General features: G+C 50.1%; 4 protein-coding genes across 12 annotated transcripts; 2 read left to right on the plus strand and 2 right to left on the minus strand.

The window, feature by feature from the left end:
- Positions 1–4,208: 4,208 nt before the first annotated feature.
- GNA13 (G protein subunit alpha 13) lies at positions 4,209–33,546 on the plus strand. The gene is made up of 4 exons (XM_005237518.4): positions 4,209–4,573; positions 6,352–6,578; positions 23,774–23,824; positions 28,465–33,546. Exons 1-4 carry the CDS (start codon positions 4,291–4,293, stop codon positions 29,035–29,037), a joined length of 1,134 nt encoding a protein of 377 aa, XP_005237575.1. The 5' UTR covers positions 4,209–4,290; the 3' UTR covers positions 29,038–33,546.
- A 15,930-nt stretch (positions 33,547–49,476) lies between these two features.
- ARSG (arylsulfatase G) lies at positions 49,477–85,839 on the plus strand. 5 transcript variants are annotated; one of them, XM_055795888.1, is made up of 12 exons: positions 49,477–49,754; positions 66,897–67,672; positions 67,982–68,169; positions 69,071–69,118; positions 69,198–69,309; positions 69,636–69,776; positions 72,407–72,600; positions 73,254–73,334; positions 76,691–76,799; positions 81,413–81,533; positions 85,065–85,155; positions 85,473–85,839. In XM_055795888.1, exons 2-12 carry the CDS (start codon positions 67,464–67,466, stop codon positions 85,805–85,807), a joined length of 1,629 nt encoding a protein of 542 aa, XP_055651863.1. In that variant the 5' UTR covers positions 49,477–49,754; positions 66,897–67,463; the 3' UTR covers positions 85,808–85,839. The 5 variants fall into 5 exon arrangements, with proteins under 5 accessions (XP_055651863.1, XP_055651862.1, XP_027642764.1 ...); XM_055795887.1 differs by lacking the exon at positions 49,477–49,754 and adding an exon at positions 60,322–61,173; XM_027786962.2 differs by lacking the exon at positions 49,477–49,754 and having other exon boundaries at positions 65,296–67,672.
- On the minus strand, positions 50,824–59,843 carry SLC16A6 (solute carrier family 16 member 6). 3 transcript variants are annotated; one of them, XM_055795884.1, is made up of 6 exons: positions 59,696–59,843; positions 57,456–57,696; positions 56,688–56,831; positions 55,785–55,913; positions 53,993–54,817; positions 50,824–53,392 (listed from the first exon to the last, which is right to left on the minus strand). In XM_055795884.1, exons 2-6 carry the CDS (start codon positions 57,688–57,690, stop codon positions 53,151–53,153), a joined length of 1,575 nt encoding a protein of 524 aa, XP_055651859.1. In that variant the 5' UTR covers positions 57,691–57,696; positions 59,696–59,843; the 3' UTR covers positions 50,824–53,150. The 3 variants fall into 3 exon arrangements, with proteins under 3 accessions (XP_055651859.1, XP_055651860.1, XP_005237574.2); XM_055795885.1 differs by lacking the exon at positions 59,696–59,843 and adding an exon at positions 58,669–59,429; XM_005237517.4 differs by lacking the exon at positions 59,696–59,843 and having other exon boundaries at positions 57,456–58,257.
- Positions 85,840–87,057: 1,218 nt separating the features above from the next.
- On the minus strand, positions 87,058–118,641 carry WIPI1 (WD repeat domain, phosphoinositide interacting 1). 3 transcript variants are annotated; one of them, XM_013299243.3, is made up of 16 exons: positions 118,557–118,641; positions 117,943–118,082; positions 112,885–113,046; positions 107,016–107,098; positions 105,230–105,399; positions 101,623–101,719; positions 97,763–97,860; positions 96,618–96,710; positions 96,226–96,296; positions 95,190–95,297; positions 94,632–94,796; positions 94,345–94,452; positions 92,991–93,112; positions 92,136–92,236; positions 89,904–90,030; positions 87,058–87,601 (listed from the first exon to the last, which is right to left on the minus strand). In XM_013299243.3, the coding sequence occupies exons 5-16, from the start codon at positions 105,314–105,316 to the stop codon at positions 87,372–87,374; spliced, it is 1,407 nt and encodes a 468-aa protein (XP_013154697.2). In that variant the 5' UTR covers positions 105,317–105,399; positions 107,016–107,098; positions 112,885–113,046; positions 117,943–118,082; positions 118,557–118,641; the 3' UTR covers positions 87,058–87,371. The 3 variants fall into 3 exon arrangements, with proteins under 3 accessions (XP_013154697.2, XP_055651864.1, XP_055651865.1); XM_055795889.1 differs by lacking the exons at positions 112,885–113,046; positions 117,943–118,082; positions 118,557–118,641 and adding an exon at positions 108,954–109,112; XM_055795890.1 differs by lacking the exons at positions 89,904–90,030; positions 112,885–113,046; positions 117,943–118,082; positions 118,557–118,641 and adding an exon at positions 108,954–109,063.
- Positions 118,642–118,896: the final 255 nt, after the last annotated feature.

Raw genomic sequence — 118,896 nt, forward strand, 5'->3', positions numbered from 1 at the left:
CATGTAAATTCAGCTTTGTTAACATCTGTACATGATCCAAACCACCTAGCACAAAATCAGAGATGAACCGCATTTCACTTGCTGCCCAGGTGAACTGCCCCAGCAGCTAATGCTCTACAGCAGATCTGCCACGTGAAGCACGAGGCATTTAAATCAGATTATACAAGCTTGTGAAGGCTAGACACTCCAGGGCTTGCACTTGTGGAAAGCAAACAATTCTAGTCCCTGACCCAGTCTGGCCATTTTCTGTGTGAATTTGTCGGTCAAGAAAGCAAGGGACTTGCACAGTGGGGAACAGTGGCAGACAGCACCGGCAGCAGTGGTGCAGTCTCCCTGCTGATTTCTGGCTACCCAAGTTCTGGCTTTTTTGCACCTCAGATAACGAAGAAAGACATTTCCTGCAGAGTCCACTTTGCCTCCCAGTGCCTGCTTTTTACAGTAAATGCAGCGCTATTTATGTAACTGAAAGTTTACATGGATGTTCATACGCTATGCAGGCGGTATGTGACGCTATAGTGAAAATACACATGTGGTCAATGTGTCACAGGGCAACAGTGCACACCCGCACGCTCTCCAGGGCCCACAGATTCCTCTAAACCTGCACCTGAGGCCACAGGACGTGTCCCAGGTGGGGAAAGGTCTGGCAAGAGGTGAATTTTGTCTCCCTCTTCTCCTTGTGAAGCCTCCATAAGCTGTGATTGCTCTCAACAGGCCCGCTTGCAATTCTCAGCAGTTCCTCTTGTGGAACGCACTGCAGAGGGAATCCCCCCGTTTTTTAAAGATCACGTTTCCTACGCGGTTGCCCCTCCTTCACACATCAGAAGTTGAATCATACAACAAAAGAGGCATGCGGTGAGTAAACTACCTTTCTATCTAAGGAAACTGGGGACAGCCCTGAGGGGAAGGAAGGGGGTAGCATAAGTGAAGCAACAAGAATGGTACTGCAAGCGTGGCAAGCGGAGGCTGAATTTCAGTACACAGTTCCTTCCAGGAAGATTTCAAAGTAGTTTACCAAAAAAAAAACCCCAAACAAAGAAACAATACCCCACCACCAGAACAAAAAGAGGGCAAACCGTGGCACAGAGAGAGAGATATGACTTACTCTCAGGTCTCCCAGCAAGGCAATAGTTAAAGCAGTATCTCCAGAGTCCATTGTCCTGTCTGGTAGGGTGGTAGGGCACAGCAGTCAAAATGAGATGCTTCCTTAGCAGCCACATGGGAAGAGCTGTGAGCGCAAATGGGCAACGTTTGCTTCCCGTCACTCCTGGACTTTCCAGGGACAGGAAAGCTTAGGAAAGAAGTGGCAAAGAGGAAGGAAAAAAGCAAAACAGAGAAAGACCTTATGCACCCTGCCTTAGAGATGAAGCCTGGCTGCTGGGGTAAGAGGATGCAGCTGGGTTAACACCTGACTCAGGACTGAGCTATTTGGCTTCCGCTGCTGAGCTGAGTGACGCTGAGCCCACTTCAGTGTCCTCTCCAGGGAACACCACCATCCTCAGGCAGGAATAGCCCTTTCCCCTCTGCAGCAGCTGAGAGCCATGCTCCTGTGCCAGGAGATGGGAATGGCATACCTAGGAGGTTTTGGAGGGCTCCCCAGACAATGGGAATGTGGAGAGGAGGGAAGAGGCTGGGAGCTACCCAAGACTCAGGTGACTTGGGCAGCTGGGTAGGTGGAATGACAGTATTAGAGAATAAGGTGACAAATTTGAGAGAGCAGGGTGGCAGCAGGCAGGAGTGGAGGGACCTGTGCCAAGAGGGACAGCAGGAAGCCGATGACTGGAGTGTGATGGTTACGCAGGGCAGCTGGAGGGAGAGGCCAGAACAAAGGGAGGCTTTAGCAAAGTCACCAGGTAGGCAAGTCCATGGGGAAAAGCGAAGTGAAAAGAGGAAAAAGAGGCAGGAAAAGGGCAAAACTGAGACTACCAGGGAGGCCAACCAGAGTCAGAAGCACAGGTAGCCCTAGGACAAGCCTGTTTGTCACCAGCTCTGGCCTCTGGCAAGAGATGCCTTGGGTTAGGAAGGTGATGCTGCTGTTGCCAGACACCAGAAAACAGCTTTTACTCTTCATTCATTCATCCTTTATTGTTGTAGTCCAGGTTTTAGGTGCATCTTGCTGCTGGCCTGGAAGGCAAGGACTCGTGCCACCCTTGTGCAAGCTTGGCTGTTTGTTATCTTCCCTGCTGCGCAGCTATGATTTTCTTAATCTGCTTCTACTGCTTATGGCACGTGTTTTTTTGGTTATACTTCGCTGGTAGGTGTTAATTAGCTTCTCAAAAAGTAAGCAACCAGTATTGTTTCTATGTTTTGTTCCTTTGTTTTTAACTTTCTCCTTCACTAAGAGGCAATAAATGTTCACTTTCCCTTAGCAAGAACATTAACCTTTTTGAAGGAATGCAAAAGTGCTTTTACCAGTTTCACTTTGCAGACAAGAAGCACAAAAGGAGAAACTTTGATAGGATTTTCATTCACTGAAAACTACTGTTCTGAGAGGACTTGTAGAAACTCAGCAGTGTTCCACATTTCTGAAGATGAGATGAGAGCTGTGTCAAGACCACAAAGATCACCTAGTTTTAAAACTTGGACTAGAGCTCAGGAATGACTGGCTTCCACATCTGTATCAAGACCACCAGGATGTGCTTCTTGGATGAGTATATTAATTTTATACCACATCTTGTTCTCCTGTGAGAAATGCTTTGCTTTTTTTTTTCTTTTTTTGTAAGGCCATATGGAATAATTAATGTGGAATTTATCTCCATGTGGGGCCGTTGTCTGTCTATGGTGTGAACACTGATACTCATTGCAGATTTTGAAGGTCCTTCCAGCTGACGCAAAGTGACATTGCCTTGTGCTAAACTCATCTCAGTTTGCTCAGTCATTTCTTTTTCTAAATTATTGTTAGAAAAAAAAAGCAGAAAAAAATTGAGATAAAAAGGAGCAGATATCAAAGTTAAGGAGATGTAAGGAGAGACAAATGTTTAATGTACTCTTTGCATATGTAATTGTGTTATGTGATTTCTGTGCTATAAATAGCCATGTCAGGAAAGCATGACACGGACATGCGTGCTTGCAGCTGAGCTACACCACACATGCATGTGTGCTTGCCTTTTAGTCATGTGTTTTCTCTCTGTCCTCATACCTACAGAACATAACCAGTGTGTCAGTGACCAGGGACGTGGGACTACAGGCTTGCTGATCTGACCAACGTGTTGTACGTAAGACCTCTGAGTAGTTTTGAAAAGTTGCATCGATACCCAAAGTAATACAAAACGTTACTGTCTCTTTTTGTCTTTCATTTTATGGACATCTTCAGCCAGTCTGTTTCTGTGTAGGCAGTGGAGTTGTATCACCTTGCACTATGCTGGTGTAACTGACGGTAATTTTTTGCACAAATGATGAACGTAACAATTGTGCTCAGAAATGGGTCACACAAAGAGTGGCATTTTCAGTCCTTGTGGGTCCCTTAGCTTATAATTTGCGCTACCCCTTGGAAGGCTTGCCAACTTTTAGGAAAGTTTTACTATTAAGCACTTGAAAATTCTTTGTTTTTTTTAAAACTTAGGAACGGGATAAAGAGCTCCCTTGGCTTTTTACCACTCTGCCTGCACGCAGTCCCTGCATGAGGCCCAGCAGCAGTGTGTTTGCTCAGCCTGGTGCTGTATCCTAGCAGTACTGGAGAGCTCTCCTCAGAGGAGCAAAGAGGAAGTACGTGCCAAACTGTTCAAAGCGTTCTAACGAAACTGTTTTCTTTTGGTACCGAGAACAAAAACTGCTTAGCTGGCAAGAGTCATCCTGCCCCCCCTGACCGAGGGCTGACCTCCCCCGGCCGCCCGCCTGTCAGCTCCCCTGCACCGGCGGCGGTGTCGCCGGTGGGACGGGTTGAGCCCGGGCCTCACGGTCCCTCAGGTGAGCACACGCCTCGCCTCGGTCACGGCTACGGACGCGGCCCCGCCAGCCTCACAGCCGGCAGCGCCCGCCGCCGCTTCCCGCCATTTCCTGTGAGTCGCCGCGGTGGGCGGGGCCCCCGCTACGGGCTGGAGCGAGCGAAGGCCACGTGATGCCTCCCGTCGGAGGCGGGCTGCGAGGGGGGGGGGGAAGCTGGGCGCGTCACGTGACGCGGGCGGTGGCGCGCGGTCACGTGAGCGGGCGGGTGAGGCGTGAGCGGGCGGGTGAGGCGGGAGCGAGCGCGTGGGGCGGGGCGGGGCGGCGCGGCGGGCGCGCGTGCGCGGGCAGAGAGCGGGCTGGTGCGGGCCGGGCCGGGCGGCCGCTCCCTCGCTGGCAGTGCTCGCTAAGATGGCGGACTTCCTGCCGTCGCGCTCCGTGCTGTCGGGCTGCTTCCCCGGCTGCCTGCTCACCAGCGGTGAGGCCGAGCAGCAGCGCAAGTCCAAGGAGATCGACAAGTGCCTCAACCGCGAGAAGACGTACGTGAAGCGCCTCGTCAAGATCCTGCTGCTGGGCGCGGGCGAGAGCGGCAAGTCCACCTTCCTCAAGCAGATGCGGATCATCCACGGGCAGGACTGGGACCGGGCGGCCCGCGAGGAGTTCCGCGCCACCATCTACAGCAACGTGATCAAGGGTGGGTGAGCGGCGGCGGCGAGGCCGGCCCGCCCTGCCAGGCACCGGGCCGGCGGCCTGCGGGGGGAGGGCGGGGGGGCGGCGGCCTGCGGGCGGGAGCGGAGGGAGGGGGGTCCCCCGGGCCGGGGGGAGCCGCGGGGCCGCTGCCGCCCGGTCGGCGCTCTGGCTTGGGGCGCCTCACCCTTCCTCCCGCCGAGGGCGAGCGGCCGGGCCCGCCGCATGTCAGCGCCGCCGGCCCTGCCCCGCCGCGGGCGCTGCCCGGGGGCCCCGCCGTGGCTCCTGCCGGCGGAGCAGCGCGTTCGGTCCGTGAGGTCCCGGCTTGGCCAGGTCCCGGTGGCGCGATCGCGGCCATGGATGGGGGGCAGATGCACCTGAGGGGGCGTGAGGGGGAGCCGTGTCTGGCGGCGGGGGGCAGCGCCTCCGCACTTGGCCCTGCTGCGGGGAGCGCGGCCGTGGCGCTGCGGACGGGGCTGACACATCCACGGACGGAGCCCCCCTCACGGGTGCGCTGCCAGAACCGCCGCGCACGGGTAGGAGCGGCTCTGGATTTCGCTGCTGTCACCCTCGCTTATTTCGCTCTCTGATCTAAATCGCTCGTCGCCTTTTGGGTTCGGGCTGTGCGATAGCTGCACGGTCTCCGTGAGCGTCTGGGAGCAACGAAGGTTGTCAGGCCTCGGCCCTGCGCTTGACCGGAGCTGAGCTCCAGTGACTCCGAGGGAGAATGGTTATACAAAGCTGTTTACAAATCAAGCCCGGAAAAACTATAAATAGCAAGGCAGTAGAAATCATGAGCGTGTATGTTGACCAGGTTATAGTTTATTAATAAAGTAAGGTACTTCCTGCTCTGTGAAAATACACCGTAGGAGCTGCAGATCTCTTTTGGAGGCAGCTTTCCTGCAGTCATCGCTTTTGACAGTTTGAAAAATTATGGAAAGAGAGTGAAGCTTGAAAAAATACTTTGGCATTGAACAAATATGTTATTATAGAGTTGTTCGTTACTACATCTTAATGTTCTTATACCTCTCCCCATGTCTTTATGGTGGCTTATTCTTTCTGGAATTTTCTTTTTCTTCTTCATCAGTAAAATCAGTACTAGAATTAATTTCCCTTGTTAGTATGAGCAGAGTAATTTTTGATTTATTCCTTTATAAGGGAGGTTTAAAATACTCTCTTTCTCCTAGAGAATGTTTACCAAAACAACAAAAAAAGTGCAGGGACATCTTTAGGTGATGCAACTCCTTCTGCACTTCAGCAGTGAAACCATATTTTCTAAAAAGTGCTGTGATTTTAGTAAATACTGTCTTTGTATCTCTGAAAATGTTAAAGACAGTAGTAACTAGATGCCAAGTTTGTAAGAATACAAAAAGTAGGGAACCTTAAAATAAGCTGTCTGATGGTTTAACATACTCTGAAATAAGCTTTTAAACATACTTCGTTTGTCTTGTGTTCGTGCCAGGTAAAAGTTTCCTTGGTAGCACGGACTAGGGATTTAGTAATTAAAAACAGCACTTTTTCAGGAGTTTAACTTGTAGGATGGATATTATATTGTTGATCACGGCCATGGTTTTCAGATGGCAAATACCTTGTGTTTTGATATTACCTGAAAATGTAGCGCTTTGAATGGGTCTTTCAGAAACTGATTTCCTACTGGGTGGATAGTCCTGTTGAGCTTTGACTGTACAGAGTAAGTGCATTGTTTGAATCTTCGCAGATTTGTAGGCTAGTGAAATAGTAGATGCTGGGAAGCTCTAATTGCAGTGCTCTTTCATGTTGTTAAAGGTGTGAGAGTCCTCGTAGATGCCAGAGAGAAACTTCATATCCCTTGGGGAGATCCTGCTAACCAGAGTAATGGAGATACGATGATGGCTTTTGATACTCGGTCAGTCATGGTGGTGCAAGGCATGGTGGAGACGGCAGTTTTTTTACAGTACCTTCCAGCCATAAGAGCTCTATGGGCGGATAGCGGTATCCAGCATGCATACGACAGGCGCAGAGAATTCCAGCTGGTAAGATTTGTGTTTCAGTGTTTTTAATTGAGTACGTATGATTCTCGTTCCTGTGTTGCTTTTCTGTAAGACACTGATCCTTACAGACCTTAAGCATTTTTGAGTGGCAGACTGTTGCACTGTGGTATTACAAACAGATGCATTTATCTCTTCCCCGCCCCCTTTTTTTTTAAAAAAACCAAGAATAATAAAGAGCTTTTGACATAATTGTCCTCATTTCATATGTGAGAAAGCTGAAGTACAGAGGGCTTTTATGTTTTCTAACAAAGCTAGAAACTGCATAGTGTTTTTACCATATGGTTATTTCCACCCTTTGTTAACTAGTGTATCAACTTAAAACCAAAACAAAACAAAATGATTTGCAGTAAAGGAAGACTTTATAGTAACGTGATTTTTAAGAAAAGATATGCATGGGTTAATGAGAAGAATTTAAAAACCACTCCCTTCTCTATTCCAATTTGAGCAATCTAGCAAACATTCCCTTTGTATACTTCCTGTTTAATTTTGAATGTCTATGTTAATACTCATGTAATGAGATTTTTGTTATATCGGAGTTCTCAGCTGGAGATGGAGTATACAGTTTAATAGTGAGGCTGAGATGGAGTATACAGTTCAATAGTGGGGTTGGAAAGGAAGAAGTAACGGGTCTTGATTCTTGAGCTGGAGCTTTAACTATCTGTGACAGCTGAAGTCCCTTTGCTCCATTTCCATGCAAGTGCTGCAAAAGGAAACAAAGAATTTAAGTTAAATTTGGTGGTTATTGGCTCATAGGCCTGTGTAGTAAATGCCACTGGCATAGGGTTTTGTGGGGGTTAGTGGTTGAGAACCTTAAAATAGATTAAATCTGTACTTGTAGGTGTCTTAAACCTAAGTGGCTTTGTGCTTTTATGTCTTAAAAATAACCTTTGTGTTAGTGTGAATCTGAACAATAGCTGATGATGTCTCCTGTTGAGCTATTATGAATGTTGTGTAATCACACTCTGACTTAAATAGGTTGTGTAAATGCACTATAAATATGTATTGCGCTGATCACAGAAAGTCTTCTAGAGATTGCAGAATGGGCAGGTGCTCCAGTAGCCTATCACCTGCCCAGCCTAGTTCTGAGCTATGTAAATAAGTTTCTAATGAGACCTGTTGCTCCTTGTGTTTTTCCTTCAAAGTGATAGTAAAAGGGTAATTGCTCTACTGTAGTCAGGATCCTTTTCTGGTGCATATGTCACTGTGCTGAAGTAATCTGTTTGAAAATCCGTTAAATAAAATTGTTTTGTCTTTGTTTAAGCATGTTTAGTGACTTCAGGCTAAGTAGTGAAGGAAAAGGGAGCTATTACTATTCTGTCATCTTTGAGTCTCTGAGAATTAGGTTCTTCCCATAACTGAAGCATGTACAGAGTTTCACTTTGAGTAGGATTTGAAGAATGTGCTCTGAATCTGTCCGGGGAAAAAACCCAACTGTTGCTTTCTTTTGGAAATCCCTAAATCTGTATGATGTTCTCTGCAAAAATATATATGGATCGTGTTGTGTTTTAGCCAGAACTCAAGAATATTTTTTTTAAGGGCTCTTAATAGTTGAGTACGGTTCTAATACTAATTTTTGAAAGTAAGGTAACTGCTTCATTTATACTTTACATTGCTTTATTTCCTAAATCCTTTCAAAATCTCAGCCTGACATATTTATGCCAAGTTATAAACATGAGGAAGAAAAAAAGCAAAGCTGAATGATGTCATTGTATTGCATGCAAGCAGTGTGATCAGTGCTGGCCAAGTGTGAAGTCTCAGTTTTATCCCAGTAAGCTTCAAGCGTAACTTATGACAGAGCTGCATGTGGGTGGCAGGATGGCGGGCGGAAAACTCCTGAAAGCGGTATGTATTTTTGCCGTACCTGCTGACAGGCTTTGGAGAAGAGTGTTCAGAGAGTTTAGATATGTGCTATAATATGGAAAGAAGACACAGATGGTTAAGGAGGGAGTGACAGGCGTACCCGAGTCAGGAGGCAGAGCAGGGGGAAGTTGGAAGAGACACAGACGTTTCAGTTGTATCGAGTACGGACTCTTGAAGTAAGGATTCAAGACTGAAAATTTTAGCGTTGTAAAATGGGGAATAAGAGAAAAATACTGTTCTGCTTCCAGTTCAACTGCTTATGGCACAAAAATGTAATGAAAGGAGAGAGACCAGCAATCATTAGATGAGTAGGAGAGAGGGAAAAGTGGCATTAAAAAAATGTGTAAAATGCTGGGACTGAGCGTGGTAGAAGAGTATTATTTGACTCTATATCCTCTTGACTTCAGAGTGTTGAGTGAGTTTAACTTTTTTCACTGCAAGGAGTTTGACACTGCACTAAAAAACATGGTTCATATTAAGAGCCCGCAGGCAGGAATGCTGGAAAAGTATTGTTTATCATGGGAATAGGGCACTTTGGGGCAAAGGTAGAAGTGAGCAAATGAAGAACAGAGCAGTGATGGATAAGGAGTGAAAAATGTTAAAATTTACATAGAAGTTCTGGAGGAAAGGAAGCAAGAGTGTAATTGTAGAAGTCATGTGTAGCTTGGACAGATAGGAAGTACAGAGAAAGAGGATTTAAGATTAAAATTTCTGCACATATATGGTTAACACTTAAAGATGTATGTACTTTTGTGATGTAGATCATCGAGCTGTTCTTGCTTTTTTCATTTTCCTCCATCATCTTTCACTTACAATGCCAGAGATGATGCTGGGAGCCTGAAGAAATGTTGTGGTCTTTTTATAGCAGCATGAGAGAGGAAAAACAGAACTAGGTTGTATTTTAATGGAATTAGGAATCAGCATTTCCATGCCTAGTTTATTGGAGTGTCCTTCCTCATTTTGTTAACTGGAGTGGTCATGGGGATAGTCTATATGATTTATTTTCCTTGGTATAAAAATAGGGGCCTTCTGGCCACTAACAGCAGTATTACGAAAATTCATTAGGTCACGCTTGTATAGTGCTTTAAAACTGGAAAGAGCTAATTACAGCTTAGTACAATACATGCCACTTCAATACTTCTCAGGTGGTTAATATTATAATCCCTCAAATTTTATTACAAACCAAAGTAATTTGGCTGATAGTTCCACTAACACGGTTAACTAAAGACTATTTTGGTGCTCTGGCTTAGTCCCTGTAACTTACACTGAAGATTCCGCTTATCCTCAAGCTTTCTCTCCATCTACCGCGCTTACTTTTCTCGTGGCCTCTAGTCAGATGGCTAACGTAGATTAATTACAGAGTTAGTCTGAATCAGTCTTAACGGTTTCTGACATCTGATTAACATTTCAGGTTTCTCATTGCAAGTTGATTTCCAGCAAAAATCTCCTGAAATGACTTGGATAAACGTAGCCATTATCTTAACTCTGCAACATGCAAAGCAATTTAACTAGACATTTCCTAGCCTTGATGTTTCTACTCATGAGCTATTCAGCTGTGTGGTTGTAAAGGTTTGCTGTTCTCATTGAGATCTGCTTTGAGGCACTGGCAGCTGAGGAGCGTCTAGTGCTGTGCTGCTGCATATCTAATAACACCGCGAAAAGCACTTCTGAGTAAGGGTACCGTTGTGCGCTGCCTCTCACTTTGGTGCGTTTGCCATGGACTTGCATTTCGTGAATTTGCTGCGAGAGTTGTTAACAGAGAAGCGTTTTGAAGTAGTCTGCAGGAGTCTTTAATTCTCTGAGAATGGAAAATTGGGATGAGAGCCCAGTTGCTCAGACACATGATAAGCTTTGAATGTGTTAAAGGTTTGTTCTTGTTAAAGTTAACTTTTGGGTGGATTTGGATGTTTGCTACCAGCAGTTGTTGATCTTCAGGTAGATACTTGTCCTACTTGCAAATTACGCTGAATGTTGGTTTTATGCCATGAACCTGCAATGCACAGGGGCAGTGTTAACACTTTATTCTGTCCACATTTGCATAGAACTGCAGACGATGCAGTAAGGAAGATAGGATGATGCATTTACATCTGGATCATGTTTACTTCTGTGACATGTCTGCAAGTGCTAGATCAGATTATAGAAGACAGGAAAAGGCGTGTTCAGCTTGAAGTTACACTGCTAGTTTTGCTGCAGCTTCTTTGCAACATTTTTCTGTTGCAGGGTTGTATTTTTGAAAAGCGTTGTTCAGTTTACTGGAATATTGTATTTTAGCTTATTCTGGTTGGAATTTTCTGGGTTCTGTCTCTGAATACTGCTGGGGCTGTTGTACACATGAGAACATTAAATTAGTTTTACTGGAAATACTGAGTCCTCATATGGCCACTGCAAAGTATTAGCAAAACTTACCATTCTTTCAGGTGCCTAGGTGACGGGTCCTTGCAATGTGCTTGATCATAGAGTAGCGATCCTGTGGAGGTCAGCTCTGTTTGAAGCCAGACTATGTTGGTCATTGTTGAGGTCTTCCTCTTTCTCAAGTGTGGGTGCCCATCTTATGAAACAATAGCGCGGTCAGTCCCGTAGCGTCTCTCTGAAGTCACAAGCACAGAACCTGTAAAAAAGTATCTTACCCGTCATGCTTTAAAAGCATCTACACCATATTTGCAAGATTAAATTTCAGAAGCCTTTCAATAGCTTGTGCCCTCTGTAATGTGTTGATACTCCTGCTGGTATTCATCTTCTGCAGCCTCCTCACACCCCTAAGCTGGAGGATAGCGATGTCTTCCCCTCTTCCTTTCCCAGATCTCCTCTTGGTTCTGGGGTTGGGTGTTCAGTTGTCCCACTCTGTTTCTGCTTGAAGTGTGTAGGTGGTGCTTCTATTAGGACATGCTTGAGTGCATAAACTGTTGGTAGAAAGTTTCTCAGACTGATAGAAAATCTTTTTCGTTACAGACACCAGATCCAGTCACCCAATGTTTCTGTAAACACATGCATTGACTGTTTGGGCACTTAATCGTGTAATTCAGTGTTACTTTATTTAAATATGATGTTGTAATTACACTGAATATTGCTTAGATTTCTGTGGGGAAAACAAAAAGCTGCTGCTTTGTATGTGTTGAAATAGGAACTGTTTTTCCCAGTCAATAGGTTTGCCAAAGATCAAATCACAGGATAGCATGTGTACAGTGAGCATGATTCCTTAAAGCCCTTGGATAAGTTAGAGCTACTTGCCATCTTTCATCTGTTATGTGAAAAGGATTTATCAAAGATTGTTGCTATAACTATGGAAAGAAAAGTGCTTTGCAAATTTATATTTAAAAATGAGTCCTTCAAATCCTGAGAAAAGACTCGGAATTCTTGAAGGTTTGCTGTTTTTCCTGCCCCAATGACAAGATAATGCTGGCTTTGGGTTCGTATTAATAAGGCTCTGTATAGGGATTAACACTGGAGTCAAACATTAAGGAGGCTTGAGTTCCTTTATTCTTGGTTTGTTGCCAGAAACCCTTCAATGTGTATACTAGTGCTCAGGTAATGGGAATCGACCATAATATTTTAATCAAGCTGAAAGGTCTTCATGTGAACTGTTATACTACATTTATCATAAAGTGCCATTTTTTAAATTGTTTTCCAAATTGGGACTTGAAGTCACTGTGCCTTAGAAGACTGTTTCTGGGACTGCCGCCTTCTCTTTCCACCACTCTTCCTTTCCTGCCTGCTGACTGTTCTTGTTAGCAGTGAAGTATTGAAGTGTTTGGAGAGGAATGGTCTTATATTGCCAATTGATGTTGTAGTGCAAGCTAATCTAGTTCTTCTGTAGAACATCTTTGCTATAATTTTTTCTGAGTGTTACTGATTTTCTTTTTTTAAAACTTTTTTTATTTTTTGTCACTATGATTTTTAAGCATGGATGTGGCTCTGGACTGAGAGGTCTTCCAGTGGGAGCTATCTTCACCTGGACATGTCACCCCAGCACACAAGCTAAATGGAAGCATACTATCTTCCAACCAAGATTGCTAGTTTAGGGTCCTGTGTGCTACAGTTAGCTTGTACAAGTGTATCTTTTCTGTGTGGTTTCAGTGCAGCCTCTGAGGATGGAATTTTTAATTCTGACTCAATCCAGATACCTGTTTATGGGGAACCACTGCTTTTAAAATGTGGACTTTCACAATACAGTGTGGGGGCAGAGCCATGTGTTCTTATACATACTCTGTCTTTTACAAGCTATGTCGTGTTGATAATCATATGCCTTAATTTTCTGAACCTTCTGTTGTGGAAGACTAAAAGGTGACCTACTTTTTGCAAAAATTTGGATTTCTATAACTGAGCCTTGATTAAATAATGGTAAAATATGTAAGTGCCCTTCTGAATATGCTGTGCACACCAACAACCTCTAACGACTTCAGAGGAAGAACCTTTCTCAGCCTTTCACACATCTCAAATGTGTGAACCTGTTCTCAGCAGATTCTTTTGAATTTACGCAAATGTGTTAGATGCGCTTTTGCTGCTTCTGCTGCTTCCAGTGTAACATGAGACCTTGGTACAGACATTCATTCAGAGCCGATTCCTTGCTGGCTACTAATGTGCAAGATACTACATGTTAGTACCTGTAGAACTGTCTCATTACATTACTTCACAGAATTTAAATGTAGCAATGGCTATGCCATTCTCTGTCCGTTTGGAAATGACTTACTAAATATAAGCCCGATCTACACTACAAAGTTGCAATATTCATAGCTGTCAGCAAGTCTCCATGCTGGCAAAACATGTGGTATGAATGCAGCTGTGATCTTCCATCTATATAGCTGAAATTAATTTTGCACCTGAGGCAAAGAATATAGAATGATCTTTTTCATATGTAAATATGGGATCCTTTAGGATTAAGATGCTGTGCCAGGGGCTGTGTTGATTTGTGCTGCTGTTCCCTAAGTTGAGCTTACTGTAACAAGACTTCAGCCTTAGAGGCTAGTTAGGTCTGCTCTCACTGAGCACATACTACACTCAGGTTGTATTTGGATGACTGTTTTGGCTGTCTTTATTGACCTAAACTTCAGTTAATGATAAATGCTATTTATAAGTTCTGAGTTCATGCTGTACCTCATGCAGAACTAGCAAAGTGGTAGGAAACTTTAGCTTGTGGTAGCTGAGGAAGTTGCTTAAGAAAATGTGAGAACGTAAGTGCAGCTGACCTTACTATGCACGAAAAGCAATAGAATAACTGTACTAGTTTTCACGTGGAAGGCAAGATACCATACCAGTGTTGTGCCTACTGGTGCTTAGTGGTTTTTTTGTAAGTATCTACATTTATTGCAATGTAGTTGAGAAGTTCAGAAGGTGTAGAGCCGTGTTACTGATGGTGCTAATGGAGTCTAGCTGATGCCAAGTGGTGTCTTGTATTGCTGTGGAATATGAAGCCTTTTTTCATATCTTAAAGATTATTAAATGGGTCATAGAACACAATATTAGTTAACTCTTTAGCCTCAAACGATAAATATATTTAATCCAAGTAAAAATCTTGGAATAATCCCAAAGACTCACCGTTATACTCTACAACCCTTATACTCTACAAACAAAGTAGTTTGATGGGTCAGATTTAAATTATTAATAAAATTCTTTAAGACTGTATCAGCAGCTAAAGATGGTCCTAAATTATTTCCAGTATCTTCTTCACTGGCATGTCTGCATTAACAAGAAACATCAGGTAACAGAGCTGGAAAAGTTGAGGACTTCTAAATACAGAAAATACCCCCAGTTCTTTATCATCACAATAATGGGCAACTTCAACTATTTCAGAGAATAATTTTTTTGGACTCTTAACAGGCAGTGAGCTGCCTTTTACAACGCTTAATTCACTGTACCATGTTGCACAGTTCTTAAAAATGCTTAAATGTTTTTCCAGTGCTTCATAGTCTCCTCAGTTAAAATAAGTGGATTATAATGTAATGTTCCTCTTCAGTGACATAAACAAGGAACTGGAAAGACCCCAAATTCTTTTTATGGATAAGAGGTACAGGAATGCATAATCATACATGAGTTTCTGTATCTTTTTCCTTTGTTCAGTGATGTCAGAGACATAATTTTAAGCAAACCAATGGGAGTATCAGCAGACCACCTGCAAGTGCTTCTCACTGGGCACATGATGGTATTTGATCAGCCACTGGTGACCAAATAAAGAGGACACAGAATTTCCAGGGGAGGAAACACAGTGGGCTGACACCCATCTGTAATTCAAAATACCTACACAGAGTAGCATGTAAAAAAAAACTTGGTGCAGGGTCATCTACTAAAATTCCACATGTGGGTGATATTGGGACCTTTCACTGTTTTCACTAGCAAACAGTTACATAGTTGCTTTAGTAATTTATTTCTAGTTTTTCTGGTTTTAGTTGATTTCTAGTATGACATTCTACAAGTGATGTGAAATGTTTGCAACCTCTTGGATGTTGCTGCTATTTAGGAGTCTTGTGTACCTTACTTTGAGTGCCTTAGACACAGGTTTTAACGTTTCTAAAAATATTAACATTTATCTAATGGTACATGCAGGTCTTTCACAAGACCTGGTAAATTATCACTGAATCTTTTTCAGATAGCTTGTAACAGGATCTTATATATTAGTATGTCACCCTTTGCAAACAGAAATACCCGAACTTAATTGAAATGGATTCTGCTAATTGAGGCAGAGGAAGGAACTAAAAAGCATTTGGTCATGAGCGTTTCTCATGAGGCTGAAACAGGCACCAAATGTACTCTAAGATTGAATCCTAGGGATACTTCAGTGCATGCACTGGTGTCTAGTGTAGGGTTCTGCTTTTGAAGTGTAGTGATTCAGTTTACAGTGTATGCAATAATGGGCTTTTCAAGCATCTTAAAGTTCAATCTGGCCACTTTTAGTGCCGATATGTTTTCCACATGCCAAATATTTGTCATGTTTTTGGGAGCCTGTGCCAGTCTTGTACAACTTGGAAGCAAGTAAAGCTCTAAATGATGGATGGCAGATTTACAGACCCACTACTGCTTCAGTGTTAGATTAAATGCAGTTTGAGTAGCAAACACATGAAGTCATGGAGCCAGTGGGTCAGTGCACTGAACGAAGAGCAAATGTTTACAGTCTGGTTCCAGTCTGTTTTGTGTGCAAAACATCTGAAGTTTATATAGATGCTTCCCAAAGTGTAAATAGTAATTGGGAGGTGGCTGTTTCATCTTGGTCAGAGCATGTTTTCATATGACTTCTAGGTCTGCGTGTGTGCCGTGACTTGGAATATTTGTTTCATCAGTGAAATTTGAAAATCTTTTGCAAAGTATCGGTGTCTTTCCTAAGGTAAACTTTCTGGAAGAGGAATTTAGATTGTAAATACTTACTAAGGGAGAGAGTAAAAAGATCTTTAAAGAAAGAAAGTGCACCTGATCTTGTGGACAGCATATCCTAATTTGTTTTCATGGTTTAATTTCTGTTCAGTTTCTGACAAACAGAAGCATCTTTATTAGAAGCTCTGGCTCTGCATGTGTTGTGCCCCATATGCTGTTTATTGCATTTCTTAACCTGGCTCTGATGTCTAGAAGGGGCTGCAGTAGACTTGACTTTGCTTCCTATTTGGAAGCATTGGTGATCCTAAGGAAAATTGCGTACCAGGAAGAATGCTATGTATTCCTTGCATTTTTAATTCTGGGAAAGAGTCTCAGCAGACTTTTGGGTTTTGCTCTTGATTTGTACAAATGGAGTATCACTTCATACAACTCGAAGCTATGCAGTTTCTTAAAATTCTGAGCTGTTTATAGAATAGGGCGCATCCTGGTTTCAAAGTAGTCTTTCAGAATTAGTTAGAAAGACAATAACGGAGTGCCTTGTGTGGAAGAAATTGTAGTTCTGTAGTTAATGGAATGCTGTTTCATGCCTAAAAGCTGTAGTGAATTTTCATATTTTTAAGCAAGCTTTGTTGAACAAATTGCTCTATGGTATACTAGTGCATGGATTAAGTTCTTAGCTTGATCAAGTCTTCATTTGGTTAATTAGAATAGCATGTTATATCTGAAACTATAGAAAGGCTCTGCTGATTGGAGAAAATCTGAATCTGACCTAAGTGAATGAGGCACTATGAAAGTAAGTGCAAAACTGAATTCAGTGCGAGAAGGAGAAACAGCTGGTACTGGAGCCTTAATTGGAGTATTTTGCTCGCAGCTGTCTGGGTATGGCAGCTGGAGCGATGCTCCTGGGTACCCGGCAGCTTGCAGATGCAGCTGGGTAGTTGTAGTGCGAGAGCTCACATTGGCGTGCTCTGTCTCCCTCCATTTGTTATGCACATTTTGAGAATTGTGGATTAATTGGATTACGTGGCAAATAGGGGATAATAGATTAAGGGGTTACTATTGGGTTAAAACCCTTCTTAAACCTCTTCACCTTTCTTTGTTAATGCCATTATGCAACATAAAAATGTCAGTCATGAAATAAACTTGGTGTGGCTCCTCCCTTTCTTGGTGTGTTTGTAGCTTCGTGCTATTGAGCACTCTCCACCCAATGTGATCCAGCTGTTCTGAATACAAATTCCGCTCTCCTAGCAAAAGATTTTGCAAAAGTTCACTTCTATGAGTCAGGACTTCAACCTTTCCTTTTTTTAGGGCAGATACTCAGTTTGTGTGACCCAACACGTCAGGTTTCACTTCTATGCCACGTGATGCTGTCCTGATTGCTTTGAAATAAGTCAAATACAACTTAAGCTACAAACAGGAAGCACTGAAAAGAGGAAATAGGTTAGTGCTCTGAGGTGGGATGAGCTGTGATGTCTTTGTGACGTGTATTGGTAGAGAACAGGATTATTTTGTACTTCTGTACCAGCAGATGTGGCCTGCATCTGAAACTCTTCGATCTTACCAAGAAGCGGCAATTAATCCCAATGTACTTAAACTTTACCTATGAAAATGGGCAGATCAGATTTGAAAGATTATTCAAATGGTTGAGCTGGAGAGAAAGAAGCTGGGAGATCCAGAAATGTCTGATCCTGACATAGGCTGTCTGTGCTTTAGCCCTTTGAAGTCTGGTCTGCTCATGGTTCCGCTGGCAGCAGTGCCATTTTAAAGCAGTTTGCCCTTCCTTCTTGGGGGGGGGGGGATTAGTTTAACACGGGAACAGTTGGCTGCTGTGCACATGGCTGCAATAATGCTCATGTGGGCATAAATGGGGACTGCTTTGTTTGGCGGGAGTGCCAGTTTATGCTGGTTTTACCATAACTTTGGCCATAATTGACACTTAGAAAAAGGAAACATGCTTCTCTGCAGGAAATGTGTTTTGTGTTAGTACACTTAAGTATTTTGACCCAGACTTGCAGTTTGGTAAGTAAATGTACTGTTGCTTACCTCAACACTTTCCACTTAATACCTTTAGCACCCTTATTAAAAATTAGTTATTGTATATGCTTATTGTGAACTCTCAAAACACTGCTAATAAAATTGCTGCTTAAAGAGAGAGCCCTATATCTAGTGTTAGAGCATAGGAGTGGCAATTTGAAAACAAATTGTTTCCCTTTGCCTTAGGAGAACAAAGCAAGTTGCTGAATTGTTGCTATAAAATAGGGAAAGTATCTGGTTTTTCAATTTAGTTCCTTGAATAAACAAGTTATAAGTATGAATGTGTAGAAGTTTTGTCCTATTCTGTTGACTGGGATGTGTTTGAAAGAGGAATCCTCATTAGAAAGCTCTGGGAAGAATGACTGGCGAGACAAGTTAATTTGTAGAAACCTGAAAGCTGTGAAGGGGGAACCAAGATTATTTTATTTACCTTTAAGACTGAGGCCAGTTAAAGAAACCAAATCCATTCAAGGTCTCAACATAAGGTGTTTCAACTTCTGTGGTCTAACAATCAAGAAAATTGTGGATTTGAGTACAGTAATATAATTAGGGCTAGGTGCATTCATGGTATAAATGTATCATCTGGATCATCTGCCTCTTTTGTGGAGTGTTAATGCCATCGCTCATTTGGGTGGAGGGGGAGGACGTTGTAGTGCTCTGATACCTCTCCCACTAGGAAATCTGCAAGGGTTTGACTGAAACACTTCCTTATTTCTGTGCTTGTTACTAAAATTTCAGAAGACATCTGGTGAAACTTCAGTAGTAGCACTATTGATTTGCAGTCAGTCGTCTTTTGAATCAGCTTGGGGTAGGGTGTGAAGGAAAGAGATTCTTTTCTCTGGATTCTTTGCCAAAATCTTCAAATACAGATTTATCTGCATTGTCTCTAATAGAAAAAAAACTATACATAATGAAGTATGTGCTGTAAGAATTACTGAGGTGTTGTAAGATGCAGAATTTTAAGGCTCTGGTTATTCCTTCATCATCTTTCTTTCTTCAAGCTGTTTTTCCCATGTTGTGGATGGTTTGGTTAGCATGTCAATTTTGGTATGTACATGCCAGCCTAAAAACATTATAGTTACCCCTTCTTATGCTAAACTAGGCTTTTAAATAGCTTTTTTTGTTTGTTTCTTTTTAATTAAATAAAATAGGAAGTCTTGGTTTCTTTTTTCCCAGATACTCAAGTAAGGTCAGGAAGAGAAAATGTTTGCTGGTTCCTATAATTCTAGAGTTACTAAGTTATATCTCTTACTTTCTTTAAATATCTGATTTGTTCTTTCAGATACTTAATAAGTCTTGTCAGTTCAGTATGTTCCATTGAAACTGCAGCCAAACATAGATGGTTTGATAAATTGTATGTTTCTTTCTTTAAACCTTGTGATGACTAAATCTTTATTTGATGCTTTTTTTTTATTAGTATTAAGTGATTGCTATTGGAAAAAATGTAGTCTGTGTTCCCCTAGAACAGCTAAAAAGCCATTTGGCTATGCTAAGGTTTCAACAAATCATATTTAGATTGCTGACATTGTTATCATGGAAACCAAATAAATTGGTGCCACTTCCTGGGTTTAAAAGATGTGTTCATCTGTTGTGTATTTCATGCAGGGGTTTTTCTGTTGTTTTTTTCTTGTCCTCCCAAAAAATATTTTTGTGGTTACTTTGCTTTAGGCACTAACTAGCAACATTTTAGACAGTAATCTTTCTTGTTGCCATGTTTTGTTTATAAAAGATAACTGATCTGGTTTACTTCAGAAGGCCACACGAGCAGCTGCAATATGCTATTGTCTTATAGGTAAATGACCAATATGTGCTGTTATCCTGTCTTTGTAGAAGTGCATTATATAAAACTTGAGATATTTCATTGTATGGGCATGAGCAAGACTATTTAAAATAAATGTGATGTTGTAAGGGAAGCTGCTGTTGTAACCAAGTACCTTGATAAGAATATGAGTTGGTTGTGTTTTCTTGTAAATCATTTGTATGTTCATGATGAAATGACTTGGCTTGGCTTTCTTCAGTAAGGATCACAAGTCTTCAGGAGGCACACAAGCTGTTTTGAATCAAACCTTTCTGAAAATGGAATACTTGACAGTTATGAATAAAGTTATTTAACAGTCAACTTCCTGTGGTTTACATGCATTTCTGAATCAGGAGGAGGCTGAAGGGCTGCAGCTGAGATGTGTATAGGGAGTCCTGTACAAGCAAGCAATGTAATTGCTTAAATCTGGTATTCCGATAAGATTTATTTTAATACTGTATTAAAAGAGTAAAAGCATAGTCTCCTAACACTGGAAGATCTTTGAAGCTACTGTATAGGCCATTCATTCTGTTGTATTGGGGTGTGTTCAAAAAGTTTGCTTTATTGCAGTATGTCAGCATGCATATGAGAGATGCGCTCAAGCTTGCACTTGACTTTGTCACTTCTCTTGGCATCTTTGGGCCTACTCATTAAGTAGAAGGAAGCGGGCAGTGAACGAGTAAGGCCCAGTGGTGTGGTTCCTGCAGTGTAACAGGTCATTGGTAGCCTTCAACCACACTGCAGTTCAGAACTGCTCAACTGTAAAAATTACTTTAAAGGAATCATCTGCATTTAAAAAAACCCCAACAAATCCACCATTTGAATTTCCATCGTATGTGCACACAGAACATGGGTGTGAAGACAACGGGAATGTAATGGAGAACTATAGAGTTTTTTAATGGGGGTAGATCCTGCAGTTCTCAGTGTCCTAGTGATTTTGTCCTTGGTGTGGCTCTTCTGTGGCATGACGGCAGCAGATTGACTGCTGCAACATTCGCATGGCAGGGGCTGGACGCGGTGAGCCACACTGGAGTTAGTGGGGCAGAGTGGGGAAACCCAGTTTCTTTTTTCTAGTCATCGGGTAAACCAGAGAGTTTACAGTTTGTCTAAAGGGAAATTTTAGAATGCGACAACTGTCTGTTGAATACAGCTGTTTAAATATAGCTGCTGTCATTGATTTACAGAGTGAGATCTAGTTCTGTATCTAATATCAAGAAAAAAGTAGCCTAACATAGAAACTGTCTTTGGAACTGTTGTTGTACAAGGTTGTGAACAGATAGTTTTCTCACTCAGTTTTAACGGTTGCTGGCATTAAAGCTTTCCTTTGTGTGGTAGGTTTTTTCAGTGGGTTTATCTTCATTATTGCGTAAAATACACAGGTTCACCCCTTTAGAAAAAGATCAGAAGTTTTGCTTCGTTGCATTGTAGTGCTGCCTTTTTGAAACTCATTTAAAATGGGACAAAACACTTCAGTTCTACAGTAGTGCATTCTGATAAAAATCTGTTGTGGTAGTTTGCTGTTCGAGAGTGTCTGTAGTTAGCAGAACTTAGCCTGCTAATATGAAGATGTGCAGGTCAGATAGAAAATTAGTGGGCTTGAAGCTGTTGTAAATTCTTGATGCCATGCAAATTTATAAAAGCCAATGACAGAACAACTTTCAGCCTTAAATACAGAGTTGAGTCAGGTTGACAGCATTTCTTGGTATGTTGTATTAGTTGTCTGAATAGCTCTTCGTAAGGGAAGAAGCCAGTGAGTGAGCTGAAGATGTGGAGGAGGGAAACTGCTATGTCACTGCTTTAGGAACTGTATTATGCTTATAATTGATTGCTTTTATAGTTTAATCTCGTTAAGTTTCAGAATGGCCACCTTGATATTTGTCTACTACCAGCTTTGGTACATGACAGCCTACAAAACTAAGCAGTCTTCTCTGTGAGCTTTCTGGCAGTTACTTTACTGTTGGATGTATGGCTGTAGAGCATTGCTGTTGTTGCAAGCCGATGCATTTTGCATTTGTGTTTTCAGGAAATCCCTTCTTTTGGGAAGCTGCTTCTGGGTTTTTTTTGTGACCTTTACAGGCTGTGACTGACTTGTCTGCTCCGACTGCTCAATCCATTGTAATAGCAGTAAGCCCCGGGACTTAAAGGAGAGGTAGTAACTCATGCATTCCAGTACTGTGGAGTTAATGCTGGTTTAGGGAGTAGCCATTGCCATAAGTTGTATAAAAAAAGAGGTGTCTAAGATTAAAATATATATATATGCATACGCACACAAACACGCGCACACTTACAGCGGCTGAGGCCCAGGCATTCTAAAATAATTACCTCCACTTAATGAGCCTGAAAGCTGGCTGTGATTTGTATGTAGTCCTGTGGGGGATGGATGGAGGGTTGCCAGCTCCTGCTAGGACCTAAAAAAGAAATCAAGTCTGACCTTAAATTTAATTTTGTCTTAATATTCAGCTACAAACAGTGGTCTTAGTACTGGGGAGGCCTGAATTTGATCCTGTTACTCCTGCTTGGGAAGCTTGATGGATTTGTGCATCAAGGTTGTGTATCTTTATTATAGGAATGCGCTTCCCTGCACGCTTCCCTTACAGGATTGAGCCTAGAATGGATTTCTGAAGTGCTGAAAAAACACACAGGTGTAATATACAGCCACCATCCTTGCAAGCAGTTGCTGGTGTGTGCTGCCAGGCTTTAAAAATGGTTAGTGTTACTGCTGCAGTTTGTCACCCTAGAGAAAATCACTAGCGTTAAGCCAAATACAAGGTAAAAAAATAAGGTGGTAGAACTGTGTTGGACTCTCCCTGCAGGTGTGTTGAGCACAAGACATGTTTCAACCAGAGTCCCAGTCTTGCCTAATGACAAGTTGATGTTCAAATTGCACACTTAAAGGTGTGGTATCTACTTGTATTATGTAACTTTTTTTAGTACCTGGAAAACTTGCAAAGGTACCTGGCTTATGTGTTTGCCAGAACCCTTTTTGGACTGTTACTTATCCTACACTACTTAACTGCTGCTTAGATGACGCAGCTTAACAGTTGAGGTTTGATATTTTTCCTAGCTAAGTTTGCAGAGTTCAGATTCGAGTAGGGGTGCGGAGGGAAGTCATCATCAGGGTGTCATTCTTGTTCTGATTCACTTGTCTGGCTTAGATGTAGTCACCCCAGCCTTGGATGCTTCTTGAATTTCTCATCAAGAAAATTCAGTTAGAATTCTTGCTCTTCCATCCAGAGAGTGAAAACACAGATGGTTTCTTTTCTGTATTTACTATAAAGTAAATAAGCTACAGCTTGGTAATCAAGAGCTTTCAACAGGCAGCATGTTTCTGCTTCTGTGGTGATGCTGAGAATCCTGAAAAGGTACTACTTCCCTTTGCAGTGAATTCAGTTAGTACATTACCTATTGCAAGTGAACTCGGGTTCAGCAGCAGCCTTGCAAGAGTTCTTCCTTGATCCCAGCACCTTAACGGAGTTCTGGAAAGCTGACTGTAGTTCAGTCTTTAGTTCTGCATTACTGGAGGGGTTAAAAACTGCAGTTACTGTTTGCAAGGACAGCGATGGCTTGAACCAAGAAGATAACCTGTATAGTAGATGTGATACCATACAGTATGGCAGCACAGAGCTCTGTTTGTTACTCCCAGAGTAAGGAGTTCTTGTCCAGCTTGGTCTTTGATAGGAAACTTCAGTGAAATGCTTCATCTGTTGTGGCTTCTTATCCTGTAGTCTGCTAGTCATTTGCCATGTTCGGGGGAAGTACCTGTGTGAATGGGATTGTGTGGCAATGCAGTTAAATTAATTTGCCTCCAGTGATTAATCCCTGTACCTGTACACCTCTATGTGCAGACTCTACAAAGGGTTAGAAGACTCTGTCTTTTCATAATGAAGGCATGGTTGTTTCGTTGGTACTCCCTGTGGATAACACTGTAGAATTTATTAAGCAATTCTAAACTTGGAGACAATTTAACTATTACAAATGTGCCTGCGCATGCTTTTACGCTTAAATGTTAACTGGCCTAAGAATAAAATGTCAGTTGTATTCTTTGGATAGCCGCTTTAAAAAAAGGGTAGCGATTAAAGCTTAAAAGACTTAAATCTAGATTTTGGTAAATTAACTGGACTTCGAAATGTAAACTATTGGGATCAAGTATGCTGCTTATTTAAAATAACTGTTTGCTTTATTTTAGGGGGAATCTGTAAAGTATTTCTTGGACAACTTGGATAAACTTGGAGAACAAGTAAGTGTGGTGGGGTGGGTTTTTTTTTTTCAGTCTTGAGTTTTAAGTAGTCTTTGTGATCTCCGAGTTTTAAACAGATGAAATGTAATCAGTTTCTACTCAGATAACTTTAATTAACTTTGACTGTCCCATTATCTCAGCATTTCATCACTGACTGTCAGTAACACAGGGCAATGCAAGGGCCAAGAGATTTTCTGGAAATAAAAGTTCTGTAGAATTTGAACAAAAAACAAGTTGCAAAAGCTTGTTCAGTTCAGAAGACTGTTAAAGTACTTCTACGCTAATTGATACCCAAAGATGACTGCCTTTGTTTTTACATGTCCACTTAGGAACACTTAAGTTAAATCAGTGCGCAGGTAAGTGGTACCTTTCTGTAGTATCTACCTTTAAAGTAAATAAACTTGGTACAGAATAAAATCTGTTTCCTCTGGGGGAAAATCTGAAACTTATGTAGAGTAGTTTTTGATAGAAATGTTGGTTATTGCTTGAGTAATGAAGTTGTATGCCGATATTCAGGAGTCGTGTTGTGCAGAAATGGCATGTGGAAAAACTGCCTTGAAAATGGGATGCTAGCTTGAACTCCATGGGGAGGCAGTTTCTCCACAGCGATTTCCAGCTGATGTCTAACAAATGGTGAAGGAATCCAAACCACTTCAATTGAATTCTGTTACATCATGCTTAATTTCTTTTTTTTTTTTTAAACAGATAAAAATTAGATTTTAAGCCAGACTTTTTCTGCTTTGAACTGTCATTTTTCTAACTAGAGCACTGGTGATCATTTTGCAGAACGCATACGCTTCCCAGATACCTTGCTTGAGAGCTCCAGTGCTTGCTCTCTGAAATGTTGGTTTGGTCTTGAGTTATAAGGCAGTACAAGAACTGCACTCACTTTAATGAACTGCTAAACTTCCTGCTAATGGTGGATTTCTCATGGTCTTTGAATCCAGTGCCACTTCAGTTTCAAATGTTGTTTGTTTTGTTTCCACCCCCACCCATTTGAGTGAAGATTTTTGCAGCCTCATTTCAGAGTTCTTTATTTAGAAACCTTGGTCCATTCTTTGATTAAAGCAGGAAGCTTGAAGTCACTAGGTTGTTTTTTGGGTTTGGTTTTTTTTATATATTTTTATGTACAGAGGCACTTACTGTAGGTCTGATGTTGCTGTGGGAATGCTGAGATCTGAATTGCAGCTTTTCCAGTTTAAAGTTAGACCAAATGGTTTTTGAGATACAGAGGGGCTGGACTCTTCAAGACCTGCTGTCATATAAAATGGTCTTTGTGGAAAAAGTGCTAGCTAAGTTTTGTTACTGAGTGAAGGTGGTTCTGGTTTTTTCTTACCTGTATACAAGACTTGTGTAGTGATTATTTCCCCAAACAATATTAATATAAGTATTTTACTGGTTTTATCTGTTATCTGATAAAACTGAGCTGGCCTGCAACTAAATTGCTTATAAACAGATAGACCTGCAATTCATCTGCCTCTTGCCAAAAGGGAGCTGGTGATAACAGCGTGTAGGGGAAAGAACTTAATGTTCAGATTTAATCAGATCAGCAAAATAGGAGTAGCTGGCTGGCATATACACATAGGATCGGCTGGATTCCTTGCAACTGTTTGTTGTTATTTCAACTGCCAATGTAGACTGTCTGTGTTCAAAATATCTCATAGAGACACATTGCTTTCCATGTTGTGATTGGAACTTACTCATGCCTTAAATTCTAATTTTAATTAGCCAAACAGTGATGTGATAGCCAGAAGAGCTACCTGATAACCAAAATAAGTCATTTAGAAGAAAACAGACTGTAGTGAATTTGAGGAAGGAGATAATTCAGGAAGAAAGCACATGACATGAGTCAATATAAATATGTATCCTTGGGAAGAGCTGCACAGAAAATAAAATAACAACAAACTTAGCTCCCCCCCCCCCCCCCCCCCCCAAAAAAAAAAAAAAAAAGCAACCAATCAAACAAACAAAACCCACCAACAGCAACCAAAACTGGAAGATGGTGAAAAAGAAAGTGGTCAACATGGAAGATTGGGCAAAGTGTAGAAAAGGAGTGTGCTTGGGGGTGCCTGCAGAAAAAGTACCAATTGATAATGATGAAACATGGAAAGGACGTCAAAAATAATACTCATTGCCATCCAAGGAAAGTATTTGCCTAATGCTGCAGTCTTCAGATATGGAGAATTTGGATCAACAATGAGAAAAGGGCTAGTTCGGAATTGCTACATTGGCAAGCTGCTAGAATCCCAAGGATCTGGGCATGAGGGAGAAAACACAATCATCCTTCCAAAAGACAACTAAAATACTGGGAGTTTTCTTAGGAGTTGCTGTATTTCATTTTCTGTAGCCAGATGATGGCTGTATACCAAACACTTGACTTCCAGTGTGCTCATTTGCAGGCTTTTGCATCAGGGTAGCCATTATCTCGTATAAAACATGGTAGATCTTCTGTGCATGTAGAGCTTGAAAGCACTTGAAAGAATTTTTTTTGTGGTTGCAAGTGTGGAAGGAATTTTAAATGAGTAATAATACTTGAGAGGGAATTTGTCAGGAATTCTAGGGATAAGCTCCTTGTTCTTGAAAGCTTTACTGAATAAACATTACAGGCCAAGTCCCAGAAGAGTTTGCTTCGTGCCTTTGTTTCAATATTGAAGGTATATAGGGCTTTGCCTATTATATTAACTGATTTTATTTATTTACTTACTTTAATAATTTCAATCACTCCTGAGCTTTCCTAAGACTTTCTGATTTTGTCGGAGAACTTCAGACTAACTTCCTGAGTAATAACAAAAGACTATATGTTCCTGCTTGAAAAATGGCGTTAAGTGTTGAACCTGTGACATTCTCTTGCCAAAATGTTGTCAGTCAGCTTTATTCAAAATCCCTTCACATGTGCCCAGTGACATTCAATACAGTTACTGCCCTGTTCCTCTGATTGTTCCTCCTCTCTTAACAATTCTTGGTAGAAGAGACCCAAGATAAATTTAATAAATAAAGAGAAAAATCTTAATATCCTTTAAGGATGCTGCTTTTAATCAGACAAGGTAATACTAATAGTGGTAGTACTATAGCAAAATGTGCAGGGTGGGGAGCCAGTGCTTCAGAGAGCTGCTTTGTAATTCATGCCACGATAGAAATCAGTGCCTTAGTCATGGGCAGCCTGAATAAAGAAGCCTGGGAGTTCAAACAAAAATATCTCTCTAGCTAGTTTCACTTTTGAGCTTACATCATAAAGCAAAGTGATACTTGAGTTTTTTGAACATTATACTCGCTTCATTATGTTTTAAAATTGCTTTCTTAAAGGCTGTGGATCAGACTTGCCCAGCTGCCTTAAACTTGGAGTACTAGTATTCAAATAGCCATGTAGTTGTGTGTTTGTTCCCCCCGGCCAGCTTACTAGTTGAATCAGGCTTTCTGGACCATGATCTTAAGCATCTTTATAAAAGCTCTAAGTCTGGTAGATCACTCACTAAAAGGAGACTAAAATTCCAATTCTGAAACCCAAATCACTCTCTCTGAAGTTGTGAGAAACGCTGGAAAAATGTAAGGAAGAGTTTCCATAACGAGTGAACAACAAAGCTCTAAACTTCAGTGTCAGCCAGCTGTCTGTTACAGATGCACATTTTAAATAGCAGAAAGACTTGGACCATATGCAAAAGTGTAATTTTAAGAGTGAAGAAATCCCCAACATGAGTCTTGGATTTCATGCTGTCGAAAGCTGGCTAATAAAAATTATTCTTCTTGTTAGCATCTGCATCTGTTGATGACTGTTCATTTAACAGTCAAAAAAAAATAGTAAAAACCCACTTATTCTGCCTGTTTAATACTAGGGGAAAGGTGGGCTGGAGAACTTAGGGATACAGCTGTCTTGAGGGTCCTCCTAGAATGAACTGCTGGGAAGAGGCTGCTGTCCTCAGCTGCCTGTTTCTTCTCCTATTCTACTAATTGTACAGTGTGTTTTGGACAAAATCTGGCTGTGAGCTCACAGGTGTGGCACACAGCTAATAGAAGTCACTTTTTGGACTGATAAAGCTGGATGCTGAAGATCCATGGCACAAACACAGCAAGCTGCTTAGGTTCTGCATTTCTGGCATGATTCATTGCCTTAAAAATTACTTTGTGGAGCAGCTCTTCTTTGTCGAAGCAGTTGTGCAGTATGCACCAGACCATGGGAGGAACGGAGTACCCACAGTTAGAATGGGATACTGCCATGGTTACTGATTTGAGAAACCTGTTTTAGACCCCATTTGCTGCACTGCAATGTTGGCAGCCAGCGTGTTGCCCAGCTTTGTGGGAAGAGGGTGAATGAAGCATAGAGTAATCCAGAGTGACAGAAACTGGCATGAGGAATTGATGGTACACCTCTCAGATTGTTTGTGGATCCTTGCCATGTGGCAAATGGAAAGCTTCAGTTCTTGGGGGTACATGTTTTGATTTAATATTGGGTGTGTTTCCTGCTTTGGACTCTAGATCTTTCAGAAATCCTTCAGTGTCAGCATATAAATATGCATACATGTGTATGTTTATTCAAAACCTCTTGCAGTTCCTCTGCAAGCTTTTCTCTCAATTGCAGGTCAGCTGTGATCACCATGACTTATATCCTAATCAGCAAACTCTCTCCTTTATTTTATTTTTTTTAGGATTATCTGCCCTCACAGCAAGATATACTGCTGGCACGAAAACCCACAAAAGGGATTCATGAGTACGACTTTGAAATAAAAAATGTTCCTTTCAAAATGGTTGATGTAGGTGGCCAAAGGTCAGAACGGAAACGGTGGTTCGAGTGCTTCGACAGTGTCACATCAATACTGTTCCTTGTTTCCTCGAGTGAATTTGACCAAGTGCTCATGGAGGATCGGCAAACAAATCGCCTTACAGAATCCCTGAACATTTTTGAAACAATAGTCAATAACCGGGTTTTCAGCAACGTCTCAATCATTCTCTTCTTAAATAAGACGGACTTGCTTGAGGAAAAAGTACAAAAAGTGAGCATCAAAGACTATTTTCCAGAGTTTGAAGGGGATCCCCACTGCTTAACAGATGTCCAAAAATTCCTGGTGGATTGTTTTCGTACTAAACGTCGGGACCAGCAGCAGAAGCCCCTCTACCACCACTTCACCACTGCTATTAACACAGAAAACATCCGACTAGTTTTCCGTGATGTTAAGGATACTATCCTTCACGACAACCTCAAGCAGCTTATGTTACAGTGATGTGCAAAAAGACATTTTTATTTGAGTAACTTTTGTGTGTTGTTTTGGTTGGTTTTTTTAAACTAGAAGTTTACAGCAGGAGTAGAGAAATCCAGATCCTGTCAGACTTCTTGATACGTGGCTAAAAGCTGCTGCTGAACACATTATTGCCAATTTCTGCAGAAATTCAGACTTAATCTCTTCCAGTGTAGCTTCAAGTTGTCTCAAGTTGTAACTTTATAGCAGACCTACGTCTAAGTTACCTGTAAAGTGATAAATTTGACATTTTACGAACAGAAGTATTATCCTAGAAAATTCATTCCACCTTCAGAATGCAAAGTCCAGACTTCAGTGAAATTGTTGCAATTGTTAAGACTGTGGCAGTAATGGAAGGAGGGGGGGGGGAAACTTTTCACATCCGACTTTGTTATGAAGACTGTGATACCATAGCTGACTTACGATTTCTCAGGTCTATTGTTGGTTAGAAATCCCATAAATCACTTGCTGGAATCATCAGTTTGAAGCTAGGACTCCTGGGTGTAACATACTTCCTCTTTAAGTGTAACTCTTCGGTGGGGCTTGACTAGGAGATGCTTTAAAAATCCTTGGATTGGGAGTTTCAGACGTACCTGGCAGGAAGTACTAACGCGGGCAGAAGTCTAGTGGCGAGGAGTTAATGAGTGCACAGTACACGGTTTCACTATCGCATTGTGCGTCCGACTTGGAGCCATGGCAAAGCACAGAGCACTATGATACGGTCCTCTTGAAATTTGGATGTGGGAAGGGGGAGCAAGCTGAACTTGTATTTCTTATCTTCGCTAACCAGATGTTACGTGTAGGTACCTTACCTGTTCTTGAAGCGCTTTAATATAGCACTGGTTTATTTTTACTTTCTTCATGACTTCTCACAGTGTGCCTCATCTTAATCAGTAAGTGTTTGGTTATGGATAGAAGTACTTGCAAACCTAAGTGCCTCCTTGTGTTCTGTCCTCCTATGGTATTTTCAGTGGCCTTACGTGAGCATATGTGTTCCCAGCAGAGGCCTTGTGTAGCTGACACCGTGAAGATGAACGTTTTCTTCTGAAAAAAGAACATGTCACAGCAGAACATGCTTCAGCTGATGAGGTTCTTTGAGACTTGCCGGTTGGGTCTAGCAATCCTAAGTGTACTTGAGCCAGATCTGTTGCACAGCATACTCCAGAGTGCTGCTTGTGACTAAGAATATTTTACCAAAAGTTCCATTGCAGTTTGGGGGATGTTTTTTTGGTGGGGTGGGGTGTTGGGTGTTAACTGTTGCTATGTGATTTAAAATAAACAGTAAAATATCCTTTGTGCTCAGAAATCCTCATATGCCACACAGCACGCTACAAAACGGGAGTAAGCGTGTGTTTTAAAAAGTAGTGCCGCTATCAAGTTTCCCCCAGACTGTAGTGTCACGTAGGCAGTTCGGCTTGCCACTTTGCCCTGGGGAACCAGCCCATTCCTGTGGATCGTGATGCTGCCCAATACTCTCTTAAATGATTTTTATTACCATACTGCACGTGTGGCAAGCAGGGTGACATACTGTTCTCGCTGCTTGGAGCAGTGTCCCTGTTAGAACATAGGAAAGCTGCCTGTCTTCTGAACTTAGCCTTTTACTTACTGTGATTCTGAGTTGTATTAACATCTCTGTACCTCGTTCCCCTGTCAGTAGAAGGGGAATAGTGTATTTTTATTTAGTTAGGTGCTTTGAAAGACCTTTATTTTTTTATATCAACCAATGAATAGTCCTAGATTAGTCTGCGATTTCTGCGATAAGGCACTATTTTGAGAGGAAGGAATTCTGAAAAGAGCTTGGGAGAAGTCACAGTGCGTAACCTTAACATAAACATAAAGTCTGGGTGCAGCACTGATGTCAGGAGGATTAACATAACCTTTAGATAGGGATATCTAATGTATATTTTGCCTCCTTACTGGACATAGATATGATTACTTCCGGTTTGATGTGTTCAGGTCATATGTGAGCAATGCAAGAAGGATGATGAACTAGATGTGTGAAGGCTAGTGAGGCTGTTTAAAGGGTTGGACAACATGCCTGTAATGGAAGTCCAGAGGTTCTCAATTTCCCTCTTTGGAGAGGGATGACAGGTTGATTTGGTTGAGCTGTAAATGATAGGTGAACAGATAACAAACCTCTGTCTAGTAGCCTCAAAGTCCAGTGTTGGAAAGCAGAAACTGAACAAACCCGTGCCTGTGTTAGTCAACAAAAGGATTAGTAGGTTTGGCTTTTTCCTTTGCTGACAGTTGTGTGAACAAGTTCTTTTTTTTAAAAGAGACTTATCTCTGCTCTGATAAGTTTAAAAAATATTAAAATAATTAATTAACTATTAAAATAATTAATTTGGAGAGGTCTGTAGTATGTGTTTTGCAGGATGTCAGACTAGATGATTGCAGAGAAGACTAAAGACTGGATAATGAATGATACAAAGATTACCAGGAATTTGTCTAAAAAAATTTATGTAAAATGCTGATAAATTTTATGTCAAGGGACCTGTCAATTTACGCAAGATCCTCAAAACTGATGTCAGTCTAAAGATACAGTCAGCATCACCAAGGTGCTGGGCACTTCTGACGTTAGCTAAAGTGGGAAAAGTATTGAGCAGGCTTTTCCCCTGAACGAGTACAAAAAACTTTTTTTTTTTTTTTTTTTAATCTTTTCAGATCACTTTCCCTGTGAGCACTAGGGCCTCTAAGATAGCAGGGTGGACCAGGTGGTGTTGGGCCACTTCTGACAAAAGTAGGCCCTGGTAGATAAGCACTATATGAATCTCAGGCAGAAATGAATTATTTTAATGAAATGACTGAGTCAGATCACTTGCTTTTGATTTCCCACTCCCGCTTCTTTAGAGGGGGTGAGACAGCTAACCTTGATGTAACTGTTTACATGGTTCCTATGTTAACATACTGGCTAAACAAACTGAATCAACGTTTGGCTTTTCCATCTTCAAACTTACCCTTCATTTGCTACCTGAAAAGGAGCACAGCATGTACTGTTGTATTTCTTTTTAGGTTTGTTTCTAAATATTATTTCTTCATAGCAGGATATAATTTTTGTGCAAGAGCTGCAGGATTGATGTTTTGAAGAGACTGATTTTTATCCCGAAGCAAACAAATGAGTCACAGTTGGTTAGTAAGAGTGAAGCTTGTTCATGTAAACCAGTCTGTGGTACAAGGTCAGGATGTGTTTCTAGTGAAGGTGGGAAAGCAGGTAGAAAATCAAGTTTCCCAAATCTTTCTTAGTTCTCTTTGATCGAGTAAACTCTGTTAAAAAGATCACTGATCACTGACCGCATGGAGATATACCACTGTCTTGTACAGCCTTCCTGTACTTGAAGGTGAAATTGGTGTTTTAGTGACTGTTCCCTTGCTGCAGTGTGTTAAACTGAGTTGATTGATACCTGAAAACGGTGGCTGTTCATCAGGGCTTTAAAATTTTTAATTTTTTGTTATATACTGTAAGTGGGAGCATAAGCCATCAGTTTGTGTAAAACTTAAGCTTTCTTCTAGAATATCTGCTCTTAAAAAAAAAAAAAAAGTCAGGTGGGTTCGTTGATCTCAAAGGCTGTATATTGGACTCATTTGTCTAGTAAGTAGCTTTAAATTTTGCCCATAAGAATTATTCTAGCAAACTGCTCAGATGGCTGGGCTTTTCAAGCTTCACGACACTTGGCTAGTAATAGTATTTATGATCAGTCCCAGATAGCCTGGCCAAACTGCGTCTGCTCACCATGTTTGGGAGCAACTCACTGCTTAAAGACTGAGAACTGTGCGCCTTTAACACGTCCATTGCCATTGGAAGACTTCTCTAGTTATTTCTCTTTCAAGACGGTTGCAGAAGGTTCATTTTCCAACAATAACATTTCCTGTTTCAAAATGATGGAAGTTTTATGCCATTACCGAATTGTTCACAAGTTAACTTTACAGGTCTTGTCTATTTGATGGTACCATTAACATAGTTGTTTTGTTTGTTTGTTTAATTACACAGCATTGCAATACAGTGCCATTTTGCAATTTCTTTGCATTGTACTTGAAAATAAGTTGAATTGCAGACTATTTAAAACTGCTTTCCTGCGCTTTCAGTAGCAGTGAGAGCTTACCTTACGTGAAGCCTTTATGTAAAAATATATTTTGTAACAACCTCATAGATCTTTAACAAAACCAAGATTTGTATTAGCTTTGTATAAATGTTTGTGGCTTACAATTTTATATGTTTAACTTTTTATAAACTTTCCAGGGACTACTTTTTATTGTAAATTTTTTTTCTCCTTTCTTTAGTTTAAGATTGGCAATAAATTATTTCTAAGGGAAGTCTTAGAAGAAAAAGCATTGCTTCCTTTTTATAAAACGGTAAAATTTGATTAATAGCTTAAAACCTCTTACACTTGCTTGTACATTGCTCTGTACATACACTCCGAAAGTGTTGCCTTTCAGCTATTAATATTTGCCTTGTGTACAAAAATTACTGACGATGAATAAACATATACAGCCTGATGTTGGTATTATGAAATTATTTTTCAAGTTAATAATGTGTGGAGGCAGCCAGCTGACTTTTTTTTGTTGGTTGGCTAAGGCCAACTGTTCTGCTCCTGTCACATCTTGTGTTTCAAATAAGATGTGTGATGCAGTTAGTCTCTAGTCTCAAGGAAGCCCTTTGCTGAATCTCATCCAGATTCTCGTTCAGCCTGATTGCTTTCTCTGCAGTAAAGGTAGAAGGGAATTGCTGACTTGCATTTGACAACCAGTTGGGTACTCAGTATTTAAAATATTGATGACACTTGCGTGTGTTCTGGCATAAATGGTGAGCCTCTGTATAAATTATGTATCTCAGTACTGCAGGCTTGGATTTTATTATTTTCCTTTTTTAAGCTGTTTTCACAATAAGCCAGCCTCTGCCTCCTCTAGAAATGGATCACTGGCTGTTTTGCAGCTGGCTGCGATATGAAGCAGTGTTTTGCAGCAAAACATTGATTGCTCCTTGTCAGTTTTTATAGGCCTGAGGATGCTTCATTTTCCACAGCAGCCCTCGGATTTGGCTGGCGTGCTGTGAGCACTAAATCTCTGAAAATACTTAGGCCAGGTCATGCTTGTTTATAAAGTTTAGTGCTCAACATCAGTATTTGTCTTGATAATTGGAACACATAAACTGTAAAAATTCTTGGTGTATGTGAATGTTGCTGTGGATTAACGGGAACCCCAGCCTTTGCACTGAGGAGAGCAGTTTGCTGTGGGAAGGAGCCACCTGTGCTGACTGAAATTAGGAGTTAAAAACCTGTCAGATGCCCTGAAACTTCACCCAGCCCCACAGAGCCATTTTCATTCAGGTACTGTCTGTTCCTGGGGGGGGTGTGTGTGTTTCTGAGGAACTACAACCTCATCTCTGGACTGCTTTTTTGCACTGCAACAGTTACATCAAATAAGCACTATTTGTGGTGTTGCTCTGACTTTGAAAACCAATCTCTTTAGGGTTTTTTGAAACTTTTTTTTTTCCTTGCATCTGATTTCCTGTGATGTAGTCAGCTGCCTGAGGAGTAAAACTAACAACATCTAGAACTCCTTAGCAGATCGTGTTTGCTTTTGCTTTTGCGCCCAGTATCACAAGTGTAATTGCATCAAGGTTCACCTGAGCTTCTAGTTAAGCTCTTGTTGTCTAAAGCTCTCATTGGAAATAGGTTCGTGGTGGTGTACTGTTCCGCAGTAAGTCACAGGCACCGATAACCTCACCGCACTGATGTGCCTGGTGGCTGACGGCAGTGGGGAGAGCCGCAGGAGGGGCAGGGAAGGAGCGTGCTGCAGGACTTGTGTGAGCAAGTGAAGGTTTCTTCACTTTCCAAAGCTCTTGACGGAACAGAACGCCGAATTGCACGTAGTGCTGAATGTAGGTTGGGTTTTCAAGCCTCTTCCTTCCTTCCTGTAAAAGTGACTCGGGGGATTACACAGTAACTGACATCAAGGAAGGAAAATGGTGTGGAGCTCTGCCGAAAGCTTCCCCGGCTGCCACAGTGGTGGCAGGAGCGGGTTCCAGCGCTGACCTTCGGACTCCCGGTCCTGCAGGGGCTGGGCTGGCTGTTAAGCTGTAGAGCAGCCGAGGGGCAAAGTGCTGGAGGAGCGGCGGCCGGGCGCGCAGAGCCCGGTCGGGGAATACAGCTGGAAATAGGATGAGCGTCTGTGCTGGCCCAGACCCTGCTGGTTTTTTTTCTCTAAAACAACAAAAAAGGTAATAGCATTGAGTTACTTCTGGCCAGTCCACCTAATAGAGCGATCAGTGCTGTTTTCCATACAAGCTGAAATATTATTTGCACTGTGCGTGTTCTGTGAATTACTAGATTAAATTAATAAGGGTCCAGATAGACAAAGTCCCACAGGGTTCTGCGACTGTTTTATTTGTGCCTAACTTGAGATAGTATTGGGTTTCTTTGCTGGCTCCCTTGTGTTTTCATGCACACTTAAAAATGAGGGCAAGACTTGTTCCTGCTGGAGTGCAGCTTCCACCAGCAGCAGCTGTCTGGGCCCTGGGACTCTTGGCTCACTCTGGCTCTGAAGAGAAGCTCCTGCAACACCAGAGTGAGCCCCGCTCCAGCCTCTGAAACACGCCGTGGCAGAGACAGTCCTTATGCCCAAGTTCAGTAAACAGGCTGCAGATGACTCGAAGATAAGGAATCAAAACATCCAGCAGAAAGATGTGCACTGAGACGGGAGACGCAGCCCCCACCCATGCGTGTAGCCAAGGTGCTGCCTCTGCTGGGCTCTGGGGGGGAACCGGGGGTTTTATTAATTGTCAAGGGCGGGATCTGACAAACATGGGTTTGGGGTAGGCTGTTGGGAGCAGAGGTCCGCTTCAGTGCCTGCCACTTCCTCTGGAGGTGGATGTTCCAAGCTGTGAGCCGCGGGTTGTGCGGTGGCTGCTCCTCGGGCAAGGAGGGCTGCCAGGTGCTGGGGGTAAGGCAGGAGCGTGGCTGTCAGCAGGTGCAGGAAGTGAATAAAAGGCATTTCTCTGCCTGGATGGTTTGAAACATGGTGACCCAGTAAGATGATGATGATCAGTGCGGACTGATTTTTATTAACTTCGGATTTGGAGAGCAGGAGGAAGCGCAAGACCTGTGCATCCAGCAGGATCAAGAATGAATTTTCCCCACTTCCTGCTCCAATATGCAGTATAGTGGATCTTGGATCCTGTGAGTATAAAAGATCCCAACTCCCTTCCCAGGCTTCTTCCCATTGGCAGACAGTGATGCTTAGAGCCAGAATCTCTGCCTGATTTCCAATTCTCTCTCCTGTCCGGCACCAGGCCAAACCTTGGATGGCTTTTAGCCACATTGCAGGCTCTGCCCTGTGTTCTCTCCGTTGCCTGCAGCCTGGAAGACAGTCCGCTTCCCTTAATGCAGAAGAAAGCCACTCCTTTATCATATTCAAAGGGGAAGCAGTAGTGGGGGGGGGGGGGGGCACGGGCATGGATTTTAACATGAACACTCCCACGCACAGCCCTCTGCGCTGATTGAGAGAATGAATGACTGTTTCCATGTTTCCATGTTGACCACGTACCATGCAAACGTTTGTGGGTTGACACCAACCGTGACTAATTTCTCTCCAGGAGTCACCACGCCAGGCTGCTGCAGCACTAAGCACTTCCACAATTGTTAGGTGTGAGCACCAGCCCTGATGTGCGGCTCAGCTCTGAACACTGCGCACCCGCTGTCTTTGCTTGGGAGTTATTCCTTGTTTCCAGCTTTTATCACAAGGAAAGGCAGTATCTATAAATTATATAGATCTTTATGCAGTTGCAAAATACTAGACATAGTATTTTGCACTTTTTCCTGTATGAGCTGGATTCTCTTATATTAATCCAAAGTCTAACTGTGGGAGCAGCTGTGAATTGATGACCATTTCCTGCTGGAGCCTCCATTTTCCCTGAAGAAAAAGAAAGCAAACAAAAAACCTTCCATGAAATCAGCATTTTCAAAGAGTTACTAACTTAGGATTTGCAGGGGAGCAAGTTGAGCAAGCCTTCCGCAGCAACAGCCTACTTACATCACGTCTGGCATTTGCTAAAAATTGCCTAGAATTAAGGAGCAAACTTCCTCTTTTACTCATGCAGATGACCCGCGCAGATTCTCCTTCCCCCTCTCTCCCGTCCCCACTTACAAAACCAGGAGCAAAGGGGATGTGGTGCCGCCCAGGCACCAGCTCCATGCGGGATGGGTGTGCTCAGGCAGGCTGCGGGCGCTGGAAGTGCACCGGGAGCGTGTGGAGCCAACATACCAGCTGCGTGATGTAAACCTGGGATGCCCTTTCTAAAACCACAGCCCACCCAAGCTCAGTGTTTCTTGTTTTATCGCCCGCTGTGCTCCGCAAGCCCGGCTGCTCTGGGAAGGGGACACCTGCCCACTGCGGCTCCGCCAGCCCTGCAGCCGAAGCCATGCCAGCTCTCCTTCCTTCTCTGCTCCCGATGGCTCTCCCTGCTGATGGCATGACATCTCTGCTCACAGCAGGAACCCCTTCTGACGTTCCTTCTCTCCCCTCTGCAACACTCAAGGAGAAAAAGTAACTAAATACTTCTTTCCCAGCATGTAGCAAATCCCAAATCCTAAATCCTCCTCTTGTTTCCAGTGAAATGTTGCCTTTCATTGCACTTGTAATAAGGCAGTGCAGGATCATCTCTACTGTGTTTTTATCTGGGGATGCCACTGGGGTAAAGGAACATTTTTACCTGTACAAATGTCAGCAGCAAGTCACCATGGCTGTTTCCTTGTGCCAAAGCACTGACTGACACCATTGCAAGACTTCGTCCTTTAGAAAGGCAACCCCAATTGCCTGAACTGGTAGGTGAGATAGATGTAAAGTATTTAGACATTTAATCTTCAAATTAATTGGCAAAAGTAGCTGCTCTCTAAGAGGTTAGCAGGGCAAGGTGTTTTGGTTTTCCCTCTTCACAGAAGCAGGAATCAAATATGAAAGCATCTGGTAGACAGCCAGCCATGTGGCTGGAGCCAGGCTTTCCACTCCGCGTCTCCATACCCTGTCTCGTTTGCTTGCAGCAAGATGAATGTCTGTGATGATGCCAAAGGAAGGAGAGCAGAGGAGGAAAACAGTTGAGTACCTTCACTTACGGCCGTGGCTCCCCTGGGAGGTGGAGGTCAGTGATTCCCGGGGCAGGCGGGGAGCCTGCTGTCCCTTGGATGAGAGTCACTGCCTGATTTTGGGAAAGTGTTTCGGAGCTAGCAGCTTCAAGGGCCATCTGTAATCAGCAGGGAGAGAAACGTGCCACCAGAGAGCGATTCTCAGCCTGAAACTGTGTCCCAGGCAGGCCGGGTGAGTCACTCCCCAGTGACCGGCGCAAGCTTGGCCACAGCACTCTCATACCCCTGGTGAAATGAAAGCATCTCCGCCCCAGCACCTTTGTGCTGTGCTTCCCTGATAAATAAAGCCAGTGCGGGGTGAGCATGTGCAGAGCACTCTTGAGATCCATGGAGGAAAAGTCCAGACCACCTTCTCCCTGAGGATTTTTTCAGTGCAGGGTCCTCCAGTACCCCTCCGTGGCAGGACTTCACCCATCCCATCGCCATCTCGCTTTTGTGACAGCCACAAGCCATTGCAAAGAAATGGCTCCAGATCTTGGCAACGGTGTAGGAAATAACCCCATATATTTTACAGTTCCTTAAAAGCAAAAGAATAACTAACTCCTCATTTAAATTCCCATTTCCATAGCTGGAACTCTTCGGATCACACATTTCTTTAGCATAGGCTGAGTTTTTCCTCCATCTTCCAGTCAGACAGGATTTCTGTTTGTGCAGACACGAATGGCACCCCATCTTTCTGTCTCGCCCACCATGGGTGAGCGCACGGGAATTGCTCCGGATGCAATGCTTATGAAAAATACTTCAGAGCTCCGAATGCAATGCTTATGAAAGACACTTCTGAGCTCCGAATGCAAGGCTTATGAAAAACACTTCTGAGCTGAATGTATTAGTAAGAAAACCAGCAGATCTACAACGCACAGCTAGTTTGACTGAAGTGGCACGGCTATTTGCCGCGCACAGTTCTGTTCGAGCCCCGTGCAGCTGCAAAGCGAGTGGGCAGCGCCATGCCAGCCCTACACCACCTACGTGCCGAAAAGTGCCGGAAACATCTGAGCTGTCTCTGCTTGCTCCAGGCCAAACCATCGCAGAGGAGCGGCGAGGCGGAGGGAGAACCGCTGTGATCTGAGCACAGGGACTGGATTCCGGGAACATCTGAGCACTAAATATAGCAGCCGTGCTTGCTCAGCAGCTTGGGGTCCGGCAGATAACAGCCCGCTCCAGGAGAAATGACACCGCCCTAAGGGGAGGTGTGAAATTCAGTATCACCACATCGGCAGGGCTTCCCGGGAATCCCTGCCTTTCCGCTGGTTTATGTCTCTTTGCAGTGCTTGAGAGAATCATGACATTACCAGGGGAAAAACCAGAACATGAATGCACGTATGTTGGAACCGTGGGTTAAACTCTTCCTCCTCCAGCAAGCCTAACTAATGTTTGTAGAAGCTTCTGAACACAAAAAGCATCGTAAGTGTAAAATATTAGAGCTTTTGTTTGTTGGTTTGTTTTTATAAAAACACCAAAGAACTCTTAGGTGTGTTGGGGAAATGCTGCTTCTGGCAGGGCAATAGAGGGGACACACCTATACAAACCAGTAAGCCCAGGAACACCTCCTGCTGTAAAGTTTCATAGAAAAAATGTCTCCTGGTTGCATGCATGGAGGCAGGCAATCCCCCAAAGGGTTTCAGCTCCGTGATGAGAGCGTGCTCACAGTGTCTCATCACTCACAGTGCTGTTTTCTCCCATTTTTGCAAGTTCTACACAAGTTCTCCAGAAAGGGCGATGCTCTAATTACGAAGATCGCAAAGGTCTCCTTCACTTGCTGCTGCTTTCATGCAGGTGTTTTAAAACGTTTGGGTTAGCAATTTTAAAATTTGCTGTATTAATAAAATACGTTCTGTCTCTCTCGTGCACGTATTTTAAATTAATAATTGCAATCCTGTTGTAAATACATGCTGGGAGAAAACAGGTCAGCTTGCCGTGTGCCGGCACACCTCCTTGCCTGGGCTGATGGGCTGTGCTGGGGATGCGGTGCTCCTTTCTGAGCTGAAAGCTGAATTACAGCTTGCTGTCATGGTTTTGTCCCATGCCGATGTTTTTTTTGGTGCTGCCCGTTGTGGTTTGTGCGCTTGTGGCCTCATGTGTTGCCTTGGTTGGATGTGGTGGCAATAAGCAAGGCGCTTACTCTGCGGCAAGAGAAGATACCTAGCATTATGGTAATTATTGCAAACATCTGTATTGCTGTTACACATTATTTTGGAGCGCTGCTGTGTAGTAGTTCTCTTTTCATTTATTTATTGGTGAAGATGGCAAATATCAATGCAACATTACAAGGAATTGCGAAAGGTTGCAAGCATGGCAGGGACATGTTATAAATGCCATTTAGCAGTGAGCGCATGTATTTTTCGCCTGAGAAACCGATGGAAATTTGAATTTCATTACAAACTGAAATAAGTGGGATAATTACAGTTCTGAGGAAGGGCCGTGAAGCGAGTCGGCTGGCCTAATGGGTGGGCAGAGGGGACTTTGGACTCTTTGTCACTTGTCAGAGTGGAGATATCCAACAAAAGATGGTTCCTGGTGCCTTGTGCCGCAGAGAAGAGCCGTGAGCGCAGTTCGACACTGCCCCATCAGCCCCAGTCCTGCTCCCGCAGCTGATGGATGCTGGCATTTCTGCTGGCATCGGTCGTTCCATTGGAGCCGGCAGGATGATCTGAGAGCCACAGGCTCCTGCTTCGGGAGCTGGTTGAATCACCCTGATCCAGCTGCGAAGTCCGAGCTCTGCCGCCGAGGCTGAGTTGTTCATTCCCCACATGGATGCCGTGGGCAGCTGGAGGTTTTACCTTTTTCTTGAGCACAATTATATAGAATTCAAGTTCAAGCTTCAGCAGTAAAGGCCAAACTCCTGTCGAGCCTGTCGAAGACAAATTTTCTCTGGGTATAGTAATAAAATCTACTGTTTGAGCATTCCTGGTGGTGATTTTTATCTGATGTGGTCTACTAGGAATTTTGCAGAGCCCACTTAGTTTCCAGAGGGAGACTTTACACATCTGAGTAGCAGTCACCAACAGATTCAAGCATCTAAGTTTCCTACTCTTCTTTTTGCGTTTGTAAAGTAACATTTCAATGAACTGGGAACCAGAAAACATATTTCTGGGCTGGCTTTTCCTGAGGCCCCGAGTCTGCTCAGGGAGCTTGGTCTTGAAAGTCTCTCTTTGGAAGATGATTGTCTGAATGCTCAGGCTGTCCTGCTTGGCGACGTGCACCGATGGATGTACAGCTGTCCTGTGTGGTCACAGTTCTTCTGTAGATTGCTGCTTAATTCCTGAAAACAGCTTTTTCATAGGTGGTTGGGGTGGTTTTTTTTCATGGGATGTCTTGAAATATCTAAAGAAGCGGCCCAGAGGTGCTTTTGGTACTGTGGGAGGAACAGAACCCTGGTAAGTCTTGGAGTATCATTGTTGGATAAGGTTCTTCGACAAAGTGGCACAACATTTAGGCGTCAGAAACTACAATGACTTTCAAAATACGAACACTCAGGTCAGGAACAGGAAAACGGGCACACGGCGCTTGCCCTGGAGGTGCAGTGCAGGCGGGGGTGCCCAGTGCCTGGCTGTGTGTCGTAGGCAATTTTTAGAAGGCTGATGAATTTCCAGCTGATAATGTTCTAGATCCCTTGGACAAGGCAGGGACATGGGTCGCGCTGATTCACCCTTTCCTTTACCAATTTTCCCAAGCAGAAAAAACGAGGGAGGGGAATTCCTGACAAAACACCCGTGCCCTGTCGCTTGTGAGTGAATTTTTCTGGTGGAGGGGGGCAACAGTGGACTCAATTGTTTTCACATACTGAAAATCATCGTTACGTGTGAATGACTGGAAACAAGATGTAATTTTGCCATGAACTGAAGGCAAAGACTGTGAAGAGGTAGGGAGGGAAGGGGAGCCAGACCCCGAGTGGCCTCGCACCATGCTCAGGACATGAGTTTCCGTGAGGTTGCTCCTGTTTTTCCAGGCAATGCTCCTCCAGGAACCTCCGATGCCCAAACCTTCCTAGGCATAAACGTGCCCTTAGCTCCTTCCCTCACAAAGCAACGCCTGCGTTCGTTAAAGCCTGCCGTGTTAATTCCCACGGACGCGATGCTTATGAGGATGTGTGGGGCGGCACAGGAAGGGTCCGTGGGCACGGGCAGTGGCTTCCCATGGGGACCTCAGTGTGGAATAAAGCTTCAAAAGCAGAAAAGCAAGGATGGCAGTGCAGGCTGGAGCCAGCCTGGAGGCTTAGCTTGTCCCTGCCGTGGCACGCATGCCTCCATCCTCCGTGGGCTCCGTCCCCCGTGGGCTGGCTGCGTCTCGGCAGGGTCGGGGCCCTGAGGGCTGTGTGGCGGTGGCCCAGTGGGGCTCTCGGGGCTGGAGCAGGTGGCTGGCATCTCCCCGGGGCCGCCTGCAGTGTGCCACGGGGCGGGCTCCGGCGTGTGTGGAGGCTGTGGCACCCGCGGGTGGGAAACTGTCACCCTACCGGTGTTACCGTGGCTGTGAGTGGAGCAGGGCATCGCGGCTGGTCGCCGCGCCCAGGGGCCTGCGGAAGAGGGCCTGGCTTCGTGAGGCTCGGCGACCCTCGCCCACGGCTGCCCCGTCCCGTCCCGTCCCGTCCCGTCCCGTCCCGTGGGAGCGGTCCCCAGGGGCCCGGCGGGCCGGGCGCAGCGCCGCGGGGGGCCGGTAGGGGGCGCGCACGGGCCGCGCAGCCGGGGCGGTGCTGGGGCGCGGGGGGGGTGGGGCGCGGGGGGACCCACGCGAGGCAGCCGCCCCCCGCCCCCTGCCCGGCGTGTCCGTGCGGGTGCCGCAGGCGGTGCCACAGCAGGGCACGGGGTACGGAGCCTGCGGGGACCCCAACCCTCCCTCCTCTCCCGCAGTGCTGCGGCGGTGCTGCCGGCACCCAGTGCCCGGCCCCCCCCCCCGCGACCCCCCCCCCCCCCCGCGGCCGCCAGCGCCCCCCAGCGGCGGGGGCGCACGGGGCCCTTCGGGCTGGAAAGGCCCTTCGAGTCCAGCCACCAACCCAGCGCTGCCAAGGACACCCCCGACCCGTGGCCCCAAGTTCCACATCCACGCCGTGCAGGAGCCCCCCCCAGGGATGACGACCCCACGACCTCCCTGGGCATCCCCATTGCCAGAGCATCACCACCACCAGAGCATCCCTACCACTAGAGCATCCTCATCACCAGAGTATTCCCATCACCAGAGGATCCCCATCACCAGAGGATCCCCATCGCCAGAGGATCCCCATCGCCAGAGCATCCCCATCGCCAGAGCATCCCCATCGCCAGAGCATCCCCACCACCAGAGCATCCTCATCACCAGAGCATCCCCACCGCCAGAGGATCCCCACCACCAGAGGATCCCCACCACCAGAGGATCCCCATCGCCAGAGCATCCCCACCGCCAGAGTATCCCCATCACCAGAGCATCCCCATCACCAGAGCATCCCCACCGTCAGAGGATCCCCACCACCAGAGGATCCCCATCGCCAGAGCATCCCCACCACCAGAGGATCCCCACCACCAGAGGATCCCCACCACCAGAGCATCCCCATCGCCAGAGCATCCCCATCGCCAGAGCATCCCCACCACCAGAGTATCCCCATCACCAGAGCATCCCCATCACCAGAGCATCCCCACCGCCAGAGGATCCCCACCACCAGAGGATCCCCATCGCCAGAGCATCCCCACCACCAGAGCATTCCCCGGCCCTAGGGCCTCCTGGCCACTGGTGACCACCAGCGTCCTCCTCCTGGCAGGGCTCCGTGCAGGATCCTGCCCCCAGCAGCGTTGTGCCTACCCCACCAGTGTGTACCTGGCCCTGCCTGGCAGCCCCCCCCACTCATGCTGGGGTTACATCAGTGATATCCATCAGGTCAGCCCCAGCCCTTCAGCTTCCTTGCAGGATGAATTTCACAACTCCTGTGTTGGTTTGTGTTTCAGCTGTTGCTGTAGATACTGTAGCTTCTGCCTTGTGTGTGTTTTCTTGTTTTTCTCCTCTTTCTACAATCTTACGGACGTAAAAAACTGACGGAGCGCATAAGTTGAGGGTTTCCAAAGGAAATTGTGGTCTGAGACATGCAAAGAAATGTCAGTGGTAGAGAGTTATACTTGTGGCTAGTAACTGTTTATTTGTTTTGCTAAGTAGAAGCAGGTGTTAGAGAAGACTCAGGGTATTTGGGGAAAGGCAGAAGGGCTGCATGGCTCACACCGGTTGGGGGTTGAAAACCATCGAGCCAGTATGAACTGTACTGTTTCTAAACACAAGCAGCAGAAGGCAGTGGAGGGAGAGAGTGCATTTGCTTCAGTCTTTCGCCATGAAGATGAAAACCTTTCCACTTATTTTGTTTTCATTTAATGTGTTACATCTTGAAGACCTTACTATCCAGGAATGCATGCAGACGAGAGCGAAACGGTGGCAGGAACCCAAATGCGTTCACCAAAACCCCTGCGAGCGTTCAAGGAGAGCCCCAAGTGCTTATTAAAGTGCCTTGTTGTGCTGCAGGAATAAAGCACATCAGCAGGGGGTACAGTCTATGCAGAAAAGCTCATGTATTTACAGGGTTATTTTCTGTCATTTACTATGGACTATTTGAAAATTTACTGTCTGACCAGAAACTACCAGTGCACTAAAAATTCTTCACTGAAAAGCTAATGTTTGTATCATCTCTTGGCTGACACCGGTTGCTAACGTGATGCTACAGTATTTGGTCTCTGCTGATGCCACGTGTATCCAGGAATGTTTGTCTTCATCACTCGTGAACACTTCATTTCTGAACGGGGTCTGGGCTGTGCTCCGTCCCACACAGCTGCAGGCAACTTGAGCGGTTTAATTCTTTGCATTTTATAAGGCTAATAAAATTGCAGGGATGGGAGTCCGTACGGAGAAGGAAAAGGGTGTTTGCAGGTGAAAGGGGCAACCAGGGATGAGCAGCTGGGGTTGGGGTACTGGCACTATGTGGGGGGGTGGTCTGCAAGCACGCGATGTCCTGGGTCTCCAGCTGCCAGGACCTGGCAGCAAGGGCTGCACGGAGGGGAGCAAAGTCCAGCCGCATCTCAGAGTTTGCACAGAGGTCAAGAGAAGGTGCCTTGAACTTTAATCCAGGTTATTTACATAGTTCCTTTTCTAATCAGGTTCACAGATTTAATTGGCGCTTTGTGTGAGAGGTTTAATTTCCTGTGTCAGGATGTTATTTTTAATTACTGGGGCCAGAATTTGGTTAGGCTTCCGTGTTTCTCTACATCAGCCAGGTAGGATGCTTCCTCCTCTGGGCTGGCAAATTGACTCCCTCATACCGGGGCCCCAAATCGGGCTGATGGGGGAGAGTTCCCACAGCGCACAATTTTCAGGATTAATTTTTACTCTCAGCTTCACAGATCTACTTCTGTGCTCCCTTCCTGGTCTTACGCACTGTGAGCAATTAAATCCTCTAAAGTATGTGTGAATTATCTGCTATTAAAAGTACACCCCGGAGTACACCTATATGTATTTTAAAAATTACTCTTTCAAAATAGAATCACTGTCACATTTTGATATGTGTTGCTGTTGTTTCCTTGCTTATTAAAATTTGAATTGGACATAAATATATAGTTTATGTCCAGTTACCCCTTTACACGCTGCTAAGTTTGGCCCCCTCTGCTGAAGGTGCTTTTAACCAAGGAGGAATCCAACCCGTAGCTCGGGCTGGAAGATCAGCATCTAGCCCTTGAAGATAAACACCATGGTGGAAATTCTTGTCTCATTTAAAGCCGTGCAAAAGAGATTGAATAAAAATTGTGGAGATGTGAAGATACCAGTGTAGATCTGGGAAGGAGAGGGGTTGTCTCGGTGAAAATGATTCGCGAACTGAAGTTTGAACGGGGTTTTGTATTTTAAGTGCTTGGGTGATCCGTTTGCAGCGGGATTTGCTCCGTCTGCTGCTGGGGGAGCGGGTTTCCACCTTCTCTTTGCTGAGCACCTTTGATTGTGTTATTGGAAGAAGCTGTGAAGGGCTCTGACCCCTCAGCAGCTGAGGCAGGAGGAGAACAGCCAGCAAAAGGGAAAAGAAACAGAAAAATTGCCTTTGTGCCTGCAGACTCCTTCCCAGGTACACATTTAATGCGTTTTTCTTCTGGCAGAGTGTGGGGAATCGCATGAGTTACCGAGGGAGGGAGGTCTTGCGAGGCTGGCGGGGTGTCTGTGCGGACGAGGGTGGGCACAAGAGGTGCTGGAGGGGTGGCTCGGGGTTTTCCAGCGAAGGCAGACGGGACCCCTTGCTGGATGATGCACAACCCGTGTTCCAGCAGAAAAGGGCTGTGTTTTGTGAGCAGCAGGGGAACGACTGCGTGTCCATCCTGCAAGGGCTTGCTGGGGGTTGGGGAGCAGGTTCCTCGGTGGTACGGAGCTGAGGGGTGGGATGTGTGTGGCCCCCTCGCCTGGGCTCCCCACCCCACTCCTCCCCTCGGCAGGACAGGGATGGGGACAGGGATGGGGATGGGGACAGGGACAGGGACGGGGATGGGGATGGGAGGACTGAAACATGGCAGTCAGCTCTGCGCTGTGAGTGCACACGCTTCTGCTTCAGCCTTTTCCGACCATGTCTGGAGGGGGGGGCCCAGCTTCGTGCTGGCTTTCCCTACCAGCACCGAGCTGCCTGGTGGCCTCTGCTCGGTGGGACCAGGTGGTGGGAGCCCACACCAGCGGCACGAGGGCCTGCAGCACCTGATAGCACCCAGGGGTGCCAGCCGTGGGGCTGGCTGGGGCCGATAAGCCCATGTGCTGCCACGGGGGCATGTGCGGGAGGAAGATACGAGGCGGGAGGGTGTTCGGTGGCTGCTGCTTGGTACAGGGAGGCAAGCTGGGAGCTCGCACCGGAGCCCGGGGGCTGCAGTGGGAGAAGGGAGTGATTTCACGGCAGGCAGGGAGCCCTGCCGGCTGTGGGAAGGAGCTGGCTTTTCTGGGGGTTCAGCTTCAAGCAGAGCATGGGCTGTTGCTCCGCGCGTGTTTTCCAGCGTTGAGTTTCCCAGTGTGCATTTTGTAATATTTGGCCAGCTTGTCCCCCAGAACTGCTTTTGGAGGAGCAGTAGAGGTATGTCCCATCCTGCACCCCCAGGGATGCATCCCGTCCCGCAGGGAGGCTGGCTTCTTGTGCTGGGATGTGGAGGGCACCCTGCTTTACCCTCCTCTCCGTGCAAACTGAACCTGTTCTCACACCTGGTACGAGTTCCCCAGGGGAACGCGACGTGGGAATGTTAAGGTGTAGTAAAGCTGTGCCAGCTCCTGCCCACAGATGCTGCGTCCTGTGTAGAAGTGGTCCGTGTGTGGAGGTGTCCTCACATCACCACTGTGCTCCAGCTGCCGGGGCCAGCTCCAGTGGGACACACAGCTGCTGCCTGGCCACCGCCAGAAGCAGGGATGCAGACCTGCGAGGGGAAGGGCTTGGGTAGCTTTGGTCAAGTGCTGTGTCTCGGGCCAGGTAAAAAGCTCCAGCAGCACATTTGTCCAAGTGGCGGTGTCAGAATCAGACCTTGTCACGTATCTTCCTATCCTTCAGGTGATCTGTGCATCTGTCACTGTGTTATTTAGTCATTAATCTACAGTCAGTTTATACCCACTGCAGGAAACCTTCCCTACCATCACACATGGCCTGGAAGTGAAGTGGGGGGAACATGTTTGGGCTGCTGAGCTGGGGGTCCAGCACTATGAGCAGAGCTGACCTTGTTTGCTCAGTCGCTAGGGCAGGGGTTAGGAGGGCGCTCAGCAGGGGTTAGGTTGGTGCTCAGCAGGGGTTATGAGGGTGGTTGGCTTAGGCAGGAGCATCACCCTGTTACTGTGCCTGGGCAGCACTGGGTATGGAAAGTCACCCCTGGCAACGCTGGTGCTGGCTGCCCTGTGCCCCCCGTGCCTGTCTGCGGCCATCCTCGGTCCCCAGGTATAACTTCACAAATGCCCTTTGCTCTTCACTGATGATTTTGTCTTTGTTTCAATTTGCAACATCTAAAAAAAAAAATAAATACCAGCCACATTAACAGCAAAATGCAAACGCCTTGATGTGCTTGAAGTGCTTAAAATGCCTCATTTTGATAACTTCCCATAGCAGAAGTGCAAACTTGTGGAGATTAAAGCAAATTAGCAGAGCAGAGAGGCAGGACGGTGGGTACCGGTGTGGCTGGGGAGAGCAGGTAGCTGAAGTAGGAGCACAGGGTGATGCTCAGCACCCTGAAGGGTGATGCTCAGCACCCTGCTGTGCCATCACCCCACTCGGTCTTGCTCTGGCTCCTTGGAGCTGCTTTGGACCGTTCCTCTGCCAGGCTGACTGCAGCAAGCAGCCGGCAGCGGATAAAGTAGAAAAAGACGTTCACGACGTTAATGAAAGCTTTGACAAAAAGGAAGCGAGGGAAACTATTGTCTCCTTGGCCTTATTCTCATAATGTCTGTGTGTAATAAGTCTTTTGGTTATGCTTGCGGCTTCTGTGACAAAGCAGTGATTTAGGGGGCTGTCTTTACAGAGGCAGAGCGGCCCACATGGGCCAAAGTGCTGGTGAGTAATATTTTACCACAAATTGTTGTAACTGGAGCTTGACAACTGCAGTAGGAAGGAGGGTGGGGGATTGCATTTGATTTATTAGACGACTTACTGCAATTTGCAAGAGCGAGCTTTATGCTAGTGCAGCCACGGATTTGCAAATCCTGTGAGTCAAAGTCCCTGTGAGTGAAACTGGGGAGGGGAAAACTGCTGTGTTTTGCTGCCAGGACCCCCAGAGGTGGCCTGGGTCGGCGGGAGGCGTGCAGGCACCGTGGCTGCTCACCAGCTCCTTGAACTGCCAGCATCTCCGGGTGCCCAGGAGCCTTTCCCATGCACGGCCGGTGCAGTATGCCAGTGGTGACCAGGGGTTCTGCCTTTTGGTGTGGACATCGAGTGTCCATAATTCCTCTGGCCAGCAGCACTTTCCCTCTCAGCCTTCAGATGAAGCCGGAAGTTAAAGGGATGTTTTCCTAAATCCAACCTGTGAAGCATCTTTAAGATGAGCTTGAACGAGGGAGGAAGGCTGCTTGCTTGGGCTTGCATCACTGTGAAAATTCAGGTCATGTTTACTACGGGCAGCTGGAAAATGATGATCTCAGATGCTAACGAGTAACATCTGAGGGGAAGCCTTAAAACATTGCACTGTTGTGTAAGCACCTACTTTACTTTTTTCCAAAACCAGTTTAGCTATTTTTAAAGATCCATTTGTCCCCTTAAGTACCTGACGTCGGCTTATCTAAAATAAGTGAAAGAGAACAAGAGGTTGCCCTTCCTTTCAATTCCAAATGGAAAAATGGGTTTGTCGGTTTGGGGTTTTGTTTTTAAAGACCCCGAAACAACAAACAAACCCACTGTACAGCTTCCTTTCTGCTTCAGAAAGGATAGCTACCTACAGTCTGAGGGCTTTTTGTCCTTCTGCAAGCCGACCTTGTGCAATTTCCTTTATTTACATTTGGCTGGCACCGGGCTCGTTGACTCTAAGAGCTTACACAACCGCTTTGAGAGGAATACCGAGGCTTGGAGAAGTAAGTTCTGCCCCGTGTTGTCCTCTTTTTTACTGGTACAAAGTAGATCTACAGTGCTACTGAATAAAAGTAAGTATTCTTATCCAATTTTGTACTGGCCTTAGTGCCTTTGTACCAGGAGAACGGAGGAGGTCATGGGTAATTAATTTAAACCGGGTGGGAAGGATTGCTAGGAGTAGTTGCTGTGCAGGGAGACAGCCGATAGTGTTGTTTGACGTGCTTTTGTTTGTCAGCTGTGTGCAGCCTTTGTAATGCTTTTTCTGGGGGGCAGGGGAGGTGTTTTTGGGGAAGTTGTTGCCAATAATGTTTGTTCCCCGCCGTCATTGAGCCAGAGTCCCGTCTGGAGACAGATTAGTTTCCCAGGACTTTGGTATTTGCCTTAAGCCTGCTCCACTTGCATGCATGGTCACCTGTCCTAGGACTTCTGCAACAAGAAGGAAACCAAACTGTGCCTGATCCACATCAGTGGTGTGATGGCTCCTTCCACAGGCGGTTCCTTTGCACCTCTAATACACGTGCTGATATTTGGAATTAAGCAGCGTTACTCCTTGGAGGGTTTGGTGATGCCAGGAGTTACGGGCTATGCAGGGAAGGGTGCACCTCAGCTGGTGTAAAAAGAAATAAGGTTTGAGGGGGAAGAGAATTGCCCTTTACTGCGACTGTCCTGCTATTTGGTAGGTTGATTTTGGATACATAAGCTGCCTAGCCTGGCACGGAGAAAGTATTCTGCAAGTCAAAGAGATAAAATAATTACATGATTGCATGCTTCTTTAAGACTTGAGGGCAATGTTCCTAAGTGCCACCAATTCAGTTACCACTCAGAGGAAGAAAAGGCTCCTAATCAGGCCTTCCCAGTAAGGGTTTATAAGAGTACCCTTGAGGTCAGCACTAATCCACAGCTTCCAAAGCAGAGGATTGCCCAACTCCAGGGTGAACACACTACTCCGGGCTGGGGAAGTGGCATGTGACAGCCATACTGGATGCTTTCCCTGCGGGGAGGGGTAGCAGTGGCCAGACCCAGCAAGAACCCCGTGGGGTGATGGGTGAGCCAGCCTCCTAGGGATGGAGAAGAGGGAGAAGAGGAAAGTTTCTTCATTTTCTTTATTTCAAAAAAAAAAAAAAAAAAAGAAAAAAAAAGAAAAAAAAAGAAAAAGTTTATTGCAAAACTCAGTGTTTTAGAGTATTTCCAGAGTCCACTAGGTCTGTTACAAACAAATCAGTAAATCCTGCTTTGAACGCATTAAAGCCTGCTTCTGGGTCTTCTGCGCTCGCACACACACATACTCACTTGCTCCCCTGCTCGTGCCGCTACACAGACAGCAACAGAAACGTACTGTGAGGTCAGTGACAAACATTATTTGATCTGTATTGGAAATTTTTGTAAAAAAAAAAAATTAAATTACAGTAGAACCTCGTGAATCTGCAGAACAGGGAGCTTCCACACACACGCAAAACCTGGAGGCCTTATCCCACTTCCAAGCAGAGTTGTAATAGCAAAGTGCTGTAGTGAGGTCTCATATCACAAAGACTTCAATAATCTTACAATTATAGTCTACAGAACATTTACCAAAATGCTTGAAGTATCATAAATTAACAATAAATAAAAACTACATCTTAATGCAACATTGTTATTTGTTCATTTACTCACTGATTCACAAAACTCTAGTTCTCTGTAAGGGGTCTTCCAGTCCTGGGTGCAATGCAGCGAGGTTCTGCTGGCCATGATAAAGTGCTGAGGCAGAAGAAGGACACGAGACCACAGGTCTCGGGCAGTGAGGATGAATAGCTCTAGCCACTTGGTTGCAAGAGTGCCTGTCTTTTTTTTTTTTTTTTTTTTTGACACCTAAGACAGAAAAAACACATCAAGCACCTTCCCAAGAGGTCGATTTTTTTGTTGGTGGTGGTGGTTTTCTTTTCTCAGATTGTCCCACATTTCTATGGCTGGCAAAATACAGACAGGTCAGCATAGCAGTTAATGCATGATGCCACTTCCACTTAAATACACAGAAATGTTTGGGGGTTTTCCCCCTCAAACCAAAACAGACTTGTTTTATTTGTCCCCCTGAGTTGCCTAGAGGCGTTAAGATGCATATAGGTGGGGTAAGCAAGCTTGCATCACTGGGAGGAGGAATCTCTCCCGTTAAGACTAAATGAACAGCTAATACATTGTCTTTTGTCATTCCCTTCACGCCTTCCACGTGCACAAGCTCCAGTTCATGTCTCAATGAAGTCAGCAGGAAAAAAAACCAAAAAACCAAAAAAACCCTCGTGCTGACTTTGGGGGAGCGGGGAGAGCCAGGGAAGGGGGTACGGCTCCGAGCAGCAGCCCCGTGCCCCCAGGGGTGGCAGGCTGCTGGGGCTGGGTGATGTGGGGCTTCCCATGATCATTCTGTGATGCGGCAGAGATTCCCAGGTGCACCTCTTAGCGAAGGTTTCAGGTACATTAAGACATACTGGGCCAAATCCTCCCTGCGGGGTTGGGCTGGTGGCAGCAGCAGAGCCAGGTCCGTTGACACCAGCTGAGGCCTTATGGAAGGAGATGCTCGAGCTGTAGTTTAGTATTTTTTTTTTTCCTTTTTAAATAACAACTGGGTTACCTAAGACCTACCTATTAAAAACAGCTACACTATGCTGTAAGAGTAAGTTTCCCAACAATTTCACAAGCTAGCAATACAAGATAGGTATTGAAGAGATGGATGTCAAGACAGCTTTCCACTATGCAAAAGATTATTTTTCCTCTCCAGTTTAAACTAACCTCCTTTAACAATCTGAGAATAAATTAATAAATACTAGTTAAATTAGAAACAGTACATCAGATCTGACTATCAATAGAAAAACAGTCCTAAGGATACCAGTTGGGAGAAGAAAAATGATCTTATGAAGTATGTGCAGTAATAACTGGCCATAAAGACATACAGAGCCTTATGACTTCCCAGCATTTGTGATGTTCAAGTTAATTAGAAACCATTGCTAATGTTCTTAAGTCAGCTATCTAGCCTAGCCTCCTCCTCAAATCTAAAACATGAGTCCATATTCTTCCAGAAGAGTCAGTTGGCTACTGGCGGTGTACAAAATGCTCGTCTCCAGTTTGTATCATCAGTTTCTTGCCTGCATGGTATTTGTGGTAGGGGATGGATGAGGACAGGCAGAGGCTGAGCTGCTTCTGCTGTTGCTATTCTCAGTTTGTGTGGATCGGTCAAACCTTTACTTATGCTTGTTATTGGGAAAGCAGGAGTGTGCATCACATCTTCATGCTAGACAGAAGTTACTCTTATGTGGCTATCCGTATTTTTCTATGGAGCTTTCCATTGTTGGTTAAAAAAGTTCTAATAATAAAAAAAGTTGTCGGTAGCAACTGTTCACATTTAAAATTTCACATTCCCTTTAGAATGTAGTTTTAAAACGTGGAGCAGAGCTGACATTTTCCCCAGTCTTGAGTAGATTAGATTGAGAAGGAACGGTTTTTTATGCCACGCCATCACAGCCTTTTCCTGAATTTTCTGCTTTTCCAATATCCATTTCAATAAAGTCATCTGGTGGATCTGGGGCGACCTCCACCACACTCTCCTGTGTGCACTGCTGCTGGCGGTGGCACAGCCCAGCCTTGCACGGTCTCACCAGGGACAGAAACACAGCACCCAGGACCATGCCAGCAGCACAGGAGTAGAAGGCTGAGCTGTAGTTCTGTGTCGTATCCACTAAGACACCTAAAGAAAACACACATACAGCAGTTAGCCACAGCTGACTCTCCTTCACCCATCCATTCATCCCTCCTATAGGATTTTTAATCCAGGTACCACTGCATCATTTGATTTGCAATCACAAGCTACTCAACAACAAGCCGATGCCAACTGAAAAAAGTAAAAACCTTGTCTCCAAGGGTACAGTGTTGTCCTCAGGCAAGTCAGAAGCCTCTGGGTACCACTAAGCCTGATGCATCTCAGGCATCTGTGTACCGCGATAGAGACTTCACCTTTCTGCAGCGAACAGCAGGAACACGCAGTGAGAGCGATTTGCTTCTGCCGCTCGCTAGAGCCTGAAGTGATGCCGGGTTTAGGTTTCTAACAGGATCAGGGCAGCACTGCAGTATTTTCCTTCTGAGGTTCCTCAGTGGAGACTGCCTCATCTGTGGGACTCTGCAGAGCTGCATTGCAGTAGTCTTCTGGCTCCAGGAGTCTAATACTAGTTGCACAGCTTTTAGGGTAGCACTACGGTTAGCACTGCCAGAACACTCTCTAGACAGAGACCAGCACCCATAGCTATCAAATATACCAAAAAAAAGTTAAGACTATAAAAGTTTGAGTTACCTGCAAGGGGTGGTCCAGCCAACCCAGCTAAGCTTTGAATGAAGACGTAGACTCCAGCCGCAGAAGACATCTTGGCGATGCCAACCACATCGTCTTCTGCCAGGAGGGGAATATGCGTGCCCGCCACCGTTCCCAGCATAAACCCAAAGAAGATGCTACATGTCATCAAGCCCCAGAAGTCAGAGGCAAAAGGGAAGGCAAACAACGCTACAGACAGCAGAACAACGCAGATGAGCTCGATGTAGATCTTGCGGATAGGCTTTTTGTTGAGGACCCAGCCAGCTGAAATTCTTCCAAAGACCTCTGCGATGGCCATGGCTGACAGTATGTACGCAGAGTGGTCCTTGCTGATGCCAAGGCTGAGGCTCAGGGGAATGATGTAGAGGGAGGGAGCGAAGAAGCCCAGGGTAGCGAACAGGCCAAAGAATGCATAACAGATAAAGCTATAGTCTCTCATCACAGAAAAGTCCAGTAGTTTGGTTTTTGGTTCTGGAGGGGTGCTGTTATTTTCAGCAAGTATCTGTACGTGTTCCTTTGGTTCTTCACTTTTCGGCTCTGCTTTGGTGTTTCCAGGCACATTGCTGGGTGAGGTAGTTATTTCTACTCCTGAGTCTATGGACTCTATTGAGGTGCGTGTTTGCTCATTTTCAAGCATGTACTTTGTCTCCGTGGGCTCTTCTGGAGGAGGCTGTGCTTTCACTTCTTCTTGCTCTTTGATGACAATGGGTCGCAGCAGTGATCCACAGATGACGATGCTTAGCTGTAGCACCCCGACAGAAAGCAGGCTGTACCTCCAGCCAATCTGCTCCTTCAAAGCAGTAATTGCTGAGGGAAGAGGGCAGAAGAAAGTGGAACTAAAAAAGCCTGTAGTTACACTGAGGAGCTCTTTCAATGTACAGCTAGTGAAGTAATGGGAGCTTCATCACTAGAGGGTCCAAAGCACCTCAGCTCTCACAGAGGCTGAGCAGGGGTCCCTCCTGGTCCACCCAGGGATCTGACACCCACATTCCTCCCACCAGCTGCAGCAGACAAGAGCTAGAAGCTGCATGTAACACCTGGCTAGCAGAACCTAGCCTCTAGGTAGTCAGTTTTGAGGTCCCAGCAGGTTTGGGATGCGCAAGCACAAAGGTGGTGTTATTTTTAGTGAATGAGAGCAAACCCAACACTCTGGTTTCCTCTCTGAGCTGACCCCACCCTGAAACCAGCTACTAGAGCTGAGAGACTTCCTCTGCTCAAAGGTGCATGTCACTGCTTCATTGCAAGCCTTCACTTGCAATCAAAGCAGCTTTGCAACAGGTTTCAGGCACAAGCAGGCGCGCGCAGCAGCAGACCACCTGAGCTGCAGAGGTGACACAGTGACTGGCACACAGTGTCTGGGGACAGGTGCCCAGAAGGCTGGAGCAGTTTGGCAGCCTGCGCCGAGCACAAGCCCACTAACCTTTAGGAACAGTTACGTGTATTGCAAATGTTTTGAATAGCTGAAGTCTTAATTTTCAGCCTGCTAGATCTATGCAGGGAACCTGGCAGGCTGCATATTGGTCAGGCACGTCCTGCTCCAGCAGATCATGCTGGGGAGGGCTCAGGCATCCTTAGACCAGGTCTCTGGCATTACTTGTAACCCTGCCACAGGCACAGGAGCAACCACCTGTGGGCTTTAGCAGCTCATGGGAATGTCCAGGGGCACCAGTTCTGTACTGATGGCCTTTGGCTCCTATTTGCTTGGGGAAAAGGACTGGAGCAACGCTGTGCTTTAGGCATGCACGTATGAAGCCACAGCGTTTGGGCACTGTACCTGGTGCAAAGGAGAAGACAGCAAAACATTCCCCTGTAGATGCCACTGCTGTGACCAGCGAACGTCTTTTGTCAAAATACTGTGATAAAATGGTGACAGTCGGGAGGAAAGAGAGGCAGTATCCAAGGCCTGTGAATAAATGCCAAAAATTGCCATAACAACAAGTAAGGGAGGGGGAAACACCGATGCAAGAACACGTTAAGTCAGCTTTCCCAGTGGCGAGATTACAGTATCATTTCAGCCAACTCAGCAAGTCATCCTGGAAAAAAAATCATTGGGGAAACCAGAATGTTATTTTTTTAAATTGGAGGGAAAAAAAAAAAAACAAACACCAAAAAAACAAAACCAAACCAAGAGGCCCAACCTCCCAAACCTGCTAAATAATGCCTTCTGTTCCCAAACAGCCAGCAGGGTCCGCTTTGAGGACCTCATTTGCTTAAAGAATTTGAGCCTGTAGCAATTGCTCCCCTAAGCAAGGTAAGCTCCTGGCCATGGGTGTGAGCAGGACACCCAGGCCAGACTGGGGAGGGGGAGAAGTATCAGAAAAAAAAAAAAAAAGAAAAGAGACAGAAGGAGAGGTTAGAGGATTTGACCCTGTGAACAGCTTTCATCTCCCCCACAACCCCCGTCAATCAGAAGCAATCAGTACAGCTGCACTAGCATGGTGGTCTGCAGGACCAAGTCCCAGGGTGGTCCCCAGGGTGAGACAGGGCAGAAAGCCAAGCCTTGAGCCCAGGCTGTCACCCGTACCAGGACAGAGAGGTCAGCTCAGAAGGGGCAGCAGCAATTCTCAAGCACTCCCCACACTATGGAGAGTAAAAAACAACCTGGCCAGAGCCACGCTTGCAGGAAGCCACAGGAGAGAGCAAAGTGTTCGGCTGGTAGGGGAATAGGACAACTCACCAGAGACGACACCGATGGTGACATACATGTCCACAACAGTGTGGGCAAAGGAGGCGGAGACCATGCCAGTGCTGATCAGCACCCCTCCGGCCATCACCACGAAGCGGTGACCAAAGCGATTGCTGAGGACAGTCGACAGAGGAGCTGGATGCGCAGGAGGGGAAGAAAGCCATGGTCAGCACCCAAATCTGCAACTTCACCAGCTATCATCTCCTTCAGAGGCTCTTCTTGTACCCCTGCCCAGGTCCCCGTGACATGCCACCTCCCTTCCCAGTTGGCCTCATAGCAGAGCATCCCCCTGGAGCCACTGTGGAGCACTGCACAGCTCATGGCACTTAGGATGCGCTAAAAAGTCATCAGAAGAGACCAAGACAGGTGCGGGGCAGCCTGGGATGAACCTGCAGCAATATCCACAAACACCAGTGCATTTCAGTGAGGCTCAAGTAATTTCTAATCCTTTTCAGCACCGTTACATTTTAAAACTCTTGGTTTTGCCCCCAGTGGAGAGAGCTGAACGGCCAGGCCAGGCTCAGCGACATGGACCACATCCCTGTACCATGCAGAAGGACACGAGATGGGGCTCAAAGGGACTGCCAGGCTGACAGAGACATTTATTGTTATTTCAGGGACATGCAGCCTCTGGGCTTTATGGCTATCACTTATAGTGAAGCCATTAGAGACACCAGGAGTCACAAGTACCAGGTCCTCATATGCTGAGTCAGCAGTACAACTGCCCGCTGTGCTTGTGCTGAACCCTGCTGCTCTTACCTGTGAAGGTCTGTACAAACACACATATGGATATTATCCAGGATATCCTGCTGTTGGTTTCATCAAAGCTTTCCATCAGATCATTGAAGAAGACGCCAAACGATTTTATGATGCCGTACGTTAGAGCTTCCACAAAGAAGAAAGCAAAAGCAATTGTCCAACCCCATCCTCCATCAGGCACTTTAGTATAAACATTTGGAGCCGTGCACGGCATTTTTACAGCTTTGACAGTCATTTTGATCTGGAAAAGAGGGGAGAAAGAGCCAGGCATCAGTTTAAGGTTAAATTTGCTGGAAGAGGCATGGCCTAGCAGCCAAAACACCCCTAAGGCACTTCTAGCTGGTCCCTGTGCTGCCCAGGGATTTAAATGCAGGAGCTGGGCTGAAGTTTCTGCCTTGGTCACCCCATGGGGCTCATTTCTCCTGGTGCCCTTTGAGCCCAGCACAGAAACTGTCTGCTCAGCACCCAGGCAAGCTGTTCCCATCAGCACAACCCAGCGCCTGGGAGCTGTCATCTGTATTTTGGTGCGTGGGGGCGGATGGATGCAGTTCGTGCAAGATCCACCACAGGACCCAGCGCGGGCTGGCAGAGCTGCAGGAGCTCCCCAGGAGCACCAGCTCTCCTCGCCATGTCCTCCTGCCCAGCCTGGGGTGGCCAGTGACATCTTGGTGCCACCCATCTGCTGTGGGATCAGTCAACGGCACAACCCACCGTGGCACCCTGCCGTGTCCTGAACCCACTGGGCAGCCGCTGGCACTCGGGGTGACAGTGACTCCTCGGGAGCCTGCCCCTCCTCCCCCCCCCCCCCCCCCCCCAAAATAACTGCTGCAGGGCTACCAAGCCGGGCTGCCCACAGCGCTGTAGCCTCACAAGAGGCAGTAGGGACACCCCTGCTGCCACCAGCTGCCTTTGCTGTCCCCTGCAGCCCTCGGGGTCACAGCTGCCCCCAGGGCAGGAGGAGGCTGCGGCCCTAAGGGCTGCAGGGGAGCACCCTTAGGAGGTGAGCACCCTGTGTACCACTGGGGGGTCTCTCCAGCCCCGCTCTGTGCCACCTGGGGATGCACTGGGGCAGGTTTTGTCCCGCACGGGGCTCCTGGCCACACCTGCAAGGCAGGGCACCCCGCGAGGGGACGGCGAGGTGGCCGTGGCCGGTGGCCAGTGGCCATGGGCTGCCTTGGCCCCACGCCCGTGGTGTCCCGGGCACAGCGTGAACCTGCGGCTCTTGCGGGCGGCGCGTTTCCTCCCCGTCCCCAGCAGCCACCAGGCATTTCCCTCCTCCATTTTATACTCCAGATCATCGGCGTGACTTTCTCGGCAGGGAAAGCCAAGGCGGCTCCGGCAGCGCTTCCCCATCCCACGGGGGAACTTCTCACGGAGGAGCAGGCGAGTGCGTGCGCGGTCCCGCTGACACCGGCACCCACCGGGACCCGCGAGCGCTCCGCGGGAGCCAGGGGTGGGGGCTGCAGACACCCACCGGGGGCTCCCCAGAGCGGGGCAGGGGGCTCTGCACCCCGCCGGCCCTTCTGCAGTGCTGCGCGGTGGGTCCAGGCTGGTGGACGGCCCCGGGAGGGGGGGAGCTCTGCCGAGGGATGGAGCGAGGCGTGGGCTCCAGCATCCCCCGGCGCTGCCTGCGCCCCGCTCTGCGGCAGCCCGGGCCGGGGGCTGGGGCAGGACCACCGCCGGGTGCCCGGGAGTTCGGCCTCTGCCCAAACTTTGTGGGAAGTGCCTGGACCCCCCCCCCGCCCCGAGAAAGGCAACGGGGCTGCAATGCATTCCTGTGTCTCTGCACAAGGAGCGGGGGAGATTAGATTAGAAGGAAGCACGCTATTTAGAAGCAGAAAGAAAAAAAAAAACCACCACCACCAGCACCAACCCAAACCTTGGCGTACATGATACACGTTTAAAAATTAAAAGAGATTACGGTGGGAAAAATAATTAAAAATTAAAATGCCGGAGCTCAGGGGCACGGCGTGCCCGCCCGCCCACCCCCCCTCGCCTGCATCACTTTCCGAACATTTCAGACCTGATTTCTGCATCGCCACCGCCGCACCGGCTCCTCGGCGTGCGCCGGGGCCGCCAGCTAAAAATAAAGGGATGCGGAAAAGGGGAGGGGGAGGAAAGCAAAAAGGCAGGGAAAATAAAAAGAAATAATAATAATTGGGGTGAAAAAAAAAATCCGAACAAAGCCCACCCGCCCTGCCCTCCCCTCCCCCGGAGCCCCCGGGCGGGAGCCCACTCACCGGGCGGCGGGGTGCTGCGGCGGGGCTAGGGGCTGCCCATGGCCAGGGCGGGCGACCCTCGGCGGCGGGGCGGCGAGAGGAGGCGGCCCCGCTGCCCGCCGGCCTCCGGCCGCTGCTGCTCCCGCTGCCCGCGGCGGCGGCTGCTCTGCGCTCGCTCCCAGCCCTTATATACCGGCTGGAGCCGGTCTCCGCCGGCGGCTCCGCAGCGCCATGTGCGCGCCGGGCCCGGCTCGCCCCAGCGGCGGCGCCGGCACCGCGTGTGCGGCGGAGGGCGGCGCTGCGGGAGGGGGGCTCGGCTCTCCCGGCGCCCCCGGGCCGGCACCTGCCGGAGCGGGCTGGGCTCCCCCGCCGCGCCTCAGCCCCCCGCACCCCCCGCCGAGCCCGGGGGCTGGCGCGGCGCCGGGCGCAGCAGGTCTCCGCCGGATCGCCGGGCCGGGGCTGCGCTGCGGGGTGGGCGCTGCTGCACGGGGGGCGGCGGGGGGCACCAAGCTGTGGCGGTGCGGAGCTGGGGCGGGGGCACCAAGCTGTGGCGGTGCGGAGCTGGGGCGGGGGCACCAAGCTGTGGCGGTGCGGAGCTGGGGCGGGGGCACCAAGCTGTGGCGGTGCTTGTGGGGGGGAGTGCCCCACCTGCCCGTGCAGCCCTTGGGGGGCAGGCAGGAGTCCCATGGCAGGGGCTGTGCCGGGTGGGTGCCCCAGTTCTGAGTCCTTTGGTGCAGGATGGGCCCGATCCCCTTCTGGGGAGGGGGCACGATGGCGCCAGTGGGGTGCGGTGGCGCGCGTGGGGCCGCAATGGCATGAGCAGGCAGCCAGCACACTGTCCCGGCACGCTTCTGGCCCTTTGGGCAAGCTCGCCTTGGTCTGGCCAGCTCCTGCCCTCCTGGCCCTGCCGCAGCGGGATGCCGCGGTGGGATACAGCACCGGGAGCAGCCGGGTTTAGGCCGGGCAGCCGCCATCCTGCTCAGCGTGTGAGGTGCTGGGGCTGGGATGGGGCTGAGCACACACCAAAGCCCTGCACGCCGTTTCTGGACATGCTGGCGTGCACTGGGCCCAGCCGTGCTCTGGCATGGCGGGCAGCGTGTGTTGCATTTTTAGGGGAAAACATCTCCTTTACGTAGGGAGGTTAAGAAGTAGTGATTTGTGAGTCAGACTGGAAGCAGGCGAGACCCAACTCACCACCTATGTGGACGGGGAAGGAAGGGAGCAGGGGGAGCAGACATCTGGCACGGAGAGCACGGGGCAGGAGTCCTTCCCATGCCCAACAAAGGGGGATGGACCTAAAGCCATGAGTGCTTTCGGGTTTCCCCTGTATTTCCCTGAAATCAGTAAAAAAGAGGAAAATCTGACAGCGTTGTGTTTCCCATCTCAGTGCGTCACAGCCACTGCCATCGCTGCGTGCTGGTGCTGGCCTCGGTGTGCTGGGCACGGACAGATGCTGCTGGGGAGGTTTTGGAGCCTCACACCATTCCTTGGGGCTCATGGTGAGTGACCTGTGCCCGCAGGTGACAGCAGAGGGCTCAGGGTGGGGTGCTGAGCAGACCCCTCCTCGCCTGCCCTCCCGTGCTGGCCCGGGACCCCAACCGCGGTGTTCTGTGTTCATGTGGAACCTGGTGGTTTGGGTTCACGCCCCTGGAAAAAACACCCAGGTTAAAAAGCTCCTCCAGCGCCTCACATGTCAGCCAGGACTGCTGTGTCTGCGTGGGCGGGCGTCCCTTCTGCTGCTTCTGTTGGTTTTGTCGCTGGGGGGTTGCTAGCGGGGCAGCACAGGTGTGGGTAGGGGGTAGCGGGGGCAAATTCTACAAACTTCTGACAAATGAGGTGAATTAGCTATTGCCTTGACTTGGGGGCTTTGAGAAAGCTGCCGCTGATTTCTCACGGCAATGCCGGTCCAGCGGCCGCTGGTGATGCTCACATCCTCACAGGGAGGTTTCGACACCTTCACCCCTTGCAGGTTTGTCCTGAACAAGCTAAAATCCAGGTGCTGGCCATGGGGGGCGATGGGGACTGTGCCCGGTGTGTCCCGGGGAGCCTCCTACCGCCCTGCCCTGCAGGAAGCCCCTTCCTCCGAGGGGTTCTGCCTCCCAGGGGTACGGACGAGGGGCAGCCCCCGTGTCTGGCCTCCAAGAGCCGATAGATCCCGTTATACAAGCCTTTCCTTGAGAATGGGTCACCCTCCCAGAGCTGTAATTCCTCCTGGCAGCGACAGTGCAAGTGGTTATGGGACAACAAAGGAGGTTTGTGCCTCCAGGGGAGAAATAAGAACGCAAATATCTTTGGCATGAAAAAACAAAAGCGATTTACTCCTTGGTATTTCTTGTCAATACTTTGCATCTGTCTCCGCTTCACCTTCCCATTCCTTTCCTTTGGGCTTTCCAAGTGCCGTAAGGCTTTGGGGAGCGGTGGGGGCCCCAGGGGCCCCGTGAGAGGGACGGGGCTGGTGGCTGCAGCCTCTCCAGCCCAGGGCTTCCCAGCTCCCCTGGAAAATCCTCGTTCCCCATCTTGTTTGCCTGCTCCGGGGGGATTTCCCCTTCTGCAGCCTGGCCTTGGTTTGGCCACATCTTGCCGGGTCCCTTTGCCCCGGCACATCGGCGGTGGGTCAGCCCCGTGCCCGGCGGCGGCTCGCACCGGGACGTGCTTCTCCATCCTCCCAGGGGCTCCCGCGCCGCCCCAGCCAGGGGCCTGGCCGGTCCGGGGGTCCGTAAGCCATGGCGGAGGAGGGCAGGTGTCCTGGCGGGGGGCATGAATCAGCCGGGAGCTGGAAAACAGGGCGGGCTGCGAACAGGCAGGGAGCGCGGGCCCCTGCCTTCTGCCACCGGATGGTCAGGGACTTCCAGTTCATTTATTCTGCTGGGGTTCGCCCAGCCCTGCTCGGCATGGGTAATGTTTGCTCTGAAAGACGGGCGAAAAACATTCTCCTGTCTCAGGAGCTGGCAGAAATCCTAGTAAAGCTGCAGAAGTATGTTTTTGTCGGTGCTGCTTGTTCTGTTAGGGGAACTAGTATAAACTATTCCAGTAGAAAACCTTTTCCTGGAATGAAGTTTTGACTCTCTTCAGAGCATTGTCAGGACAGCTGTAGTGGGAATGGAGCTTTGCTGGTGACATGCTGGGCACGAGGAGGCCTGACGGGGCAGATGCAGAGCTCATGCACCCCCTGCCCCATGGGCGAACCCCTCACAAGCACCTGCTGCCCTTTGCTGCGCTCGAATCAAAACTTAAAATCTGCGCGTGCTTAATTTGCAAACAAAACACGGATATTTTTTTCTCCCCACCTCCCCTTCCCTGGAAGCCTGGCCGTCCCTGCCAGGATGTGCCACCATCCATCCCCTCCGGGCTGTGGCTGGCCATCCCCCTGTGGAGTGGAGGTCAGCACCATGAGCCACACCATGGGGGCACGTCCCCGTCGTGGGTCACTGGGCAGCCGTGGGGTCAGCACACAGCTCGAGCGATTGCTTCCGCTTGCCTGCCTCAGTTTCCCTGACCCTAACTGGCACGAGAGGCGATGCTGGGACCCCGGGGGGGTGGTTGTGGGATAACAGCGGGTGCCTGCTCTGGTTTAAATTTCTCACCCCCCCGCTGCATCCTTATCTCCTCGCCCCTGGCAGCCCGGATGGGGATGCCTGCTGGGGATGGGGATGCCTGCTGGGGTTTTCAGCAGGAGAGCAGGGCCAGTGGCGCGGGTTTGGGCTGGAGATCAGAGCTGTGACACCCCAGTGGGGTGCGAGCCCCCGGTGCTGGCAGGCCACCACTCGGCTCAGCTGGCACAGCCGGGTGTGCTTCAAAGGGCGGCAGGTTTTTCTGGGCTCCGGCTGCTGCTTTGCTCTCCAGGCAGGCGTGAAAATGCAAAAGAATGTGAAAAATGTGAAAATGATCGTGCTGGCCCCAAGATTTGTAAACTTCTGGTTAATGTGTAATAAATACATGACAGATACTCCCAGTGCTGGGTGGGTGACCGCGGCTGCTCAGTGGTGGTACAGCCGGCGGTGGCATCCCTGAGCCGAGGGGGCATCTCCCCTCCCCTGCCCTGAGGCCAGCCCGGGGGGTGTCCCAAGCAGCCCTGGCTGGAGAGGCTTTGGGGCTTTTCTGAACTGGTTTATCTGGTTTTGACTTATCCCTTGTCTTTCTGTGAACTGCCTCGTCTGGCTTGCTAAAAATGCCCTTTATTTATTTAATTCTTCCCTGGTACAGGGTGGGTGCTGTGAAGCCCAGGCGCACAGCACCCTGTCTGAGCGGTGCTGGCACTTGGCACTCACAGCCCAGCGCCACGCGGTGAGGAGCGTGGTGCCAGTGCCGGTTATCCACAAGCCTTGGTTCCTGGGCCTGATTCTGCTCGGGTAATTCATGGAGCTGGAACCACCAGTGCAGTATTTCCTGCTTGGCACGCAGTGAGGTGCCACAGCAACCGTGCTCCCACCATAGTTTGCCATAGAATCTCTTCTGAGTCACTTTTTTTTTTTGGGGGGGGTGGGGGCAGTGTCAAAAATAGCTAAAAGGTGGTCCTTCCAGCTCTGCATGGGTCTGGTTGTAGCAAAGCTATAGGGCAACAGAGATGCTGCTGAAGCGCAGGTCGTGGCCTGGTGGGGACCGGGGCTCATCACAGGGAGGTTCCCCCAACTGCCCTGGCACTGCCGGAGGGTGTGCACAGCATGCCATGGGGGCACAGCCGGCACTCGCCCAGGAGTTCGGGTGAAAAGGGACAGAGAGGCACCTCCATCAAGGAGCTCAGAGGCCAGCGCGCTGGAGTTGATGCCAAGGGGTGGCCTCACACTCTGCTGGGGTTTGGGTGTACGGTGGATGAGGATGGTTCTGCAGGAGCCTGGCAAGAGCCTGGCAAGACCCGCGCCAGCACATCCCACCTTCCACGGGTCATGTTCCACCTCTTCTTCAAATGGCCTCTGGGCATCAGAGATCAAGAGGTTCCACCTGACGCTAATGCATACATTTCAGCCCTGGGTGACTTTCCCCTGCAATTTAGAGAGAGCATCCTTTGAAAATGGTTTGATTGGTTTTGTTAGCCGTGTCATCCCAGCATCCCTCCCCAGTGTAAATGGAAAGGGCAGAGGTTTGTGGGCGAACATGGGTTTGGCTCCCTGGGTTTTTGCTTGGTTTTCTGGGTGGCTGCAGGTGCCAATGGGGCATCCCTGGTGCACAGTGTGCCATGCAGGGTCACTCCACCAGGGACGGGATGGAGTCCAGCATGGTGCTGTGTGGAGGGTGCTTAGAGAGGCTGGGCTTGGCGGGGAGACCCGGCTCAGCTTGGCAAAGGGGCTCAGGAGCTGCTGGTTGCCGGTGCCCCAGGGTAAGATTACGTGGTAAGCTTAAGCATGAGCATCACCTGCCTTGGGCACAGCTCACCTGGGGTGGTTTACCTGCGGCTCAGCTGAACTTTGTCACTTGATTTTTTCCCTCAATTGAAACCAGTTTCAAACTAATTCCGGTGGTGGGTGATATCCTGCTCCATCGCCCTGTGGAGAGCCCCAGCCAGAGGGCTGAGATGGGGCTGAGGTCACCCTGGGCCATGTCCGGGTTAATCCATGCTGCTCCGGTGAAGCTGGTGGCTCAGTTCTCTGCTTTCCTCTGTCCAGCCTGGCTCAGCCCCTGAGCAGGGGTGTCGGACCAAAGCAGGGCTGCTCCTTTCAAACACCCAAAGAAATTGCAAAGGAAATTTTTAATGGGAAAATAAAGATGACTTACCCGTCGTCTTACATGTCCAGATGCCTGATCGCAATTCTTCTTGTTGTTTGGCAGTTCAGGGCATGAGGGACAAGCTGTGGTTTTGCAGTTATGGTGCAGAATATGGGAACTTGGCTCGTGCTTTGTTTGGGCAGGTCTGTGCAGCCCCCTCCCGCAGCTCAGCCCCCTCCCACAGCTCAGCTCGCTGACCCACCGCATCCCGTCCCTGTTAATTAATGTACGGAGAATTTCAGGGCCCTCGGGTGGAAGTTTATAAATTGATGCTCTGGGCTATGAATTATGAATGGAGTCATATCCCTGATCACTGCAGTGCTACACTGATGGTCCTGAAGCTGCTGATCTGAGGTGACAGCTCAAAGCTTTTAAAGATGTGAACAGCAAAACCTGGGAATAATTTGCTTTGCCAGCTACAAACCTCTTGGCCTACAGATGGGGCTCATCATATTCCCTCTCCTGCCTCCTCCTGTCTTCTCCTCTTTTGTTTTCCAGTATTGCCTTCTCTCCTCACCTTCCCAGTTTGTCTTCACAGATGTCCTGCTTGGCTGTGTGGACCATCCCTTGGGAGCTGCATCCTCCATGGCATGTGCCTCCCCCAGGGTTGCTGGTACCAGCTGGGGACATCTGCCACAGCGCTGGTCCCAGCTGGTTGCCACAGGCCACCGGCCATCCCCACCCAGGCGCAGGTCCCCACACCATCCTGTGGCCTGTGCAAGCTCCTCACACTGGGCTCAGTGAGGTTTTGGCACATCCCTGCAGCTTCATCTCCCTTTGGCTATAACTTTGTGCCCAGGATGCTATGTCATCTCATCTGGGCTCCCTTTCCCACAAAAGGCTGGATGTGATGATCCTTTGAGGTCCCTTCCAGTGTGGCCTGTTCTATGATTCTGTAAGACGTCGTGTTTCACGGCTCCATCTCCACCAGCGGTCTTTGGGCTGTTTGTCCTTGTTACCTCTCCACCACTGAGGCCAAATCCTGCCTGCAGCAGCCATATGTGCTTAAACCTGTAAGCGTGGGTATTTCTGGGGTTTGTTGCCTTTGGGATTTGTCTGGATTTCTGCATTCTTGCCTCTGGGAGCGGCTCCCTCCCGGTGCCCGATGGCCGGCAGCGCTGCCTGCCCTGGCTCCCCGGCAGCAGTGGGGCAGTGTGAGTAGAGCTTCATCCCAAAAAGGAGCTTCACAAACCTGTCAGTTGTTACAAACTCTGGCAAAGCTCTGCATATTCCCCGCCATGGTGCTGTGCACCCCACAGCGCTCGGGTGGGAGGGAGCAGAGGTGCTCCCCAGGGATGACAGCACCGCGGGAAACCATCCCAGCCCAAGCAGTGAATGCAGGAAAGGGACACTTGTCCTTTCCAGTCCTTTCCAGCTGAGCCATGGTGAGCCAGGCAGCATATAATACTTCATATAAAACTTCAAAGGCAAAGTCGTGGCGTCTGGGTAAGGTGTCCTGCCCTGGGCTGGGGTGCAGGAGCACTCTGGCAGGTCCTGATTGCATCTTGTTTCTCTTGCACAGGGGATGCTGTAGCCATGCAAGGTGAAGGATGGACTGACAGGCGCTGGCAGAACCACAGCAGTTGTTTATCCGCCTGAAGCAAGGGAGGGCAGCGCAGTCTGCAGGGAAAGAGCCATTTTTCGGACACAAACATCCTCCTGCAGCTACAGTGAGGGGAGAGGAGCTGCTGCCGCAGATTGAGCACGCTTCTGGAGGGGAAAATACCACTTTGGTTTGGTGTCTAATTAGATATTTACCAGGAAGGAAGGAAAGTTAAAAATAGGGTGACAGTGACTTCAAAGGGTGTTTTTGACTTCTAAGAATAACACCTTTGCTGGCACCGATTTCAGGAATATCAGCTGTGCCTGGGTGTGAAAGACAGAGGAAATGTTGCAGCTTGGTTGGTAGCCAAGGGAGAGAACCCAGACCTGCAGCCCCTGGCCTGGCCGTGCGGGAGCAGCTGCGCTGCGGAGGGGACGTTTGCATCACTGCAGGGGCACGTGGAGAGCTCAGCTGCCTCTGCAGGGACGTAGCGGAGGGAGTTTGGGGAAGACGAAGACCCTGGTGCCCTGGCGTGTGTGGGAGGGGATGTGTGGCACCATGGGGAACCCCTCTCCGTGGGCAGTGCTGGTGCTTGTCATGATGCTGGCGGGACTCCTGGCTCCCTGTGTGGCACACGAGCAGCCCAACTTCATTGTCATCCTGGCAGATGATGTGGGCTGGGGGGATCTAGGGGCCAACTGGGCAGAGACGAAGGAGACCCCACATTTGGATGAGCTGGCTGCTGAAGGGACAAGGTAACATCTGTCTCCCCTCTCCGACCCCCTCTGAGCGTCCTTGGTTACTCCGTCCCGCAGCAAAGGGGATTCACTCCCATGGGACTGGCAGGCAAAGGGATTTCATGGACATGGTTTTGGGTGCACAGGGAGGGTGCCCAGAGCCCGGTATCTTGGGGTGCAGGTCCCTCCATCTCTGCTGGGACTGCGAGCTTCACTCCAGACCCTCATCCATGGGGCAGAAGGGGAGGCGGGCAGGGGAGCAGGGAGGGATGCGGCAGTGTTAGACCACGCAGGGGCTTGCGAGTGAAGGGTCCTTTCATTTTCTAGGTTCGTGGATTTCCACTCGGCTGCATCCACTTGCTCCCCATCCCGCGCCTCCCTGCTCACGGGGCGCCTTGGTGCACGCAATGGGGTGACCCACAACTTTGCTGTCACGTCGGTCGGTGGCCTCCCCCTGAATGAGACCACCCTAGCTGAGGTCCTGCAGGAGGCTGGGTACAGCACGGGGGCTATAGGTAACACCTGCTGTGCCGAGAGGGCACCCGGGGCCAGGAGGTGGTGGGAAGGGGACACACAAAGATGCCCATGTCTGTCCCTTGCAGAGGAGGTACCGTGGCTAGTTAGGTGAAATGCTGGCAACTAAAGGGCAGTCTAAAGGATCATGTGGGAGAGATTTTGCATATCCCACTTGGATTTTGCACATTCCCCTTAGGTTTTGCAATCCCAAGCTTAAAATCTTCATTTCCAAACCTGCAATACTGCCTGAAAGTCAGGCCCTCCCCAGTTCTCCATTTAAGCTCTAATTGCTTCACCTCACAAGGAATGCACTGGCTTTTCCTTCACAGGCATGGCTGTGCACAGCAGCTCTGCTGTCCTGCATCCCATGCCAATGTGATGCCGCTGGTGCCAGCATGGTCAATACTGCTGACCCCTCCTGTCGCCGTGGACCCCCCCAAGCCTGCGCGAGCCCCAGCTGGTCGTGAGCCCTTTGCAACGCTGCTCCTGTGGCTTGTGCATATTGTGCTGGCAGAAAAGCCCTTGGTTTCTCCTTTCTTCCATAGCTTTTGCAGTTCTCCCTCTTGGATTGATGCATTCGGTGGGAGTAAGCATGTGCTGGAGGTCGGAGGATGAAGGTGGTTTGGGAGGGGTTAGAAAGTCATCTCTGAACCAAAACACATGAAAGAGCCTTTTAAGTCTGGAAACAGCCAATTTGCACAAGCACAAGATACCTTATGCATTTTTTTCTGGGTTTCTGCAAAAAAAAGAAGGAATTTTGGAAACGTGGCCAGCACAAACAAGTAGCCTTTCTTGTTGCTAGATTGAAGCCCCCGGCACTGCGGGCACCTTGTGGGTGATGGCTGGTGGTGGCTGTAGTTGCGTTAACCTCTGAAATGATGTTCTGTGGCTTCCACACAGGCAAGTGGCACCTGGGACACCACGGCCGCCATCACCCCAGCTTCCGTGGTAAGGGCTGTGCCAGCAGGGACGGGCCGAGTGCCCCGTGGCCGCCTTGTCCCCACTGACACCCTGGCTTGCTCCTCAGGATTTGACTACTACTTGGGGATCCCCTACAGCCATGACATGGGCTGCACGGACACCCCCGGCTACAACCTGCCACCCTGCCCGCCTTGCCCGAGTCATGGCACGACTGCCAGGTATGGGGGTGTGTAGGGGGGTCGAGTGCCAGCACTGGGACGTGGGTGTTTGCACCAATGTCCCCAGCCTGGGGAGCTGCCCTTTGCTGTGGTCACCTCCCCTTATGCTCTGTGCACCCAGTTTCCCCCCTGTGCACTCCGCAGCAGGGTGCAGGTGGGGGAGGTGGGTCAGTCCGTGGAGCACCCTGTGACATGGGGACATTGGCATTGCTCCCTTTCTTCTCTGCTTCTCGGCTTTCTGCAAAGCCAGGAGAGCAGGCAGGCTCCATGCCTGCTGCCACACTGGTCCCCGCTCCGGTGATGAGCGTGGGGTGGCTTCTTCCCAGCAGGGTGGTGAGGAAGGACTGTTACGCAGAAATCGCCCTTCCTCTCTTCGAGAACGTCACCATCGTCCAACAGCCCGTCAACCTCAGCAGCCTGGCAGCGCGCTACGCGGAGGAGGCGGCGCGGTTCATCCGGCAGGCAAGGTGAGGTGCCACATGCCACCGTGGTCCCCTTCCCCAGGAGAGCTTGTGGGTCACTGCAAGAGTCTTCTGCATCACCTTGGTGGGATGCTGGGGGGAACGGGTGCTGCCCCATGGTTCTTGGGGAGCAGATCTGGGGTCTCCGTGGCTCAGCTTCCCGTCCCGCTGGAGGAGGGAGAAGTCACCGAGGCTGTCCCCGGTGTCCTGCAGGGGCTTGCTGCGGAAGCCTTTTGGTGCATCTCCTCTAAAGGGATCATGTGTTTTTCAAACTATCATTTACAAGGAAGATTAAAGCCTTGGAGCTGGGCTGTGCCTCCTTCCTGGGGGTAACAACGAGATCCCGGCTAGTGGCACTAGCCACTCTAGGTGGCACGGGGTGAGGTGGCAGCCGGGTGGCTGTGCCGGGCAGTGGGGCTGCCTCTGTGGGTGCAGGCAGGGGCATGGGAGCGGGTGCCCACAGCCGCTCCAGTGGTGGGACCAGGGCAGCAGCCAGAGGTGTTTAAACCCACCCCGTACGTGGGGTTCAATCCATTTTGAGGATAAAGCGCTCCGGGATCCCTGGGCTTCAGGGTCTGCCTTCCCCAGCCGCACAGGGAGATGAGGAGCCCCAGCACGCTCTTCCCTGAGGAGCAACGTGGCTCCTCCGAGATGATGACCCCAAAGCCCTGCTGATGGGTTGTGTAATTTTAATCCCTATTATCAGCGGATTATGAGCTGTGACTTTGCAGAATGCCTCCCGCAGCACGAGGAGGGGAAGCGCTGCTGGGCAGCCGTGTCGGAGCCCATCCCGCACCTGCATCCAGCAATAACACAGGCCCAGGGGAGGGCCACGGTGGGGGGGTCCTGTGGGTGTGCTTGGGGAAAGGTTTGTGCAATGGGGGCAAATGAAGGGCTGAGCAGGGGACAGCCGGCGGGGAAACGGCTCTTTATAAGCCTGGGTACCGTTTTGCATGCACAGTACCTATGGTTTATGGTACCAAGAATCAGGCGCAGTGTGGCCCGGCCGCGTGGTCAGGATGTGTGCATGGAACAGGGCTGGAGGGTACCGGGGCAACAGGCTCAGGGCAGCAGCGGTCACTCCTCCCGTGCCTCCCCCCAGCCCTCCGTGCTGCGAGGAAGCTGTTAGGCTGTGAAACCAAGTGCGTGAGCTCCGGGTTAATAGGAAAAACCTTTTAACTCCCAGAAGTATCTTGGGGTTATCTGCGTTCACGGAGAACAGGATTAAGCAGGTGCCTGCCTTTTCTCTCCTTCTCTTTGATGGCTTATTCCAGTTTTCCTCTGCCTGACTCATTCATTACAGGACAACAAAAGAACACCGGATTTGTCATCTCGGTGTTTTTTTAACTAGTCGTGTCAAGGTTGAGCAATTCGTGGCAGTGAGACTTGGCTCTGCTCGGGACACTTAAGAGTGCAATGAACAGGGGAGGAAAAGTCAGGGATGTTTGTCTTTAGTTATTGATTAAATGTTTGCTCAATTTTGGGGAGAATTCTGAAATGTCGGTGCGAAAGGCAAGCGGAGTGTTCAGCTGAACACCGCAGTCATGAGTCTGTCTGGATGTTGGAGCGGTGCTCCTGGGTGGGATGTGAGCTGGGGGAAGCAGCTTTCCCTGCTCCAGGATCTCTAGGGAAAAGGTGCCACATAGCCTTTTGCAGCGGCGATTTGCAAGGGGTGCGCCAGCACCCCCTGAACCCCAGCGTTTTGGAGGGGCTGGGCAGGGTGCTGCGGGGACGCAGCCCTTTGACAGGGCTCCAGCGCCACCGGGGAAGGATGCGGCTGCTCCGGGTGGGGATGGGATTTACTCATTTTCCATCCCCAGGTGGGTGACGGGTGAAGGAAGGAAGTGCCGAAACGCCTGTCGGAGGGCCCTGGGCGCTTGCTGGAGGCAGGGATGGGGTGGCCAGAGCCGGGCGCGTGCGCGGGCTGGGACACGTCCCTGGGATCCGGCCTCTCCCCACCGCTTGCCATCCCACCCTTCCCCTCCAAAGTCCCTGAGGAAGAGCAGGCCTCGTTGGAGGAGATAAATATAGCTGTAAACAAGAAAACAGGACGTGTCCTCTGATGATTTAAAAGCAAACAGGCAGCGGGGCAGCGCACGGCAGGGGAACGTGCCGCGCTCCCGGTGCAGGGCTGCTGGGTGGCACTGGGGCCGCGCTCGGGGTCACCGTGGGCATCCTGCTGCTGCTCATCCTCCGCTGAAGTCACCGGCGGGGCCGAGCGCTTGGGCGGGGGGCGAGGGCCGAGACGGGCCGGTGAGAGCGGGGAGGGAGGCGAGCGGGTGCCCGGGGCGCAGCGTCGCGGGGTGTTGGGCTGGCGGCCGGCACGCTGCTGGGGGGGGAAGGGGCAAACCCATCCCCAGTGGGAGGACAGTTGGCAATGAGGGGACACCGGGGAGAGCTTTAGGCAGAAGTGGCTCACGCCGGGCCAAGCATCCCTCTGGCAAAGGGAGTGGGTGCCCAGAGGGTGGGTTTTCCCCTGGGAGCTGCGACGGAGCAGGGGTGGCTGCGGGGCTCTCGGGAAGAAGGGCCGCCTGTGTCTGTGTCCCTAGGCTCGGCAGTGCCACCACCCCAGTGACCTGCCATTGCCTTCCCCTTCCCCGAGCCGGCTGAACACGTTTCCCCCCTCCCCTACACAGCGACAGCGGACGCCCCTTCTTCCTCTACCTGGCGCTGGCCCATATGCACGTCCCGCTGGGGGTCCCCCCGCCACCCCCAGCCTCGGGCAGGGGCATCTACGGAGCCGCCCTGCGCGAGATGGATGCCTTGGTGGGACGGATCAAGCAGGTCGCCGACGGCCACGGAAAGGGCAGCACGCTCCTGTGGTTCGCAGGTACAGCAGAAAACCAGCTGCAGGGGCTGGGATTGATGCCAGGGGTGCTCCAGCACCAGCACCAGGGTCTGCAGGGGTGGCGGCGGGGGACACCCATGTTTGTCCCCTGCCCTCGATGCTCTGCAGCTGGGGAGCAAGGGGCAGCTGCAGCTGAGCTGCCCAGGGCCATCACCCATGGGGATGGGGGTCCCGGGTGGCTGCAGCCGCTCAGCTGGGTGCCCACCCCACCACCTCACTTCGGCCACAGGGCTGAACCAGCAGGGCTGTGCCTAATTAAACCACAAATCCTCATTCATTAAGAAGCCCAAATCCGCTCTCACTGAGCAGCCTCCCTAATGAGGATGTCTTGCTCCTGACAACAGGAACCGCTCCACTGCTCATTACCACCCAGAGCTGGTGGCAGCCCCCCCCCCCACGCCCCAGCCCCACTCCGGCCCCCCACCTAGCACCCAGGCAGCCACAGCCCTTCAAAATAAGCTTTTAGAAATACAAATAAATAAACCTGCTGCTGTTGCTAATGTGGGAAAGCTTCACAGGGATGGGGAGGAGGGGTGGAGGGGTCACTTGTCCTTGCACACCCCCTGTTGCGGAGGTGCCCCCTCTCAGCCCCCTGGTCCCACTGTTGCTCACAGGGATGCTTCTTTCTCTTGCAGGTGACAATGGCCCTTGGGCGCAGAAGTGTGAGCTGGCGGGGCGCCTGGGGCCGTTCCTGGGCACCTGGCAGAGGCAGCGAGGTAACCCCGCAGTGTGGTGGGGGTCCCTGTCCTGGGGGGGCTGCTCCACAGAGCCCTTCACTGCCCATCGAGGGGCACATGGGGAGCATTTCACCACCAGCCTTTCCGCTGGCTGCTGCCCTGGCCTGCGTTGCCTTGAAGAAACCCCAGAATAATTATTTATTCTTTTCTTTCAAGCAGTCAAGTTTTCCCCTAAAACCACTGCTGCGGGGGGGGGTTGGGGGGGGGGGCAGTGCAGAGCCCTCCTGGTCCCTGTTACCCCAGAGCCTGAAGTGAGCAGGGGCTGGTTTTGGAGATGGGATGCTCCCACCGCCCAAGCACAGGGGCTGTCAGCTCCAGTGGGGTCTCCCAGTCCCCGGCCCCATCCCACCCAGAGGAGAGTACCCGGCCGCCCTCCCAGTGCCGCGGGACTTTGCTTTTCTTTCTCTCCACCGTTTTGTTGGGGTTTTTGGTGGTGTTTTTTTTTTTTCCTGCCTTTCCTCCTTTTCCGGCCAAGCCATCTGCTTGGTGGGTTTGTTTCAGCCAGAGCAGCCAGAAGCATGCATGAGTCAGGCATTTCCCACTTCTGCTTGTATTACGCAGTGTAAACGCGCCGGGCTCGGTTCCCCTCTTTGCTCGGGGTCAGCGGGGAGGGAGCAGCGGTGGAGGGGCCACGGGCGGCCGCGCTTCTTTCCTCCTCCGCTTCCTGACACCCAGGCGATGCAACCGTGGCCACTTCCCTGGGCAAACGCTGCCGCTGGGCTGGCTGGCTTTCCCATTCCCAGAGCACTTCCCTTCGCCTGGCCCCGGGGATGAAATTGTAACCTTAATTTATTTTTTTTTTTTTAATTTATTTTTTTTTTAGTAAACAAACTCTGCTGACGACCTGGGTTGCTCTTGAGCAACCAACAGTCACAAGCTGGAGCAGATGGTACAGGCAGTCCAGTGTTCGGGAACAAAGCTAGGAAAACACGGCCCCTTTCCAGCCTTTCCCTGTGAAAACACCCCGAGCCCTCGAGCCCTGGCTATCGCGGGGGGCTGGGAGGAGGTCGGGCTGGCAGGGCTCTGGGAGCTGGCTGCAAATACCAGCTGGGACGGGTGACTTCTGAAATCCCTGGGCCGCTCGTTGCACGGATGTTTTGAAAGCCAGCCCGCTGTTACTGTCTGCTGCCGGCTGGTCTAATGCTGCCAGCGCCTGCTGGTGTGGGTGCTGGGTGGACAGGGTGCTGGGCCAGCCCATCCCGGGGGTATCGTCCCCCAGTGGGGAAGAGCGCCCTGAGGAGCGGGAGGGCAGGGGGGGATGGGCTGCTGGGGACTCCGTATGTTCCACATACCTTTGCTTTTACTTTTAGGGTCCAACCCAAATTCCAGGGATGTTTTCCATTGATTTTGGGTGGTCACTGGAGTTGGTCCTTGCTGGGAGAGCAGCACATCCATGTGGGCTGTCCCCCTTTTCTGGTTGGGGAGCTTCCCACAGCCCCCAGCTTGCCCTGAAAACCCGTCTCCCACCTTGTGGCCGGGAGCCCAGCAAGGGCAGGTGCGGGGACGGAGGTGCAGGTTTCAGGGATGTGGTGCTGGGTGTGTTTTGCGGCAGGTTTCGGAGGCTCCAGACCCGGTGTCCCTGTGCTAAGGATCTGCTGTGCGTGGTGGGATTGGGACCAGGGGTTTCATCCCAGCACGGGGATGCTCAGTTCAGCTTTCCTGGAAAGCCACGGCCTCCACAGTCCCCACAGCAGCAGGGCTGCATCATGCCCCCTCTGCAGAAAATTCCCTGGTTGAGTTTGGGGTGCTTCAGCCCCTTTTATTGCCCAAAATGTTCCTGGGCAGCTCCAGCATCCTGCCCAGCCAGAGGCACTCAGGTGGCTGGAGGGAAATACCCACCCGGTGTCTTCCTGGAGACCGCTGAGCGTGCATGGAAAAGCCCTTGAAACGCAGCTGCCTTACTGGGAGGATGAGTTATTTAATATGTTTGCAGAGATGGGGATTGATATTAATTGCTGTAATTGCTATAATTTCCTAGGGTGTCCAAAGGCAGGGGAGGCACCTCGCTTAAGCCGTGCGTGATGCGCATTAGAAGCGCTGTGAAGTTTCCAATAGCCACAAGAGATGCTGGTGCTGGCTGTGTCCCACCGCTTCAGGCCCCGAGAGATGTTCAGTGTGGGAAACCACCAAAAGTTTGGGTGGGAGCAGTAGGGACTGGGGAAGTGCCCGGTCCGTGCTGGCAGGATGGGCAGTGGGGTCAGAAACCCTTCCCCCGGACTATTCCTCGTGCCGCAGCGTCCGTGCCCTACGTGTCCTCCTCTGCTCCGGCTTTGTGGGTGCAGCAGCATCGCTTGGGAGCGCAGGATCAGCCCGTAGCATCAGGCAGTGATGCCCAGCGAGGCCGGGCTGGCGTGGGGACCAGTGCAGGGACTCGGAGGAGTGTAGGGTGGCCGCGCCACTGCGGGGACTTGGCCTCGCTCTTGGCTCTGCCCGGAGGAAATGGCTTTGGGCAAGCGCCGTTGCCATGCGCACGCTGAAAGGCGGCTGGACAAAGGCTGCGCCTGGGAAGTTTGCTCGATGAATCCGGTTGGGATTTTCTGTTTGCCCCATTCCCAGCCCCTTCCCTCCCCCAGCTGCCTGGGGCCCTTTGGGCTACAGCCAAAGCAGAGGCTCTCTAACACCCTTCCACTCATTTTGAAGCTCGGTACTCCCATTTTGGTGCTCAGCCCCCCTGTTTTGTTGCTCAACATCCCCATTTTGTTGCTCAGCACCCCCACCTCGATTGCTCAGCATCCCAGGTGGAGGAAGGGACTGGGCAGCCCCCCAGTGCCATGCACCTCAAACCCAAGGGCAGAGCAAGGGCATTTTGGGTGGTGTCAGGGAAACAGCTAACAGGTTAATTAGCCAGCGGGAGGGTTATCAAGCAGGCTGGTATTTTTAATGAAGCTGGTTTCCAGCAGGCTGGGGGGGCTGTTGGTGTTCTGCCACATGGAGAGCAGCACCCTGCCTGCATCCGTTGGCAGCCTCTGGCATAAATTCCTACATTTCCCGCCTGCCCCATATTCTCATCTGACATCAAAAGTGGATGGAAATGTGGCAGCTCTGGCAGCTGGCTGCCTTTCTCATCTCTTGCTGGAGCAGAGGAGAAACACAAAGCAGTGTCAAACGGAGCCCGCTTTCTTTCCCCTGTCCTTACTTCTTCTAAATATTCCTGTAACTGTTTCCCCTCCCCTGGCCTAGCTCCCTCTCCAGTGAAACCATCCTCCTTTGGGGTCATTTACTCCATCTCTGCCGCCGAGTCGTTCCATTCCTGGGGAAACTCTGGGGTCAGGAGGTCTTCCCACCGCCGCAGAGCTCCCGAGCAGGATGCTGAGCACTGCCCTTTGCTCTTGCAGGTGGGAGCTCGGCGAAGCAAACGACCTGGGAAGGAGGGCACCGGGTGCCGGCGCTGGCGTACTGGCCCGGCCGCATCCCTGCCAAGCGGACGAGCCAGGCTCTGCTCAGGTAAGGGCCTGTCCGGATCGCGTGGGGCAGCCCCTGCGCCCCTGTTTGGAAGGACCCACCGTCCCCACGCTGTGACCCAGGTGACAATCTGGATTTTGGCTGCAGCAACTGCCGGCGCTGGTTATTGCCTGCCCTGTGCCAGACTCTGTACTTTTGTCCTCTCTCAAGCCCGTAAGACTTAATGCTCAGCAAAGAGGAGCTGAAAGGGCTTTTTGTGAGGCTGCTGGGTTGGCGTTCGCTGCCACCGGGCTCCGTGTGCCTCCTGGCTGCGGTGGCCGAGTGCCTCCCGATAATTAAAAGATGACGATGTTCTCTCTCTCCACCAAGAAGCAGGCTTAGGCTTTGTGGTTTGTGAATGGCTTGATGTGGAGGAGGGTGCGGTTTTGGGAAAGGCTGGCCGGAGAGATGGCGCTTGCAATCGGCGCAGGATGCGGCCGGGCTGGGAGGTAGCGAGCGACTTTTGCTGTTTCCAGCAAGAGCGGAGGGGAAGGGCTGCTGCTGCTGCTTGCCTGGCTGGGAGTGCTGCGCTGCGGAGGGTGGCGTGGAGGGGCCCTTGCTGCAGCGGTCTTGCACCTCTCCTTGCGGCAGCTGCAGCTCTGCATGCAGCACTTGCTGCTCTCCTGTGCAGCAGTTGCCCCCCTCTCCACAGCCCTCCTCTGCAGCCAAGGCAGGGGGGGAGCACAGCCTGGGCTGGGGGCAGCGTGGTGGGATGCCCCATCCCCTTCCATCCCCTGAAGCACACTGGTGGAGGTCAGGGTGGCAGGACTGGCGGGGGTGGGGTTGCTGGGCGTTGGGAAAGAGTGTCCCAGCTGCTGGAAGCAGGTCCTGGCTGGTGGGCCCTGGGAGGTGTTGGGCGTTTCTATGGTCCAGGAGATAAGCTGGAGCCATTTACTCCTCAGCTGGCCTGAGGGCAGCTCTGGGCGCTGGATTTATGCAGGTGGGGGAAGGTTTGAGGCTAAACTGGGTGACTGATGTCTGGCGGAGGGGACGGGTGCACGCAGCACGCTGGGCTTCCCCTCCCAACCCTTCCCCACCATGGGTGAGTGGTGGCCTGACCCCTGGGACGTGGGGCAGAGCTGCCAACCTGTGCGTGCTGGGGCAGCACGGTGCGGGGCCAGTGCCTGACCCTGTCCCCCTGGCCACCAGCCCCCTCCTCATGCCCCTGCGCATGCTGTGGCCCCACTGCCAAGCCCAGGCATTCTGCTTATCTCCTCGAAGACCTTATCTCCTGCATTTCCCAGCTCCAGTCCAGCAGGTTGGACAGCTGGAAATCCCAAGAGCTGGGGGCCCTGGGGGTTGGGGGGTGGGCAGCACGGGCTGTGCTGCACGCCAGGTGCTCAGAAAGCAGCTCTGTACTTCCCCGGGAGTCACAGCACACCCAGCACCCTCCACAGCACAGCACTGCTAGGGGGCCATGCCCAACTGGGGCAGGGTGATGCCCAGCTGTGCAGGATGATGCCCTGGCATCAGTGAGAGGCACCCCCCTGTCTGGGGGGCAGCACAGAGCCATCCTGGGGGATGCAAGTGATGGCTCATGCTCAGAAAGGTGTCACCACTGTGGTCCTGGCTATGGCCTGAGCTCTCAGGCAGGGCATGCGGAGGGATGTGGAGGGATGCGGAGGGATGCGGAGGGCACAGGGGCTGATTTGGGCTTGCAGTGTGTCAGGGCAGGTGGCTTTTCTCTGCACCTTCACCCCTGGGGGCATCCCTCAAAGGACAAGCATGTGAGATAGGGCAGTTGAAGATTTGTCCCCCCAGCTGATGGAGAAGCCCAAGAAGCTGGGGAGGGAGTGACATCTGTGCGCGGATGTGGCTGGGAGAGCTGTGCACACAAGGGGGGACTTCTGTCCAGTGGGACCCCCGGGAAGGGCAGGGGCTGGGCAAGGGCAGGCACTGGCCGCCTGCATGAACCTCCTTCTGCCCCTGGGGTTATGAAAACGGTGACAGCCTTTGCCGTGTGGCCTGGGAGAAGAGCCTGCCCGGACTGCCTTGCCTCTCCCTGGCAGCCCTTGGCTCCATGTCATCCCCAGCACGGGGGGGTGGAGGGGTGAGCGAGGGTGAGTGCGCCCAGGGGCCGGGGAAGCTGAAGCCAGCTGAGAAATGCTGATGCATCGCTGCCGACCTGCACCTGCACGCTGGTTTCTGCAGAAAACTGCCTTGTCGGCTTTTCTTAATCATATTTAATTGTCGGAACCACCCGCTGTGCGTCTGCCCTTCCCTGCCCCAACCCAGAGTAGGGCACAGAAGAAATAGGTCAGTGGGGTGGCGGAGAAGCAAATTGCACCACGCTGGCTGTGCTGGCGGCGTGGGGCTGGGCAGGCTGGGCAAGCCGGTCGGGGTGTGGGGAGAGATGGTGCTGCTGCCTGGGCTGCCTGCACCGCGCCATCGCCAGGGCCCGGCACAGCTCCCCGCCGCCGTCGTGCCCGCGATGCTCCGGCCAGCGCAGTGCCGCAGGCAGCTCTGCCCCTCGGGCAGCCGGCAGGCAGCTGCTCATCCCTGGGTGCTGCCGGGCCCTTTTCCCCTGGTGTTTGGGCTGGCAGCAGGACACTGGCGTGACTTTATTTATTAAATCCCTCTTGGCCCAGGGCAGGGGGTTGGCGGCGTCGCTTCCCCTTTCCCTGCAAGCACAGCTTCCCCAGCTCAGCTTCCAGGATGTGCCTGCTGGCACAACCTGTGCTTTGATGCCAGCTTAGACAAAAACCCTATTTTTTCGTGCCTTTTTCCATGGGTTACATCTGCCTGCAGCTGGGAGGATCTTTGACCACCTCTGCCCTCAATCATGTTGCCCTCCCATCACGGTGACAGTTTCCAGCAGTCCCATCTGCTGGGTTGGGACCACTTGCTGCAACCATGCAAGCATCCTCATGCGCCCTGCTGGGGGCCAGATCCTGAGGGTGCTGAGCACCCATGGGACCAGGAGCATGCTGATCAGGGCCTGCCCTGGGCTGCCATGCTGGGTGGACCTGGGCTGACCTCAGCAAGGTGCTGTGCTCTGCCTTGGGTGCAGCGGGGAGCCAGAATTTTTTTCGGCGCCTCCCAGCTTGCCTGGCTGCTGGGGCCGTCTCCGCGAGCACGCCGTACCGGGGCTGCCTCTCAGCAGTGTTTGTTCTTATTTGTTCTCTCCGTCTCTTAGCAGCTAAATTAAAACTTGTTGAATGGGAGAACCGGGGGCCCTTAAGCCCTGGGTGCTTTTCTCTCTTCTCACGCAGCTGCATTGCACGCCGGGCAGGAGAAATGTGGTGGCAGGAGCACAGTGGCAGGACTGTGGCAGTACCCTGGTGCCCCAAAGTTGGGGCACCTGGTGATTTTGCCTCCAACAATTTCCTTGCCCCAATTGACCCCCCGAGCTGCTGGCACAAGGGTTGTGCAGCCAGAGGGATGCAGGATGAGGGATGCAGAGGGATGGTGGCTCTGCCGGCTCATCAACTCCTGTGCCGCAGCCTTGTCCCCAGGGAGGGCAGCACTGTGATGTGTCACTTGGCCACACCGATGTGCTGCTGCCCCCCGGGACTGTGGGTCACCCTTCGTGTAGGTGGTTCCTTTTAGAGGTGTGGGCTGTGAGAGGGAGGGATGCTCTCGGTGGCAGCAGGGGGGGGCAGACACTTGTTCCTTGCTGGAGTGGGATGTGGGGGGTGGGGGGCAGATGTGGGAGCTGCCAGCAGGCTGTCCCCATCCCACTGGTGTCGAGCCTGGACCCACTGGGCAATGTGGCTGGAGGACAGGGGAGCTGGTCCCAGGCTGGGCAAGGGGCTGGCAGCAGGGCTGGGCGCCCGTCCCACCCCAGCAATGACTTTGCTCGACCCGCAGCCCCTCTGCCCCACGGGGACGTGCTGGTGGCTGGGGGGTCCTGCGGCCAATCTCTGGCCCCCGGGGCCATGCGTGGCAGGAGAGCAGAGACTCTCCCTCTCTGCATCCCCATGGAGCCAGAGGGACACCGGGTCACCCGTTCCTTCCCTGCATCTCTCCACGCTGGGAAGCGACCAAGGACGAGCCCCAAGCACTCTTTTGCGGCTGAGGCCCCTGAAAAACCCGAGAGGTTTACGGTGGAAATGCTGACGGGCTTTTTGGTGGGAGTGCACAAAATAGCACCGCTCTCATTTTCCATTCTGGCTGCGATGGCTCGTGCTGCGCCATGCAAAAGCGAGACCACATTTTCCTGGGGCGATGGGATCTGCTGTCATTGGCGTAAAAAGTCCCTGTGCTAGCACTTTCTCCGGAGGGTGACCTGCTGCCTTCGCCATGTGTCCCGGGGGGGAACACGGGAGGGCGGGAGGGGCCACCCCGCTCCCCACCGTGCCCCTGCCCTGCGGGTGCGGGATGTGCCGGGCGCGGGAGCTGCAGATCCTGGCTGAACCCGCAGCGCCTGGCGAGCAGCCGGGGTGGGAGCTGTGCGAAGCGAGGGCTTGCCAGGGCCGAGGCGCTGCTTGAAGCCGGTTTTAACCTTTTGTGCAGAGCTCAGCTCTTGGGGTGGGCGCTGGGAAGCGGCTGCCCCCCCTCGAGGCACTCGTCTGCTGTCAGTGTGCCCCCCTGGGTGAGGGGCTGCGGGGTGCACGTGGGGGGACCCTCCAGGGATCTTTGCTCCTTGCTCTGATGAAAGCCACCTCTTTCCCCAGCACCCTGGACATCTTCCCTACGCTGGTGGCCCTGGCTGGGGCAGCACTTCCCCCAGACAGGCGCTTTGATGGCTTGGACGTGTCCCCGGTTCTCTTTGGGTGGTCGGATGTGGGGCACAAGGTAAGGCAGAGCCACCCCCCCGCTGACATCCCCCTCCTGACAGCAGGGCCCACCACCTCCGAGCTAAAACAGGTAAGTGGAAGGTGATAAAGGCTCAGAGCTGTGGGAGCATCATCACCCCAGCCTGGAGGAGGACAGCCAGATGCTGTACCAAGACTGAGCTCCAGGTGCCAGGGTAAAAGGGCTTTTGGATTAAGGAAGAGTTGTTTTGTGCTTTGTTCATAAATCTGGGATTATAGGTAAAAATGCCAACGCGTGCAGCTTGGTGTGCCTTCCTGCGTGCCGGCAGGGCTGTGCCTGCTCTCCTGGGGGACCCCATCCCTGGGGATGCTTGGCCTTGCCTTCCGACACGGCAGTCCCGCGGTGCCCAGCATGGTGTGTCTCCTTTCTGACCACGAAAGGTACATCAGTGTGGAAAAGAAAAGATCGCAGCTCAGGTCTAGTTGTACCCACTTGACTTATCAGAGCCCTCCTTCTCCCAGCTCCTTGGCTGGGGAACATGCCCCTTGTTCCTGATGTTCAGTGGGGCAGCCCGCCCCATACCCTGAAGCTCTCTGTCCATACAATAGGAGCTGCTGACAGCTCCTTTAAGCCTAAAAAAGGCAGTGAGCAAAACAAGCAGTATGGCGGTGCATTTTTCTCAGAGTTGCACAAGATTTTTGCAGAACCAAAAGAAAAGGGGGGGGGGGGGGGGAAAAGTGGCTTTAATAGCAGTCCCACAGATAAAGCCTGATTTTGCTTTTAACGTCCACCCTCCTGTGAGCACCATGAGCCAGCTCCCAGCGGGGATCTTGGATTTGCTTTCTGTGTCCATCAGGGTTTTGGTATTTGCTTCGTATTTATGGAACCCTCTGCTGAACCGTGAGATAAAGTGGAGAAGCGGATGGGATACAGCCAGCACGCTCTGCTGTACTCGGCATTAACCCTGTTCTGTGTACATGGTGCTGGAGGGGGGGACCAGTGTTTTGCTGGGGATGATGGTTTGCTGGGAACGATGGTTTGCTGGGAATTACAGTTTGCTGGGAGCAATAGTTTGCTGGGTGTCAGGGTGCAGTGGAGGGGCAGAGCCTGCGCCAGCCATTCCTGCATGTTTCAGACAGGAATAAAGTCCTGAGCTGCGACACACCGCCAGCTCCCCAGCCTTCCCCAGCATCACCCCAGCCTGGTGCTTTTTTCTGGGGGGTTGTGCTGCAGTCAGGGGTGAATTTCCATTAACATCTATGGGGCTGGGAGCGCACAATTCCCGCCCATCCTGGCAGCACGGCAGGGTGGGCATCCCCAAGGGATGTGACCCCACACTGCTGCGGGATGGGGTCACCTTGGGGGACACAGAGCCGCCGCCTGCTCCAGCCCCGCGGGGCAGGGGGGAGCAAGCACAGGTCCCCCTTCCCCCCCCTCCTGGCTCGCTGCTTTTCATCTCCGGCACCCACCCTGACTGCGATGTTGCAGGGTTTTCCTGGACACAAATCCTCCCCAAAGTGGTTCCTTTGCTCGCCCCACCACCCAGTTTCCACGCCACCGACAGCTGCATCCCTCACTGGGGTCCCCAGGGCGGCTGAGGCTCCCCAGCACGAGCTGCTGGGGCAGCATTGCTCAGCGCCCCAGCCTGCGTGCTCAGCACCAGCCCAGCTGGCAGCAGGGCTGGGGCAATGCCAAGGTCCTGTTTTGAGTGAAGGCTACTGACAGTAAAAATAAACGCAGCCTACAAAGTGTATCAAGGGTGTAAGTGCCGGACAAATAAGCTCTTGCCATTAACTCAGTAGCAGAGGGGTGTGGGCTTGCTCCCGGTGTGCTTGTTCACTGGTGCAAACAGGCTGGAGCCCTGAGTTCAGACAATGGGTTTTCTGGGGAGAAAAGGCTTTATTTTACCCTTTTCTATTTTTTTTTTTTTTTTTAAAATAACGAAGTCACAGATCGCTAGTAGGCTTGCAGACCTGCGACGGTTTCTTGACAGGGCTCAATGGAAACAATCTCCTTAATTATGCAGTAAATTATAACAGATTTTCTTAGCGTGGGGTTTTGTGAGGCAGGTTTGGGAACGTGCTTGTTGGTAGCGAGGGAGGTTTGAGCGCCTTTACACCGAGATGGCAGCGTCCCAGCAGTGCTACTCCAGGTGTAGCCAAAGCTTTAAGGCTGGAGGCAGATGCATTGGTTTGGTTCCTGGTACCTCGGCTTCAGGGGCCCTTGAATATTTTTATGTTTTACAATAAAAAAATGTTTTATTGCGACTGAGGAGAGTCAGCATAGGGGACTCTGTAGCAGAGGTTTCCTCCTTGCAGCAGGCTTACATTGCACCACCTCTTCCACTTGACACCCTTAATTCTTTTCCCTGAAACATGATTTTTAAACTGAATTCTAGAAGGTGATTTGTTTTTTTTTTAAAAAAAAAATTACCATGCCATGGAGGGCAATAAAGGAAACCGACAGCATTGGGAAATACACACACACACACAAATCCTGGCATTTCTTGGATGAGTAACCAACCGGCCCCCTGAGACAGTGGCCACATCCTGATCAGGCTGGACGCCGGTGCGGCTGCGCGGGGTGCCTGGTGGTGCTGTGTGCTGGGGCAGGGCTCTGTGCCGGGCACCTGTTAAGGCATCACCGTGCTGATCAGCTGCGAAGGCTGTTACTAAACTTGGCACCGCAGCTGCCTACAACTTCAGCAGATGTTTCTAATTTTTAGCACAGTGGAAATTTCTTGAATCACTTTTAAACTCAATTCCCAGGGAGGAAACCTTAAGTGACTCATCCCTCAATGAAGCCATTGGCTCGGCGGCAGATATTATCCGACAGATGAGCCCGCTGAACCGTCCAGGTCACTTGTCTCCTCGCTCCCGTGTGCCAAAGCAGTCGTCCTGTGTGGATCAAGTGTCCTAAGGAGAGAAAGGGCGAGATTCGACCCACCCTTCTCTTCTTCCCTGCCTCCTCACCCCACTCCCGGTGCTGGGACGGCTGTTGTCAGGGCAGGGAGCGCCCGCGCAGCGGGGTGAGTCAGCGGCGCGGAGGGCCGGGGGTGATGTTCCACCACCTCACCTACCCGTGCGGCTTCGCCTGAGCTCTCCCTCCGCTTGTGCCTGCTGCCGGCCCCGGGCAGTGGGTCAGCCCCCCTGGGGGTCCCTGCCCCCGGCAGCGCTCCCAGCACCGAGCTGGGCATCTCATGGCGTGGGGCAGTGGTGGGCGACAGAGCACCCGAGACCCTCCCAGCTCCAAAATACTCTGCCCTGCTCTGCTGAAAGCCCCGCAGCTTCGTGATCGCTTTCTTGCAGTAGAATCGGTCCGTGGAGGTAAATGCTGGGGGTCCTGCGTGCGGGGCCAGGAAGGCACAGGAGAGGTGCTGGTGTTTCCCAGTTTCACCACAGCTTTCAGCGAGCAAAACTCATGGTCGGTTGCTCAGACTCCAGGGGCTAAGTGGTGTCTCTGTATGCGGGCACACAGGGGTGGGATGTGGTCTTGCCTGGGAGGGAGGAGGTCTCAGGGAGCAGGTTTCTCTGCGGTGGGCTGACGGGCACGGTTCTGCTCTTCCTTCAGGTTCTGCTGCACCCCAACAGCGGGGCGGCTGGGAAGGACGGTGGGATAGAGGCGCTGCGGCTGGCTCAGTACAAGGCATTTTACACCACAGGTACTGTGCTCCTAGAGATGGTGAAGTCTGGGGAAAAACTTCTGCAGTTCTTGGTTCCCTGCAGAGACAGGTAAAAACCAACTCAGGTTAATTCAAGCAAGAGCAAACCCAGTGACAGGCAAGTGTGTGCCCACCTGTGTCTGCACGCTGGCTTTGCAGGGGCTGTTGGCCTCAGAAGCACTCTCGGACTAGCCGCAGGACACTGGCTCCCAGAGCTGGGACATGGTGGGACTGAGCCATCACAGATGGGTGAGGAATACAGAGGTGATGCCTGGGCAGCCTGGGACTCCAGTGTTTTTCTCTCCTTTCCTCCCTAGGAGGGGCGATGGCTTGCGATGGGAGCATTGGGCCAGCTGAGCATCACCAGCCACCCCTCATTTTTAATCTGGATCATGATATGCAGGAGCAGCAGCCTTTGGACGTGGCATCCAGAGAGTATCAGGCAGTGCTACCTGCCATCAGCAGGGCTTACGCCCAAGCTCTGGAGGACATCACAACAGACAACGTCTCGGTTGCAGATTACTCCAAAGACCCGGCTGCGACGCCCTGCTGCAACGTGCAGCACGTGGCTTGCCGCTGCCGAGCGCCCGGGTCCCACGCAGCTGTGCCGGCCCATCATGCGGAAAGAAGAGCAACGTGGCTTTGTCTTTAAGCAAAGAATTGCTCAAGCTGCTTGCTCCTTTCCTGAGTCTGGTTTCTGTGAATGGGGCTGTTGTGTGTGTTGGCTCTGGGCTGGCCACGGAGGAGAGGGGTGGAGGCTGAGGTCCCCTTTGCTCTGTGCTGTGGAGCAGGGAGGCGAGTTAGTCGTGGGTCTGTGTGAGCACAGGTCCCCTTCGCTGCCGAGCAGGACTGTCACCCTGGCAAAGCGAGGCAGTGCAGTACCTGGTGGGTCTGGGCAGATGGAAGGAGACAGGTTTTTTTGTAGGGCTTTGGCTGAGAAACAGTCGAGTGTGGAATTAAAACTACCTTCTGTGAGAGAGGCTTTGGGAGAGCATTCCTCTGGGAAATTCGCTTGGCTTTCCTGTCAAGTGGACCTTACAGGAGCAGCTGGTGGGAGGAAGGACCTACAGCCTCTGAGCAAACGCCCCTTCAGGTGCTGAGACCCTGGCAGCCCGTGGCTGCAGAGAGAAAACTCCCGGCTGGCATGAGGTGAGTGCTCTGGGAGATGGAGCACCTGCCCTGCCAGCTGCCAAGTGGCGTGTGTTAATGGGGTTCTGTCAAAGACCCAACTGTCTGTAAAAGAAAAAAGGGTCCTGGGCTCCCCCCCCGACAGCTGCCCTCCTGGTGGCAGGATGCTTGACTCGTCCTCTGCGCTGCCGTGGCAGAGGTCAGGGACTCCGCTGAGACAAGCACCCAAGTCCAAGTCTTTGGAAAAGGCTTTTTTGGGGAAGGGGGGAGAGGTTTGCAGTGCAGAACTGGGCTAGCTGCTCCCCATCAACTCTGCATGGAGAGACTGGTGTGACTGCACGCTTGTTTTTAGGGGGGTGAGGGAGAGGTCCCTGCCGCCAGGGCTCCCAGAGATCAGGGCTCCGGGCAGAGAAGCTGCTCCTGCCGATCCCAGTGCGATGCCGGGGTGCAGGTGGGGTGAAACAGCGCTTAGAGGGCCAGTTCTGGGCAGCTGCAAAGGCAAAATCGAAGGTGCAACCGAAACTTCAGAAATCACCGGGACTTCTCAGCAGCTGCGCGAGGGCTTCCTGAAACAGTTTGGGCTCCAATTTACGCACCCAGATCTTTCTTTGGACAAGCCGTAAGTGAACGTGCGTGGGCTTGGCCAGGTGGGTGCCGTGTGGGAGCAGCTGTCCTCACGCCAGCCCCCCAGCCCCCTTCTCCCACTCATAAAACTTAATCAAGACTGACATCTTTAGGGCCCCACAAAGAACAGCAGGAGCACGGGCAGCGAGCTGCCAGGGCCAGACCGTGACTTTATTCTGTCTTTAAACGTAGCAAATGGCATCTTCTCTAGTATCACTGCAAAAATACTTTGCCTGGGTAAAATATTATGTATATACTGTACAAAGACATAAGTTTAATATATCTTCCTATAAGTACATTTATACACATAAACCGGCATAAATTAGAAAAGGGACAAATGGGTATATAAAATTCTGGTTACATACAAATCTGATTAAATTATCATTTACATTGTGGTTCTAACATATAGTTTGTTAAATATAGCGATGTGCATACAGTACATTGACACCCCACCCAGCCATGAATTAAAACAAGGGGATAGTGGGGCCAGGTATCCACTTAAAACATACCATAGGAAAAAGCAGGAGATATATATATTTTTTTTTTTTTTCTCGTCTTGGGGGACTCACAAATCTGTTCTTCGAAATTCCTGGCTTTTCCAAAGCACTTCCCAGCAGCTGTCCTAAGCGCGGATGTTTGCTTCTCATCATGACCTCTTCGCTTTGCCCGGCTGACCTCCACGGCACAAGATTATCTACCAAAATCAAAACAGAATTGGCCTTACTTTTCCCAGCAACAGGGTGTGTTTCAACTTGGTTTTACACACATGGGAGGAGAAGGGGGAGGGATGTCCTGCAGTGTTTTACTTTCCATTCAAAGGCAGATTTGTCAGTGGTTTATTTATTTACTCTCCCCCTCCCCAAATTTACAGTCCTGGGAACAGGAACCGTCTGGCTCGGTGATGTGTGTCTTGCCCCTAGCTGGCCCTGGGCTGCGCGCAGCCACACTTGCCATTTGGCTACTGGGGGGCAAGTCCATTTGCCTTGCTAAGTCCTCCCCAAAAGTCCAGCTCCTGGCACGGCTGGGGGGGAAAGGCGCATGCTGTGCATCACCCTGTCTCTCCGGGGTCTCCAGCTGGAGCCCAGAGTTAAACACCTGCGTGTCAGACTGGATCAGGTGAGGGGAAGCCGAGCCGAGGTATCAGCAAAACCTTCGCGTGAAAGAGCAGAGCGAGCACAGAGAAGGCCAGGCAGCAGTGAGGACCCTGAACCGCTCACATCGCCCCTCCTGCCACGGGAGGATGCTTGGGCAGAGCGGCAGGGCTGCTGCCGCACCCCGGGCGGGTGCCTCTGCGGACACTAGCCATGGGCCAAGGCACAGAGCTCCTCTTTATCAGCTCCAGCCTTGCCAGATGTGACCTGCATCTCCCAGTGATGCAGATGTGACCCCGCAGCCCCAGCTGGAGGAGGGTCTGTGCCAGCTCCTCCTCTCCATGGGCTTCAGGACTATCACTTGCCCAGTTTTGAGGGACAAGCATTGGAACTGAAGTGCACGGTTCCCGAGGGACCTCGGGTAACCACGTACCAATGTACCAACAAGCTGGGCTTAACCCTGCAAAGCCCCAGCTGCCCAAAATGCCTGTCTGAGCACCAGGGCAGGAGCTGCTGTGAGGAAGAAGAGGCCAGTCAGGTTCTGCCAAACTTGCTCATCCCCCGTGAGACTTGATTACCAGTAGAGCTTCACTGCAAACTCTGCAGCCTTTCCTCTAAGTCAGCTGTTAAAAACCCACCCCGATGCTTAAAATCATTACTGTCGCATATCCGTGCAACAGAACGAGTGAAAGACCCTTCAGCCAACAGCGAGGAGGAACTTGGGCAAATATCGGTCCCATGGAGCTGAAGATGCATCTGCAACCTGGTCGCTTCTCTCAAGATCTGTGGTTTGGAGCAGCAGGGATGCGGCAGAGCCCACGCAGGGGCACTGATTTCCCCCCGCCTGCAGACAGCGGTGCTGCCAGGGTGAGGATGTCGTGCTGTCGAGGGTGGCTGCGGTGCGTGGGCTGCTGGAGCTTGTGCTCCTGCCCGTCCTTCCAGGGAGCAGGCAGGAGTGGGAGCTGCCCCGAGGAGCTGGTGCCGGCTGCTGCTCACTGCCGCGGGGGGAGTTTTCGTTCTGCCCTGTGCACCCTGTAACCAACACTGCAGGCAAGAGCCACAGGCAGCAGCATCTTTTGGCAGCACAAGCAGCTGCCCAAGCAGTTTTGGAGGTAGCCAGAAGTCGATGTGAAAGAGATTTTTGAAAAACTAGCTGTGCCGCAGTGAGGGGAAGCTGTCTTTGAAGAGCTGAGTGCTGTATGCAGTCTAGCCTGACTTAATGAAATGGCTCTCCCGATAAAGCCTTCACCTCTGGTCCTGAAGCTGACAAGCTTCAGCGTGCAGCCAAATCCAGGATGGATCATGTATGCCCAGAAAAGCACCGAGCAATCTGCTGGAAGAAGTCACCTTTCCTACCAAATCCCAGAAGTTTTAAGAAGATCCCCTGGTTGCATTCCTCAGGTCCACACGGGCTGTCTTGCTTGCTGAATCCTGTAGGATTTCTTTTGTCAAACCTCACTGCACTACCCCAAAACTGTCTGACCATGCCTTCGTGGGGAGAGCCACCGAGGTGGCTCCCGAAAGTGGAGCTGGCCAAGCTGTGCCCTGCCTGGCCTGAAGCATGCACCAGCAGCTCCCGACACTGCTGGGAACCTCACTGACACTGACAAACCCACAAAGAGTGGCAGCTGCTCGGGCAGGTAACCAGAAACCAGCTGTAATCGCCGCAACTAGAGCTGGGTTTGCTCTTCCCATCCCGCAAAGCCTTCTGACCATGCGGAGCAGGGGTGACGCAGCCGCCTCCCAGAGTGTCTCAAGCACGGCACCTTCTCCTCACCCGCAGCTTTAGCCTGCTGTCCATCTCAATAATGCCTGAGTCCTTTCTGAGTAAGATCAACAGTGGGCCTGAAAGCACTTAATCCACCCCATCAGTGCAAGCAAGAGACGTAATTGAACTTGTTTAACCTCTTGCCGCAGGATCCTTCAGCAGTCCTGGCACAATCAGTAGCAACATCCACATTCGCTCTTGTTGAGGCCACTTTTTATGAGCCCTCCTTGGACTTCTCATCTCTCCTCTGATCTGTCCCTCCTCCTGTTTAATGAAGAGACAGTTTTTGAGAATCAGCAACTGATTTTATGTTAGACTGAAGCTGCTTTTCCTCGCTTTTGACAGCTGAGCCTCTGAAGTCTTGCTTGAGGTCAAGGGAAGGCAAGATGTTTCAAAATGGAGAGGAACTGCTGGGTCTGAGCATTGCTGTTTCTCCAGAAGTATGTCTAAGTTCAAAGCCATACTCGTGGCGTGGGCTGTGGGTGAATATTCCATTTTGTCACAAGTTTTGAGGTTTTTAAATGTCTTTTTGTTGCACACTGGAAAACAAACAAAACCCTTCCCATGTTTCCGCAAAGCAGAATGCTGTCAAAACATTTTTGTTGGATAAGGTCAGGTTTTCTCTCCCTCCTTCTCTGCACAGAAGTGACCGATTCCTGAAACCCCCCTTGAACGCGTCATTGAGACTGAACATCTCAGTGCTGAGAAAACAGCAAAGTTCAGTGAAATTCAGAGCATCAAAACATCCCAGCCAACTCCCTGTATACACTCACGCAGCGGGAGCCAGCGCCGCACTAGCTGGTACACCAGATGCAAAACACATTACTGTCAGCAAAGGAGGCGCAAAAGCAAAGTCCTGGCTGCAGAGACTTTATCTGGAAGCTCCAATTGCTAAGCCACCATATCAGGGGGTATTTTTGGAAAGCGCTTTCCCTCCCACACCACCTCCTCCCTAACATTACATATGTAAGTTGCTCTGTCAGGTTAATTACAGCACAGGATTTTGAGAGATCAAAGTTCATTTAATAAAAGTACCTGCTGTTGTACAGCAGGGGTTTGGGGCTGCTTTTATAGGGCGTAGTCGCAGCAGGAAGGCTCATTCAGGAGCAGCGTGATTCCTGCTTGCTGGCATTTGCTTGTCCCCAAACCACGTGTTCAAGAGCAGCTTCACCAGAAGCAAGCAAAAGATTTCTTTCTGGCCCTGCTGCTCCTCCCAGGGTCCTGGGCCACCAGCTTCTCCATGGCCACAGGGCTTTGACCAAAGGGGAGACATTTTAAGCATCCTTCTTGGGTAGTGGAGTCAGACAGCTAGAAAACTCCTGTTCTCAGTTTGCAGCAGGTTATGTTACAGGTAACAGAAGAGAATTAGTTTTACACCACTTGAGTTGGGTTAGGTAGTGTTGTTTCAAAGGGAAGCATGAGCTAGTCACCTTTCATCTAAATAACACTTCGAATCAGTTAATAGGAAAGTGCCTCACAGAGGTCAGCCTCATCATACGGCACAAATCCTGGGATCCCGATAAAGTTTTTACTTCCTCCTTTGCAGGCAAAACTCCAACAGCAGGATATGTAAAAACGGAGTAAGGGATTCAAATCTGCCAAGCCTACAACTTGAAATCCATTACAAAATTCTGCTATATTAATCCATCACTATTACGAGGACACTGCTGATTACAACCAGATCATAGCGCGATACCAACATCTGTCCATTCAGGGGTTAGATACTTTACACAATAAATATGTGTGTAAGAGGAAAAGGAGCCAGAAAGACACTGCCAGGCTTAAGTTAGATTTCAAAAAGCCAGTATCTTCTTCCAACCGTAACTGAGAAAGTGCCATATAAAAATTATAAAACAGTTTAAAACACTGTTACGTCTTTCATCTTCGTACTTGGAAAAGGGGGTTCCTTTTCAGTTAGCTTGGAAATGAAGAGACTGGTGAGGTTCAGGTATGTTCCAGTTGCATTCTGTAAACTAATACAAGTGACTGTAAATGCAACAGGGAATATTAAGTTTTTATTTCTAAAGGATGGTATTGTTCAAATTAAAGCTATTCTTGGTAACACTAGAAATCTGCACAAGGCACAAAGGTTAGATCTGGATCTGAACGTCATTCTGCGTCTGCCCTTCATTCAATAAGTTTGTTCTGATCCATCTCGTTAATAGTTTCGATCATCCCTGCCCCATCCCCAGCTCCCATTTAGTGGGGGTGTAATTTTCCTGGCACTGTCCCTATAACTTAATTAGTTATTTTAGGCTTCACAGTCAGCTGGGACAAGGTGGGGGCAACGGTATCTCTTCTGTAAGAGCTTAATACTTTCTTCTTAGCATGAGGGCTGAATCGCGGTTTTAGGGGTCTCGAATGCTCACAGGAGGAAACTCATTCTCGTCATCAAGACACACTGGTCCAGTTGCAAACTCATGCTCTGGGATAACCTCTCCTCGCAGGGCACCACCGTCCTCCGAATAACCTGTCCAAGTAAAAGTACAAAACGTTACAGAGAAATGGATGGAAGGAAGCTGGAAACAAACAGCGGAGACAATGTTATCACCTTTTTAGCACAGAGCTGCTTTCTCTGGATTTTTGGCAGAGCTCTGGGAGACTGCGGAACAGAAAGGTGTCTCAATCGACACTGCAGATTGGGGAATGGTTTACATGGCTAGCCCCTGTGGCAGAAGCTTTCCTCCTCCCGCCATGCACGTAAAGCACCGATTTCAGAATAAGATCCACATCTGTGTGCAGACCTTTAGACTTGGGAATAGAATGAGAGAGTCCCCCAGTCTTTTCCTGCAGCAATGTAGCGCTAGCTTCGTTAGGGTAAGGTGTAACAGGTTCAGGAGGATCTGCAGCGATCCTGCCTCAAAAACAGCTGAGATCTGACTTCTACACACAGGGTTTCAACTCCTGGAAAGCAGGCTGACAGCAGCTGCTGTCTGACGAACCGTGAAGCTCGGATGCGGTTACTGCTCTGCCAGCAGGGCCGTTTGTGGTACAGCTCTGCCCAAGGGGAACCGCTGGCAAGGGGTCCTGGGAAGCAGAGCAGAAAATGCTTGGCCTGTTTTTGGGGCTGGGGATGAACCAGGTAAGCTCCAGAGAGCCCTGCTGCCCCAGCCTGCATAGCACAAGTGGTGTTTCTGGTGGAACCCTGGAAGCCGGGAGACTTTCCACTTCGCCTCAGGTGGCTTTCTTGCTTCTGCCTGAGGAAGGGCAGACACGATGCTTACCTGGCATGGTCGAAGTTGAAGGCACTGTACTTTGTCTGGCTACGGTTGCTGCATAAGATTGAGGTAACGGAGGCCGAAGGTTGTTTTCTTTGTTCTCCTCCGTCTTTCCTGAGCCGAGCAGACTAATTGTACAGGAGCAAGAGAAGGGAGAAGAGTTAGTTCTGATCCCAACTGTTCCTCCCCCAGAACCGGCTAAGACAAGCACATGCATCCATGTCGCCTTGAAGCGCTTCACCCATCCACATCACTGCGTCTGGGCACTGCCTGCAGCCCTCACAGCGCTGCTGAGGAGGAGAGCATTGTGCTCCACAGCTAAAGCAGGGGGGGAGGCAGAAGATAGGGAAAGCACTACTTCAGCTAGAGGACAATGCTGGCACAAGAACAGAAGGGAACAGATTGACCACAAAAGCTTTAGGTTACAAAGGCAAACAGTGTTTCTAATCACAGAGGGGGCTCCAAAGGGCTTCCAACAGGAGCGGACTAGATGGGAAAAGCAGCCCTGGCTAGTTTAGGACGGAGTTTGAGCAGAGATATAGTATGATGTAACGTAACTCATGACCCAAGGGCCCTTCTCAGTCCTCTGATGCTAAGAGGAACCCACATTACAAAGCTGGCCCGCCAGCGCCGGACGGCTGCTCCGGGACGTGAGCAGGCGGGCGTCAGCGGTGGCTGAAGGCGGCGGGGCGGCCGGAGCACGCTGGACAGCGCAGCTTTGAAGTGCTTTTGTTTTGTGGCTTTTCAAAAAACTGCTGGCATTTTCCTGGCTGTCAGCCACCTCCCGGCTTAGAGCACATGTTACATCGCACCCCACCCCAAAGGCTTCACATCTGGAGCCAAGTAGCCCAGATGTGGGGGGAGGTTAGTGCTTAATCACATTTGCATACAAACTGAACAGCAGCACGCATACTCTGCCTTGGCACTGCACGCCTGCAGGCATGCAGCTGTGCGAGTTTTTGTTTGCGGAAGCTCCCAGCCTTGCTCCGCACCATCCTGCCCCCAAAGTCACCTGTCCGCACCCACTCACACCTGGAGAAGGTGCTCTGCTCTCCTGCCACCATGGTGGCCAGCACTCTGCTGCTGGAAGCATCTCCTAAGGCACAGCCTGTCCATCTCTGCTGAGATGCCCCACGACTGCCTAGGGATCTGAGACGTCTCTGGCTTCTTCTGCAAGCAGCCCCACGTCCCTGCCTGCTGACGTGGTTCCCACCCACGCCTGTCGGGTCAGGCAGCTAAAAATCACAAAGTCAGTTCTAACATTCTTGCTCCTACAGCTCCATTTTGTGCTTTTTGGCGAAATTTCCCTTAATTTGCTAAAAGATCAGCCTCTATCAGATGTGTCTGGAGGTGTAGTTACCTGTGTTTCTTAATTAAGACACACTCCCCTCCATCTTGTGGATCCAAGTTATAGATAAAGAGGTGTCCATCTGACGTAGTCACCAGCAGTCGAGGCAGCTTCTGAATGCTAATGAGAAAAGCATCATGAGTCCAAGCGCATCTGCACACAGATACAGCACACACCCACACTGCAGGCTCTGCAGCCATGGGCACAAGATAAGGGGCCACAGTGGTGGTGTTCTGCAGAGATAGCTGTGTCTGCTCACAGGCTGGCGTGGCAGAGGGGATGCAGATGTCAATACATACGTGGAGAGGGCACAGATGTTCCTTTGTCCAGAGATGTTCAGGCGAACAGTGGCAAAGGCTCGATCCTGGTTCATCATGCCCGATACCTGAGCAGGGAGGTAGTTGGTAGCAGCCTGGAACATCTTTCCCATGTAACCGCTCCAGGTTGGAGGCTCTTCTGGCCGGCTGAGGGGGTCACAAAGCAGCATCAGTGGGGCTACTGCAATCAGCGTGACAAGACAGATCAGGACCAGGCAAAATGATCCTGATCTCAGGAACGCAAAGGCTTCCTTTGGAGCACCTGCCCACGCTGTGCACCAACCTAGCTGGATACACAGGAAGGAGGCAGGAGACAGCAGGAGCTAACAAACCCGGAGGCCTGGAAAGGCTGTCAGCAGGGACGCAGTGCATAGCTTTTCCAGGGAGTGCAGCCCTCACGACACAAAGCCAAAGAGTTTGCAGCTGGTATTGCTCATGGAGAGTACGTGGTGAGGAAATGGAGGCCAGCTGTGTAAAGGCAGACCTCTGAGGCAGAGATGCCTCTGGGGCAGGGAGGTTAACCCAGGCTAACGCCCTCACCTGTCAGTGAGATGTTCCAGTTTAAAGATGTGCACAGTCTCCGTGTTGCTGGAAGCACAGAGGAACTGGGAATCCATGCTGAACACCAGAGAGCTGATGTTCACATACCTAGGGCCAAGCACAGGCATGACTGGTCACTTCACGGCACACCGTTCAAGGGGAACTGCTCAGGTTTGCTCACAGAGAAGAGGACCGGGAGGAAGAAGACCCATGCACGGTGAGGAGGCACCCTGCCTGCCCGCTGCTGAGCCTGTGGGCTGACTGACTAGCATTTCCCTAATACCTCTGCTCAGCAGGGCTGTGGGTAGCCTCCAGCTAGTGACAAACAGCCAGAAAGGTTAAAATGTCCTTGCTCACGGAGCTGCCTGTGAAATGAACATCTGTGCCAGCCTCATACAGCAGCTAAAGCTTCTGGTACTGCAGAGGCCAGGGAGGATATCCAAAGTGCTGGACAGTGGGATGCATACGGCATCTCCCCCTGCGCAGGTTCAGCAGGGCCAGGGTGTCTCAGTCATGGCAGTTTTTGTACTGGCAGAAGTGGGTGTAAAATCACAGGCAGGTCAGGGGCAGGGAAGAGGGAAAGGTCAGGAATGGATCTACTGAAAGTATTTGAGGGAGCCTGCGGAAGGGCCACAACAGCCTACTCCTACCATTGAGTCCTGGGCTCTGCGCAAATGACTTCGTAGCTTCAAAGCACCTCCTTTGAGAGGGCAAGAGTTGGGCTGAGAACTTTTGGGACTTCATTATTTTAAATAAGAAACAAGAACGGACACAGTAAATGGACTGACTCTACCTCTGTTCTCTGCAATCGCCCTGTTCTGTGACACACTGAATTGAATCACTAAACTTGCCGGAGGCAGCTGGGCGCAGCGTGGCTGTCTGGCACAATGACATTTCTATCTGCTACGTTTGCTGTTGTTTTCTTTCTGCAAAAGATGCCAAAGCCACCAGGATCTGACGTTGCCCTTCCCCTCTGTTTACATTTCTGCTCCGGGAGCCCTCTGTGTACTTGTCACCGACAGAAGAATGAACTGACCTTTTCATCCCTCGCCGGAATTCATAGAGCTTTTGCCCCCCAGGAATGGAAAATACACGAATGACTGTGCCCTACAAAAAATGCAAATGGAAAGATCATGCAGGAGCAGGGCAAAGAGTGCCAGCCCTTTCTCTGACACACCCAGGAAACTCAGGATGTGCAAAGGCCCCTCTTTGCCAGCCGAGGTCAATCGGAACCCAACACTGGCCTCTTACAAGTCAGAGTCCTTTCAGTGCCCCTCCTCTGTTGGCTGTCTTTAAGAACGGGCAGCTCAGAGGTCCTGCTCTCCATACTTCAGACAGCTGATGCACCAGAGCAGGCTGGGACCCCCTGCCAGCCATGGGCAGAGAGCGCAGGCAGCAGAGAGGGTGCTCGCAGTGATGCTCACTCACTTTTTCGGAAGCACTTGCCAGCTTCGAGCCAGTGGAGTTGAAGGCGAGAGCAGCCAGAGGTCCGTCATGGGCAGGAATCGTGCAGGCTGTTTTCTGTGGGGCAGAAGCTAACGTGAGTGCAAAGAGGCACGTCTCCTCGGGCTGCCTAAGGGCAGGGCACTCCCTGCCTTGCACCCTATCCTCGCCTGCCCATACGGATTCACGGGATCGTATTGCACTTATGGTATCCTTTCAACATCGTCAGTATTTCTTATCTCTGCCCTGCCTTGAGCTCACTCCCCACCTGCTATGTCCACTGTGATTACAGAAAGCTCACATCAGGGGCAGAGGTCCTCAGCTCCCCACCTCTCCGGGCGGCGGGACCAAACTGTGCCCTCTCCAAAGCCGGGCATTTCTTTGTGCAGAGCCAGAGCTGGCCCCCCTGCCACTCGCTGGGCTGTCCAGCAAGCGCTGCCGCAGTGACACCACCTGATGCCTGCAGCGAGCCCAGGCCCTCGCTAGTACCTCTCGCAGCAGCAGCAGCGTGTTTTCCCCTTGTGCTCTGCTCCTCCCCTGCTGCAGATCCTCAGCTCCCACTGCACGTACAGAGTGACAGCCTTATGTAATCCAAAGCCCTGGCATAAACAGCAGATAATCATGACTCTGCTTCCAGCCAGGGACAGATTTCCTGAGGGGGCTTGGGACACCTTGCCCTCTCCGTGACTTTGGATCTGGCATCCCTTCCAGCCCGTGGTGTGGCAACGGCAACGGCTTCAGGTCCTGCGCTGTGCCTGGAGCAGCTCCAACCCTCCCTGAGCCACCGTGGTCACACCAGTCCCTCAGGATACACTGCTGAAGCTCCTATAGGAACGCCCTATAGGAACCCCTGCCTCAGCCTGGCAGCGGCCCTCGGACTGCGGGGTAACGGGTCATGTTTCCCTGAATATCCCATACTGGGAGATGGACGTCCTGATCTCAAAAAGGCTGTCTGCTTCGCATGGCGTCCAAGCAAGGGGGATGGGGAATGTGCCTCCCCAGGCAACTCCCTGCAGTCGAGCTCGGTGGAGTCTATTTGTTCATCCTTCCCAAAGGCCCTGTTGGATTTGCTGTGGTTCTGTTTGTTTTCAGTCCCCGCCGGTATCCAAATGGGCGAGCTTCACACTTACCAAAGTATTTCCGTCGTAAAGCGCGATCTCTCCGCTGGTCGCACTGCCGGGATAAGCCAAGTAGGAGTTGGCGTGGTTGATCGAGAGAGTGCACAGACCTGGCAAGGCAAGAAGGACACAGCTGAGGTTGTTTGCTGGTGGAAGACGGAAAGCAGAAATGTGGCCATGGACACCGCAGGGGGTTCGGGCTCTGTCTCCTTTTGGGTCAGTGTCCGGCAGCTCTGGCAATGCCTCGGCGTTGGGGACACCTGCTGGTATGGGACAGTACGGCTCCCTTCTCCGGCCAGCGTCCCCAAACCCTGCTCCGAAGGAGCCCAGGTCCTGCTTTTGAGCATGTTCTTGGCTTCTCCCCCTTAATCACTTCCTTTGAGAAGGCAGGAGTAGGTGCATGAAACACAGCAAGGGACATCTTGGTCTCAGGGCTAACAGGACTCCTGTCCAAGCATATCTGAGCACCTCCAGATGTGCACAAGGTGTAGATGCCAGGTCAGAAGCTCGGATGAGCAGCACAGCATGGACTCAGCCCTGGTATGAAGCCTGGCACATGAAGGCTGGCAGGCAAGGCAGTGGCTGTGTGGCTGCGTAGTACTGTTTCCTTTTGCTCTGAGCAGAAAAGGGAAGCAGAGAAAGACAAAGCGAATGCCATAGCTGTGCAGGGAGTTTCCAGCTGACAAGGAACTTAAACCTAGCTAAATTTTAACCACAGGGGGAATTCTTCCCCATAATAGCCATCTGCTTTTATGCTAACGTGAGCATAAGGGTTCCCAAACACCCCTTTCAAAGTGAGCAGGAATTACAGGAGGAGACAGGGATGGATGGCTATGTGTGTGGGTACGTCCATCTGCCTGTCCCCCAGGTGACCTTGGAAAAGAGCATCTCTTCCTGCCTCTCATGTCTGTTGCTGGCTGAGGACCCATCCCAGTGAATCCTGTCACATACAGAAACGTGTCTCGCTTGCTTCCTGCACCATGTCTGCGTGCTCAGAGTCCTCCCAAATCTGACTCAAGGCTTCAGCACGACCTGAGCTTCCTGGCCCCTGCCCGGGAGTCCCACCTAGTCCCACACGTGGAGGAAGCCACGGGGTTAAAGGCTGCTGGGGATGCTGCAATACTCCCCAAACAGGACACCCGCACGTGTGCACGTATATGCACGGACGTGCGCACACATGCCGTGCAACCCGTCCTGTCAGGACACAGCCCTGGCCCAGGCCCAGCAGCAGGGAAGGATCGGCTGAAGCTCTCGTTTTAGGTCATTGTTTATAACTAAACAAAGAAACCGCAGCGGAGCCAGGAGCTGCAGGATCAGCCAGGGGCCCCAGGGATCCACTCCCTATCAATCAGAGGCATTTACATCATGCCAGGGACAGCACGCACCGCACCGGGGAGAAGAAGAGGCATAGCAGCAGCAAAGTGCAGGCAATTAAAAGGCATCCAAAGAGGGAAGGGTAAGAGTCAGGCAAAGATAGTCCCGGGACTTTGCTCCTGATGCGCATCCTCTCTTTTCGGGATGGTCTTCCCCCGGCCCAGGCAGCACAGGGGGATCAGCGCAGCCCGTTCTCTAAGCAGAGGATCTAGAGAACGCTCGAGCTAAACAAAGCAAGCTCTGAGCCGCTGGTGTGAGTCACCCGCTCCCTCTGCTCCACGCCTGGCTGGGAGAGGCGGACGGGAAACCAGGCCAGGGGAAAACACAAATGTGAGTGTACTGGGCTGACCTCAGGGACACACAAAGAACAAGGATCACAAGGGACACGGGCAGCCTTTGAAGATGCTCCTCTGCTCTCGGCAGCCCCACAGCCCTGACCAGGCTTGGTGCATGCAGTGATGGGCTCAGGAGGGAGGAGGCAGGCTGGTGCTGCTCAGGATGGCACCTCCGGGAGTGCCACATCACGGGTAGCTTGTCAAGCAGCATGGAAAAAGGCAAACATGTCTGAGAAGCCTGGCCTTGCCCTCAAGCTGGCAGGTCCGGGCACATCTGGGGCTTGGGGGGAGCCATGCAAAGTGGTTTCCAAAGCTGAAGTCATCCCTGAGATATGCCCTCGTGGCACACATGTCACCATGAACACTGTGACCTCCTTGGTGCAAATCCTGCCCCTGACATGAGTCACATGAAGAACAACATGCTTGAGCACACATGTAGAACAACAGGCTTGGTCACTGTAGACACTTTCCTCTCCTGTGTGGAGGAGGCTGGACCAGGAGCTGGGTCCTGGTCAGGAACAGCCAGAGATCTCACTGCGACTGGCTGTGGGTGTGTAGCAAATCCTGGTCCTCACCGTGTGGGTGTCACTGTGCCCAGGGAGCACACCTTGAGGTGGGGTGGCACACTTGCCTTGCGCTCCTACAGCCCGCTGGCGCAGCTCCCCACTCTGAAAAGGGTTACACACAGAGCGGTGAGGCTGGACTGCCCTGACCGCCTGGACACACCATCCTCAGGGGCAAGTTTAGGACCAAAGCAGATGGTCCAGGGACAAAGGGAGCACGCATGGCGCAGCACTTGTCACTCAGCTCATTTCAATGAGAGCTGCTGCAGTAAAAGGGTTTTAAAAAACTAAGCCCATATGAAGTCCTGTGATCCGCAGCAGCCTAGCCCTGGCCCAGCGAGTGCTGATTGCTGTCGCTCTTAAACCATGACCTGACCATTCAACCCCACTGCAGAACAGCTTCAGGCCTGGGTATCCCTGCCATTCCTGCTGCTGCTCTGCAGGACTTTCTCGGGAAGGTTTTAAACTTTAATTATATTTGCAGTATTTAGTATGTTTAATCCACACGGAGAGGCCATCTGTTGAGACCTGAAGTAGGTCAGGGGCGCCGCTGGAAGAGCATCCCTTGAAAGCCCAGAAGCCAAGTGTGAGTACATCAGCAACTTCCCAATGAACCACCCATCAAACGATACTGCAGCCTGTGACCGACCAGGATATCACAGCAATGCACAGCAGCACTGCCACAGGCACTCAGCCAAGTTTCCCTCTCCATGGCTAAAAATAGCACCTCTCCCATGAGCAGGAAAGCCGGATTCACCCTACGCCACACAGAAAGGTTCTGTTCTGCAGCCACCTGCCCTGCCCCCTGGGTTTGCTGCATATATGGAATAATATCAGGTAGCAGCCCAGGCTCCCGTGAGCTCCCTGGCAGGGAATTAGCGCTGTGCCTGGCTGTGTTTTCTGCCCCAGGTGATCTTCACAGCACTAACCACTTTAGGAGCGGACCCCAAGCCCGTAAGTAATCACAGGAGCTTTCTACCTCAGCAGAGCAGGGCATGTCCATGGTGAAAAGAGAACCTGGGTTAACCGCAGGTCTACAGGGAGCACCGAGCTCTGCAGCACAGTGTGACGCTGCAGAGCTGACTCATGCTGGCAGCATGGGGAAGCAAGCGGGGCTCCTTTGTCCAGGGAGCGAAAATGCCGCGGGACTCTGACGCAGGGCACGGTGAAGGAAGGAGAGGGAGTCCCGGAGGAAGAATTTCAAGTTGTCCTATATGTGGAGGGTAACTTGCAGTCCTGGCCTGCCTTACAGCTTTCCGCTTGTGAAAGAGAATAAAGGCACATTGCAGGAAGCTGTGAGCTGCACGGACATTGCACGCGAGGACAGGAAGGGACCGAACCTGGGGGGTGAAGTCAAACCACACTGACCATTTCTGCTCTCCTTTGATGCATTTGCTCAGGGCAGAACAGGGTTTTGCTCAGGGCAGAGCAGGATTTGTGCTCTCCCAGGCCCAACTGACTGCCTCCATGTATTTCTGCCTCCCCAACACTGATTTAGGATACACAAGCCACAGGCTGGTTTAAATTCTAACACAAGTGTGGTTCTACAAAGCTCCTGCAGAGCTGATCTCTCCCCTTCACACAGTTCTCCCATGCTTACCTGTTGTATTTGGAGGTGTATCCATAATAGTCTTCAAAAGCTTCATGTCCTTAATGTTATGGATGTAAATTGACTCCTCCAGGCAAACAACCAGCCTCTGCAAGGACACAAAGGACATGCACAGAACCTCACCAGCATGTTGCTGTTGCTCCCACGGTTGACAAACCCAAACCTGACAGTGATGTCAGAAAAACTCAACAGGAATTTCTCATGCACTGACATGTAAGAGAAACATTATCTCTTCTGCTTCTCCACCCCCCCTCACTGGACAACCTTTGATTTTGTTTGACTGCCTTTGAGAGCTGTCTGCATCTGGTCTTGCTTTAGAAAGCAGACAAACCGTCATGACTACTCTGCTACTCTAAGAGCTGATCTTCCGTTCCCAGAATCCAGGAACAAGACGACACATCAGGATTATACTCTACCATGGGTCTTGATTGCCATCTATTCCTAATCCATCTTTTCTCTGCAGTTCTTTTCATAGCAAATCACTTTTTGTTCATAAAGATCTGGCAGCAGAGAGGCTGCCAGTCCTGCTTGTCAGTATGCCTACAGACGGAACTACGTGCCCCTTGCCCTGACTTTTTCTTGATTTGGGAGCGAACAGTTAAGTGATGGGCCTCCCACTGCTGCTAAACCTAATGCATCTGTTCAGCAAATTAACGTTTCTTTTCCCATTCAGCATCAGTGGGCAAGACTCTGCTTTACGTGCCCTGCAGAACTGCATAAAAAATGGGCTAGGAAACATTTGTTCCAGGACAGTCACATTTACACCACCTTGGCAGATGGGTAAGGTGTTTCCAAGTTCATGTACTTGTTCCTCTTCTACTGAACTCGTCAGGAACACCCACCCAGCCGAGAGGCAGCCACTAAGAGAGGAGCTGCCGGGTGATGGGGAGGAAAGGCAGAAAGGAAAAAGGAAGCCTAATGCTGTAACTTTAGCACTGGGCCACCATCTCCGTGACCACTCTGCTTTGTGCCTCAGCTTGGTCCAGATCTCTACATGTTACCACAGAGGCATTTTGCATCGCGGCTTTTTTTGGGACCAGGCTTTGGATCTGGCTGAAAGATTGTTCTTTCTAAGTCCAGCAAGCTCACAGCTCCACCTACGTTAGTGCCAAGTGTCCAGAAGCACCAAAAACCTCCCAATAAAAATGTAAGGCCAGACTCCATCCAGGCTTCTGAAGTTGGAGCTCCCGAATCCATGTACAGGAAGCCTCCACCTCTTCAGAAATGAGGCCACTTATTTAGTATCTAAATGCGGAGCTCACTCACTAACTTGAAACACCCACATTAGAAAATCTTTGCCTTGCTCCACCATTATTCTCAGATCAAACTCTTTCCCACTTCTATTCCTGCTAACCACAGCATCTGGGGCTGTGTCAGAGCCATTTTGCATTTCCAGGAAGACTTTGCCTTTTCTACAGTAACAGCCATCAGCTTGCTAGCAGAGACTGTCACAGTAATATTTATACAGCTGACTTCGGCGAAGCCACCACGTGCTTTCCCAGAACTGCAAACTGCACTGCTGTTGATGTACAGGTGAAAGGAGGTTTCCAGATGATGGCAAAGCAGCAGCCAGAGATGCTGGCACCGACAGGGAAAAAATCGAGGAAAGTGATGGGGGTGGGAGGCAAACAGGTGAAGGAGGCCTGCAGAAGCTCTCTGTGAGTTGGAGAGGGCTGGTTCTCTGCCTCCTGCGCCCCACGCAGCCCTGGAGCGCATGCTAACATCAGTGCAAACCATGCTGAGATGAGGAATGGGGTTTATCCTCACGGTGCACACAGGTGGAGCCTCAGAGAAGGTGCCTGGTGCTGTGATTGCCACACAGGGCTCAAGGTACTACATCTTGTACACAATGTTACTGCTCACCAGCATTTTTCTTCAGTACTTCAGTTGGACACGATTCAGGTTAGATAACTGAATTGTATGTTGAGGACTTAAATGTGCTGGGTATGGAAACAGCCAGAAAACATATCAAACCTCTCCAAAGAGCTCAGCAGGGTTTCTGCAGCAAATGAAAACTCAGGGAGGTTACAGGAGAGCTTCTCACCGGTCCCACAGCACAGCCTTATTCCTCACTTCGAGACGAATCACGATCTACCTTAACACACTTAAGAGTTACGTTGGAGCTTGGAACAAAGAGTTCCCCATGGTCAACAACTGAGTGTTTGCACACTTGTTTGCACAATGAGGACTTCTTCACAGAGATCAAATGGAAACATGCACCATTTGTTTGAGACCCGTTCCTATTTTATTTGCCACCATTTCCCCATGTTAACACCTTGCATGGGATTTGGCTTTTTGTGGACTTTTAATGAAAGTACAGCTTTCACACAGAAGCCCAGGCAAGGGGTTCAAATGTCACAGCACACGCAGAACCTGACTGCCACCAGTTTGATCCTGAACATAGATTGAAATGGTGATTACTCTTCTGCCTACCCAGCTATCTGTAGCATCCTCACATCTCTCCAGGTTTGTCTGTGTTACAGCTAGAGGATGAGCTTAGCCCAGGACTTGAACCCAAGCTCGTAAAGCAGCCAAGGAACACAGATGCAGTGCTGGGTCTATGCATCACCTTAGGCAATCTCCAGAGCAGCACATGGGGAAAAGCCTGAACTTATTTTATTCTCACACTAACCTCCTAGAGCTGCTAAGCAGAACCTCCCAGTTTATTTTTATACATATACATCTATCTGCAATTCAAAGGAAGTCCTTATTTTGCCAGCTCCATTGTAAGTTTAAGTGAAAAAAATCAATTTAGGACAGATTTAATTGTAGTACAGGAACTTCTGGTCAAACACAGCTTTACTGGAAACTCAACCCAGCGTTTCCTTATGGGAGAGCCTTACTGCAGGACTCACTGTTGCTGAGGAGAGGCTGATTATATACAATTACACAGACTGCTTATTTCTTCATTGTAAAACCTCCTCTGCTTCTTACGGCATATACTTTGAAAATAATTATGGACAAAAAGAAAAGATGACTTAAAATCCTCCAAAAGGGCTCAGGGCTGCATGAAGCTGTGTCAGTTCAGAGAATAACACTCTAAAAGCCGCCTTTTAAGTGGCCTGAATGTTTTCTATACCTTTAAAAATCAAGCAAGGCTGCTAGCAGTACTTGAGAAGCAACCTTTCACTTCATCCACGGAGTTCAAGTTACTCCTGGGCTTTGTTTCTGCATTTGAAGGTCTCATTTGCAACCAAGACGGCAGAGGTGGGCCTGAAGTCAGGACGTGGAATCCAAGGGAGGGAGGAAGATGAAAAGGTGTTTTTTTGGCAGAGCTGCGTGCAGAATAGGCAAGAAGGCAGACAACAAAAAGTCTTTGTGTAACTGCTATGGAAACAGGACTTGGCTTCATTTTACTGAAAGAAACAGTTGTGGAGATGATATCCACAGCCACCCTGCTCCTCTGTCAGAGGTCAGCAAGCCTGAAGTGGAGCTGGTAGGGGAGGACAGGCACCTACTCCTCCAGTCCCACTTCACAGTCTCTGTGCAAACCTACCCAGGCTGACACTGCTCTCCTAGGCAGCGGGGCCCCAGCTAGAAAATCAACACCAGCGAAGAGCCAGAGTGGAACAACCCTGCCTAACCCCCAGCCTCTTACCTGACGATTCAGCCGGATGGACAGTATGTTACTGGAATAGCTGTAGTTGCAGATCTCTGTCCCTTTCTTGAAGTGGTAGACATTCATTTGCTGTGGCCTGGCATGACTGACCACAACCACAAGGCTGCTGGAGAACAGACGCTCCACGATGTAAACATCTGGGATTTCATCTGGGCACAGAAGGAAAGCAAGACAGAGTCTTTAGCTTGGCTTATGGTTAGTCTGATTGCAGCAACAAGATTCGATTCAATTCAATTGGGAATTGGGCTGGAAGGCTTGGTGCTCAGGTGTTCCACATCTGCTTTTGTTAAACATTTCTCATACCTGGCACAAAGCATTTAGGTCAGAACAAGAAAGGGTTAATGAACCTTTCCCTGAAGGCAGAATTTAAGCCAGCCCCCCTTTGATAGAGCTGTTGGGCCTCTCCTGGGCAGGGCCCTGCAGCTGAAACTAATTTGTGGGAAGGGGATATAAAAAGGAGAAGCCCACTCAACTTGGTCAGGGGCTTTTTTGGGTGGTATGAGAAGGTGGGGTGGTGAAGGCAGTGGCAGCTTACTGAGGTAAGGAAGATGACATGTATAACTCACTGCTTATTCTGCATAGTGTCTGATTTCTCCCAGCCTCTTTAGGGAAGGCTGACATGTTTAAGCAACCCCCCCCTCCCTGTCACTGGGGTTGTGGCCTCTAGAGAACTCTAGCATGGCTGCGGGGAAGAGCAGTGTGGTATGTTTTGCAGTGATTGTGCTTGGGCTGACTCCCCTTGTGTTGAGAAGGCACCATTAGAATGGTCCTGGTGGACCTGTGCATAAATCATAAGGGGTTATGAGTTCTAGTTTAAGTAGCCCTGAATGCTGCTCAGTGCTTGGGCTGTGCTGCCCTGGCAGCATGTGCACTTTTCCACAGCTATAATGTGGGGCTGCTCGTGCCTCAGCCCTTGAGTGTGGCACCAGCAGGGATCTGTTTCTCTTTGGCCTGACTCTGGGGGCAATCTGAGCTCTGAAATACTACTTAATGTAAGCCTGTGGCTTGCTGCTGTAGAGCAGCTTAGTTACCCTGTGAGACAAAGATGAATGGAGCCTGGACTTTGTTCCAGATGATGCAGCTATGTCTGGTTGCTGAGGCTCCTTCTATAGCCACTGGAGAGAGACTAGTGTATACCAGCTGTGATATGTATCTTTACTGCATCTTGACTAAAATGCTTCTGGCCATGGCCTGAACCAGTCTAGAGTACATGCTCCATGAGGCCTGACTTGTTTTGGGCTGTTAAGTGCACTGCATGCTGCTCTGAGCACAGCTAATAGCCTGCTGTGAATAACCTTCTTAAACAGGAAACTTGTTAAAAATGCCTTGCTTGTAAATACCACATTGGACTAAAAGCCTGCAAGTTATCTAGCATCTGTGCTGGGAGTCTGAGGCCTCCTGTTTATGTATCTGAAATGTGGTAGTAGTAAACTGCCTCTGAAAGCTGGTTGGTAACAAGCTGCTGCTGTCAGACTGAGCAGTGAAAAAGCTGGATTCTAAACCTGTGGGACTCCTTCAGCTTTGTTAAAGTACTGCTGCTTTAAGTTAAAATTTAGAAGCTTCTCCAAGGTTGTAGCTAGCTCTAAAGGCTGCTGTGCACAGGGCAGTAATCGGACTCGTTCCTCTCCTGATAGAGGTACAGCAGGTACAGATGCCATCTCTGCAGCAGGGTGAGGAGAATCACCCCCTCGAGGCAGACTGAAGTGCAGTAACACAGGTGAAGTCTGTTGGCCAATATTCCACCACAGTGAAACAGGAGACTTACTGCTTTCGTGAACCTGGTCCAGTTGATCCACAGAACTTAAGGAAAAAAGCCTGTATCCAGTTGTAGTTCCAATTGCCAGGGAGCTGCAAAGACAAGACAAAAATCTGCTAGTTCAGATCTTATGGCCTCCAGGTGATAGCAGGAGTCCCTTGCAGGGGTTTGTGATGGTTTTGATTGGGATAGTTATTTTTTTTTCCATATTGGCTTGTACTGAGCTATGGGTTTGGATTTGTGCTGAAAAGTGTTGAAGATACAGGGATATTCTTGTTATTGCTGAGCAGTGCTTACACAGCATCAAATTTTTTCTGCTTCTTGGCAGGCTGGAGGTATACAAGTTAGGAGGGGACACAGCTGGGACAGCTGATCCCAACTGACCAAGGGATATCCCAGACCATATGGTCATGCTCCGCATACAGAGCTGCGGGAAGAAGGAAGGGGGATGCTTGGAGTGATGGTGTTAGTCTTCCCAAGTAACTGTTACATGTGGTGGAGCCCTGCTTTCCTGGAGATGGCTGAACACCTGCCTGCCCATGGGAGGTGGTGAATGAACTTTACCTGTTAAACTGTTCTTAACACGCTAGTTTTAGAAGGGTAATAGTGATAATTCTCTTCCCCCATCCCCCTGTGGGGAGTGAGTGGCTGTGTGGGGCTCAGTTGCCAGCTGGGGTTAAACCATGACATGGGTGAAAATGAGTAGTCCCAGGTATAGTGATCTGTGAAGGCACAACTTCAGTTTCAACTCTCAATCAAAAGCATATAAAGTAACAAAGGAGTAAAAATAAAAACCAACAAGTAAAAGAGCCCAAGGATCTGGCTGTCAGTCTGAGGCCACTGCAGCCTACAGAAGGTAAATATCCCTGTGAGACACCAAACTTGTTTCTCCAGCAGCCACGGGACCACATGAATGGATGAGAAACAGGCATATCTCTACCTGGTAGGCTGCAGACAGGACCTTTGGGGCATTAATGGGGGCTGCTTCCAAAGCCACGACCTGATCAGTCTACATAGACACACAGATTTGTGAGGGCTGTAGAAGCTTTGCTCTCACTGCTAATGGCTGTGGGCACAAGCATGTGGCACAAGGTGTGGTGGTGCCAAGCGCTGGCTTTGCTCGGTTCCAGATATAGCAAGCAGCAACACCTAGGTCTTAAATCAGCAGCCAGCCCAGAATACCAGCGCACTGGTGGCCAGCAGGTTCACGTCAGCAGCACATCTCCACCCATCAAAGCACCCTTTGTTTAGACACAGCAAATGCAAAGCAGTGCTGGGAATAATGGTATTTCCAGGTGTGGGGCTGGGGTCTGATCTGTATCTCCTACCCCAGGCTCTGGGCTGCGACCACCAGACCCTGTGTGTGGCTCGCTGCTGCAGGATGGGTGTTGTCCCGCTTGGAAATGGCTCTTAAAATGATGGATGGGCTCTGAAGCAGGTAAACCACAGGTTAGACACGGTGTATGGGTGGGAGGCTCCAAGGAAACCCTCCTTATCGCCAGGCAGTGGTGGGGCCGGAGCCCTGGGCCACTTGGCCACCCACACAGTGGCCACGGTGCGGGTCAGCAAAGGCCTCCGAGGAAGTCACTTCTCTGACCTGCCGAAAACATGTCCCAAACCGGTGGGGAGGGGGACCCCCGTCCCCCGCAATGATTCCCCTCGGTGTGCGGCCTGCCAGAGGCCTGACCGGGGGTGTCTGTGGGGAGCCGGGGCCCCCGAGTGGGGCAGGGCTGGGGGCCCCACGGGGCCAGCCCCGTGTGGGGAGAGGAGCCTGGCCCCGGGCCCCACCGAGCCAGCCCCGAGGCGGGGCGGGGGTCCCGCGGGGCTCACCCCGGCAGGGCCGGTCCCGGGGGCCAGCCCCGCCCCGAGCTGCCGTGCCCGGCTGCAGGCCCCGGAGCCCCGCCGCGCTGCCGCTGCCCCCCGCCCCACGGCGCCCGCCCCGCTTACGTGCAGTCCTGGTTGTAGGAGAAGCAGCTGAGGGCCGCGGGCCCCCCCCGGGGCCTCGGCCGCGGCCTCCATGGAGCGGGCGCGGCGGCTCGGCCCGCTCCGGCCCCCGCGGCGGCGGCACCTCCCCCGCGCCGGGCCCGCTCCGCGGCGCAGGCGGCAGCCGGGGCGGGGCCGCCTCCCACTGGCCGGCTCGCCGCCGGAGGAGCCGCCCCGCCTGCAGATAGACTCGCGAATCGACCTATCCGCGAGGGGAAGGCGGGGCGGTCCCGCCCCGGGGCTGGCGGAGCCGGCGGCTATTGGCTGGCGGGGGGGGGAACAGCTGTGCGTGGCCACGTGGTGATGTTGTGGTTGCATCAGACGGGCCCGGGCAGATGTTGGGGGAGCACGTCTGGGGGCTTGGGCGGCCGTGCGGGGAGGGTGGGCGGCCTTCTGGGGGGCGGGGGGTGCTGGGGGCCGGCCTGGCGGAGGGGGTGATGGCCCCGCTGCCCGGGGAGCAGCGCTGCGCCCATCTGTCTCCCTGGCTAAATACTGCTTTCAATTCAGTTTTCCTTTTTTTTTTTTTTAAAACATATTTTTTAATATATTTTTTTACAAAATTAACACTAAACTCGCTGCCTTTGTGCACAGAACTGCTTTACTCATGTGACTAAAGCCGCTGCTACCTTGCAGGGTTGAATCTACCAGGGGAAAATACATGGAAAAACAAACCCCAGAGCCAGTTGCTAAATGACAAATGTTCTAGAAGTCAGTACAATAACATTAACAGTGCACAGAAATGCAGGCAGAGCCTGCAAACCCCCTAATTAGATGAGTAATCCTCATGTGAGTGCTGAAGTCATTGGCCCTAGATCACTTGATGTGCACCACAAGGCTTTTGGAAAAAGAGCCACATGTAATACCATCTAAATGAGGCAGATTCCATGTGGACACATATATCTGCCCAGATTAATCCCCCTTTGCAGCATGTGGGCCTTCAAGTGTCTGCAGTGTTCCCCTGTTACAGAGTTTAAAACCTGCAACTGTGAAGATGATTGATATTTTTTGGGGAAGAAATTACGAAAATGCAGACCTTCCAAACAGCATTAGCTTGGAGTGAGGCTGATGGTGGATCATTCCCTAGGACATAGAGCGTGTGAGCGACGCTGCGACGGCAGCAAGGGAATAATTTTAAATTCATCACATTTTGGGGGAAAACATCTTCTATTCATAGGGGCCTAGTGGGAAGCTCTAATAAAACCCAAAATGAAACAGAAGCTGGTTTTGAATGTCCTGAGACTGCCTCTGTGGATCAGCGTAGTTTGATTTTGGAACAGAGATGTCAGACAGAAAATGGGGTTGTGGAGCAGGAAGAAGCTTGAAACAAAACCAGAAACCCTCCAACAATCAAAACCAGGGAGCCAGTGCCTTGTACTTCAAAAAACAGTTTCTGAGCAACTTCTACAGCTGGATGTTTGCTGCTTAGGTAATCACCATGAGCTGGTTCTAAAATGAAGCCCTGATAAAGCAGAGCCAAGGAAGGAACTGAGACTTCGGCAACACAATTATTTTTGTAGCTTGACTGATGCAACCATGTTGGTCAATCTCCCTCTCAGCCAGCTGCCTATGATGGCTATTTATTTAGTAGAGGTGGGAGAAACAAACTGTTCTTGTCCTCTGCTACACTGTGAAAACCTTTGGCGGCCTTGGGAGCAGCTGTTGCTGTTGAGTACTGCCATGTCACAGTGATGGCTGTTGCTGTTAAGACCATGGCCAGCACCAGGGCAAGGTGCTCCTCTGACTGGACTAGCTGGTGTGTGCTGGTGAAGCCCAGCCTCACAAGAGCCCTTGGAGACCTCAAGGTCTGTGCTCTGACAGGTTGGGGTACTTGGGTTCTGGGCATGAAATAGAAGCTGAAGTGCTGTGTGTGGAAACCGTGGGTCTTTCCGATACAAAAATGAGGTGTCTGATGTCCCAAACGTAAAGAAATAGCTAAACCGATTTTTCAGGAGCGCAGCTTTGGAAGGAGGTAGTAGTTAGATCCCAAGATCTTTCTTGGGATCTGGGTATATGTCACACCTGGGGAAAATGGTCTGGCAGACACAGCAGAGAGCCATACTAGACACCAGGAGGATAGCTCTTGGCTCTGATGCATGCATTTCCTGGGAAGAATATCCCAGGAGTTGGATTCCCTTTCCTGACAATCCTGTGATTGCTGTAACTCTGCTTTGTGTGCAGTACCCATTGACAGTAACAACCCCAACTCAGCCATTAACTCTAAAACCAGTCCAGAGTGTGGCCATCTGATTGTAAATATTTTTCAATGCAGAAAACTTTGTGCGACAGATTGTTGGTTTGCATTCTCCACCCTGGGTGTATGGGTGGAGGAAATGGAGGTGAAGAAGATGGGAAACCAGCTGCTGTGCCTAGAAGCCATGGGATCCTGCATGTTGCCATTAAGCATGAAAAGGCTTTTAGGTACCTTTTGATAGCTTTTAGGCTTATCCCCGGCTCAGTGTTTAAATTCCAGCTATGCTCTATCCTCTCAGATAAAAGCCTGCTCCTACCATGTCTGGTATTTGAATGAAATTTGCTACATTAAGAAAGGTCTTGGCCAGGGCTAAATCTGCTAAATATCCCTCACTGGTATGTGTGATAACCCGGGCCTGCTGAGGGACTAGAGCCTTCCAGGGGAAAAATAGGCAGGAGGGAACAGGCAAAAAAGTGAATGTCTATTAGGGAGAGTGACTTTTTCTTATAGCAAGGAAACAGTCTTTTGCGTGTGAAAGGAGTGGGGAAAGGTGGCATGTAGGCGCTTGCTTTGCTCTTATCTATTACCCTTACCAAGAGGTGGAGGAGGAAGAAGGGGCAGCAGCTCAGCCAACGGCCAAGCACCAAGGGGCCAGCCCGGGCTCCTCTCGGATCTCCGGACAATAAATGCTGCCATCTGGTGCCGCGAGGCTGGCGGCACACATCGCTCGTGCCGCCACCAGCACACGGCGATGCCCCTGCACGGTACTTGTTCACAGGAGAGAGCGGTCCTTGCTTACTCTTTGGATCATCCAATGGGTTACCTGCATCGCCACTAGCTTTTGGTACTGATGTAGGAAAACCCACTGATTTTGGAGTCGAGTGGCCCCGGTAATAGAAAGCTATAGAAAGAAATGCGGAATTTAAACCTCACATTCACCTCTTGCTTTGAGTTACTTCTTGTTTATGCCAGGACAGATATATATTTTTTTCCCCTCCTATACAGTGGAAAAATGAGAAGAAAGCAGGGAGCTGGACTGTATATGTCAGAGGCTAATCTGAGTTTGGAAGAACCCTGATCACAAGATCTAGACACCAGAGAAGTCATCAGTTCAAAGACTTTTTTTTTTTTTGATATCATGATTCCTGTATCAAATATAAAAATGTGGGAAAGAAAAAACAACGGACAGAACATATTTATGACAGTTATCAGCAGACTCACTTGTCTTGCTAAATTTTCTGGACAGATGCTAACCTAGTGTGGGGAGGGAAAGGGGTACACAGTGGAAGTGTGCATGCCGTGAGCATACACGGAGTCTCATTGCACTCCGTTTAAGGTTCAGGAATGAGGAAAGATGCATCGAGACCTTGAGAGCCATCTGCTGGCACTTACATCTGTCAGGGTGATGGAAGGACAAGAGCGGTCGTGTCTGACTCCAGAGCCAGTCTGAATGTCACCAAAGTTTTGAGAGCTTTGCTTCTTGTAGTTTTTCCTTTTCAGTTTTAGATGCTGACCCTGAGCCAGCTCCTGCCATTTAATGAGCTGTCGTTTGTGAGCAGCCCTTTCAGAAGTGTTTGCCAAGGTCAGGGAAGAGCGTGCAACCTAATGCTGCGTTTCCTTGTAAGTTGGATTAATGCTCCTTATCTTGTCCTCGCTCTGGCAAAGATCCCATTTCCCTAACTAGCATTAGGACATCACACTTACCCTGGTAATGGATTATCTCACTGGAGGCTTTCACAAATTGGTTTGACGCGCTGCTCACAGGAGTGGTGCAGGCTGAGGGTGGCTGATCTTCACGTCTCTTTGGGGTGCACATTGGACTCTTTTAAAAAGTTGTGGAGTCTCTTCAGCTGAGAACCGTAAGACCTGTACCACAGAGAACAAAGGGGTTAAAACTGAAAGTGGGGAGAGAGGAACTTTTGCCTTCCCCTTAACTTCTGGGTACAGCGCTAATTATAATTCCTCTGCAATTATCTAAAGACCAAAGAATGTTCTGATATGAGAGATCAGAACAAGTCACATTGTGAGAGGGAGACTGGGAGCACACAGAGGTCCTGACGGACAGAGGAACATTGGGATCCTGCACAGCCTGGTGTGACCAGACGAGAGGAGCAGCTCTCCTTAGTGAGGCTCTGGAGGGATAACATGGGGAGAGACAGGCTCACTGCCCAAGCTGCTAGCACGTAAGTAATTCTCATGACCTGGGTGTCTTTCTCCTTTCATGCTAGAGGAGACAAGGAGGGGCTTTGAGGAGAAACAACACAAAACATTGGTATAATAAATGCATTCATAGCAGAAACAACTTGGCTCTTGTTCAAACAGAGCGTGCAGAGAGGCATCTACCCTGTCCGTGGGACTGTGGTGTACACAGAGCCAAGGTAACTGTAGCCATCGCTAGCCACAGCCTCCAAGTTCATCTGGGTGCAGCTTCACAACTTCTTTTGCAAACCATACCGAATCAGTTCTCGTGTGACCGGCATAAACCTTGTCCAAATAATTCAACTACCGATTCCCATGACTGGAGCATACAAACATCTCATGAGCTTGGATTCTTCCTCGGCCCGGAAAGTGCTTTTATCCTCATTCTGCTGGGGGAAGCGGAGATGGAGTGAGGCTAAATGACTTTTACAGGAGAGGCTGGAAATTAGTAGCAGAGCAGGAAACTAGACCTACATCTCTTAATCATCTTGCTGCTTCAGATTTAAGGGTTACAGTTGGAGAATGAAAAAAGGCTATATCGTATTCCTGCGGGCACACAGCACATGCCAAGCAAGCCTTAGCTGACATTTCAAAGACCTATTGTTTTTAAAGTGGGTTCCTTCCATCTGGGAAATTGTTCTATTATCTTGGGGGGAGGGAGGCAGAAACTTGCATCAGAAATTGCTTGATTCTGTAGCAAGTTTGTTAGATGTCGGTCCAGACATTGTTTGGATGTCAGTCCAGACCAAGAATAGTGGATCTGACCGACTGCATGATGTGTTTACTTTGCCACCTGCTTTCAGAGGCAAGCACATAAGCAAATGGCTGTTTTGAATGCTTTTATGTGTGCATTTATCGTGCAAGGGAACTGTGTCACAGATGATGCACAGGGAGGGAGCCCTCCCCAGACTGCTTCTATGTTAAAAGCACGGGAACTGAGGATTCTTTTCAATGGGGGTATTTACATTCTATTACAAAACAAACACTGGTAGCATTTCACATGCGTTCCCGGAAAAGAAGTCAACAGTAACTGTACACTATCTCATTGCTCTTTAATTCGGTTTGCGTCAGAGATCTTAAAATCAAGAATCACATTTGCAGATGCTTGGGCAGTTCATGAACCGCTGAAGCTGCCCAGGGGTTGTATAAAGTTAAGAATGCAAAACAAAAATGGTTCACATCCAAATTGCAGGAGGCAAAGACCTGCTGCTCTCCCATCTTCTTCCCTCTCTGGAGGCCTGAGCCTTGCAGGGCCTTTTTTTGTCGTGCTTTGGATGCTGTTTTCTGTTTCCCAGCTCTTGTGAGGCAGCCTAGCACTCTGACTGCATCTGTTTCCCACTCTGCTAATCCCTGTCCTCACTCAGAGTCCTTGAAGTCCTTCAGAGTTGTACATAGACACCTAAACAAGGTGTTTCCAATAAATATTGTCAGGAGGGTGCTTAAAAACTTCTTGCCTTGCTGTTGAGGTGCAGATTAATTACCAGTCTAGCTACAACTCCTTAGGTCAGAAGAAAGAGGGAACACTGAATTCAAGTTAAACACGGTTGGACGACAGGTGGAACATCATTATCTGTGTTAGAATTTAAACATGATATCATGGCTTTTTCAAAGTGTTATGGAGCCTGTCCTAAAGCAAACAGAGGAGAGCTATGTGACATATCTCAGATAACAAGGGCACCTGGCTGGCTGCACTGCCTTCCTCAGCTGCTGAGCTCTTTAGCATTTACTCAGGAGGTAAAATGTTCCCAGCGTTACCCCTTGGGTGCTGGAAGCCTTCCAGCTGGGAACCACACTGAGTGTATGATGACGGGCTGTGTTGCATCAGGCAGGTCTTGCAGATGTAAATGGATTCCCCGACTGGCCTCTCTTTAAGATCTAGGCACTTCAGGGCATTTTTTTCTTGGCTTTTGGATACTCTGTTTTGAGTCTTACCAGTCATTTTCTTCTTCAAAGTAACATATGGAAATGATTTGAGATCTGCCGTTCAAAGCAAACTCGTTTTACACTGGGGACCATTTCACACAACTGTCTGCCCAGCTGACGTGCAGCAAGACCAAAGCCAGCTTCCACGCACCAGCCTTTGTGGTCCAGAGTGGCTTTTAGCCCATGGTGCAGGTCACGATGGGGTTGGAGCAGGAAGCTTAAGCGTTAGCTTTCAGACTGTATTTTGTGACCATATCAATTCCTTGCTCTGTTCCTTTATCACCTTTCATGTGGCAAAATTACAGATGTTGATAGCAGATTTATTTACACTGTAATTCATCCAGAGGCTCAGACTACCTGGCAAACATTGTGCCTTGCTGGGCACTGTGTGGCAAGTACCCTTTTCTCTCCTTGCACGCAGGTACACTGAAGTGTCAAAATGAAAGCGGTCAAGTTCGTACAGTCAACTCCAGAGTTTGGCCTGGAACCCAGAAGCCCTCAAACAGTCTATTGTCAAACAGGAATATGGTTTTTTTCTGTCTTTTGGCTCCTAATTTATGGATCTTCCTATGAATCACACTGCATAGTCTCAGTGAGACATGGTGTGTAGCAGCAATAGGCAGTTATTTTGTATGCTAGTTAAAGCTTAAACATACAAGAAGACATGCCCAAAGGATACAGTGTGAACTCTACCTCTGACATCACCATAGTCCACAGTGAGCTCACAGATTTTTAGTTTCACTGACTTTCTGATTACTGATCGATGTGGATTTTAGGGCTGTTGGGGCTGATGGCAGCTTCAGTTGGTAGAAGAACCCTTTCTGTACCCCTAATGCTTCTTCATTCCCCATTCATCCACCCCAAGACAGCGCACACACAGCAGTCTCCCCGATCAAGAGTGTTGCTGCCAGGCTGTGCCTCTTTGGACCCTGCTTGTACCTCAAGGGCGATGGATTTGCACGACTTGACATGTGAAGCTGTGTGTGGGACACAAAAGTGGCTGCTTCAGTCTGACACTTGTTCAATTTGTTTGCTTTCAGTCCCAGTGGCTTGTCTGAGCTGGTGGTACCTCATGGGCAGAACACGATGCAAAGGTGGGACGGTATCTTCAGTGCAAACCCCTGCTACTGTAACTCCTGTGTAGGATTGCACCTACCCACAGGTGCTGCTAACCTTGCTGCCACTAAAGTATCTCTCAAGAAGCCTTTTTTGTTCTATGCACACAGCAGGGGTAGATGACTTCTGGGCTCTTATTTCTCATCTTGGCTCATATAATTTTTTTCTCCCCCTGAGCTCCCCAATCACTGCCCACTGTTATTCCCGGCAGAGTGTGATTGCTCATGGAGGTATTTTTTCTGGCCTAGTAATCTATGATTTTTACCTTTTTTTTTTCTTTCCCCATTTTCCTTTCAGATGGATCTAGTGACTCCTCAGCCACTTTAACTTCAGGCTGCTTTTCATGCCCTTTTAGCACTGCTCCTTGTGCCCTCTCCCCATGTCATCCTCACTGTTCCATGCCCAGCCTTCTTACCTGGCTACCTTGCCCTGGATCTCCTTCCCCTCAGCTAACCTGCTGTGCCAGCGTGCTCTCATTTACTTCCTCAGTGAATGCTGCAATGCTCTATGCTTGCAGGATTAATAACGAGTCAGTATCTCTGTGGGGTTTAGCAGAACAGCAAGCCTTCACTTCTTTCCTTCCCAGTGACCATTCTTAGCTTCTATTACTGTTGATCACCATGTTGATAAATAGCACCATAAAAATTAGAGTAATAAATTCAGTCTTTGTAAGAACTTCTGGGAAGCTTTGTTAAAAAGCAAACAAATTATCTTCCCACTTGGGATATTTCAGATGCTTTTTACAGACAAATTTATTGGTCTTTTATGAGACCAGGAATATGTATCCTACATGGCTTAATGCAGAATGGAGATGAGCCAAATGCTTAAGAATGATGAGGTGGCATTATCACTCAGTTGATGAAGGAATTGTGATGATCTTGATGATCCTGTTTTTAATCATGAAAATAGCGCTTTTGACTCCCTATGAGGCTGAGGCAGAAGCAGCTAAATACATAATTCTAAGAGTAGAGCACTGAACAAAAATGAGCGGACATACTGGTCCAGGTTCTCCAGGGCAGTTAGGTCACTAACTCCTCTTAACTTGCAGGCACCTAAGTATCTCTAGACACTTTCATCCAGAATCTGCCCAGAAATACCATACTTCAGGCAGTGTTTTTTTGGTTTAACAATGAGAGTACTCAGGCTGCTAAAATGCAGGAAGTCCTATCTGCAGCTTTCTGCAAGTCCATGCTGTGACACATGATGATTCACAGCCCCTGCCTGGGGAGTCGTCTCCTCTCATCCATGCTCAGACTCTGCCAGTATTTACCAGTCTCGAAAACTGAATGTCCCACCACTAAGGACATGTGATGGTTACCGTCACTGAAATCACTACCACGCTAACCCACAGTGCTTGCCATTGGGGTTTGAACCAAGACTACTAGATTTGCCTAAAAAAAAATATAACGGTGCTTTAGGACAGGCTCTGCTACAGGATAGGAGATGAGACTGAATTAGAAAAATGATTCTGTTGAGTTCTTGTTGAGTGTAACCAGAAACAGCCCGTACAGTTCCCCACCTTACCCCTCTTTATGGTGACTCGCTGGCTGTATCACGCCACGTCTCTTAGGCTTGCGTTGGTATATTCTGCTGGCAGAATGGGCAGCTCTCCTCTGCTCTTCAGCAGCCACAGCCTCAGGCAACAGACTGCTACATGAGAAACTCTAATGCATAAAATTGAAATGAAAGTTGTGGGAACAGTGCTGACGGTAATGCAAGTTATTTACTCTGAAATGTTTATTACTTAATTAGACAGTTAAGACCAGGGTCTGCCTGTAATTCAGACCAGACCAAAGGGAACAGGGTTTTGTTTGTTTTTAACTTCTCTTACATCTTTAACACTGTAAGAATTAACACATGCATATGTATGAACATATGCTTATGAGAAGCATGATTTAACTTTCAAAGATAAATCAGTGCTGACTCACGGTGAAGGAGTTGTACAGTTAAGAGGGACCTCAGGCTGGCATCACAAGGCTCCTTTTGAAAGCCTGTTCTGTTCCCTTTATTAGACTCCGGCCTTGCCATCTGAACTCCCTGGCTCCAGAGCTCAGGAGAGGGTTGCATCAACAGCATGCTGTACAACAGTATACTTGTTTTCTTAATAAAGAGAATGTTGCAGAACAGGTTTTACGTACTGGTCTGATCTTTGCTCCAGACAGGATCTATCCCAAAACAGCACCAGGACTTGTCCAAACAAGGACTGAGATGTGACAATAGCAGGGAGCTTGCAAAAAGGGAAGATAAAAAAGCAAAAAGTCATCTCTAGGGGAAAATGCATGCAGCTTTTTTTCTAGTGTTTAGAAACTCCTAACAGTTTTCAGTTACAGAAAGAAATGTTACCATGTGAGCACGTACATTTGATAGTTACTAATACTGTACTCTGACAGCATTTCACAAATATTAATGATTCCTTACAATACATATTGTTTGTAAAAATCCCAGCTTTTGGCTTAGTGTCAGAAAATCCCAGACCCT

The sequence above is a fragment of the Falco peregrinus genome, chromosome 2 (assembly GCF_023634155.1).
Source record: "Falco peregrinus isolate bFalPer1 chromosome 2, bFalPer1.pri, whole genome shotgun sequence".
Lineage (NCBI taxonomy): Eukaryota > Metazoa > Chordata > Aves > Falconiformes > Falconidae > Falco > Falco peregrinus.

Excerpts from the sequence above, each read along its gene's own strand:
- GNA13 (XM_005237518.4), top strand. The coding sequence starts at position 4,291 with ATGGCGGACTTCCTGCCGTCGCGCTCCGTGCTGTCGGGCTGCTTCCCC. Across the intron at positions 6,579-23,773 it reads GGCGCAGAGAATTCCAGCTG|GGGGAATCTGTAAAGTATTT; the intron begins GTAAGATTTGTG and ends GCTTTATTTTAG. Across the intron at positions 23,825-28,464 it reads TGGATAAACTTGGAGAACAA|GATTATCTGCCCTCACAGCA; the intron begins GTAAGTGTGGTG and ends TATTTTTTTTAG.
- SLC16A6 (XM_005237517.4), bottom strand. The coding sequence starts at position 58,134 with ATGGGTGGCACCAAGATGTCACTGGCCACCCCAGGCTGGGCAGGAGGA. Across the intron at positions 56,832-57,455 it reads GTTTGTACAGACCTTCACAG|CTCCTCTGTCGACTGTCCTC; the intron begins GTAAGAGCAGCA and ends CTGCGCATCCAG. Across the intron at positions 54,818-55,784 it reads TGTCTTCTCCTTTGCACCAG|CAATTACTGCTTTGAAGGAG; the intron begins GTACAGTGCCCA and ends CTCTTCCCTCAG.
- ARSG (XM_055795888.1), top strand. The coding sequence starts at position 67,464 with ATGTGTGGCACCATGGGGAACCCCTCTCCGTGGGCAGTGCTGGTGCTT. Across the intron at positions 68,170-69,070 it reads GTACAGCACGGGGGCTATAG|GCAAGTGGCACCTGGGACAC; the intron begins GTAACACCTGCT and ends GCTTCCACACAG. Across the intron at positions 85,156-85,472 it reads CAAGGCATTTTACACCACAG|GAGGGGCGATGGCTTGCGAT; the intron begins GTACTGTGCTCC and ends TTTCCTCCCTAG.
- WIPI1 (XM_013299243.3), bottom strand. The coding sequence starts at position 105,316 with ATGAATGTCTACCACTTCAAGAAAGGGACAGAGATCTGCAACTACAGC. Across the intron at positions 96,297-96,617 it reads TGGCAAGTGCTTCCGAAAAA|GGCACAGTCATTCGTGTATT; the intron begins GTGAGTGAGCAT and ends CATTTTTTGTAG. Across the intron at positions 94,797-95,189 it reads CTGGAACATCTCACTGACAG|CCGGCCAGAAGAGCCTCCAA; the intron begins GTGAGGGCGTTA and ends TGACCCCCTCAG.